The sequence below is a fragment of the Hakea prostrata genome, chromosome 7 (genome assembly GCF_041222555.1).
Source record: "Hakea prostrata isolate BN-2017 chromosome 7, UWA_Hpros_2, whole genome shotgun sequence".
NCBI lineage: Eukaryota > Viridiplantae > Streptophyta > Magnoliopsida > Proteales > Proteaceae > Hakea > Hakea prostrata.
The window spans coordinates 24809567-24950918 of record NC_142606.1 but is presented as its reverse complement, the minus strand read 5'-3'; the positions used below and the strand labels follow the sequence as shown (position 1 = coordinate 24950918).

The 141352-nt window shown below is 37.4% G+C and overlaps 13 protein-coding genes and 1 non-coding gene across 24 annotated transcripts in view; 8 read left to right on the top strand and 6 right to left on the bottom strand.

The window, feature by feature from the left end:
• The window catches only part of LOC149010765 (thiamine pyrophosphokinase 1-like), a 15136-nt gene extending 7561 nt beyond the window's left edge, over nt 1–7575 (top strand). Inside the window, exons 4-6 of the mRNA XM_089161135.1 lie at nt 3478–3573; nt 6708–6957; nt 7077–7575. Of these exons, the coding sequence (XP_089017261.1) occupies nt 3478–3573; nt 6708–6957; nt 7077–7198 (468 nt within the window). The 3' untranslated portion in view covers nt 7199–7575. The remainder of the gene's footprint in view (nt 1–3477; nt 3574–6707; nt 6958–7076) is intronic.
• Nucleotides 7576–8153: 578 nt separating this feature from the next.
• TRNAE-UUC (transfer RNA glutamic acid (anticodon UUC)) lies at nt 8154–8225 on the bottom strand. Its single transcript has one exon. It is a non-coding gene; the product is annotated as a tRNA-Glu (tRNA).
• Nucleotides 8226–10223: 1998 nt separating this feature from the next.
• Nucleotides 10224–14290, bottom strand: LOC149010763 (uncharacterized protein OsI_027940-like). The gene is made up of 6 exons (XM_089163807.1): nt 14165–14290; nt 13187–13373; nt 12716–12869; nt 12572–12621; nt 12256–12475; nt 10224–11920 (listed from the first exon to the last, which is right to left on the bottom strand). Exons 1-6 carry the CDS (start codon nt 14167–14169, stop codon nt 11832–11834), a joined length of 705 nt encoding a protein of 234 aa, XP_089019933.1. The 5' UTR covers nt 14170–14290; the 3' UTR covers nt 10224–11831.
• A 5167-nt stretch (nt 14291–19457) lies between these two features.
• On the top strand, nt 19458–28015 carry LOC149010762 (heparan-alpha-glucosaminide N-acetyltransferase-like protein (DUF1624)). 2 transcript variants are annotated; one of them, XM_089162237.1, is made up of 13 exons: nt 19458–19832; nt 20989–21126; nt 21342–21423; nt 22408–22484; nt 22578–22693; nt 22811–22928; nt 24804–24920; nt 25047–25138; nt 25520–25586; nt 25666–25747; nt 25822–25913; nt 26356–26499; nt 26899–28015. In XM_089162237.1, exons 1-13 carry the CDS (start codon nt 19692–19694, stop codon nt 27043–27045), a joined length of 1413 nt encoding a protein of 470 aa, XP_089018363.1. In that variant the 5' UTR covers nt 19458–19691; the 3' UTR covers nt 27046–28015. The 2 variants fall into 2 exon arrangements, with proteins under 2 accessions (XP_089018363.1, XP_089018364.1); XM_089162238.1 differs by lacking the exon at nt 19458–19832 and adding an exon at nt 19966–20630.
• Nucleotides 28016–38604: 10589 nt separating this feature from the next.
• On the top strand, nt 38605–57006 carry LOC149010761 (ABC transporter C family member 14-like). Of its 4 annotated transcripts, XM_089161130.1 has the most exons (14): nt 38605–38948; nt 39167–39192; nt 39305–41418; nt 48097–48417; nt 48838–48924; nt 49575–50204; nt 50357–50521; nt 51198–51492; nt 52527–52741; nt 54277–54582; nt 54825–54888; nt 54984–55223; nt 55957–56087; nt 56334–57005. In XM_089161130.1, the coding sequence occupies exons 3-13, from the start codon at nt 39334–39336 to the stop codon at nt 56055–56057; spliced, it is 4509 nt and encodes a 1502-aa protein (XP_089017256.1). In that variant the 5' UTR covers nt 38605–38948; nt 39167–39192; nt 39305–39333; the 3' UTR covers nt 56058–56087; nt 56334–57005. The 4 variants fall into 4 exon arrangements, with proteins under 4 accessions (XP_089017256.1, XP_089017258.1, XP_089017257.1 ...); XM_089161132.1 differs by lacking the exon at nt 39167–39192 and having other exon boundaries at nt 55963–56087; nt 56334–57006; XM_089161131.1 differs by lacking the exon at nt 39167–39192 and having other exon boundaries at nt 56338–57005.
• A 5029-nt stretch (nt 57007–62035) lies between these two features.
• On the top strand, nt 62036–73361 carry LOC149010760 (ubiquitin-like-specific protease ESD4). 2 transcript variants are annotated; one of them, XM_089161765.1, is made up of 9 exons: nt 62037–63227; nt 63316–63401; nt 63484–63577; nt 63738–63836; nt 64161–64253; nt 64368–64487; nt 67806–67909; nt 69222–69294; nt 71405–73361. In XM_089161765.1, the coding sequence occupies exons 1-9, from the start codon at nt 62412–62414 to the stop codon at nt 71465–71467; spliced, it is 1548 nt and encodes a 515-aa protein (XP_089017891.1). In that variant the 5' UTR covers nt 62037–62411; the 3' UTR covers nt 71468–73361. The 2 variants fall into 2 exon arrangements, with proteins under 2 accessions (XP_089017892.1, XP_089017891.1); XM_089161766.1 differs by lacking the exons at nt 69222–69294; nt 71405–73361 and having other exon boundaries at nt 62036–63227; nt 64161–64228; nt 67806–67892.
• An 8646-nt stretch (nt 73362–82007) lies between these two features.
• Nucleotides 82008–96541, bottom strand: LOC149010759 (kinesin-like protein KIN-13A). Of its 3 annotated transcripts, none has more exons than XM_089161036.1 (14): nt 96282–96541; nt 96032–96126; nt 95644–95934; nt 94919–95140; nt 90941–91126; nt 90148–90252; nt 89959–90036; nt 89622–89703; nt 89021–89183; nt 88528–88857; nt 83950–84168; nt 83234–83840; nt 83056–83121; nt 82008–82931 (listed from the first exon to the last, which is right to left on the bottom strand). In XM_089161036.1, exons 3-14 carry the CDS (start codon nt 95857–95859, stop codon nt 82746–82748), a joined length of 2460 nt encoding a protein of 819 aa, XP_089017162.1. In that variant the 5' UTR covers nt 95860–95934; nt 96032–96126; nt 96282–96541; the 3' UTR covers nt 82008–82745. The 3 variants fall into 3 exon arrangements, with proteins under 3 accessions (XP_089017162.1, XP_089017161.1, XP_089017163.1); XM_089161035.1 differs by having other exon boundaries at nt 95644–95912; XM_089161037.1 differs by lacking the exon at nt 96032–96126 and having other exon boundaries at nt 95644–95912.
• Nucleotides 96542–99017: 2476 nt separating this feature from the next.
• On the bottom strand, nt 99018–102461 carry LOC149010758 (putative E3 ubiquitin-protein ligase BAH1-like 1). Its single transcript, XM_089163275.1, is given in 7 exon segments — nt 99018–99567; nt 99666–99724; nt 99803–99940; nt 100200–100454; nt 100535–100767; nt 101988–102109; nt 102111–102461. Coding segments are annotated over 7 exon segments (963 nt in total). The 5' UTR covers nt 102161–102461; the 3' UTR covers nt 99018–99461.
• A 5529-nt stretch (nt 102462–107990) lies between these two features.
• On the top strand, nt 107991–110737 carry LOC149010757 (universal stress protein PHOS34-like). Of its 2 annotated transcripts, none has more exons than XM_089163102.1 (4): nt 107991–108355; nt 108455–108549; nt 108844–108965; nt 110396–110737. In XM_089163102.1, exons 1-4 carry the CDS (start codon nt 108172–108174, stop codon nt 110481–110483), a joined length of 489 nt encoding a protein of 162 aa, XP_089019228.1. In that variant the 5' UTR covers nt 107991–108171; the 3' UTR covers nt 110484–110737. The 2 variants fall into 2 exon arrangements, with proteins under 2 accessions (XP_089019228.1, XP_089019227.1); XM_089163101.1 differs by having other exon boundaries at nt 107993–108355; nt 108452–108549; nt 110396–110733.
• A 6845-nt stretch (nt 110738–117582) lies between these two features.
• On the top strand, nt 117583–120459 carry LOC149010756 (universal stress protein PHOS34-like). 2 transcript variants are annotated; one of them, XM_089163510.1, is made up of 4 exons: nt 117583–118034; nt 118133–118227; nt 118558–118679; nt 120064–120459. In XM_089163510.1, the coding sequence occupies exons 1-4, from the start codon at nt 117851–117853 to the stop codon at nt 120149–120151; spliced, it is 489 nt and encodes a 162-aa protein (XP_089019636.1). In that variant the 5' UTR covers nt 117583–117850; the 3' UTR covers nt 120152–120459. The 2 variants fall into 2 exon arrangements, with proteins under 2 accessions (XP_089019636.1, XP_089019635.1); XM_089163509.1 differs by having other exon boundaries at nt 117584–118034; nt 118130–118227.
• A 2073-nt stretch (nt 120460–122532) lies between these two features.
• On the top strand, nt 122533–131334 carry LOC149010754 (uncharacterized). The gene is made up of 8 exons (XM_089162478.1): nt 122533–122963; nt 123075–123169; nt 123586–123707; nt 124574–124658; nt 129847–130030; nt 130231–130325; nt 130564–130685; nt 131130–131334. Exons 1-8 carry the CDS (start codon nt 122780–122782, stop codon nt 131236–131238), a joined length of 996 nt encoding a protein of 331 aa, XP_089018604.1. The 5' UTR covers nt 122533–122779; the 3' UTR covers nt 131239–131334.
• Nucleotides 126101–128231, top strand: LOC149010755 (universal stress protein PHOS34-like). Its single transcript, XM_089160882.1, has 4 exons — nt 126101–126557; nt 126633–126727; nt 127035–127156; nt 127794–128231. The coding sequence occupies exons 1-4, from the start codon at nt 126374–126376 to the stop codon at nt 127879–127881; spliced, it is 489 nt and encodes a 162-aa protein (XP_089017008.1). The 5' UTR covers nt 126101–126373; the 3' UTR covers nt 127882–128231.
• Nucleotides 131335–132811: 1477 nt separating the features above from the next.
• LOC149010753 (translationally-controlled tumor protein homolog) lies at nt 132812–135659 on the bottom strand. Its single transcript, XM_089160881.1, has 5 exons — nt 135541–135659; nt 133717–133790; nt 133428–133556; nt 133184–133341; nt 132812–133089 (listed from the first exon to the last, which is right to left on the bottom strand). Exons 1-5 carry the CDS (start codon nt 135566–135568, stop codon nt 132972–132974), a joined length of 507 nt encoding a protein of 168 aa, XP_089017007.1. The 5' UTR covers nt 135569–135659; the 3' UTR covers nt 132812–132971.
• Nucleotides 135660–140378: 4719 nt separating this feature from the next.
• Nucleotides 140379–141352, bottom strand: part of LOC149010752 (E3 ubiquitin-protein ligase RFI2-like) — a 20164-nt gene continuing 19190 nt past the window's right edge. Inside the window, exon 6 of one of the 2 annotated variants that reach the window (XM_089160634.1) lies at nt 140379–141352. This exon is cut by the window's right edge and continues 104 nt beyond it. In XM_089160634.1, the coding sequence (XP_089016760.1) occupies nt 140919–141352 (434 nt within the window). In that variant the 3' untranslated portion in view covers nt 140379–140918. The other variant, XM_089160633.1, reaches the window with a different exon arrangement.

Sequence of the window (141352 nt, the reverse complement as noted above, 5' to 3'; positions counted from 1 at the left end):
CAAACCCATCTCAAGGATCTACCAGTATCACCCCATTTGTGCCCTGTGCCTTTGAAACCCCTTGCAGCCTAACTTATTTGTCCTAAATCTAACCACCCAATACCTTTCCTGCCCATTTCCACAACATATAACCCCATTATATCTACATATCACAAACTACCCTCCCCCCCCCCCCCCCCGTCCCCCCTTTTGTTTCTTCCTCTTTGTACATTCTTTTCTCCGCGTTTGGAGCTTTTGGTTAATGATTGTTTCATTCAATCCAACCAAAAAAAAAAAAAGGAGAGAGAGAAACTAGCTTACCCTAGCTAACCTAAAGCTGGTTCTTGCCTAGATCTTGGTTGCTGGCCCTCCTTCAATTGAGATTACATTAAGAAGGCAATGGTAGGTGGATTTACTGATTTAGCCCTCTCAACGCCTCCTTCAGCCCTAGGGTTTAGCAGTCGACAGCAAGGTTCCTTTGACCCTAGGTGTTTAGCTCTCTTCGCAAGGCCCTAGCCCTTCTATCACTCAAATTGGACAAGAGAATAACACAGTCAAAGAAAAGCTTCATTAATCAATATTTGGATCATCATTATGGGCCGAGAGCACCCAATTGCATATTTACAGAGCAAAGATTTGCTCAACAAAAAATATAAACTCCTAATTACTAGAATAGTAAATAGACTTTGATGAGGTCTTTTAGACAATGTTCTCAATAACAAAATAGAAAATTTCTACTTTTGAAAACTAAGAGAATTAGAAACTAAAATTCATTCATATGCATGAATACTAAAATAGAAACAAAGTAAATAAGATTCTCAAGCCTTCTAAAAGGTCTTCATAAGATCTGGTCCTGGGACCCGTAAGATCTCGTAGTATCATTCACACAAAGGCAAAATAAAGGCTGTGAGCCTGTAACACAGTTCACGCAGAGAGTGTTTTGGGCTCTTTTTGGCCCTTGTAGAAGACCTGCTGGGCTGATTTTACATGTCTAATTGATCCAATTGAAATTGGTTTGGTTTGGTTTTGCCTGGGTTCTACATCAAGTTTTCTTTTTTCTTCTTTTCTTTTCAGACCTTAAGTTATTAATATCTGGCCGCCTTGTTTCTCATTTTCTGATTTTGTGGCTTAATTGGAGCTAAGCTACTCACAGTCTTAGCTTTACATTATGTGACTTGTAGTGGAAAGCTTTGACGGGAGGAAGAAGATGGAAGAAATAAGGGTACAAGTGTAGGGATGAGAGTAACTTTAGTTTAAATGAATATGTTAAGGCTGATGGCATCTCCTAACAGTGTTTTTTCATTGATTGGGAACAGTTGATACTGTCTTTCCATTTTGGTGGAGGGGAGTGTAATTTATTAATTACTAAAATAGTGTATTTGGACTTTACAAGGGTATTGATGTCATTGAAAATTATGTACATTTTTTATTATGAATCTTTCATAATACGCTTGAATAGTTTACTTCATTCCATGTTAAAATTGCTTATTATTTATGTCCGTTGAGGCTTTGATCTTGGTTATAGATCTCACTCTCAAGGGCAATCTTGCCCTTGAGAAAAAGCTAGATATCGAGAGAGATTTGGTAAATTTTTCAAGACCCAACTCAAGTGAACTTGAGGGCCCATCTCGGGGGGTTTTAAGGTTTAGGTGAGGCTCAAAGTTAGTGTTTGTCCTAATTTAGGCCTTCTAAATACATTGGTGGCCTTAGATTTGTGAGAAAACAACTCTATTTATGAGTTCTAACTCGACCGTAATTTTGAAACTAAAGTGCTGCAGGAATGAACATTCAATGTTATAAAACATGAAATATAAAATTATTAGGACATATAAATGAAAAGCAATGATAAGATGCATCATATAACTTAAATTGCTTAGAATTCCATCTATATGAGTACAATACAAGTATACAACATCATGTTCTTGACTCTTAAGAATACAATAGTACAACCATCATAAGTTTATAAATCATAACTTCGTAAGTTCATAACAGAAAAGGTGAGATCAAATCAGTCAAGGCCCAGCTCCACCACCAGCTCCACTTGCACCGCGACCATATCCTGCAGGTCCTTTATCGATGGCTTTATGTCGTTCATCCAACTCATTGAGGTGGCTGATTGATCTTGTTTTCTTGATGTAGATGTGTTAAACCTTGCTTAGGAGTGTTGCAGGTGATCCGGTGAGAATCAAGCAAAAAATCCGGCCGGAATCCAACTTGGTAGGTCACGGGCTAAAACCTGGTTGGATCAACATCTCAGGTCGAACCAAGTCGAAATTTCTATTTTTGGTATCGCCAAGCTAAAAAAAAGATCTTGCGATATCTTTAACCATGGCTTTGATACATAAGGATTTGACCATATGGCTAATCAAGTGTGAACCCAAAACACCAATTTGGTTAGCCTTTTTTGCAATATGATCATTTAAATGCGTTTAGGTAGGTTGAACTAGGGTTTCTATGAAGTTCTAGGCCTTAATTTGGCCTAATGCCTCACACCCACCCTCCTACCCCCATCCTTTCCCCCAAAAAAAACACACTAAAATTTGGGCAGCAAAAATACACCACATTTTCGGTGTTTCAATCTGTCTGAAACCAAAATGAAAAAAGATTTTGAACCTTCGTAGAAAATAATGCAAAGTATGTCATTTAAGATACTCGAACCGCTGTAAAGTAGCAAAGGCACACCAGTAGAGAAAATGCATTGTCTTTTACCATGGGTACTCATATAAATGTTACACTGGTAATTTGCCATTCTTTATTGTGTATCAGTTTTGGTTAGACTACTGGACCATACAGCAAGAAATTAAAAGGTCTAAAGTGACTGAAAAGTATAAATAAAAAATGGAAAGCTTATACTCAAAAAATATAATGTATTCTTAACTATAAAGATACCCGAAATTAAGGGAGTTAGTTGTCAACATGCCTTGCCTTTAGATTTTTGATTGATTCCTGTACTCCATCTACTTTTAAAGGTTTCTAGCCATTTGTTTGTCAGTCTTCTTGGACCAGACAATTGGACAATTTGCACTAGATACAGAAGGTCAACGGTCTGTTGAGTTGTTAATAATCCTTCTGACTGGAATACTCACCTACTTTTAGACCAAGTTGTTTCAGTCATTTGGAAATCCCATGTCTCATATTTGACATACTTCAGATATTTGAATGGTTACATGTTGGCGTGGGATTTGTGTGGCCATCTTGAAGGTGTGGAGCTAAAGCTTCGGTAGTTAACTTCTGATATGTCATCGTTCGACTTTCCAGACTAGAACACTTGGTCTGGCACCATCCAGCCAAACTTCTGGCATCTTTTATTTATTTATTATTTTTTTTCTTTTTCAAATAATTGCTTCTAGCTGATGTTATTCATGGGTAGAGACTTCCTTTATTCTGTGTCAAATGTGGATGTCATGGTCACCGGTTTCATGCTATCATTGTTCATTATCTAGTCGTGGTTGACCATATTATTTGCTGCAGATATTCATGTCTCCTGATTGATTGCAGGGTACCAAGATACTTGATGAATCAGAAGATCAGGACACCACAGATCTTCACAAATGCATTTCTTTTATCCAAGGCTTCATGCCTGACCATTCCAATGTAAGTAGTCTTTAAGAAGATAATATAAAATATTGTATTAGCATCTCTGTGGATTTATACCCACTGTAGGGGAGGATACAAGGACAAAAGAGAGTTTATGTGATTCAGCTTTGGCTTGAATTTATATTCCCTTGGGGGAGATTGCTTTGGTGCTTGAAGTCCAAGGTTGTGCTGGGAATGTTATTTGAAGTCCAGCCTTAGGATCCTAGGTGTTTGAAGGGAAGGTGGTTAAGACCCTTGGTGGTTGAGTCCAAGAATTTAGTTTGTGAGAGTTCTACCTACCAACTCCATAATCACTTCATCCATTGAAACACAGCTCCATTTGTTTTTGGACTCCTTCAAATATTAAAATCAAGAACTTAGGTTTGGGTCGATTACCTATAACCTCACCAAACTTGAGGATTGTTCTCCAACATGATTGCCTATATTCCCTCCAAGTTTCAGCCCATTCTGACACTTGTAGGCCCAGTCCTCATTCTGCACTCCATATCTATATAGATTGATGCAATTGGCAAGTTTTCCAGAACAGTTTGGATTGATCTCAATTTATTTATAGAAAATATAAACCACCACATAACCTTACCTTTGAAGTTTCATAATACCAGACAATCCAAGGACATCTTTTGAGATCCCTATATCCCAGGGAAATGAACACAAGAAAGGCCTTTTTCTTGTATCTTGATTAGATCTTGGTTAACTGGACCTTATTCAATTGAGGCTACGTCATTGACATGGTTCAGGTTGACTTGTATGATAACTAGAAACAGAAGAGAACAAGTGGGGCAATTTCTTTTTCATTGGAAAAAAAGGATGCTCCAAATGCAGATGCCATAGCATCACAGTCCCAACTCCCAAGTACCAACAGAACTACTGTTGTGGCACACAAAACAAATGATTATGCTTCTTTGAAGAGATGGTCTTGGACCAAGAAGGCAACCATGGAGATGAAGAACATAATCAAGTTATATGGAAGAAGTGACATGAATACTACCTCTGCTAGAGATAGAAGAAAGGCAAGTATCAGAAACTGTATACTTCATCTCTACCAAAGCAAATAGAATAGGATGTATAAAATTTCGACATGCTGATCATATGATTAATAGTGTCAATATCAATGATCCAAGAGTGGGGGAAGGTGTGGAAGTACAGGTGTGGATTGCATTTGCTGTAGTTCCTAACTAAATAGGGGAAGATGTAGCTGTGTGACAACCATGTAGCTGTGTCATAACCTGCTGGAAGGCTGCGATGTCATCTTGAAGGATTAGTTATCCATCTATGGTCCAGAAGTAGCTCCTGTGCAATCTGTGACAGGCACAGTCATTACAGTGCGAGCGTTGGTTCCCCTGGTCTACTACAGCCTCAACAACCACAGGGTGTATGTCTAGGGGTTTGCCCAGGTTGGTCCCAGTATCACTTTGCAAACCACCACCTTTGAAATTGCCAAGTCATAATCATGAGTTCTCTCTCTCCCATTTTTGGGATGCTTTTCGGATGGTACCAGTGATGTAATCCAACTTCTGATGACTCAGTGGGGATAACCTAATGGTGTGAGCCCACTTCAAATATATGGCGATTGGAGGATCTCCATAAAGACTCGTCTGTGAGTTGGACCACTTGTTCTACCAGTTAAGGCTTCTGTTTGTCCACTAACTTCTGAAATAATGTGGAGAAATACGGGAACTGTTTGAATAGCAATCCCAGATGGGAAATACTGTCTACCAATAAAATGGAAGAAAATAAATAAATAAATAACCCCCCCCCCCCGCCCAATTGTAAACAGAAGGCTCAGAAATCAAAGAAAGAACATCACAGCCAGCTTCTAGAGAAGGAAAGGTAGATAACCTACAAGAACTTTGAAAGTACAAATTCTAGAAATAGACAACCATTCATTCCAAGCAAACCACAATCTTTTATACAACATGAGTAAGCCAATGTGATGCTAGATGGTCATCAATAAATAGAAGTAGATACAGTCGTGCAGCCTATAAAGAATCTGGTGGTACTGTAGCATTGACAGGAAAACAAGTTTATGACAGTGGATTCACCGTCTTTGCCACTGAGGTTTTGGGGTTTGAAAGAGGACCCTTGGGCGACTCCAGTGGACTCAATCCCAACTTCAATAGAAGCCGGATGGGAGAGTAAAAGAGCTCAGACTAGGGGCTTGTGGTGTCACTAGATATCCAGTTTAGTTTGGCATCCTTGCTTATCTATTGCTAGAACTCAAAAATCTCCACCTTCAAAGCTCTTGTTGAAGTATATGCTAGTCCATACTTTTTGCACGGTGTAATTTCTGGAACCCTTATCAATTCTAGGGTTTCAATTTGAGAGGCAAAAAAGGAAAAAGGAAGGGAGCTGGCCAACTCTCGAGCATGGTCTGATTCTAAGCGCATTTGCAAAATATTTTGGCAAAAATAGGAGTTAGGAAGAACAGAAATGAAAAAAGGAGAAAGGTTGCTCCTAAAATAGAGAAATTTTCACTTTAGTTTTGGTATAATCCAGAACCGCAGCAGGTGGATTCCTGCACTATTGTCCCTTCTATATTGCTACTCCACAGTTCAGTAGCACATGTAAGATCTGGTCCTGCAATCCTGCAGTACCACAATTCTCACTTAATTTTATGGTTTGTTGTTCTTCAATTTTCTCACTGGTTCTCTATTTTCACTCAGCTTTCTGGTTTGTTCTTCTTTAGTTTTCTCTCGGGTTGTTGATTTATTTTGGTCCTGCATCTTGAGTATTCTGATTGATTGGTTCTGTTGTGGAATTGCTACTACATCTTTGGTTGCTCTTTTGAACTCTACTATATCTTCTTATTCTGCTATCAGAATTTGTTCAAATTCCGCAGCTCTGTTCTACAACTATGACAGACCACTCAACACAGATTTTGAGCCAGTCTTTAAGTTTCATATTCTGGTTTCTAAAAGTCCTTGTGCTGGACTGTTGTACCCTATTCTGTGAACCTGTTCAACCCAATTTTCCATCTGGATTTTCTGATATGGTTCTTAGACTTGTTATGTTTTTGGATGAATGTTGGTTATAGACTTCATAAGCAGGTTACTTTTGGGTTTCCTCTTCCTATTCTTTTTTTTATGACTTCTTTGCTTATTTTGATTCCTTGCTGGTTATCTGCACTGCAGTTATGCATTCTTGTTACAGGAGCACTTGGTGGACGCTTTGATCATGAGATTGGAAACGTAAATGTGCTTTTTCGTTTCTCAAATGTCCGAATAGTACTGATATCTGATGATTGTCTCATCTACCTTCTCCCAAAGACTCATCGTCATGAGATTCATGTCCTGTCATCTGTTGAGGGCCCACACTGTGGGGTAATACCTATAGGGGCAGCATCAGCGAAGGCCACAACAACAGGACTCCAATGGAATCTGAGTAAGTAAATTCTGTTTGGTAATGCCGTTCCCATAACTGATTATTATGAGATGGTTCTTACCCTGAACTGGTTTTATTGGCATGGGATCTAAGTTATTGGTAAATTTTTACTATTTCAGATGACACAGAGATGAAGTTTGGTGGTTTGATAAGCACATCAAATATTGTACAGAGTGAGGATGTCACAGTGCAATCGGATTCAGATCTTCTGTGGACGATTTCCATTAAAAAGCCAATGTGAAATGCTAGGTTAACCCGGCCGTGTGCATGCCTTGATCGGGGTTTATGCCGGTTTCATCACCAATTACTCGTCAACAATTGAATTGTTATTATACATTGTTGCATTAAAAGGAAACCTAGGATCATTCTTGTTAGCTTTGTATGATTTCTGTTCCTATTTCAGATTGATTTATGGAAGTCGGCAAATAGATGTTGATCAAGAAATTAAATTTTTTTTAGTTGCATTCTATCAATATGAAATATTTCAAACATAATGAAACCATTCGAGAGATTTGAAACCCTCATTTCAGTTAATTCTGTAGAGGGTATCACTCTTTGATTTTATGTTCCTGTCTCTTGTAGAACCAGAATTCGTTCTACAAGAGATGGGATTGAAGCCACAGCCAAGCCCTTCTTCAAGGGCTCGCAAGGGCGTGGAAGTTGGGGCATGGTTCATAAAAAGTTGGGGCAGGATCTCTACAAGTGATCAGATTCTTTGAGGAGGCAGCTGAAACTTTTTTTTCTTGATTTTTTTTGAACAAAAACAACTAAAGTTAAGCATCAGTAGTGCAGTTGCATGGAATTAAGGTTACAATAATGCATAGATCTACTTAAGATAATCTCAATAATACATTTTCAAATTTTTGTGGATCCACTTAAGGCAAAGATAAAATTTTGTTAGGATGAATGTAAAATCACGAAGAAGATCACAAGTGAAATACAAAATTGCTTATGCCTACTTGAGAAATCAAGAGATTCTATTATTTCATGAGAACTTCTCTAATGTGTATAGTACAAGACATACTCAAATCCAACACTTGTGAGGTCTTAAATTCAACTCTTGAACTTGATACGAAAAACATCTCAAGAACACTAATGTAATGCACTTGTACCAAAAGGGCAACATCTTACAAAATCAAAATTATTTGGCAATATATACCTAAAATATTAAAGGTACATGTAAAATACTATAAAAATTCCATTGCCGGGAATTGAACCCGGGTCTCCTGGGTGAAAGCCAGATATCCTAACCACTGGACGACAATGGATTTATGATTAAATGGATACCAATGTTTATTCATAGTAGATTGATGCTTAAGAGAAATATAATTTCTCTTCGTAGTTTTGTATGTAAATCATATTTTCAATTTATCTGGCAATGTTTTTTGTAGTCGTATAGGTACCATTAAGACCTCCATTCTGGCTATAGGAAGAACATACTAGTCACAGTTGTCCAACCAGGTAGCATCAGATCCCTAAGATGTTTGTGAGTAGAAGTAGGAGAATGCCAAATTTCCATTGCTGTTCCTTTCTCTTGAGCAATTGGCTTCACTTTGTGAGCACATTTGACCCCTCTTGGGTATTTCTCTAAGCCTCGTAGGTCTCTGGGGGATTTTCTGTTGTTTGTGGAGAGCAAGCAACTTTCTTTAAACTAGTGGTAGTCTCTTGGAAAGATCCTGAGGCCAAATTATCTAAAACCTGAAACAAATTCAGAAACATGCACCTTTCCGATTATTTTCTCCATTGTAGAACACTGGAATTCAATGCTCTTTTAGGAGACAGATTACCAGACATATTAAGAAGAGCCTTTCACAATTGAAGGCAGCGAAACAGATCCCCTCCATGGGAGATGGGTGGACGGCCTGCCCGGACAGAGAGGATCTGGATCCTAAAGGCAGATGACTAGTGATTGCCTATGCCAACACAAAGCCACTTAATCACGTACAAAATGACTAGTGTAGGGAAAACATTAAGAGTTTGTGACCATTGCATGTAAGATTATATTGAATCCGGTTCCTCTACTTTCACCACCATTGAAACCATTGATCTGGCGGATCCATGTTATCAATGTTCAAAGGTAAATCTCCTTTTTAAAAGTATAATGAAAATTTTGTCAAGATAACAGTCTCAGGATTAAGAATCAATCGCATTTGGATGCAAATATATGCCACGCCCTTACCAAAAAAGAACATGAAATTTTCATTATTATTCATATTTTCAAATTAATAGAAATGTTCTGTACTTGGCAGCTTCTATAGATACTTGCATATATTTCGACTCATAGTGTGAGAGATAGCAATATTCTTCATGTCAACTTAGGGATTGTATGGTAATGATTCTAGGCTTCTAGCACCCTAATCTAATTTTATGCCATTTATCCAATTTGGCACAGAAGTCGCAAAATCTTGTATGGTAAACTGGTTTAAAATTAGTGTGCTAATTCAGCAAAAGTGTACTAAATCAAGTGTTTGGCATACAATTTAGAAGCTCTAAATTGGAGCTTCTTGGGAACAAAAACACTTCTAATAGAAAATGTGGGGCACAAGAGGAAAGCTGACGGTGAAATGGGATATCAATGTCATTTGCCCTTCTTATTTTGAAAAGCCTTAAAACAACATATCTGCATCTATCTCAACTGTTCTCTCAACTCCCTCTCATCTCTCTCAACTCTCTTGACTCTCTCGTCTTTGTCATCTCTCAAGCTCTAAGCGAGCGAAGATTTGCCTCTACAGCCTTCACTCTCGCCATGTCTCTACAACCGAAGCCCTCTCTTTGCAGTCGAAGCCCTCTTTGTGCGAGCAAAACCCTCTCTCTACAAGATTTTGTGTCCATTTTGCTATAGAAATGTGAAAATCTGAGCCTTACCATTTCAATACTAAGTATGTGTCCAATTTGCCCAATTCGGAACAGAAGCATAAGAAGTTCATTTTGTGCCGAATTGAGAAAATTGGCACAGAATCATTGCCATACAGCCCCTTAATCCTCATTTATCAAATTACGTCCAGCACTCGAGTTTCACACATCCAAGTAAACTTAGATGGAAAAACATCATCTTTTGTATACATGGCATTGAGTTGTTATATCTACTGTCCATAACAATGCACTTATATGCCAAACAAGAACCTGAAAACACTTAAAAATTAATAGAATATTAAAAAAATTTAATTCACAATTTAACCTTTAATCACAACCTTCTATTTGGTATACAAGTACACTGTTTCGCATAGCACAGATATATGCACATACAAAGAATGTTTTTCCGAAGTGGATTGCCTATCTGTCGTCTTTGACACTTCATGGCTTTAACTCTTATTTAATTAGTCTAGTCTTACTCTAGTTTCTAAAATTAAAAAGATTGTCTTGGACTTTAATATAGGTCCCTTTAATTTTGGGCCTAGTAATGCTTCTGCTAAGACAAGGGAGAGCGTGTCTCACTCAGATCATCCATTTGCCATTTTATAACCATTTTGTCCTTTTTTTTTCCGGTAAATACCATTCAGTCCTATTGGAACTCCTTCATTTGTGTATATCGCATCGCACACCTAGCTGTGGTGGGTGAGTCTCCCAGCGAGAATTTTTGCATCCACAAGGATTCGATACCGGAACCTTGTTTATCTGTCTTTTTTTAGTGTCAAGGAAATAGATAGACTTCTTGCCATTTTTAGAACATCAAAAACCTTCGTTCATCGATTTTCAGGACATTTTTTAATAGGAAAAAAAAATCCAAATAAAACATCTTCCCAAAAATATTTCTACTAAAGCTTAAACAAAGAGAGAGAAAAAAAAAAGAAAAGCAAACGCCTATAACTCTCTTCTATCCGTACAGCCTTTTACCAAACACCATTTCATGGTTCAAAATTAGTTTTGAGCACAAGCATTATCAAACATTTAGTCTTCAAACCATAAAGAATTACAACTTCGAACTCCAAGTTCCTTCGGATGTTTGGGGCAGGTTTTCAACTAAACCCACATATCCTCAAAAAGGATTTGTTTCCCTTCGATTTATTTTTTAAAAATCGCATAGTCTAGAGTTTCATAACTGTGTACACCTGCCCCTACCAGGAGTATTTCTTCTGTTTAAGCCTTCATCAGAAAATAAAGTATACACAACTCCTTTACTTACAGCAATGAATCTGGAATTGGAGAATAGTTATTGTGAAAATCCAGCAGGAAGAACTATTTTTCAATGTCGGTAACCGCAAATGGGTTTTCAAAGTTTCTTGTTTTGAAATTCATTGCTTCTGTTTTCCACCCCCAGCCCAAAAAAAAAACTCCCGTGGGTGAGAGGACAGGGCAGTTCTAACATTGAGCATTTCAACATTCTAGGATACCTCTTCAGGAGTGTGTTTCATCCGCTGAGTTTCCAAGTCAATCACAGGGGAGATGACTTCGAAATTGAAATGTGTGAAAACTTTTAAGGCTGCAGGGCTCAACTACAGAAAAGAACTTACATCTAAATTAATTCTAAGCCAATTGAGTGACACATGAAGATGATAGGATTGGGAATACACACCCAAGACAGCCATTTCCTGAATTATCAAATCAGAAAGTTTGGCTCAACAAAGCACAAAAATAAAGCCCTTAAAAATGTCACAACAATGGAACAAAAACTATTGGCTACCCTTGGGTCATAAACTTGTAATCCCTCAAATCCTAGTATCTTAAAATACAGAATGCAAGAAAATTGGGGAGACGGAAGAGAGGTGTTTTAGCTGCCCTAAAAAGCCAGTACCTAACACTTATCAAACTATATAGCACCCGGTGAAATTGGGCTTCAACATGATAGAAACACTCAAATATGGCTTGATCTGATACTACTGAACCAACCGGCTATCCAAATTATGCCAACGCAAGGGCTTTTACCTGCATAAACCTCATGTGCTTGGTGTTGCTTCTGTCTTCACCTCTTTGGATTCTCCTTGCTTTACCTCTTCTGCTACTCCTGGTTTTTCCACTTCTTGACCTGCAAAGAATTAAGAAGCTGAAATGAAAATATCTAACAGGATACACACCTCTGACAACCACCATAATCACTTCCAACTTCAAAAGATTTTCATGAATGTTGTGATCCTTCGTTTCACGAGTCTCGGATAGCCACATAACAAAACCCCAGCAAGCTTCAAATATGTTTAATTTGTATACCATTGGTGGATTGAAACAAATGATCAAGCCTTCCCAAATATAGTTATCATGTACAGGAACATCCACTTAATTATCCGTTTAAAACCTAATAATACAAAGTATCCAAACCATCTGAATAACATTGCGAGAATATAAGAAACTTTCGAAGTTAAGTACCTTCATCATCACTTTCATCAAAATCGTCACCCATAGCATCATCGCCCATGCCGCCCATCATGCCCTCCATGCCGCCCATGCCGCCCATCATGCCCTCCATGCCACCCATGCCGCCCATCATACCACCCATGCCACCCATGCCGCCCATCATGCCCCCCATGCCGCCCATGCCGCCCATCATGCCCCCCATGCCGCCCATTCCCTCCATATTAGCAAATTTCTATTTAATAAAAGAAAAGTCACTAATTACCACAATTAGACTAAAGTAAAGAAGGAAAAAAAGTTCAGAAAGACAACTACTCTATAATATCCATACCGAAAAGTCCATCCCTCCCATATCAAGGTCACTAGGAGCAGCAGCAGCACCTAATAAAATCAGAAAATAAAATTCAATAAATTCCAACAAAGGCACAAGTTCATGAGCATACACAACCAAAATGAAGCTTCAAGAATTACGCACCACCATCATCATCTTCATCGACCCATTTGTCCCAATCGATTTTCACATAATGTGGTGTCTTCTCAGCCCCACGCAATAGTTTATTCCACCACCCACTCTCTGCTTTCTCAATAACACAAACTATGCTCCTAGCACCAATGTTTATTTTGCTTTCCTAATACAGTAACAAAATTATGAACAACGGTAAAAGAGAATAGGAAGACAAAGTGCATAAGAAAGGCCTTGTCAATTCAAAAATTAAAAGGCTGTATCATTGCACATTCACCACTAATGGCTGCCGTCTATGAGATTCCCATCTCCATGACACTCACCGTTAGCTTACAAACCTCAAAATGAAGAATGACCTTAAGTCTTTGTAACACCTGTCCACTGGGCAGCGGGACACAAATATTGCCCATGGCTCACAAATAGAATTACCAGAAAAATAAAATAAAAAAGAGTCTACAAATGTTAGGGAATTGAGTTTCTTACCTCCACATTCACCTTGTCATGGAGATCCAACTTCAATTCAAAAAGTTTTTTGTCTGCACCAGCAGTAGCAGAGAAAGTGAAAATTCCCTCTGGTTCAAGATTGACTTTAGCATTGGTCGAATCTGCCAATAACACTGTGATATAAACCTTGTCCAGCCTCTGTGCCCACTTCAGCTCAGGATGACGACTACCAACATACAAAATGCAAAACCCTTCATTAATGAGACCAGTCGAATAACATGAGGCACAATTAAAGTCATCACAATGTAATTTGGTATTATCTAGAGATGCCACAAACAGCAAAACATACAACCCACAATGAGGTCACAATCACAATAGGGTGAGTGTGTAACACAGATTTCTCAAACACTAAAAGGGATGAGCGTTAAAGACAAAACCCTTCTATTCAACAACATTATCACCATTGTCGGCAGAGGAGAGAGTCTCCAGTCCCAACATATAATCCAGAGCAACGAAATCAAAATACATATTCAAGATCCAAAATTAGTGAACGACTACTACAAACCTAATAATTTGTTGCCTCGTGAAAACTGCAATTATAATCAATGCAATACTGTGCCTTTGAGGTACTTAAAAATGAGGCAAATCATTCCTTACAGGATTCGATAAGGACTCCCCAATCCATTCAGAGATAAATACTACTATCTTTACTCCGGTAAGCATCTTAGTATACATTCCATTTATATTTCGAACTAAACCAGAAAAACCCTAAAATCAGTATATTATTTACATATATATACACCAAACAGAGAGAGAAACACCTCCTTTCTTATACCGATGAGATTCTAACTGCAACTAATCAAACAACACCTGTGTTCTTCATGGAAACTAAATACAGACGTAATTACGATTCATAGATCGATTTAAGAAGAAAGCGTTAGAAGAATTACACAAAAAACTAAGGATTCAGTCAAGAGTAATGAGCAAAATCAAAGAATCTCAGTCTTACACTCTTACCTCATGGTGCCGCAAACCAAAACCCTAAAAATCCAAAATAAAGTTATCGACACAAACGGAGAAGGCAGAAGAGAACTGTTAAAGGTGAGAACTGTTAAGAGCACAACACACTAGGACGGCGTGTTGGTTTCATTCTTATAGGAGGTAAATATACCATTTTACCCTTGTACCCTTTTATCTTTCGAATGTCTTTTCTCTTTTTCATATTCTCTTCCGATCCGGATTCTGATTTCCTGTTCTCCTGATTGGCTCGAAGAGGCATCGAGCCTAGCATCTCCCTCCAAAATTTTAGGTTTTAATAAGGGTTTAATGCTAATCACTCCTCTTAAATTAGGGTTAGAGACAAAAGGGCAAAAATTGTCTGCCTCTATGTTGAGACGGGGACGGCCAGAATTTTTCGTGATCACATTTTTTTATGGTATTCTCGCCTTCCTCATGGTTTCTCACCTACTCCAAACATACACAATCAGGTGGGACGCTTAGCTGTAAAAGTTGATAAAATGGATCCCCTTATTGTTGGAGATAAGGTGGGAGGTGATGCATGACATACCCAAGTTGATAAGGTGAACCCCCTTATTGTATGGAGATAAAGGTGGGAGGTGATGTATATCATACCTTTAATTAGTAGGAGTGTCAACTATTCAAGTTGGGCTAGTTTCAGATTGAGCTTAACGGTTTCAGGCTGAAAAACACTTAGTCCAAACACAGTCCATTAACAAAATAACGGTTTCGAGCCGGTGCAGTTTGAGTTTGGGCTGACTAACGGTTTTGGCTAATGGTTTAGAATTGGGTTTACTAACGATTTGGGTTCGGATTTACTAGCAATATGTTTTGAGTACCTTATTGACGTGTGAAATTTATCAAGAGTATGTGAACACATATAAACATTAAGTTATCTCCAAGTCTCTTATGTTGGGTGTTCAAAACCAAAATCTTTTTTTATTATAGAACTAATATACAAAATAAAGTTGACATCTTGATGAATTTTAGTGGGTTGTCTCTGCTTATTCTCCTCCCCCTTCCTAACACTTGTAAAAATTGATCAAAATAAAGCATTAAAAAATTTTTAAATGATAATACACTTGCTAAATATTTATTAAGCTCATTTTTCAAATGGCAAAGGCTTTGACGGGCTTGTTCTTTGCATATTCCATAGCAAAACACTTAAGGAAAACCAATTGATACTTGAGGGTTTCTTGTCTTTTACTTTTAAATTTAATTTAATTTATTTATTTATAACAAATTTAACGAGCTGGTTCGGGTTCGAGCTATTTTTGGGCCAAACGGATCGGGCTAGCGACCACACACGGGCTGGTCCAACTGTTGCGGGCTGAGGTTATTCAACCCTAACACAGCCCATTAAGATTCGATTTAGGCCAATTTTAACAATTTGGGTTAGGTTTTGATACCCTTACCTTTAAGGCAAATATAACCAAACTATGTGTCATATAGATGGATTTCAACTAAATGATTTATTTAATATATCTAAGAATATAAACTATGATTGAACTACTAATCTGAAGAGTATTAGATCTATGATTGTTACATTCAATTTAAACATTTTTTGTTCACACAATTATATACGATTGTAAACAATTCCTGCCATTTAGCATAATGAAATTTAACAGGTCATAGAATACTCCCTGTAGTATATGCAATAGTCCCACCCTCTAGTATAAAGCTACCAATTTCAAAAAAGAAAAAACTTAAACTTATATATACATCTCCTTCATGTGGGATCATCTATACCTAATTTTTCTTGGATCTAAGGTTCATTTGGGCCAGTTCACACATACCTCGACTATATCCTTTGAAATTTTTTTTATTTTTTTTTAATTTTTTGGGGAACTGAGGTTCATTCGAGTCAGCTTGCACCTAGACTATATCCTACACAAAAGCATTGGTTTTTTGCCAATTGAGCCACCCCTCAAGGTTAAGGATTATCTATACTTGGATAAAAGAGGTGAGGATATAAACTTTGTTACATAAAAAAACCTTTTATGACACTATGGGTGTGGGATTCCTTTCCCCACCCTAGCTTAGAGATGAGTTACACATCCATGTATTTTTTGAGTAATATTCTTTCATGCAAGATTAAGTCTTATTGAAAAATTAAAAAAAGTTGGATTTACATGATTACATTTGTTGTTTGATAACCTTTTCTTTGAGAGATGAGTGCCTAATGAGTTATACAATACAATCAAATGAAATATTATAATCCAAGAGTTAGGATAAATTTAATAAGTATATATTTTTTTAATATCATATTATACATGGTTGAATTCTATAACTCACTCGGGGATTTATAAAAAGCTTTTGGAAGAGTGAACTTGAGTGGGCAGCAAATAGCTTCAAGGGAAGTTCATCGATTAATAAGATTTGGCAATTTTGCCTTCATTGCCTAAAATTGCCTTGTTGTGTATCAGATTTGGGCGAAGCAAAATAGCAAGGTGATGAAAGAAGGCGCAGAGACAACGGATGTGATGCTCTAGCGTGTTTGTAAAGGTTACGAGGGATCGAATGTATGGTGTGAATCTCATTACAATGGATATGACGCATAGTCGAGCCCGAGGTCCAAAATGTCGGCCAAAAATCGCGTGTTGGTGGCTAGCGACACCACTGACATGAAAACATTTTGCCAACATTTCTTTGACTATTGGTGGTGGAACCTCCGCAAAATCGTCAGAGTTACTCAAATCTTACTACTGCTTCACCTTTATTTTCTTCATCTAGAATTGAACATCTGCAACTAATCCAAACTAATATGGGAAATTTGAAGATCAAACTCTCAAATTTCATTGATATAAAGACATCCTTTCCCCTTCTAGTGAACCGATCTGATTGTAGAATTTAGGGTTTTGTTTGGATTTTGAATTATTGATTTTTGTTTAGCATTTTTTCATCGATTTTCATCGTGCTTCACTTGAAATGAGAGAGAGACCGAAGAAAAGAGTTGCAGCAGTGAGGTCTACGAGTGTCGAAGTTAGAGAAGGTGAAGGAGAAAGCTTCGAGTAGCACTTGCAGTAGAACTCATACAGCCAGCAGTGAAAGCTTTGATTTATGCTGATATTTCTCCGGTTTGGCGATTTTTCGACGATTGCAGTGAGGGCTATGAGTGTCGAAGTCGAAGAAGGTGAAGGAGAAAGCTAAGAACAACACCTACAGTAGAGCTCATCCCGCCGGCAGTGAAAACTTCAATTTTTGCTAGTATTTTTCCGGTTTGGCGGTTTTCTGGCAACTTTTGGTTATTGTCGTTTCGATGCTGGGTTTCGTGTTGCCTTTGAGCGACATGCCAATTTTTCGCTGAAATGTCGTGACATTTCGGCGACATAATATACCGTGGTCAAGCCTTCTTCCACTAGTGGAAAATCAAGATTGATTTTAAACATGTCGTGCCAAAAGCCTTCACTTGAGCGTGGAGTGAATAGGGTTTAAGTTAGATCCAACTTGCTTGTTGCGATTCGGATGATTTGTAGGGAGTATCACGACCATGTTGTGGTATGTTGCCGATCCAATGTATGAGATATGGAAAGTAATCGGAGCCATTCAATAGTATGTTTTTCACCACCATATACGCGAGTTAAACATAGTGCCGAATTTCTTAGCAGGGTCTTGTGTAGGGGTTGGGGAGATATTTTACTAGCCTGGGTAGGGGTGTCAACGGTTCAGGTTGGGCATAACGGTTTCGAGCTGAAAAACACTCAGCCCAAACACGGCCCATTAAGAAAATAACGGTTTTCCCCTTGATTCCCCAGACAGAGGGGAACCCCGGGTTCCAGTTAGAGCTGTGGTCTTGGGATTTACTAGCCATATGTTTTGAATACTTTGTTGATGTGTGAAATTTATCAAGAGCATGTGAATACATGTAAACATTAAGTTATCTCCAAGTCTCTTATGTTGGGTTTCAAGATCATGTGAACACTTATAAACATTAAGTTCTCTCCAAGTCACTTATGTTGCTTGTTCAAAACCAAAAACTTTGTTTATACAAAGAACTAAACATTATAGAACTAACATACAAAAGAAAGTTGGCATCTTAATGAATTTTAGTGGGTTATTTTTGCTTATTCTCCTCCCCCTTCCTCACACTTGTAAAAATGGATCAAAATAAAACATTAAAAGATTTTCAAATGATAATACACTTGCTAAATATTTACTAAGTCCATCTTCCAAATGGCGAAGGCTTTGACAGGCTTGTTGTTTGCATATTCCAAAACAAAACAATTAAGAAAAATAAATGGATACTTAGGGGTTTTCTTGTCTTTTACATTTAAATTTATTTTATTTTATTTATTTATAACGATTTAACAGGTTAGTTTGGGCTAGTTTCGGGTCAAACAGTTTGAGTTAGCAGGCCACACATGGGCTGGCCCGGACTAGCCCAAACTAGTGCGGGCTGCGGTTGCACAGCCCATTAAGCTTAGGTTTGGGCCGGTTCGGTCTGATTTTAAAGGTTCGGGTTAGGTTTTGACTAGACCTGTAAATGGATAGTCGAAATCCGCTTTCGAATTCACATTCGTATTCGTTTAAGGATATCCGTATCCGAAAATTTTCTTACCGGAAAATATCCGTATCCGTCTTTAAGTAATTCGGATTCGGATAATTGCTTATCGGATCGGATAATATCCGGATAAAATTTTATCTGGATAGAGTAAAGTATTTAACATTTTTTCTTTAAAAATAGATGGTAATCGGATTCAGATAGCGGTATTCGGTAATCGGAAATTAGAAATTTATAATAAAAAATGTAAAAAAGTGACAATTATCAATCAATAATCGGATATTTTATCAGATCGAATTATTATCGGATATCCGATAAAGTTTTGGATTCGGATTCGGATTCGGATGCCTTCTCTAAATTTTTTCTGGGTTCGGACTCGGATTCGGATAACGGATTTGCTAATCGGATTCGGATACTGGTCTAATCCGAGCCAAATCCGGTCCGTTTACAGGCCTAGTTTTGACACCCTTAAGCCTAGGCATATTCTAGAGTAACTCACCCAGATTGTGGGAGGAGACGAAGTATATTATATTATTCCTTATCATTATCTTTATTTTTACATAGTAGTATGGTATTCAATTATCGAATTTAAGATATTAAATCATTAGATAATTAGTATTTTTTTTAAAAAAATGAAAAAAAAATTATAATTAAATGAAAATCTAGAATTACGACTTTAGATATATTAATTATAATATTTTAACGAACAGTTGAAAATATTGTGGCAGATAAAAAATGTACCCATCATTTGATGAGTTCCTACTAACTACTATGGATGACATTTAAAAAATTATTAGAAGGGTCATTATCCAAATCACAGTGAGATATTCGTCTTCGCTAGAACATAAAATGGCAAGAATCTATGACCTCATCCGTGTTTCGTTTGAAGTTGAAGACACTCAGGACTGACATTCAAGACCAGAGTCAGTCTCTACAACACTCAGCAGCAGCCAAAGAAAATTTCCAAACAGAGTGATATACAGAGATAGAGAGATTTAGGTTATTCGTCTTTACTGCAATCGGAGTATGGCAGAGATGAGCAACGAGAATCACCAGCATCGTCTGAACGTCGCAGAGGAAACAGAAATCAAGAGTGCAGAGTCAACGCAGAAGGAGAAGACGAAACGCGTTGCTTCAGTGGACATCTTTAGAGGTCTCACCGTTGTTGTAAGTCTCCCTTTCTCTCCCAAACGTACTCTCGTCTTCTACGAATTGAACTATTTTGTCAGTGAAGCTCTGAGAACAAAAAACGCCTTCCTGAAACTGGATAGATCAACTGATCAAGAATTAGCTAATACAGTAAAACAAATAACGGAAATCAAGATGTTTCTTTAGTTGAGCTTGGATCTGGAGTTCCAGATCATGGTACAGTTACGAACTACAAAGATCCATTTGACCTTCGTGGATGTTTGGTGAGGAATGCCAATGAATCTCGCTGGTGGGGCCTGATCAATAAATAATTGAGTCCGATCCTCTGACGCCTTACACGATTTGTTTTTCATCTTTAATGGTAGATCCTTCACTGTTACGATTCCTATCTATATTTGGCCAAAAAAAAAAAAATTCCTATCTATACGAACGGGTAAGAGATCTTATAAATGGCCACAAATCCTGAGTCATCCTGACCGTTAAAAGGCCCATTCTTCCCTCTTCTTCGCCTGTTATGAATGCTCAGTCCCAGCAAATTATTTTGGGGGTGAGGGGGAAATGTGTTATGGTCCTTATGGAAGTAGTACCAGAAAAAAAAAAAAAAAGAAAAAGTATGAGCTTCTCCATGGTGCATGTGAATGGCTCAAGCCGGATAGATGTTGTCGTCGAGTTGAAGAGGATGATCTACAGACGGACACAGAAGCAAGAAGACGACGATGAAGGAGATGGAATTAGGATTCGGCATATAGTGAAGGTAGTAGTGATGTGAAGATGAAGAAGATGAGCTACAGGTGTTTGATGGTAGTTGTCCTTTAGGTATTTGAGTATTTCGACATTTTTTAGAAAATTGATCACAGGGTTTATCAAGTCATTTATCAGACCAGACATTCCGAGCAAATTCATGACTAGCTTGGGTGTAAGTCGTGCAATTTTGACTTGTGCGGGTAGCATCTCTCGATGACGATTACGAAGGGGATTGGTTTTCGTCTGTCGGATTCAAGTCAGTAGCGTTTTTTTTACTTTCTGAAACTGCCAAGTCTGAGCTTGGACTGTTTTTGACCGCCGAATGCCACCGATTGCTCTCGAGCAAGACCATGTCTTGATGTTCATTCTGGACGCAAGTCTTTTTTCTTTTTCAAATATCATCATCACAGCCTTGTAAATGTTGTTGTAGGTAATGATACTGGTTGACGATGCGGGTGGTGAATGGCCGATGATAACGCATGCGCCTTGGAATGGGTGTAACTTCGCTGATTTCGTCATGCCATTTTTCCTTTTCATTGTTGGGATGGCCATTGCCCTTGCGTTTAAGGTTTATCTCTCTCTCTCTGCTACATTCAGTTAACTACTTAACATGATTGTTTGAAGTAAAATCGGATAAGAGGCAAGCTAACAAGGAAGTATTTGACGATGAAACTTATGAAGAAAGGGCTGCTTAGATGAGCACCTTTGGTAGCTGAGTACTATGTCAAAAATAAGCGATTCCCATCACCGCAATTGATGCTATTCTTGTTTTTCCATGCATAGAGAATTCCAGGCAAAGTCACGGCAGTCAAGAAGGTTGTTATTAGGACGCTTAAACTTATCTTTTGGGGTCTCATCTTACAAGGTTGGTGTTAATGCTCCTTTTAGATTGTAAGATATTTTCATTTTCCTTTTGCAAAAATAATCTAGGGTCAAACTAAATGAGGAAGGCAATGGAATAATGCCAAAATTGTGGGTCGAATTGCCTCCCTGCTGAGTGAATGCTATCAATCTACATGCCCCCAAATTAAAAAATAACATAAAAGAAGAGAAAGTGGAAGTTAAAAAGTTGAATCTGTGTGATCGCTGCCCAGTTAAAAAAATCAATAAATAGACTACTGAACCTTATATTGTTAATAAGATGGCAATTTTGGGACATCTGTCTGTTTCTGTCATTACATAGTTACTTGTGGACAGTCACTATGCATCTTGTTGGGCATTTACATGGCTCATGGCAATGACTGGATGCTCATTTATGTAGTATTCTAGCTAATGCTATGCCATTCTGTTTTGTGAATTAACTTTTTAGTCTTCGTTGTCTGCTCTCAACTATAATACGTATAATTGTGTGAGTTTCCACTTTCCACCATACTATCCTCTTCTGTACCCTTTGCTGACACATACTTCTGGGTTATAGCGATTCTCTTCTTATAAGGAAAAACAGGGGAAAAAATTCCAGAAAATTGAAGACTTCATTAAAGAGTGGCAGAATTGTGTAGACTAAAGTCTAAACATTTAAATGCCATGTAATATTTGGGGAGATACATTCTGAAATGCACATCCAATTGGGCAGTTGAATAGAAGTTCCTGCAGATTTTTTGATCACATTACCCTTAAAATGTTGCATTGCCATATTTTATTCATGTTAAAAATTTTGGATTTCTGTGGGATTTCATCCCCTGCCTGATTCATAAGTTTTAGTAAATTTCAATAATCAATTCATAAACCTTGATGGAACCAACATATTTTCAATATTTCAGTTGAAATTTCGAATATGAGTTAATTTTGATTGCAATATCTTATGATTGTTAACTTGAAATTTCATTTAAGGGTTTCTTATGTAATGAAGGTGGATATTCACATGCTCCGGATGACCTCAGTTATGGAGTTGATATGAAAAGGATAAGGTGGTGTGGAATCCTTCAGGTGGTTGGGCAAATTTTTTTAGCCATTCTCATATAAATTGACTGCATGCATGTGGTTTTCTGAAAAATCACATTGAAAATTGATTATTTCCAGAGAATTGCTCTTGCATATTTGGTAGTCGCACTTATTGAGATAGCAACAAAGCGCTTACAAACCAAGGATCTGTCACCTGGGTGGTGCTCTTTATTCAAGCTATACCATTGGCAATGGTAACCTCTCTGAATTTGAAAGCATGTATCTTTGATGTATTTATTCAATGTTGAGCTATTTATACTGGTGAAAGCAACTTTTAAAGGTATGGATGCATCCTCATTTTCGATTTGCAGGCTGCTTGGTGGATGTGTCATTGTTGTTTATTTGGGAGTACTATATGGGATATACGTCCCAGATTGGCACTTCACTATCCATGATAGAGATAGTCCTAACTATGGGAAGGTTTTCACTGTAAGTCATTTTGCATATTATACTAAATACACATGGAGATAAGGATATATGTTGATGCATAAACCACTGGCTTAGAAGTATAGTTGTGTGTAAAGATGCTGGTTGCGAAGATATTTTATTCAAAGACCAGAAAATAAAACACACTCGAAATATGAAAATCAAGATCCCTCTAGAACTTTGATGATTGGATTATCATTTGAACTTTGCAATTTGAACTTTGAACATTTGTAGTGTTTTAGACTTGTTTTCAATTTTGAACTTTGAGCATTAATATATGAGTACATGATGTGTACAATGTATCATTTTAAGATTTCACTTCAGCATAGTCATTTTCCACTTGGGGTCCAAAGTGGAACTTACATTTACCCTTTTTTTTATTACTCTGAGGTCACCTGTGTGTTCAGACGGGCTGAAAGAGGCTGCACAGCAAGTTTCAACCCCAATTGACCCGTAATATCCCTCGAGTTGGACCTTCACTTGGGGAAATAAATTCAACCAAGTCGGCTTGATCTGACTCAGACTCTTTTTTGAGTTGGTGAGATGGGCATCGAGATCGAGATCTTGAACCATGCTAGAGAACAAAAAGCAAAGGGAAGAAGTCATAACTCATAAGTAAACCAAGATTGTCTTTCTCCAATGAAGAACAACCCCATAACACATATTGAGAGTCCCATGGTTCCCTTGAGTAGCATAAGGTGAACCAACAGCAATGTCCCTCTCTTGTATTATGTTGTCAACCCGTGGAGCAGCACTCTTTGAAAACTCAGCTTTATATCAAATTCTGTTTCACATATTTAAAAATGTTGCTTCTGCTCTACAATTCAAACTCCTTGTTTGGGAAGTGTACTATTGGAACTTGCGAGGACACTTAATCCTTCAAAATGCAGTTGCCGGAAAAAAAAAAAAAAAACACTACGTTCAATGGATACTTTTGTGTGGATTTCGTGTTATAACCAAGCCAACAACAATATATGATTTGATTCTACACAACTTAAATATCTCACATATGATAGTTGTCCTCCTTCCACCCTTTTGGAGTTGGGAGGTAGCAGTGTTCTTACAGAAGACGATTCAGATGTGTACATTTGGAGAGCTGTCAGTAAAGTTGACTTCAGAAGCACCACAAACCTGAATGGGCGTTGGCGAATCCAAAGTTATTGGAAAGCCAAGAAAAAATATAGGATTTTTTTTTCTCCTTTTTAAAATTCTGTACCTTAGCTTGAATAAGTTAATTGATAGCATGATAGTCCATTTTGTCTCTCATCTTTCTTCTCTCTCTCTTTCTTTTAGTTGCCCTAGGATTATATTCCCATGGATTAAGGCTGACTTTGGATCTTTCTAATCCCCATGATGTTGGGTCTTCATAACTAAAATGATCTCCGACTGACAGATATAACTCCAACCACAAAAAACATTATGTGCAATTCAAATTAGAGTTTCAAAAGAAACTTAGGTGAATTTCACAATTCTTATAAATAATAATTGAATCTGCAGAACCATGCAATTCTGATGATGCTGATAATATTTAGTTAATTTACCATAGAACTGAACTAATCACAAGCATTTGGTTCTCAATATCAAGTGAACCATTTCACTGGAGCATGATTGGAGTTCATTATTACTATACACCATGGATAAGTGCAATTTTTTCTGCATTATTTATAGTTCCATTTTATGGCTTTAAACTTGTTTACCAAAAAACAGGAGCATTTGGTGACTGACTCACGAGTCACCAGCTATTTCTAGATGGAACCCACAATTATCCAATGTTAGTTTGAACTCAGACATACGCTACATTTTTATTAATTCATTCATCCTCGGATTTCTCACTTTTAGGTAGATAAAATTTTCATCTTTGGAGCATTCTCTATTTAGGTAGCTTGCAATGTCAGAGGAAAATTGGATCCCCCATGTAATGCTGTTGGATATGTGGACAGAGAAGTGCTAGGAATCAATCATATGTACGGGCATCCAGCTTGGAGGAGATCTTCAGTATGTGCTTTGTTATGAAAAGTATAGTGGGAAGTTATGAAAACTAACATTGGTATTTGATATCTAAGATTTTCCAACCAATATTGATGGATTTTGTTTCTTTTTCTGTTAATGGAACTTGTGCAGGCTTGTACCGATAATTCTCCTTATGAGGGCCCTATTCGAAAAGATGCTCCATCATGGTGTTATGCGCCATTTGAACCTGAAGGAATCCTAAGGTCTGCTCTGTGCTAAACTGGAAATGTATCTCTTTGGCTCTTGTAGTTTCACCTTTAGTATGCTATTGAGCTGCTACTTAGTGCCAAAAAAACCAGAATTTCTTATCCTCCCCCACCTGGGACTTTGTGAAACCAGAACAAAATTTTTGCTAATTCTATTAATTGTTGTTATATGTGAATGCAGCAAGTGATGCGACTTTTCAACAATACAGATTTCATGAATCATAAAAAACTTACATGAGTATGCTCAAATAATGTTGATCAGAAACACCCATTGCAGAAATTTCGATATGGTCTATATTATTGCTAAACAGAAACCAATATATGAAAATATTCCAGCATTTTTTAACTGATTAAGTTTTGTTATTTGGTCACTTTCAGCTCAATCTCATCTATTCTCACAACAATCATTGGAGTGCATTTAGGACATGTGCTTGTACACTTTAAGGTCAGTTCCATTATTCAACATGATGCTATACCCAGATAAGTTTCCTGAATCTCACTTAATAGTTTGTTTGTTTATTCAGTCTCACGCAGACAGGCTGAAACACTGGGTTTCCATGGGCTTTTGTCTCCTTGTTTTAGGAATTGTTCTTCACTACACAAATGGTAAGACAGCTTTTTGTTGTGAAACAACAGGTGTTGATCTTTGTATCCACTAATGGGATTTTACTTCGTTGCAGCAATTCCATTAAACAAACAATTATACAGCTTCAGCTATGTTTGTCTGACGGGAGGTGCAGCTGCATTAGTGTTCTCTGGCTTTTATGTTCTGGTATGCTATTCATGTCATATTTTTGGTTTCATCATTAACAACAGAAATAGTATGTTGTGGAAGGCTGGCCTTTGGACAGTTCGGTTTCTGTCTCAAGAATGTTCTGTTAGCTTTTCCTATTGGTGTTTGCTTTAAACCCAGACAGCTCTGTGTGTGTGTTGGGGGGGGGGGGGGGGGCATTGTGAAGTACTTCTGTGTAAAAATTCCAAAGGAGTGCGTCTAGTGAGACAGCATAATTGTTATGATGAAAATGTTTGAAAGAGGCATAAAAGTTGTTATAGTTGTTCACATAACATTTGGACCTCCAAATGATGGGTATCTCTGTGTTTTCTGGTGCAATATATGTAGAAACAGGGTCACTATTCATCAAGCTGAAAATGTAACTCGGGACTATTCCTTGGTCAATCTTGGTCCATTCTCTAAGCTTTTTGTGTATTTCCAGGTTGATATTTGGGGCTTGCGGTATCTCTTTTTGCCACTGGAATGGATTGGCATGAATGCCATGTTTGTTTTTGTAATGGCAGCAGAAGGAATCTTTGCAGGATTCATTAATGGATGGTATTATGATGACCCACATAATACACTGGTACGTCTTTTCCTTATCTTGGATTGGGTTGAGAAAAATATGAAAAGACTCTGTAACACACGTCATTGGCATTTTTATATGCATTTGAAATTATCTATGCAAATGGAAATACAGTCATACTATTTGATCAATGAGATTAGATGTACTGAATATTGATTGAAAACCTAAAGGTGCCTTAAATGATGCTAATCAATTGGATGGCTATCATAGTTGCAGCCAATGAATTCCATTTACTTTTTTTCTTATTTCTTTTTATATACCAAATATTATATCTGGTACACAGTAAGCCCAGGTGGGACTGAGCCTGCCAGGGATTATTCCATTTACTTATTCTTCAAAGCTACTTTACTGTTGACCACTGGGTCTATATTAACTGTGAATCATCAACATAATGAACAGGTTTATTGGATTCAAAAGCACGTCTTCATTAAAGTGTGGCGCTCAAAGAGGGTGGGCATTCTCCTCTATGTCATATTTGCGGAGATTGTATTCTGGTGTATTGTTGCAGGTGTTTTGCATTGGTTGGGCATTTACTGGAAGCTTTAGCTTTGGCAAGTACTGTTCATGCTTCCGTCAATGTAATATGCAGTGTCCGGAAATGTGTACCAAAGTGACACCCTATCTTGTGCATGTGAGCTGAAACCCCTCATGTTGATCAGTGGCTCCACACATGTTTATACATGCGTGCTTGAAATTATCTGTAAAGATGAGTGTTATCTGTGGCCTTGGTAAGAGATGCTATGCGACAAAGAATTTGGGGTCAGGCTGTGTCTCTCTTCACTTTTTTAATGGTTATTATTGTTCAGTTGGACTGCAGGAATGGGAAATCCTGTGTCCAACTCTGTGTAAGTTGAGTTGTAACTGTGAATCCTTTTTATTCCCCATAATTAAATATGATTGTGTATCTGATTCTTGACAGTTTGTGAAGATAGGGCAAAGGATTCATGAATCCTTTCCACTTGCTGTAGAGACCAGTCTGGTCTCGGTTCGGTTGGGCCAGTGGTGCAGAAAGGCTGGATCAGGAACCACCTGTTAAGAAATCAGACTGGCTCAGTCTTGGGCCATAATTGGGCTTTTGTTATCAGGCTATAATTGGGCTTAATCCGGCCTAGTTGGTCTTGGGCTGCGTCGGCAGGCCATGTTTTTGGACCAAATAGAATTACTGGAAGCCCTTGGTCTTTAAGGTAACGAGCCCAAGATTCTGATTTCAGACCCATGCAAGTCAGAGGTCTAAGCCCATAAAATGATATGTTGGGTTTAACGGAAATTTATCCAATCCATTTCCTTGTAGATTTGTGACATGTGTCCCAATATTACATTTTAAAATCCATTTATAAGTTACATCAATCAACTCTTTGATATGACTTGTAAATAGATTTCAACCATTTGGTGTGTTAGGACACGTGTCACACATCTACAAGGAAATAGATGGATGGTCCATTTTCTTGTCAGAAATGGACGTGATATTGGTGGTCGGTTTAACGGATTAGGCTTCAATGGGCTACTAACACGTGGCGTCTTTGGTCAGGGCAGGTCAGATGCCCAATAGGAAATTTTATATAGTTCATTTCTTTCAAGGAAATGGACCATCTATTTTCCTATGGATGGATGACATGTGTCCTAACATCACATCAAAAGGTTGAGGTCTATTTACAAGTTACATCAAGAAATTGCGATTAAATTTATAAAAAAATTTGATGACTTATAAATAGCCCTTAATCTTTGATGTGATGTTAGGACATGTCATCCATCTACTAGAATGGATTGGATATCAATCTTGCTCAATAAACCTATGGTGAAGACCTTGCAGGCCAAGGGTGTAATTGGGCCAGGCTTAGAATCGACCCACCTCTAGATAATTTGGTAAATGTAGTCCGGCACTATGGAACTTGTTCACTATGGATTGTTTTCACCAGAAAGGTAATTAGGGTTGGAATCCTCTACTCCCACTACCCCATGCTCCCAAAATTCTCTCTCAGAGCCCACCTGAAGAAAACCACTCTAGCCACTTATGTGTTATGTCAGGTGGACTGTAAGCAGAAAATTTTAAGGGCATGGGGTTTTGGACTCTCAGGGTCAAAGCGAGTGTTTGACCTGCTTCTAACTAGATTGGCCTGAAAAGGATTGATTTCATTATGAATCGATAATTCTCAATTGAGTTCACTTAGATTTGAAATAACACCTCAAAAGTCGAAACTAGGCATGATAAATCAATCCATTTTTATTTTCACCCCTAGGGAAGTGATAGAGAAATGCCAGAAAATGAGGTTCTCCTTTTAACTCCACTCAAACACGAAATTGGATTTTCTCTGGCTCTTTCAATGAGTGTCCAATGAGGTATATGAAGCACCCATGTAGAATATTTTAATTCAATAGTTAGGGGGCTAAATTCTATGAGTATTCTTGGATTAGAATATTACACGTGACAAAATCCTATAGTTCTTTAAATGCTCATTTAAAGATTCTCTCCAAAGAAAGAAGCCAAATGCCTTTATCTCATAACAAAACGCTACGGCCTTATGTGTTGTATTATTCTCATCAACTTTTTAGTAAATAGAAAACCATTCTTTCTTTCCTATTTCTATGTCTATGCTCTCTTTGTTTCATGCCCTACTATAGTTGGTTTCTACTGGTTGGATAGGATTCCATGAAAATTATGAGAAACATAAAACAACTATGGCAGAGGGTCAATGGAATATAACACCCTAAAGGCTAGATTCTTGCAGCAAAAAAGACTTTTTGGACTTTATTTGATTAGAACACATGATTGTGCATCACAAGTTCTTTCACGTAACATCATCACAAGCTCTAACGTTGTTGCAACGTAATACTTATGTCATCCATGACCTATGTCAAGTTCTAATATTGAAACTGTCATTTAAATTCATTCATGTAAGTTTCAATTGTAATCAATAACTTAACGATAAACTAGTCTCTTCCTTTCACTACAACAACTGGAACGGGAATTTATCAGGTCCATTTCCTTGTCAGAAATAGACCTGATGTTGCGTCAGTGCATCGATTTATTTTGGCCACACAGTTGATAATGTTATCTCTTAGCTCTTACCAAATATTTTGATTCATAATAGAGGTTTAAATTTTCCTTTCTTGTGACAATAAAGGCTCATAATTTACATGGTGGGGTCATGGTTGATATATGTTGCAAAATTATAGAATTGTACAACCAAGCATTGTCAAGAGTTGAGGGACCATGATTAAAATAAAGCTAGGTTTCAACTGAAAATCCAACCTGGCATTGTCAAAAGAATTGGAACATCTGAAAAGCCAAACTAGCATTATCAAAACTAGGTTCCAACTTCCAAATGGCTAAAAGCCCATAGCCGTAAGAGTAGTTTTCACCCTTTATTATGGAACACTCGTGTTCTTTAAGTTTGACATAATGAGCTAATGACAAGTAACTTATTGGTGCTAAAAACTATGGTTATTTGAGTACCCTTAGTTTTTCATGTTATACTCAAATCTTAAGTGGGTGAAGGGATTCTTTCTTTTCCCATTTTCTTCTTATATATTACCAAAAATCATCAAACAATTGCTGAAAATCACCGGCCCCACCTTCCCCTGAGATCCAACTCGACAAAGATTCCATCTTGGAGGTCAAGACGTTCTCTACCCTCACTCATGAAGCACTCCCCAAAGCTCTAGTTCTATTGTAAAGAACTCCAAGTTGAAGTTTTTGAAGCACTTCTTTTTTAATAAATAAGAGAGAAAATATATCAGTTCATATATTTTTAAAATTTTCCTAAGAAAGAAAATTGTGTGTTTAATTGGACATGAGAAAATTGTGTGTTTAAATTGCATATGTAGTGCTTATCGTTGTTTTAAAAGTCCGGACCTGTGGATACGCCGATACGGTGCCACTAATTTTCTTTATACCGTAGCCAACAAGTACCCCGGTTCAAACCTAGATCTAGGTGAATTTTGGACAACCAGCCTGATAAGGTCCCAACAATAACTATTTTTATAGATTTTTTTCTTTTACTAAAATATCTATAAAATTTGTTAAATTCTTAAAATTCAGATGTAGCTCTCACATAAGGGTGTCAATGGTGCGATTTGGGGCGGTTTCGGGCTGAAAAACACCTAGTCCAAACACGGCCCATTAGCAAAATAACAGTTTCGCGCCGGTTTCGGTTTGGGCTCGAGCTAACTAACGGTTTATGGTGTGTAAGAAAAAGAATAAAAAGAAACAATTGAGCATCCTACAACAAAAGCGAAAATTATATGGAAAGAAAAGTTGGTATTTGTCAATTTTCATTAAAAGAAAACCTACCCATTCTATAGAAATCAAGAACCTAGATATTAAGTAGTAAAATGACTCATTTAATCTTTGAATTCATGTTTAATTTTTTTAATTGTCAATACCAACCAAGGAATGAAGTATAGTTCATTTCGTTCATTACGAAATCTTGCCAAGATTCGTTGCCTGGCTTTTCAAATTTTAAAAATCAAAATATATTTATTAAAGTTTGCGATGCGATTACCCATGTAACATAAATGTAAAATTGATAAAAATAATATAAGAAATAATTACAAAAGGTGCAAGTATCCATGTAATAAATGTAAAGTTGAAAAAGTATAAAAATAATATAAGAAATTCTTATAAAAGTACTAAACATCAATCGGTCATGTAAAAATAATAATTTAATATAAAAAAAATGTAAAAATAATAATATAATAATATTTTTTTAAACAAAAATCTGTCTTTAACTCTCTCTCTCTCCACCTTCGTCAGCCATCCCTAAATTCATGTATTTTTTTCCCAAGGGCAAGCTTTCTCTCTCTCCTTTTCTCTTTCTCTCACACGGCGACGTACAATCGTAGACCGCTAGCGGCGATAATCGGCAGAATCTCGCTCATCTCGTTTTGGAGCAACCTTTTGGTTTGCTCAATAGCGAAATCAGCAAATTTCGGCAATAGTTCCCTGATACCAACTACCTAATGGTAATATAATTATTCAAATACTATTTAATGTAAAATTACAAAATGGATTATAACGGGTTGCGGTTCGGTTTCGGGTTGGTGCGAGCTCCACAACCCTCAGCTCAATTACGACCCATTAAGGTTCGGTTTGGACCGGTTTGAACTATAACGGGCTGGTGCGGTTCCGTTTTAACGATTCGGACTATAAATTGACACCCCTACTTGCACAAATAAAATAGTCAAAATGTGAATAAATAGTCAAGATTCGATTATTATCCAACATATAAATTAGACGGAATCTGTATGAAAAAACTAATAAAATATTTTTCAAATTCAAAATGTAGCTTTCTATAAGGTTTCTAGATAATTGTGATGGTTCATTGTGGAACCAAATAAGGTTATGGTAGTGTTACCATTAGATTTTAGTCTTTCATCCCCAGTAAAGTCCTCCGTTCAAAAAATTACTCTCCCGGGCCATTTGAGGGGGGGGGGGGGGGGGAAAAAGGGGGGGGGGGGAAGAAAAAAAAAAAGAGACCCGGGGGGGAAAAAAACCCTAGTCCTCCCCAAAATCCAATAAAAACTTACGCCATGTTTGTTTGCAAAAGTGTGGTGGCAAAAATAAAAAAAAAAAATGTGGGCCAATGTGTAATGGGGTGAAGGAGAAGAAAAAGAAAGAAAAATGTGAAAAAATGTTAATTGTGGATCTCACATTTTATTTTTTCATACTTTTCCACAAAGTCATATACATTTTATGAGAGTTTTGAAAAGACTTTTGGTGGAAAAATTGAATCGCCACCAATTAAGGAAACTTGTTTCTAACTTCCCACCCCAAACAATGTACACTTTTAAGATTTAAAAGAAAAATAGTAAAAGTTTGTTTTTTTTAAAAATATTTCCACCCTTTTTCTCCCACCACACCTTTATTCCAAACAAACAAGCAACTCAGCCTTAAGTTCCTGCATGTCTAGTAGAGGAAACTTCGAGATGCCGTGAAAAAGTCATTTTTCAATGAAAAATAATTGAGTCAGAGGTGTGGCATGGGTGAGTTTAGTTTAGTTTTGGGGAGAGAGATTTCTAGCAGCGACTGTGGTAATGATAATTTTCTAGCAGACAAGTTTTAAGCTACAAGATGGGTGACTTTCACCTAAATAAATAAGTTGGATATGAGAGGATAATTTAGTTGTATTATTCTTTTATAAGTAAAATAGTTTTTTAGTTTTAAATTAATAAAAAATTAAAAAAATATAATAGGTAATTTTGTGTTTTTGTTAAAAGTGGCTGTTCAACTTCAATGTTGTGCATTTGTTGTATTGCCAAAAGGTTGAGATTTTGATCTCTACTGTTGGCAATAGGTGTTGCATCGAGATTTCGATCTCTACTATTAGCAGTAGGTGTTGCGTCGAGATTTCAATCGCAACCATTGACAGCAGATGTTGCGTATTTAATATGCGGTATCAAGTCTTGACCTAAAAGTGGACATTTAGTAATTTTTCTAACTTAAATGGGAATACAGTTTTAACCCCACTTAGTGTACTGCTAGTAAAAAACTCTACATATTATCTTGGTCAACCTTATTGTGGAGGTCAATTGTTGGAACCATTGGCCCTTATTTGCTACTTCTAATGAGATTTAAACTCTTTACCTCATAATATACAACATTGATATTTTGCCAATAACCCAACCCCTTGAGATTAGATTTTTCCCCTTACTTACTTTAATCTTTTGTGTTATTAATATTACATATTAGTCATCAAATGAATAAAACACTATTACTATTCAAAATTAATAGGGAAAACCAACAAGAGTGAGTTTACAAAACAAGATTTTGAAAATAGGACTGGCACGCGTATGTAAAAAATAAGTTTAATAAAAACACTATCATCTACCAACGGTGGATGATCCAAGTGGTAAGCAGCTTGGTCCGCTTAAGCAAGGTTCTGATACAGTTCTGATATCGAAACCTTGTGGATGCAAAAATCCCCGTTGGGAGATTCACTCACCACAGTCCGGTGTGCAACTCGGGTCAAACACCGGATTAGTCAGGGCAAAGCCTTGGAAACCGGGGTTGGCAAAAAAAAAAAAAAAACACACTGTTATCTTTCATAATTAACAGCAACAACTAACATAGGTAAGATTACTAATTAAAATTATGGAAGTAGGAAGGATACCCCCACAAATATCCAACAACCCAATTGTGGATCTATAATTAGGCAATTCTCAATGGAGGAAAATGTAATTCTCCCTTGCTTATTTGAACAACTGTAACAAAATCTCCACATTATTGCATGTGATTTCCCCCTTTAATTCAATCATTATTGTTATTTTTTAAGGAAAAGAATATTACTAAGTCATGTCGTCTCCTATTGCCTTCATAGAAAGGTAAAATTTTAGAAAAATTACATGATTAGCTACTTATAGGTTTTCTTTTATAAAAGTAATCACTTGATGTTTTAACTAATAAAATTACCGACAACTGAGTTTAGGTTTTCAAAACTAACCAAAATAGTAATTTCTCATTTATATAAATGTTTTTTTTTTACCTCTAAAACTAACCACACTAGAGGGAGAAAACACTATTTTGCTCAAAAGAAATAAGTCACTATTTTTTCATACATTTTGGACATTTTCACCCTTATGTCAGTATGGTCAATTTTAGAGGTAAAAATGACCAAAGAGACAAAAAAATTACTATTTTGTTAGTTTTGTAAACGCAAACTCAGATTTAGTTAGTGTTGTTAAGTAAAATATTGAATGACTACTTTTATAAAAGAAAACTCAAAAATAGGTAATTATGTCATTTTTCCATAAAATTTTGTGCATCTTGAGATGCATGGATCTTGATTTTTGTACATCGTATTGGAATGACTATGAATATAAAAATCAATAAGATATGGGATTGAAATCAATAAGTAACATCTAAAAGACACTCTTGGTTACCTTTTTCTCTTTACATTTTGTATGTACCATGCAATCAATATGTACTAGTATCAATAAAGTGCAAAATCGTTGCATATCGCTAGATAAGAGGTGATAGAATACGATACTTATAATCACAGGAGTTTTAGAACATCAAAGCCTGCCTTGATCTCGTACTGCCAGTGGTCAGCAAGTAAACCAGCAAAAGTCATTTATCTACTTCAGTCCTAACACTGTTCCTAGATTTAACAGATGGTTGTCAAGAATTCTTTAGATCCCATATGGGGGTAAGTATTTGTGTCTACCATTGGAATTCCAAGCCTCTAAAAAAGAGGGATTCAAAGAGATTCAAGAAAGAACAAGTAAAAGAATGCAGGGGTGGAAATCTAATCTTCTGTTTATAGCTGGTAATGAAGTGCTTTTGAAATATGTTGGACTCACATCAACAACTATGCAGCTTTTCATTTTATTCTACCTAAATCTCACCATGATAAGATAAAAAAATATGTTATAAATTTTCTATGGGGAGAGAAAGAGAATAAAAGGAGATATGTTGGGTGTCATTGGAAAAGCTCTGCTAGTCCAAAGATAGAGGAGGTTTAGGACTTAGGATCCTTACTTGTAGAATTTGGCCCTACTATGTAAACTAGCTTGGAAAGCATGGAGTAATCCTGATGCGTATTGGGTAAAATTCCTTAAACATATTCACTTTCCCAATTCAGACTTCCTAACTACCACAGCAGGCTCTAACTCTTCGTGGGCGTGGAGAATTATTCTGAAGGCAGGGAAAATCCTAAAATCTGGCTTAGTATGGGTTGTGAGGAATGGAACCTCTATTCGAGTATGGGATGATCCGTGGATTCTCTAGAATCCGGATTTCAAAATCAGAAATTGTAATAGAGATCACAGGGGAATCTCTTGGGTCTTTGATCTTATTGATGAAGAGTCTAGAGCCTGGAAGGAGGATTTGATTAAAGAGGTATTTGATCAAGTGGATGAAGGGGCAATTCTAAAGATGTGGATTAGCCTGGTTCTTAGGGAAGACAGAAGAATTTGGGGACCAACGAGAAGTGGAACTTTCTTTGTGAAATCAACATACCACCATTTACTCTGTATTAGAGAAAGGGAAAGAGAAAATTAACCATCTTCATTAGGTGGATCCAATAGGGTAAATGTTGATTTGGTGGTATGGAATAACATATGGAACTACCATTCAGCTCCAAAAATTAGAAATATGCTATGGAGGGCGTGTGCATGGGCATTACCTTCAGCAAAGGAACTATCCAAGAGGATTGTGCAAATTGACCCTAAATGTGCTAGATGCGGAGCGCTGGAATCGACCGATCACATCTTGTTGGATTGTGATTTTGCTCGAAGAGTGTTGTTTGCCTCCCCCTCTATCTTTCTCCCCTTCTGCTAACCCCACGATGTGTGTAGCGATCGGCAATTGGAAGCAGATCTTACCACCTGATAAGCTAATGTTCAAGGAATTATCGAGTGTCATCACATATGTGTGTTGGAGAATATGGATAGCCCGAAATGAGTTTATCTTCAAGGGTTTGCAATGGACCCTAGAGCAAGTAGCTGAGAAGGCGGTGATTGAGGCAAAGGAGTTCTCCAGATGCTTCGAAGGTCCTATTCGGGTTGAGGAGTTTGATCTGGTGGGAGAAATTTCTAGTTCCTTAGAGGCATTGGATTTGTCCTTTGGTGAGCTTCGTTAAGATCAATGTGGACGCAGCGCTAAATGAAGGAGGTATAGGACTAGGCATTGTATGTAGAGATTCGTTGGGCAAGCCCATTAAAGATGTTGCGATCCCCACCCATTTTGAATATGCACTAATGGGTGAGATTCTGGCGTTGAGAGAAGGAATTTTACTTGCCTTAGAGGAGGGGTTTCGTAATGCCTTGATGGAATCAGATTCAGCGGAAATGATCAAGTCTGTGACCCCAAGATGGAGCTGATTCCAGTGGACATTCAAAATTTAGTCAGGGATGTGGTGACTCTTGCTTCTCAGCTTCAAAATGTTTATTTCTTCATGTTAAAAGGAAGTATAATAGTAGCTGATTCCATTGTTGGTAAGGTTATGTTTGTAGCGTGCCAAACTCTTTGGACCATAGGATAACAAAATAATCTATATATTTTTTATGGTTTAAATGTTTTTTTTTTTTTTTTAAAATAGCTTCTTATATGAAGGGATCACTGTTTTATAAGTAAGGGTTTTATCCATATCTCAGGAAAATTTGAACTCTTAATCTCATAGACTCATACTATGAGATATACTTGTCCACTAAGCGAATCTCTTAAAGTTAAAACAGTAAATGTTTCCATATTGCTATTCTGCATTTATAAAAAGTATAAACTTACAGAGTTATACAAATTAGATCCAATTTTATCCTAATTTGAAGCTAAGATATTTCAACTTAGTATGCTCTAGGCTTGGGAAAGCCAAACTTATAGCTATAAAATTAAATCAGCTTCATAAGGATGCCGTCGGGTTGCATGCTAGAGTGTGTATCTTTTACTTGGAGGGCTTTCTCGATGAGTCATAATGAGTTATAAGATTCAGTCACTTGTAACATTTTAATTTGAAGACTGTGGTAAATCTAATAAATACCCTTAGAGTAAAATATTATACATGTTAACATCGAATAAGAGCTCAGTTGATACCAAAACCAACAACTCTAAGCAAGAGATCAAAGTTCAAATGTCCTTGGGATCAAGATCGTAACCCCTCAATCCATAATATATAACACGTGTCAAGTTAAAAAATAAAGTTAAACATGTCTAACTGAACTCGCTAAGAGATCACCAAGGCACCGTTTGTTTACTGGATCTAAAGTAGAGTGATAAAAAGTTCAAAAAAAAGCAAACTCTTCTATGAAATTCAAAAGTGTGGCTTGTTTGGTTTACCAGGGTGGGAAAATTGTTTACTTAGGTTTATGTTAATTTCACACTATCTATTTTCAAAACCCTACAAAATATGTGAAATTTTGTGAAAAAAATAGAAAACAACAAAGTAAAATCTACATTTAAAATTTTCCTACAATTTTTTTTCTCTTGTTCTCCCACTTCATTATATATGAATCATACATATTTATTTTTCTCATCACACATTTGCAAACAAACAATGCCCAAGTAAAAAATATAAAATTACATGCCTACCCTCGCATGAGAGTGAGTTGTGCTTCAGTATTGTTTACGATTGAGATCAAAATTTTAATCGAGATTTCAATCTGGACAATCCATTGAGTACAAATATATTTTTACTTTTTGTGAAATAGACGGTTGAAATTTCGATCTCGACCGTAAACTATAAGTGCGTATTAATTATGCAGCACCCAAGTCAAACGACACCATGGGAGTAGCGGTTATTGGCATGTCAACAATTAATTAATTTAGGGTATATTTGGTTACATGAGTATGAAGATTTCAAATATCTAAAGATTTTAACTCTGTGGAGTCCTAATTCTTAAAGTTTATTTACTTATTTACCAAAAAAAATCATAACATTAATTGTTTGGTTAACTGAATATGTGGAATGAAATTGAGATGTATTAAGAGTTTTTTTTTTTTTTGGGTGTCTAAGGTTCATTCGGGCCAGCTTGCGCGTATCTCAATTACATCCTCTGAGGGAACTTTGTCATCCGCACCTTTCCACTGAGAAGTATGGATCTTACCAGTTTTCACCCTACCAACCAAGCAACCCTGCATTGACATGTCTTTAAGATTATTTTATTATTATTATTATTATTATTATTTTTTGTAACAAAGGGGCTTTTTATATATAGAAAAATTAGGGTTGGGATATTATATATGCCTCCGGTAAGAATTGAACCCACAATCTCTCCATTAAGAGGTGAGTTCTCAACCACTGCACTATCCTTCCATTGGCAAAACGGAAGAAGATGGGAGGTTAGTTGTTTTTTTTTTTTTGAACAAAGGCGCTTTATATGTAGGGAAGATAAAAGAAAAAAGAAAAGAAAATTTTGATATAAAATTTATGTCTTTAGGATCTTTTTTGGGTCCTGTCAAGCCACACATTATAGGCCGTTGGATCAAAATTTAAATTTTGACCATTGAAATTTAAACATTAAAATTTAAAAGTCGAGATATAATTTTTGATTAAAATTTTAGATCTAACGCCCCAAAATTATGGTTCGGCAGTCAAAGCAGTATCGATGTCCTTATCACGAATTAAGGTCACACACTACTCACACCTGCGCCCTACTCACCTCCGGCTCCCTCAGTCTGCTGTAGTAGACAGAGTGGCGGCTGTCTTTCTTCCACGTCTCTGCACACAGCTTCCATCTTCTGTCTTTACTCCTCTCATGTCTCGTACAGATGGCAGTTACGTTCTTGGACGTTAACAAATAAATAATTCTTTCAGTGTCGGCTTTAGCATGCAATCTTTAAAACAGAGCTTAAAATTGTTCTTCAATGATTCAATCAACCAACCAAAATGTCGAAACAATTATGATTGACTGAAGAAATTTTTTGGAAAGATACAAGCATAAAAGGTGAGCATCGAAAAATTTTGTTTTACTGGTGAAGGCCATCCATTCCAAACCTCACAGACCTCCACAGGCTACAGGTAATTAATTCTTCCTATCGTTTTGTTTCTCTTCCATTCAAACTTCAACTCTGATTCGAAGTTCTCCAGTACCTCTCTTCCTTTCTTCTGCAGGTTCATTGTTAAAAGGATTTTCTTGAAAAAAATTAATTAGTTATTTTTAGATTTTCTTTTACAAAAGTAATTATTCAATTTTTTATTTAATAAAATAGTTGAAATTACTTCTCTGTTCTCTCCAGGTTTGTTTCCGAAATGCTTCACAACTGTCAGTATCTCAAATGAAATTTTTTTCTATCTATTTATTCGATTTTGCTAGCATTTTTCTAATCTATCTCTTTAATTTGAGGGTTTTTTTTTCTTTATTTCTTTGACTTCAGGTTCTGAGTGAACTTCGATCAAGGCAGACATGAAGGATGCTTCTTGGATAACTTCTCTTAGCTGTTCAAGCTCTGGTATTCAGTCCCCTGTTCAGTGGTTATTATTCATCTTCTTAACTCCATGTCCTCAACGAAATCTTGTATCCCTCGTGGATCTCCTCTTCTTGCTCATCCTCTTCGGCTTCGCTGTCTTGAAGCTCTGTTCTAGAGTTCGTTCTCGCCGAAATTCCGATGCTTCCATTGACAACGTACCTCTTCTCGAACGCAAGAGAGATCAACTCAGAACTACTGTCTGGTTTAAGCTAACACTGATTTTAACGGTGCTGTTAGCAATCACTTACACTGTGTACTGCATTTTAGTCTTTGTTGGAAACACCGAATCGTCATGGAAGACACCGGAAGCTTCTTTTCTGCTAATCCAAGCTGCAACGCTGGTGACGATTGGGGTTTTAATCGCTCACCAGACGAGGTTCCTGGCCGCTTCTCATCCAATGACGCTTCGTGTTTACTGGGTAGCAAATTTTGCCATTGTTTGCTTGTTCTCTGTTTCAGCTATCATTCGGCTGAGCTCTGGAGAGTGGAAACAAGAACCAGAATTAAGAAGGGACGATGTGTTCTTCATTGTTAATATCCCTATCTCCGCTTTTCTTCTCCTTGTCGCCATTAGAGGCTCAACAGGTATTAAGACCGCAGGAGAAACGAATTCTGAGTTAGAACAGGATAAAAAATTGGGAGAGTCTTCATTTGGCGATTCGAATGTTTGCCTCTACGCTTCAGCTTCTTTGCTGTCTAAAACGTTTTGGTTTTGGATGAATCCTCTATTGAGTAAAGGTTACAGATCTCCTCTGCAGATTGATGATGTTCCAATGCTTGCTCCACAACATAGGGCGCAGAGAATGTCAGAGATTTTCGAATCGAATTTGCCTAAACCAGAAGACCGATCTAAACACCCTGTCGGAACTGCATTGCTGCGCTGCTTCTGGCCTGACCTTCTCTTCACTGCTTTCCTGGGGATCATTCGCCTCTGTTTCATGTATATAGGTCCAACTTTGATCCAACGGTTTGTCGATTTCACTTCAGGGAAGCGAACCTCTCCTTACGAGGGATACTATCTAATAACGATTCTTCTTGTCGCAAAATTCGTCGAAGTTCTTGCCAATCACCAGCACAATTTCAACTCTCTGAGAATTGGAAATCTGCTTCGATCTTCACTGATCACTTCTCTGTACAAGAAGGGTTTGAGGCTGACTTGCTCGGCGAGACAAGAGCATGGGGTAGGACAGATCGTGAATTATATGTCCGTCGACGCACAGCAGCTTTCCGATATGATGATGCAGATTCATAGTCTATGGCTTACGCCGATTCAAGTCATCGCCGCCTTCGCCCTTCTCTTTGATTACATGGGCGTATCCGTCGTAGTAGCATTTCTAGCGCTCATTGGGGTTATGGCGTTCTGCTTGTTTGGCACCAAAAGGAACAACCGTTACCAGTTCAGTATAATGAAAAATCGTGATGCGAGGTTGAAGGCCACGAATGAAATGCTGAATTTCATGAGAGTAATCAAGTTTCAGGCTTGGGAGGAGCATTTCTTCAATAGAATTCAAGCTTTTCGTGAAGCCGAGTATGGGTGGCTGGCCAAGTTCATGTATTCCATGTATGGAAACTTTATAGTTATGTGGAGCACCCCTGTGGTGGTTGCTTCGCTCACGTTCGGGGCTGCGATTGCCTTGGGGGTTCCACTCGATGCAGGAAGGGTTTTCACTTTGACCACTTTTATCAGAATCCTTCAAGAACCGATCAGAAGTTTTCCTCAGTCTCTAATCAATTTATCGCAGGCGATGATCTCTCTTGGAAGGTTGGACTCGTATATGACGAGTAAGGAATTAGTTGACGGAGTGGCGGAAAGGGTGGTCGGAAGTTGCAGCGGCGACATCGCCGTCGAGGTAAAAGATGGGGCATTTGCTTGGCAGGACGAGGGTAACGAAGCGTTGATACGAGATTTGAACTTGGTGATGAAGAAGGGAGAGCTTGCCGCCATCGTTGGGACCGTTGGATCGGGGAAATCTTCCTTGCTTGCCGCTATTCTTGGCGAGATGCGCAAAATCTCGGGAACGGTACTTGTCTTTTCTTCTCGTTGTTTAGTTTATTATTCTTTATTTTCTGAATTTTTTTTAATAGGGATGTTCTGAGTCATTATTTTTTTTTTCATTTTGTTAAGATTTTGTGAACCATCCTCACATGTACTTAAAAGCGTGTCCGATTTGGTATGGAATCAGTATTTGGTACCGTATCAGTATAATATAGACCTCAAATTATTACCGTACCAAATTCCAAATGGTAATGTCATATGATTATTCTATTATATATATATTCGATGCAAAATGGTTCTTTTATTTGGTAAAGTATCACTTAATATGGTTTGGTTATATCATTTTGTTCACAATTACCGTACCATTTATGATATAGCTATCTCATACTGATACATACCATATTTAATTGTAGTATGGTACTGTATAAGCGACACACTATATGAATTGACACCCTTACCTACAGTTTTATAGAATCTTTTGTGTGCATTTGCATTGGACCATTCTGGATCGCTTCAGGATCCTAGAACCTAAAGTAGACTCTACAGTACCTGTTGGCTCATTATACGGTGTAGATTATTTGATATAAAAATGTGTGATTGTCTACACTCTATGCTTGTCATTGGATCTCTTTTAAAAATAAGACTGATCTATTTTTTTTTATCCTTCTCCATATTGTTATAATATGTATGATATCATTGTCTAGTGGTCCTAAGTAGTTTGGTAGCCCTTATGTCCCAGGTTCAAATCTCTGCTCATCTGTTTCTCATATTGAACAGTTGTGTGTTGTTCGGCTTAGGAATAGGGTCACTACCAGCTTCTGTGGATTATACTAAGCCTCCGGTGGGGTTACACTAACGGGAACATTGCTTGCGCGGGTAGTTCACGGGGCTTAATGCTTGCATAGGTTGAACTCAAAAGTCGGAATATTGCCTAGCTGGGGGGAGAGAGGGGCAAGGGCACCACTACTACTTCCCCTTTTTTGCGGAAAAAAAAAATCAAATATCTAGATTTTTGTTTTGGAAGAATTATCTAGACTTAAAACCATGGATATCATTTACAGAGATCTACATAACTATTGATGTGATATGTAGATTTTTTTTGTTTTTGGTACGAATTGATGTGATATGTAGATGTTTCCATTTTCCTGCGTGGACAGCCTAGGAGGAGAAAGTTCTCATGCCATACTAATGGTAGATAGATCATGATATACAATCCACATAGGCCCCACATGGTTAAGTAGTAAGGTACCCTTGCCTGTGGCATAATGGAGCTTTAGAGTGGTTGGGTTTGGATGGCTCTCATTTATTGGCTTCTCGTACTTGACACCATGTCACATATAGGCATAAAATAAAGTATGGGTGGCACCTTAGTATGGATATAATTGTGTGGCTTTGACAATTAGTCCTCCCTTTGTCTATGAAAAAGTATTACAGGAACAACTCAGTGAAGGAGGCATTAAGGAATTAGACTTCAATCTCAATAAATTGAGAAATGGCAAGAGGTGTGAATAGCACAATGGTGATAGCCTCTTATGTAGAGGCAGTAAGATTATGGAGGTTTTGGATCCAGACCTCGGTCCCTCCCCACCTCCCCCCACCCAAAAAAAATAAAGATTGGACCACCCTGTACTTGGTTTTTTTTTTTCTTTCTTATTTCTCCTTCTCCAAGCTTTTGCTGAACTTGATTTGTCTTTTTGAGCACCATATGATTTAAGGTGTAATTGTGCACAATTTAGGACCCCTAGCAGATTATGCTTGTGTGTCTCATAGTTGTTTTCGTGTGAGAATTAAATTCTAATATGATTTGGGAGAGATGAGTTTGCTTGTTCTAACTTTTGATGCTAATTGTTCTATGTTTATGGATTACTTACAGAGTTCGGAGGACCATCCGTGGCTGTTTTATTTAGTCCCCATTTTGTATCTAATATCTTGTGAACTATTTAATATCTCGTTTTCTGTTACTCCTGACCCCATTATTTGTAGGATGACGAAATTTCTGCTCTCTTGTTCCATTATGAATACTGTTGATACGGAATCCTGCTCGTCCTTCCCTGTCACGAATCCTGCTCGTCCTTCCTTGTCACGAATCCTGCTCGTCCTTCCTTGTCACGTTCATGCACAACACGAGCTTGACCTGGTGTGGTCGAGGTATGTCTCTGACGAGCAAGTCAGTACCAATGAGTATGATTTCAACTACTCAATAGAGAATTCGAGTAATTGATCACACATAATATCTCTCTCCCTTCATTATGTTTACCTGAGGTGTTTATATAGTGTAAGATAGTAGAGTTAGATTCGGAATATGACTCTAAGATGAGTTGTTCTAGGAAAGTAACTCTACGAAGAGTTCTTTACCTAACTTGTCTTTCCATCAAGTTGATAGATGATAGGAGTTTACATTTGTCAGGTTCCCTAAACATGAAGGTCGGATACTTTTGACGTTGTGGTCGGTCCTACCATGAACCGTATGGTCGAGCCATATTAAGTAACAAGCCTAGTCGGATCTTGCAATCATGAGTTTAGACCGGAATGTACAGAATGACCAATTTTATCCTTAACATAAGCCCCCCAGTCCATTGAGGTCGAGCACAGGGTGTTCGGCTCAAGGGATTATGTCATTCTTGTGCTCCAAATATTTGGTCGGTTCGACCATGCGTTTCATTAGAAAATGTAACGTCTTTATCATGAGTAGCCATTATTGACGCACGACTCTCAACACACGTTTTCCAAAATCCTCGCGGGAGTTGCCACGTGTCCCTCCTGTCGCATTGCATTTAATGGTTGCTGTGAAGCGTTTGAATTTTCATAGTGCTCAAACCATTGATCTGGTCGAACTGGTTGTGGTCGAGAAGAATCACCAACCTGGTCGAGCTCTTGAGCTTGCAGTTGAAGTTGTTTGGTTGACCCTTTATTGGCCATGCATTATGCTAATTCTTTCATAAATCCTTTAGTCTTCTTCATTGTCTCTTTGGTTATTGAATTATCAGTGATCATCCTCCTATTTGATTGAAGATTTTGCCACTTGTCATGGTTACCTGCTCGGCATATGTAGATATATGTTCGACCCCTTCCTCCGAGCATGGTAACTACGCTACTCGTGACGCATTTGCACACTATTATAAGGATCTTTGTTCGGTCATATGTTGTGCCTGTTTTTCATCCAAGCCATGCTGTTCGATAAGCGAAGTATCTGGTTGGTACTGTGTAATTCATGCATGCTGGTCGGCTTTGTGAAGAATCCGACCTTTGTCTTTGGAGTAATTTTCAGTGTTCGTTGTTTTGGAGTTCAACCGTGTTGTTTTGGCCCGACCATAACACAAGCCCCCCAGTCTCGCATGCTAGATCTTTCTTTATGTTCGGCGTGGGAGACTCAATCATACTAATTTTTTGAACTTATTTGTACTCATATGTGTTTGTCTTTTGCTTTGGATCTTTGGCCTCATTGTTCTACGGCCCTTCTTCAAGATTATGAGCGAGCGTTACTTTCTAAACATATTTGTACTCTTCCTATTCGAATGTTGTCGTACATGTTTTTCGGGCAAGTAAACATCATGGGTGATGATGAGGGCTGCTTGTGTTCTATCTTCCGAGTAAGGTTAAATTCCAGAACTACTCTTGTCTAGAGGAGTCTCTTAAGGCTTTCCTTTGTCATTCCGATCAAAGGGAGTTCAATTTGGGAATTGGCCGTGCTCGTGACTCCGAGCAAGGGGGTTCGATTTTGGAAACAACCGATGGTTATGAACTAGGGAGTTCAATTTGAGAACTGGCCGTGCTTGTGCTTCTGAGCAAAGGAGTTCAATCTTGGGAACTGCCCATGGTTATGAGCTAGAGAGTTCAATTTGGGAACTGCCCCTGGTTATGAGCCAGGGAGTTCAATTTGGGAACTGCCCATGGTTATGAGCCAGGGAGTTCAATTTGAGAACTGCCTATGGTTATGAGCCAGGGAGTTCAATTTGGGAACTGCCCCTGGTTATAAGCCAGGGAGTTCAATTTGGGAACTGACCATGGTTATGAGCCAGGGAGTTCAATTTAGGAACTGACCATGGTTATGAGCCAAGGAGTTCAATTTGGGAACTGCCGGTGGTTATGAGCCAGGGAGTTCAATTTAGGAACTGACCATGGTTATGAGCCAAGGAGTTCAATTTGGGAACTGCCCGTGGTTATGAGCCAGGGAGTTCAATTTGGGAACTGACCATGGTTATGTGCCAGGGAGTTCAATTTGGGAACTGCCCATGGTTATGAGCCAGGGAGTTCTATTTGGGAACTGGCCGTGTTCGTGCTTCCAAGCAAGGGAGTTCAATCTTGGGAACTGCCCATGGTTATGAGCAAGGGAGTTCAATTTGGGAACTGGCTGTGCTCGTGCTTCCGAGCAAGGGAGTTCAATCTTGGGAACTGCCCATGGTTATGAGCCAGGGAGTTCGATTTGGGAACTTACCCGTGCTTATTGTTCCGAGCAAGGGGAGTTCAATTTGAGTTTTCTTTTTGGAGTTTCCTCAAGACTTTTGTCAGACTTCTGGAAAAAAAAATCTGCATTTCGAATCTTTCATCTTTTTTAGCTCTTCCTTGAATTCGTCGATTTGCCTGTTGACATTCTTCGTACTTTTGGCTTGAGCTCTTTTTTCTCCTTCTTTGCGTCGACCCTTGTCTACATGATTAATGCTGCTATGTTGATCTTTTTACTCGACCCCTAAAGGAGGGTCTTTTGAAGTTCCTTCTCCGGGTGCTCGAACTTTCTCTCCCACTTTTTGTTTGCCCTTGTTCAAGTCTCCTGATGGTCGAGTATCTTGGTCGGGAATTAGTGGTTGTTCTCTTCTTGTTCCCCCTAGATTGGCTGGGCTTTCTTGATTATCTACTCCTGGGGCAATTATATGACGTATCGCTACCCTCACCAACTCGTTTAGAGATGAAATCTGCTTTTGGAGTTCGTCAATCTGACCTTCGGTCATTTTTTGTAATTCATCGATCTGATTTTTGGTAGCCAATTGGTCAGGTTGCTCTGGTTGTTTGGGGTTCTCCTCCCTTTGATCGGGATTCTCCTCCCTTTGGTCGGGACTCTCCTTCTGCTGAGGGATCTCCACAATTTATGTTTGAGGATTTTGCTTATTGACTTCATCCCCGACCTCCTTCTCGCTCACGATCTTTGATCTTGCTAGCACCATGACTTTTTGATGCGATTCCCACAAACGGTGCCAATTGTTGATACGGAATCCTACTCGTCCTTCCCTATCACGAATCCTGCTCATCCTTCCCTGTCACGAATCCTGCTCGTCCTTCCCTGTCACGTTCCTGCACAACACGAGCTCGACCTGGTGTGGTCGAGGTACGTCTCCAACGAGCAAGTCAGTACCAATGAGTATGATTTCAACTACTCAATAAAAAATTTGAGTAATTGATCACACAGAATATCTCTCTCCCTTCATTATGTTTACCTGAGGTGTTTATATAGTGTAAGATAGTAGAGTTAGATTTGGAATATGACTCTAAGATGAGTTGTTCTAGGAAAGTAACTCTACGAAGAGTTCTTTACCTAACTTGTCTTTCCATCAAGTTGATAGATGATAGGAGTTTACCTTTGTCAGGTTCCCTAAACATGAAGGTCGGATACTCTTGATGTTGTGGTCGGTCCTACCATGAACCGTATGGTCGAGCCATATTAAGTAACAAGCCTGGTCGGATCGTGCAATCATGAGTTTAGACTGGAATGTACAGAATGACCAATTTTATCCTTAACAAATACTCCTGAACTGCTGTTGTTTACCAAAATTCTTTTATTTTCGTTGCTGTATTTATTATTTGAGGTTTTGTAGGAATTATCCCTTTTCATTTAAAAAAAGAAAAAAGAAAAAAAAAAAAGCATTTGCTAGATTTTCAGATTGGACTGGTTGAGCTGGTTCATCTAATTGATGTTTAGCAGATTTCTTGGCAACTGATCAAGTTGCAGTTTGGTTGATTCTTAACATATTCCTGATTGATTTGGTTCATTCCAGTCCAGGCTGGAACCAATCTGGATACCCATCTGGATCTCAGCCTAATTGGGCCATTTGTTGGCCCTTAGTGTTGGAGCCAACCATGTTTTTCGGTTCACCCAGCTTGTAACATTTTTAATTAGATGGATGAATGGCAAAACTAGGAAGGATAAGATAACAAAGATCATATTAGAGCTGGTTCGGGAGTAGCTCTAATGAGTGATAAGCCAAGAGAAAGTCGTTTTGAGGTGGCATGACCATGTTCAATAAAGGCTTGCAAATACTTATGTATGGAGAAATGGTTTAATCTAGATTGAAGGACTTAAAAGAGCTAGGAGCAGAGTAATAAGAACTTTAAGGGAAGTGGTGAGAAAGGATATGATGGCTTAGGCGTTGTATGTAGTATGACCTCAAACAGGCTGATTGGAAGGCAACAACCCATGCAGATGAGGCTTGTTGTTGTTGTTGTATTGACCCGAAACGATTAACCTTGTCTGTTATTACTATTTTGCTCTACAATAAAGCCTGATTTGTAAATGAGTTGTGCTTCAGATACAATCACGAGTCTTAACCATGCACACCAGCCTGCAGGTCCTGTTATCTGTAGCATAAACAATGAATTTTCTCAAAATTAACCCATATTACTCAAGAACAAAGCAAAACCTGCTCCTTTTATTCTTTTGTTTTACTCGCTAATACTCCAATAATGTTCGGCTTCTGTGTCCTTGCTTCAACAGGTGAAAGTTTGTGGAACAACTGCATATGTAGCGCAGACTTCCTGGATCCAGAATGGAACCATACAAGACAATATCCTTTTTGGTTTACCAATGAACACGGTAAGATATAGGGAAACAATCAGGGTCTGTTCCTTGGAGAAAGACTTGGAATTGATGGAGTTTGGTGACCAGACTGAGATTGGAGAGCGGGGTATTAACCTCAGTGGTGGGCAGAAGCAGCGGATACAGCTTGCTAGAGCTGTTTATCAGGACTGTGATGTATATCTTCTTGATGATGTCTTCAGTGCAGTTGATGCCCAGACTGGCTCAGAAATATTCAAGGTGATTGGCATCTTTTTTACTTTTATGCGACTGCAATATTTAGTGCTATTAGTTTCCATTATTCATGCTATAACCTATGTTGGCTCTATGTTTTAGTTTGCTGCAAGTCTATGCTAATATTAATTGGTCTTTTAGTCTTATTTTTTTAACCATGGGTCAGCATTAGATTTAGTCAGCATTGTCACAGTGTTCATGTTTTTCTTTCTCAGATGATAATTCGTGAAACCATATATTTGAGTATTAAGATTGGAAGTAATAGACATCATGGTGGAGGCTCCTCTTAGACTATTTTTAGCTGAAGTTGGCTTCCAGTTTAGTATGAGTTGAGTAGCAACTGTAGTGAACCAACTGCCATATCTAGCATAGACACTGAACTCTCTCTCCCACTTCTAATTATGATCATAATGTTTAATGTTGCAGGAATGCGTTAGAGGAATCCTTAAAGATAAGTCCATTTTGCTCGTAACCCATCAAGTTGACTTCTTGCACAATGCTAATCTAATTTTGGTAAGTTTGATAGTCTTTAGTCTTTATGCTTAGTTGTTAATAGCAGTGAGATGGGTTTCCTTTTTGCTTTGCCGTGGTTTCAAAGTGCTCATTGTCTTTGAGAGAATAGGCTGATTCTTTCATCGCTATTATATAAACAAGGGGCAAAATCAAATGATTCATTTTATACAAACATTGAATGACCTCATTTGCACTTTCTATTTGACAATTCTGTTATGATTCAAGATAGACCATTGTGAATCTTTTAACTTATGCATACTGAGATTATGTGGAATAGTACTAAAGATTTTATAACTGGTGGTGATGATCTGGCAAAGCAATTATTATTGTTATCCATCCAAGAAGCTTCTTAGATGCTTTTAAGATACTGTTGGACTACCCATTGCAAGTTCCACATTTTGGTAATTCCCAGGTATCACTGAAGTTACTCTTGTGGATATGCTACCTGCTGCTGGGTGTGTTTAAATTTGTATGCTGAGGATTCTGGTCCATTTTTGAGTCCTGTATTGCCTAATTCTACAATTGTCTTTGTTAACAAAATTACCCTCCTTTCTTTGATGATCTAGTAACTATTTTTATCAAAGCTCAAAATTTCTGGGGAAATCTTTTTTCATGTTTGTATTCTGACAGCCTTATTTGTTAATAACCAGGTCATGCGAGATGGAAAAATTGTACAATCTGGAAGGTACCGTGAGATTCTGGAATCTGGTACAGATTTCAAAGCCCTTGTCTCTGCTCATGAAACATCCATGGAACTTGTAGAAATCAGTGCAAATGGGAATGCTGAAGACTTCCCACAAAATCTGAATTCTCCTCCTGATTCTCCAAACCATGGAGGACCCAATGGTGTAAATGGTTCTGTTGAGCAGCCCAAGTCTGAGAAGGAAACCTCAAAGCTCATTAAAGATGAGGAGAGAGAAACTGGCAAAGTTAGCTTGGGAGTGTACAAGCTTTATTTCACTGAGGCATTTGGGTGGTGGGGAGCTGCATCTATACTATTAATGTCTTTGGTGTGGCAGGCATCTCTAATGGCAGGAGACTATTGGCTGGCATTTGAGACCTCAGAAGATACTACAACTTCTTTCAAACCCTCTCTGTTTATTAATGTCTATGTAGTGATAGCTGCAGTTTCAGTTGTTTTGGTAGTGATCAGATCCTACCTTGTTGCATACGTGGGGCTCAAGACTGCTCAAATTTTCTTCAAGCAGATGCTGTATAGCCTCTTACATGCTCCAATGTCATTCTTTGATACTACTCCTTCGGGAAGAATTCTGAGTCGGGTGAGATTATTACTTCAATAAGGGTCCTCTTTTTTTTTTTTTTTTTTTTTTTTTTTTTTCCGCTTTTTTCAGTAACTGATCATTTATTCCATTATATGGCTGTCATTGCCATTTCAACTGACATAAATTCTTTGTTGTAACTAATTGTGCAGGCATCATCAGATCAGACCAACGTTGATCTATTTCTCCCCTTGTTTTTAAGCCTGACAATTGCCATGTACATAACAGTGTTCAGCATCATAGTTATTACATGCCAGTATGCTTGGCCAACAATATTTCTCATTATACCATTGGGTTGGTTGAATATCTGGTACAGGGTATGTACATCCTTGCCACTAGTCTTGGTTTCATATGATCTTGACCCACCAATGGCTTGTTAAAGAATGTCTGGTTACCTTAGATATACAAAGTGCATGTACCACTGGCATATTCGCTGCAGATCCATGCTAATGTGGTGTCCAGCCACTGACATGGTGAAAGATGCTTTGACTGCTGATGTGATGAAGATGCCTTCAGCATATTATATACTTTAGTTTTCAGAAAATGCATTTACCACCTACATTTTGGCACTATTCCCTATCAATTCTGCCCTATCACTAAACACATAGCACTTGCATGGGACTGTATTTTTGTCCCCAATTATTCAGGAATAACTTTGGGATATTTTATCAGTTGAGAGGTTTATACAATTTGCTTATCATGTTGCACATTTCACTCATGCATGGGATGGGGGACATATTGGATGGATCCAGGTAGACACGATCTTCCACTATGAGATGTCTACTGATTGCCCAAGCCCTTGAATGTTTGTAAATGGTAGGACGCTCAATCAGTTCAATTTTTCTATGGAAGTATGTGGGTTTTTTCCAAGAAGCATTGAATAAAGAATCAGCACTTTGGCCATCTTATAATCTACTGGATATACTATGTTGTTAATGAGTAGTATATTCAGGTTCACTTTTATTTACTCCTTAATTGTTGTTTGAAATGCAGGGTTACTTCCTTGCAACATCTCGTGAATTGACCCGCCTTGATGCAATCACTAAAGCACCTGTTATCCATCATTTCTCAGAAAGCATTGCTGGGGTTATGACCATACGGTGCTTCAGAAAGCAGGGGGAATTTATTCAGGAGAATATTGACAGGGTCAATAAAAATTTATGTATGGACTTCCACAATAGTGGATCAAATGAATGGTTGGGCTTTCGCTTAGAATTGATTGGCAGTCTCATCCTGTGCATTTCTGCGATATTTATGGTCTTTCTGCCCAGCAGTATTATCAATCCAGGTAGCTGTCCAACGTATCTTCCTCGTGCAAATTCCATGTGCAAACTATGCTTTTCTAACGGTGTTCACTTGACAGGGGTGTAAATTTTCTAGTATGTCTTTTTATCTAGTATCCTGTCTTCAGCCACTATTTATTAATCTACTGAAAAATATCTGCACAATTTCTGGTTGTGAGTAATCTGACCGTGATGAGAATTATTGTTTGCATGGAACTACAGATAGCTGTTAATGCAAACTGAATGATGAGTCAAAATGCTTATGCTACTTTATGGCTTCAGAATTTGAGTTGATTATGCATTAAGTTGATAATGTACCTAATCTTTTATCTCTGTGTGTGTGCTCCCATCTTCAACTTCATTGCCATGTTCTTCTTGGAAATTAGAAATATAATTGTGAAGTAGTAAAATAAGGTACTGAAAAGTGGATGCATTGAATATTCAGAACTGATTCGTGCTAAATAAAAAATTAAAAAAATTAAAAGAAATAATTGACCAAATATGAAATTGGCTGAGGTATAAAGAATGTCATGTGCTTAAGATTGATGGTTCGCCTTCTCTAGAGAATATTACCTAATGGCACTTGATCCCCAGCATTCGGCAGATGGGCCTATATAAAGAGTGGCTTCCCAAGTATTGTAAACCACTTGACCCATAAGTAGAATAGATGCCAGGAGGTGTACCAACTGCCCTAAAGAAGGTATTTTCTTGTGGAAGAGACAACACGGGGCTAAAAGAAGAGATTCATTTTATCCTTCCTTCACATACTTCTCATTTGAAAAAGCAAGGTGTATATGTTATACTCTCAAGAACAAGTCGTGATGGCAATTATGGAATATCGCATAATTTTTGGAGAACATCCAAAATCCAATGTGACTTAAGTTATACTAGTTTGTTTCCATGTTGATAATGTGGCGTGTACAAAAATGCTGTGTAAACTAATTTTTCTTGCAAGTATATGCAGTGCAATATTTTTGCTTGCCCTTAAATGTTAATCTTTTGTCATTTTGATACTGACCGCTTGTTGTATGTCATGTAGCTTATGTGGGGTTAACTCTTTCCTATGGTATGTCTCTCAATGGTGTTCTGTTTTATGCCATATATATGAGTTGCTTTGTGGAAAACCGAATGGTTTCTGTTGAGAGAATAAAACAATTCACAAAGATTCCATCTGAAGCGGCATGGAAAATCGAAGATTGTCTGCCTTCTCAAAACTGGCCAACCCAGGGAAATGTTGATCTCAAGGACTTGCAGGTACCTAGTTGAAAGCTCTCATGTATCTTGGAATACAAAATATATTCCATAATTTTCTCAGGCGTCAGAAACCAATTCATCCAGTTGACGCACGTACTTATTAAAGAATAATCTCCAACCATACGAAAGAGTCAGGTTTAGGTTTCATCCTAATTTAGGAATTTCTCTGGTTACTGTTATGATAATAAATTTCCTTAGATACATCAGGAGTCATCATTGGACTGTTACTATCCTTGAGGCCAGATAATTGAATTTGGCTATCCAACTCAACTCGTTAATCCTTATCTCTGATGTTTTAAGTTCTTTATCAGTACATGTCATATCTTCAGTTAATGGTATGATTCTTGTTAAACTAAAAAGTAAATGTCCACTGGCAAGATGGCTACATTTGATACTCTCATTATGTATGCAGTGCTTCATTTATTCATTTTTTTATAATTTTTTTTTTTGGTGGGAGGGAGGGTAATTTTCATTGTATTGTTGTATGTTTCATCTGTGCTTAACATTATCTTAGTTGCACCTTTAATTGAGATCACCTTCAACTCAGAGGTTGAACCAACCTTCAACTCTCTATGGGATGAGACTATCAATACATATAACTAATGATAAACCCCACCTTTAATGCATAATCAATTTAAAACAATTGTGTCTTCATACTATGCTCTACTTATTGTTCAGAATATATTTTGCTTATTGCTGTTTGTTGTGTTATATGCTTTGAAACAATATTTTCTGTGCATCCTTTCCATTTCTATTAGTTTCTTGACCATTTCCAGGTGTATCCTTAGCCAACCTTGCATCTCTCTGATACGATATGTGTCTTAGTAATCTTTGTGATACCTGATACCAATGCATAAGCCCATTCTTATCCCAACCACTTGAAGAATTGGGTACTTAAAATCATTTTTTATACTAGACTTAAATCACATGCAATTGTGTCTCTTGTTACTACTTCAGATGTACTCAGTTTTGGCTTTCCTTGTCATTGGAGCACCTTCAACTTGCATCATATCATTCCTAATTCCTGTAATTCTTTGATCCTTTTTTCCAATTGACTAACCTCCACCTTTTAGCAGTTAGTCTAGTGCATTTATTTCTAATCCCATCCTTTCTGGTCATTCCATTTATTCATTTTAACATTGTCATCTCAGTAGTCCCATAAACTTCCTAGGAGTATGGTGGACTAGGTATCTGGGTGGCATTGTTTGTTGCCCTTGTATCATATCTAGCTGTTTTGAGTTGTACCATTGTGTTCCTTATTCCAGATTCCGTGAACTGTGGATTCTATTGCTTGATGGCTAAGTTGATGCATAATGATAATTGAAAGTGAACAATAGGGAAATTAAGAACAGGAAAATGCATCTTATATGGAATCCTTCTGTCACACCCTTGCGGCACCCCAAACCCTATTTAGTGAACCCAATTTATAAAATTTGTTGTAGATACAACAGTGAACTTAAGCTGAACCTGTGCTTTTCCTTGGTGCATGTTAGATTCTCTTTGATGATAAAATTGCATGAATTCTTGATCAACAGGTTAGATATCGGCCAAACACTCCTCTGGTTCTGAAAGGTATCACTCTCAGCATCCAAGGAGGGGAGAAGATTGGTGTTGTTGGCCGAACTGGGAGTGGCAAGTCAACTCTGATCCAAGCTTTCTTTAGGTTGGTGGAGCCCTCAGGAGGAAAAATAATAATTGATGGAGTGGACATTTGCACACTTGGCCTTCATGATCTCAGATCTCGTTTTGGAATAATTCCCCAAGAACCAGTCCTTTTTGAAGGAACTGTCCGAAGCAATGTCGACCCTGTTGGACTGTATTCAGATGAAGAAATATGGAAGGTGCATTCTAATTCCTGGCTGCTAGTAAACATGATAATTGTAACTTAAGTTTGGTTCGTTCCCAACTAAAATGAACTCAAAACATGCCAAGGTAAAAGATTCAAAACTAGTTGTATCTCAACCTGTTTGCATGGTCTGTGTTAGGCAGGTAAATGTTTACATGAGTTCACAATTTTGATCTTCATCAAGGTATTTCATGTAAGATTGTGCGCTGATTGTTTGGGATTGTTAAATTTTTGCAGAGCCTTGAGCGATGCCAACTTAAGGAAGTTGTGGCCGCCAAACCTGGGAAACTTGATTCTCCAGGTCTCTCTCTCTCTCTCTCTCTCTCTCTCTGCGCTGATTGGATCATTTTATAGATTCATTGTCCTCAGTTACTTATGTTTGATAACTGTTCATAGTGGCTGATAATGGGGACAACTGGAGTGTGGGACAAAGGCAGCTTCTTTGTTTGGGCCGAGTTATACTTAAGCACAGCAGGATTTTGTTTTTGGATGAAGCAACTGCTTCTGTTGATTCACAGACTGATGCTGTTCTACAAAAGATTATCCGAGAGGATTTCTCCACCTGCACAATGATAAGCATTGCTCACAGAATACCCACGGTCATGGACTGTGATAGAGTGTTGGTTGTAGATGCTGGTATGTTATTGCACTCTGGTTTATTTTTGGACTCAAGTAGTTATTCTTTCAGCTGATTGGATTTAGGATTGGTTGGGATGCTTCCATACCTATATGATTATGTCATCCATCATATTATGGAAGAACTAGGTTCGTAAAGGCAGTTCTGCTGCCAACCCCCTTCTCCCCCAAAAAAAAAAAGTTTTCCTATATCATCCATTTCATTTGAAAATCTGGAGTTTCAGCACAGTGTTGACCTCTTTAACAGCATATAATTCTTTCTGATTTTCTAAAATGATTCTCACAAAGTTGGGATTAATGACCAAAGATATTAACTTTGATGCTATACCAGAAGCGAAGATTTTAATTTCCTTTATTGTTTACCTTAACTAGATTTTGGTTTTAGTTGTCTGTTGATTTGGTCCATGACCAGTTGGTATTCAGTTTACTTGGCATTTATATTCTCATTTTCTGTGTCTATCAGCTATGCTTAATGGCATATTAAATATGTCAAAGCACTAAGAGTGCTCTACGTTGTATATGTTTACCCTTAGAAGATGGTTTTCATAATTTATTCTTCACAATCTATGTTGATATTTTTCAAAAACTCATGAATTGATTTAATTACTATGATTGATAACTCAAATCTGCATGGCATTTTCTTGATCTTCCACTTACTGATGCTATTGTGCTGGACTACTAGTAATGCATCAACTTGGAGGTTACAAATGATATTCGTGTCTGTTTTGGGCAGGACTAGCAAAAGAGTTTGACAAGCCAGTTCGCTTGCTTGAAAGTCCGTCTCTGTTTGGGGCATTGGTTCAGGAGTATGCTAGTCGTTCTTCCTGTTTATAGATGTCGACTGCATTCAGGCGCCACAAAAAGGTAGAAGTTGTGTGCCCATCCCACTGATCTCATCAAAAAGTGATTCAAAGCAGATGTACTCAGATCAACTACCAGTAATAGGCCGCCCATATGCCGCTCCTTCCCCCGCCTTCTCTTGAGTAGCACAGAACTCACCAGAGTTTGTTTATATTGATGATACCTACTTTTGGTGCTATGGTTTTAATTTTAAACCAGAAAATCTTTTATGTTTTTGTGACCGCTCTTATGATGGATGTGTTGGAACAGGAAGGCATGGAATCTGCAGAGTGAAATATTTTTGAATGAATTACTGGAAGACATTCCAAGGACAGCTACTGTTCATGATGACTTGCATGATGAGCTGCTCACTTGCACAGAAGCGAAGGCTCTTGGCACTTGAAGCTCATTAATATCAACTGGAGTCTCAAATGCAAGATTCATATTTGCTTGTGCCAGAACTAGTAAGTTGTGCATCAGCAGTTGTATAGCATAAGTATGAGAATTCTAGTCCCTAATGACTAATGTATTTTTCTGCTAAGAAGGGTGTACCCTTGATCGGAGAGAGTAACCGTCCTTAGATCCCCATATTTTCTGTAGGAAAAGAAAAAACATCTAAGACACCCTCTTGTAATATTATTCTTGGGGGTCAAATTGAGATCCATTTGGCATTCAAATTGACCATAATTAAGTAGATTACATGGTGACATGGTGAAATGCCGAATTCTGTTCCTAAGCTCTTTACTGGTTCGATTCTTTACTAAAGGGTGAACCTGGGGCAAAAGGTTTCTATACATGCACAATTTTCACAAACAGTTTTATCTTGAACAATTTTTGTTAAGAGGCTGTTTCAACTTTCAAGCCCTTGCCTTCCATATCTATTTCAGTCTTGCAATGTGAATTTGAAGTTGCTTTGAAGTAAGTAATACATTATCTAACCAGGTTGACGAAAAATACATCGCTTCTAATATACCAAGCCCATGTGAAGTTTGGATATGAATGTATATGTATATACAAATTCGTACATAAATTTAGAAACCGAACTCAACGGAATCGGATCTGAATTTTGAAAAGTAGTGGAGTCATTTTGGGCAGGGGGAAAGTGGGGGTGGTGGCCGTTGGCATGGGAAAAGGGTATAATGGTTTCTGGCAGTGGTGCGTGGAAATTTACATTCTCACAAAATAAGAATGCAATTTCAAAACAATTAATCATAGTATGAGAATGAATGTAAAAGGGTTTTTGGTTTGAGGATCATTTAGTAAAGACTGAGGAATGAGCTTGTAGTCTCTATGTTACTACTAATTGTTTGGGTTCTTGATTTCTATAGGGTGGGTAGGTTTTCTATCACGTGGAATGACTTTTACTTTTTTAATGAAAATTAATCAATAGCAATCTTGTTTTGCATAGAATTTTGGCTTTTGTTGTAGGATGCTCAATTATTTATTTTTGTGTCTTTTTCTTGCATATTATAAGCCATTAGTCAATTTGAGACTAAATTGTTAATCTAGACTGTTAGTCACCCGAATCCAAACCGGACCAAATCGAAGCTGGGCCGAAGCTGTTATTTTGCTAACAAGCCGTATTTGTGTTAGGTGATTTTTAGTCTGAAACTGCACCGTTAACACCCCTAAATCATGAATGGTGGGAAAAATTAGATATCTTTGAGGAACTGAGTTCATTCATTACTACTTTGAACAACCTCATAAGGAGAGAGGAAAACAGAGTTAACTTCTAATGGAAGCGTTAGTCTCGCTGGTAGCCTTCAATGGCAGTAGGTAAAGTTAGTTGGTCTTCAACAGTTGAAATGTGAGCAATGTGATAGCTGACTTTAGACCAATTAGCTTGTGCAATGTGAGCTACAAAATTGTGGCTAAGTTATTGGCTCGACGGCTGAAACCTCTCCTGGACCATTTCATTTCCCCTTGTCAAGGGGCCTTTGTGGCCAATAGACAAATCACAAATAACATTTTCTTGGCTCAGGAAATCTTTCATTTTATGGGAAGAACTAGAGGGAAGGTAGGGTTTGTAGCTCTCAAGCTTGATATCTCTAAAGCTTATGATAGAGTAGAATGGAAGGTCCTCACCAAACTTTTTGAATTCCTTGGCTTTGACCAAAACTGGTGCACACTCATTGACAAGCTAATCTCATCAGCCTCCTTCTCAATCAAACACAATGGTAGCCCTTACTTCTGGTTTTTAGGATCTCGGGGCTTAAGATAGGGATGCCCTCTTAGCCCCTACCTCTTCCTCTTCATCATGGAAATCCTGTCTACTATTGAATGAATACAGATCTCTCAACTTGTTTAGAGGTATCAAAGTAGCAAGAAGAGCCCATGAAATCTCTCACCTCTTCTTCGCTGATGATACCTTTCTTTTCTGCCGAGCAGAACTGGATGATGCCTTAGCCCTAAAAGCTATTCTAGAACTCTTCTCTGACATTATGGGCCAAGAAATTAATTTTGAAAAAAGTGGGGCATTCTTTAGCGGAAATATACCCTCAAGGGATAAGGCTGCAATTCTCTCTGCACTAGGTATCAATGAAATGAAAAAAGAATCTGTTTATTTGGGTACAAAACTGATCCATGGCAGGTCTAAATTGAAGGAGCTACAGGTTGTAATCAATAAAATGAAGAAAAAAATGGCAAACTGAAAGGCTACGAACCTATCTTTTGCAGGGCGAGGAATCCTGTTGCAATCTGTTCTCCAACCACAATCAATGTACCAAATGAAATGTTTCAAATTCCCAACTGCTCTGTGCAAGAAAATTGATTCCTTATGCCAAAAATTTTGGTTAGGGAATCCAAAAAAGGAGAAACAACTGACTCTCATTTTATGGGATCGATGCTGTGAGGCGAAAGATAATGGTGGGCTGGGTTTCAAGAAAATGGAGGAAGTTAACAAAGCTCTCTTACTCAAGCAAGGATGGAGAATGCTAAAGAACCCCGACTCATTATGGGTGTGGACACTAAAGGCAAAATACTTCCCAAACACCACACTATTTGATCCAAAGGTGAAAAGAAATGGATCATGGACGTGGAATATTATCAACACTGGAGAATATGATATGGAGAAAGATAGGAAATGGGAGGAACACATTTTTTTGGTTTGATCCCTGGATAAAAAATCCGAAGATCGTACACAACTAGAATCGGATACAAGTCGATGGGAGAGAAACAATTCAATAGCTCAAGTGGTGGATTCACTCAATACGCCCAACAGGGAGTTGCCTCTTCCTCTAAACTTTCATCTTTTCCACCTCACTAACCTCAGTCTGTCAAATGAAAATGATACATGGATGTCTCTGATCTCAAGTAATGGGGATTTCTTTGTCAAAATGGCAAGAAATACCCTTACGCAATTAAGATCGACATCTCTTTCTTCTACTTACACCACTTGGTGGAGGTTCTTTTGGAAACTACCCCTACACCCCAAACTTAAGACCTTCTTTTGGCGTCTTTTAAATGCAGGATTACCAGTCAAGGCAATACTTGCACAATGGAAACCAATATTCTCAAATTGCGAATTTTGTGGAAATTGTGTGGAATCTGCATGGCATGTATTCCTTTCTTGTGAATGGACGAAAAGGATTTGGCCAGCAGGACCACTCGGATTGCGAACGGAAAGACTCACAAATTCATCGATCAGTGATCTGTGCAACTCCTTTATCGCTGACGTAGGGAGGGATAAGGCATCAAAAAGATGGATGGTGTCTATTTTTATAATTACTTGCTACTTCATATGGAAAGAACGGAATAACAAAATCTTTAATAAAGATAATCCCAACCCCATCAGAATTCTAAACAACATAGCAAGGTGGATCCAGGATTTAAACATCACAACACAAGAAAGTTTTGAAACCTCACTTCACCAAACACAAACACAGCCTTCTGAACCAAATACTTGCTTTTGTAATACTTTAACTAACTTAAATCTTTGTCCAACCTTATTGTGTGCAGGGGTATATAATGCAGAATTAGGTAGCACAGGATGGAGTATGGGAATAGTGCATGAAGGGCAGTTAAAGCTTCTACGCACAGGAGGATTAGGAAACGGAAACATCGTTCACGCACTCTTGATTGGATTAAAGAAAGGGATACATCATGCATTGCACCAGAATATTAAAATACAAGATATCTGATGCAACAACAAAGAAGTTCGTGATTTACTCATGCCAATTAATCACATCAAGTGGCCAATATCTCAAGTCCCAATTTTGCTAAACATACTAACTAACATTAAGGATGCAAACCTTAATGGTTTTTCTGACACCATACTCCACCAATGGCTTTTGTATTTGGCATTTAAGTCCTCTTTAGACTTTAGATGGTCAAACATTATAGACCCTACTACCTTATGTATTTGCTATCTTAATTAATATCAACGATGGCTGCTTTTGTGGTTGGTCTTCAACGACAAAGTTAAAATAGGCAAGATGAAGGTAACGGTGCTGTTTGAATTGAACTGGTATTGTAGGTAATATAATAATGTTTTTTTAATTATTTTATTTTTTAATTCAAGTTATATAATAATGATTAAAAACGATGATTTAGGTTTAAGCTATAATTAATTTCTGATTTAATTTAGTTTTAAAAAAAGAAAAAAGAAAAAAGAAGAAGGAGTTTTTTATATGTCACTCATTATAATGGGGGCGGAACTCTTAGTATCTCATAGTAGTAGCTTAAATTACATGGTGTTCACTTGCTAAGTTACAAGTTGCACAATATTAGAGTTTTATTCTAGATTCTATAAGGACATAACAAATGATCATATTGCACTCAATAAAGTAAAATGACATAACTATCCCAATTTAATATCTTCCCATACCCAACCCTTAGGTGGTGTCTGCGTACACCTCACTAGGAATAACCCACAATTGCTGTTGGAAACCACCCACCCCTCTTTTTGCCGGTGACCACTGCCCCTACTTTGCCCTGCCGTGATAGGTCACTATGTTTGAGTGTGTTAAAACGTTCTTTTGTTAGAGTATTTTATGTTCGGAGTTTGTTGTCGAGCTCTGGGTCTTGAGTTCAATCGTTTATCAAAGAATTGATTATAATTTTTTTTTGGGTTATGACTGATGCTCAGAATGTGGTCGTCGGCAGGGGTGCTCTAGTGATTTTGGCAAGGGGGGGGGGGGGGTATGTTGAAGCGGTGGCTGCTGACTTTTGGCAATGTGTAGGTAGAAGATGTTTTCCCTTCACCCACCTAAGGGTTGGGTATGGGAGGGCATTAAATGGGGTTAGTTATGTCATTTTACTTTGTAGAGAGCAATATACATTTGTCACGTCACTTAACAAAATCTAGGATGAAACCCTAACAGTTGGGAAGTTGTAATTTTTTTTTGAACCGAAACCGAGACATATCATACATTCCCCAGATATTGGTGATGTTTCGCAAAAAATTGCTGAATCAATTGATATATTGCCGATATCTCAATTTCTTGCAATATTTTGGCGATTTCTCACAACTTTTAGGCGATCTCTCTTGCGAATCTATAGTAGAATCTTCAAGGTTAATGGACAATCTTACTAATTCAGTCCCAATGATTCAAGTCTCAAATGACAATCTGCAAAATGTGGTTAGGGTGGAGTATTTGCATAGAATAATTTATGAAAATAATTCAAATTAAAAAGACATTTTGTAGCAAAATCTTCAAATCAATGGGCAATCTTATAATTATATCCCAGTGACTTAGGCCTCAAAAGGCAACGTGCCAAATGTGGTTAGGAAAGAGTATTTGCATGAAAGAATTTATGGAAACAATCTAAATAACGAATCGATTTTATAGTGGAATCTTCAAGGTCAACGAACAATCTTTCCAATGATTTATGTCTCAGAACATAACGTACTAAGAATTTATCACATTTAAGAAGTCCCAATGTGTTTATTGGAATAATTAGGTTAGATTTCAAATATAAGCTCAAAATAACATAAAATACCCAAAATAGGGGGTTGAAATCTGGCCGAAACTGGCCTAAATGTCGTCCAAATTCGCACCTTGTTCAGAACTCAACCGAATTGGATCTGAATTTCGGAAAGCAGTTGGATCCAAATTGAACCGGAACCCAGTAGGTGACGACAATTACGAAACGCAGTCTTTCGGCCATCGGTGACGCGGGAACGCATAGCTGGGTGTTTCCCTGTGAATTTCTCAGGTTCTGTTCTGCCCTAAATGGCAAACTCGAGTTAAGGAATTGCAACCATCTTTTTGCCATCTTTATTGCTGAAATCTCACCGATAAGTCCTATTTGAGGATTTCGTCGCTGGTTACGTTTGGTTGACTGGTAATTCGTAGATGGGCTCGTGTTACAGTCCTGTTAGTGTAGCTGCTAGAGCTTCGAGCATCCATGGCTGCCCTAACTATCAATCGTGATCTTGGTGATCTTTGCTTCAGCTTGAGTAATGCTTACTTGAATAACTACAAGAATTCTGAATTTCGACCTGACCTTCATCCCTCGAAGAAACCCACAATTTCGTCTATGCATACCAGTGCAGACCGGAAGGTAAGTTCGAATTCAGCCTCTATCATCTGTCGGTACCCTAAGGAGTTTAAACCTTTCACTAGAGAAGTTCATGGTCCTTGTCGGAAAGTCAGGTTTTGTCGCCCAGCCAATGTGATCAACGAATTCCTGCCTAATCGAGTCAGCAATAATCAAGAGGCGATCGGTAAGATGGGGAATTGCATAGCTTTCCTATACGATGGAACAAGATCAGACGCTTCACGGCACTCGAAACGGGACAAGATACCAGTAATTGATGTGGATGCGGAGTGCTCTAAGAATGTAATTTCTAATGGCTCCAGCATACAAGAAATTGAAGCATTGGATGATGGGCGAGAAGCCTGCTCTGTGGTTTCGGACTGGCGTTCGAATGACTGCAATGCTGATGTTCTTCCGGTGGGATCCAATGTAAATTTTCCGACTTATGATCGAGAACATGGCGAGCAGCTGTCTTCTTCCACGGTGTCTGAGTTGACTGAGGTGCATGAGGTGGAGAAGATGATGGCGTCTTTGTCTGTCAGTCCTGATCTTGGCATGCCTCCTCACAAAAGATTGCACGACGCTGCGCGGAGACGGGATCCCATATTGCGCGAGTTGGATTTTCATATCAAGCATCAAGAGAGAAAGCGATTACAACAGAGTCAAGAAAAGAAACCGGCGGAGGTAAAATATCTTTGCATCATCTATCCTTGTAAGTTTCACCTTTCTTCATTTTTCTTGTTTCCCATACCATTTCTTACTTTTATTCCAGAGAATACGATTACCGGTAGAACCTTTTGTTCCTCTGACGCACGAGGAAGAGGTTGAAGTCTCTCGTGCTTTATCGGATTCTAATAGGTAAAACAAAGTGCCAATTGCCGTATATTTCATCCCATTTGATGGCCGAAGATGTTTATGCATTTGATCTTCCACTGCACAGGTGGAAGGTCTTGGTTGCTCATGCAAATTCTAATATCGAAATTACAGTAGAAATCTTGCGGTGCCTGAATCCGGGTGCTTGGCTGAATGACGAGGTGGTTTTCTTGTTTTATGTATTCAGTCTTACAGACTTTTGTATGTTCGACCATGCAGATGTGCAGTTGAGTTTAGTATATATCAAATAAGCACAAATATGAGATGCTAACAAATTCCAACATTATTTTTTTGCTCTGCATGTAATTGATTCTTTGATAGGTCATAAACGTCTACCTTGAACTATTGAAAGAGAGGGAACTAAGAGAACCGACGAAATTTTTAAAGTGCCATTTTTTCAACACTTTCTTCTATAAGAAGGTTGGTTAACTGCTTTTGTTATCTACTTCACTGCTACAGATATATGTTTTAGTTGTTGGCTTTAATGTTTTCTCGGCACTTGTTAATGCTCCATACCATTGTTCTGTTGATCAATTTGCATTTCTTTGAATGTCACAGGCTTACTTAATGGTTATTCTTTGTTCATATAATGATCAGATGAATGTACTTATTCAAAACTTAATCCAAAGGCTAACCTATTTACTGTGCACTTCAGATGCTCTACCTTCCCCCCCCCCTCCTCGATTACCATTAATATAATTAGTGTCATTAATATTTATTATTTTCATTTGTTCTATTTCCTAGTTGATATGTGGGAAAGATGGTTATGACTTCAAAGCTGTGAGAAGATGGACTAACATGAGGAAGATAGGGTACGGCCTTGTTGAATGTGACAAAGTAAAGCTATTCTCCTTTTAAGCATCTATCTTTCTCTCTTTGATGGACAACTGTTCAACTCGTTAATATGGATAGGTGCTTATATTTATGTTTTTATCGCCAAAATTCTTGCAGATATTTGTTCCTATCCACAAAGACATACACTGGTGCTTGGCTGTTATCAATAAGAAGGATGAAAAATTTCAGTATCTTGATTCTCTGAAAGGCAGGGATTTCCATGTGCTAAAAGTACTGGTATGTTTGGTGTTTATAATTTATTAAAGCATATATTTTATATGTCATGCAGAAGAGGTTCAGTTAAAAACCACTCTGCTTGAGTAGGATCATTAATAGTTGCTGCAGGTCATCAATAATAGAATCAAATCAGAATTGAAGGCAAAATACCAAAAATGGAAAGTACCATATACTAAGTAATCTGGCTGCAGAAGCTTGATTTAAACTTTGATCAATTGTTGTAGGGGTTGGGTAGGTCTTTTTGCTTCAAATTTCAGCCTGTTGTGATGGTTGATTGTTGAGATATAAATGGAGTCAAAACGAGAAGGTTTGGGAAGATCTCTCAAACCTGTGGGTGTTACAACCTTAAACTAGGGATTTGTGAGTTTCCTTGCCAGAATCAGCCCTTCAAAACTCAAAACAAATTCTGATCAGTGGTTGCTTAATTATGATCTTCAGTACTCACGGCAGAAAGACTGAATCATGGGAACTGCAGAAGTCTTTAATTGATGGGTTACAGCTTTATAGCCTTCGGAACTAACTGAGCATGGCTTCTGGTCTTCTGTTTGAGTTCTTATTGAATTTTTGAAGACTCAAACTGTAGTTTCAATGGGGTTGGTTAAGCAGGGAAAATATAAGAGAATTAGAGAAAATAGAAGAAGAAAAGGGTAGGGGGATGATCTATCTCAGTGCTGGGTCTCTCACCTGCAGCTGTCTCAGGTCTCAGCTGTTGAACATATTTACATAAACAATGGGTGCACGGCCTGCAAATCTGATTTCTCTTAAAGTCTAATCGTTCCATTGCCATGAAAGAACCTTTTTGTAGCTTGGCCAAAGCTTTCAAAATTAGAAACTACTTTTTAAGGAATGGATCTCAACTCATACATAGGAACTAAAATAAAAAATATTTCTGTTACCAAAATAAATAGAAAATATTTAAATTAGGAACCAACCTGGACTAGAAACTCTGCTTTGTAAATCTGCCAACAGTGCAAATCCGAAGCAACAAGAATTAGAAACTAATAATTATGAAAATTATAAAACTCTGTTTGGTATAAGTTTAAGTTTATGTTTATTTGACATAAACATAAATAGATGTGTTTGGTATGATTTATGACCCTTATTTCTCATTAAAATAAATCGATATAAGCATGAATTCATAAATAGCTCAAGGGTTGTTTATGATTTATCACTATAAACTGTTAGTTTTTGTTTATGCCGGTACCATTAATGAACATGTGCAGATTGCTTCTTTTGTAGGGGTAAAATGGTAAAATTAACAAAAATTGGGGAAAATTTTCATTTCTCTCTTTCTCTCTCCAAGCTCCACCTTGTTCCCATCTTCTCTTTTATCATATTTTAGGGGTTTCAAAACTATTCTGTACCCATATAATTGAACCAAAGCAACCAAAACTGAATTGAACCAATCAGAATGGGGGGTGAAACATCTAAACCAAACCAACATGAACTTATTGGACCATGTTTGGATATAGACTTTGTAAACCAAAACAAAACAGGACAGGAACAAAGCTTTGAATGCTGAAAAGAACTCTAAAATATCGACTAAATTTCTAAACCAATATAATCCAGAAAGAAACTTAAAATTTGAAATTCACTGAAAATACACTTTTTTATCATGCTTCTAAATTTATTTACTAGGTAATCCGAAACCAACTCAAAACCATATGGATAACACATAATATTATCCATCCAACTATACTAAACTGATTTTTAATTATATAATATACAATATATATTATGTCTAGTAGTAACAAAATGGTTATTGTTTATAATCCACAGCCTATTATCATAATTGACTATTCATAAATAGGTCATACACTTATGCGAAAGAGAATGTACGGCTGCAAAGTTACTAAACTGCCGTCAAACTTTGCATGTAGATCCCATCAAAATCTTCTAGGAATATTTGCACCAAGGTGTAATAGGTTGTCACCTTCTGCAGGCGACATCCCACTGTTTGGACTTCTACATGGACACCCTTGGACATCAGGCTTAATATGGACAGAAGTTCAATGGGAAACCTTTGGCTGTTTGATAGTGATGGGGGTAGAATAGAGACACTAACAATGATTCATGTTAGTGTTTGAGGCGCTTTTAGGTATGCACAATGCAATTAGGGTGAAATTTTTTTTCATTGGTGAGGGCCCTGCAGTGATCTATGCTAGTTATTGGATGAATGTGGTTGGTCTCATTACATGAATAGGACTATGGTGCCACTAAAAAGAGTGAATTCAGTGCCGGAGGTTTCCACACAAGCAGAGTCCTACCACGCAGGGGGGGGGGACTGAGAGGCTGTTTCGATGCCTTGACCTCAGATTATGATGCCATTGAAAATGGCAAACTTGGTGTTTCCCAAGCAGAGCCCCTGGGGGGCAATTTTACTATGACGCCATTGTCTGTTAAATTGTTACTTTTCATGGAGTGGAAGTCTACATTCATCCAGTGGCTGTGTGCACTCTTTTTCCAAAAGTGGCTTTTTGAGGAAATCCATGTACGAGGAAGTTGCATTAGATAGGCCGTTGATCTATTTGGTGGAGGTCTAATTGATGAGTCTACGCTGGTTTTTCATTGTTTGGTAGTTTTAGTACCATGTTCAATGAGTATATTGCGTGAGTTTGGGATTCAACTTGGTTGCTCTCCGCCATGTTGAATGAGCCTTGCTTTGTACCTTCATTCTTCTCCATTTTCATGGTTCTTCCATTGCTTACAAGGAGTAGAGTCTTATTAATGATCCTTATATGTACAAGATAGATTCATTTTACAGATTCATGTTTGTACACCTTTTGCCAAGCAACCAAGTAATATCTACTGGCTTCATCCCTATATCCCTCTAGGCTCCATCTAGTTGGAGGAGGGAATGGAAGAATGGGAAATGGAGTTAAACCAAAACAAAAGGGGTTGCTTCTTATAATCGTTTCCAATAATAATTCTCTAAGTAAGCTCAGCCTCTTTGCTAGTGGCATTCCACTGTTGAGTCAAGACTGCATTGATGGGGTCATGAGTTTCACTGATTTTGAAAGAATAGAAGTTAGTTCATTATGATACCCTTGTCTGGAGTGTCACTGTGGCACATCTGACAAAACCCCAATGTATCTGGAAGAGAAATAGAATGAGGAAGGGATTAAGTCTACAGCAAGCCTAAGAAAATTGTATATTGGGTTCTCAGAAAATAATCAGTTATGACTATTCCGGGCAACTACATTTCAGTATCTTGAGTATCGCTACATTTGGAATTTGTAGTTAATAAGTTTTTGCTATGCTTGTCTTTTAATTGCATTGCATGCTAAAATCTGTATCTTTATATTTATTGTATGCTAGGCAAGATACTTTGTCGATGAAGTGAAGGACAAGAGTGGAAAGGACATTGACATAAGCTCTTGGAAGCATGAATGTGTTGATAGCCTTGCTGAACAGCAGAATGGGTAAGTATTCCTCCTTCAGATAAATGGATGCTGTTTATGTTCTGGAGATAAGTTTTGATTGGTCACTCTTAAGTAATCTTGTGAGGAATATGAAGAATTGATTCTGTGGAAGGAGGAAATTTATAGGCTCGCAGTTCTCTTACTTCTCTTATGCTTATCAGTATTCTAGAAGAGACAGATTATTCTTGTAAAGAAAGTTGCAGATTGCTATCTGCTTAGCTTCAGCTCTCATAGTTTGATTAGAAAAGGAGTTCGGGGAACTTTTCAGAGCGGATTTTAGAGAATATTCTAAATGGAAATAGATTCAGAATTCAGGTATTTACGCACAAGGTATAGCCCAGAAGGGGCAAGAAGAAAGTAGAAATTGCATGGGATGCACAATTCTTTTACAAAAAGAATGACAAATCATAACTACATTTCATGCCTTCATGGAACTTTGACTCCTACTAGTAGAGGTGTGTAAAAGGAAATGTTTATTTTTGGCTTCTCAAGAATGCAGCTGTCTCTGATTTTTCTTTGGGCCTTAACATTTTTTAACAGGACCATCTCCTTAAGTATATCTCCATGTATACATTATCTTACTTGATGCTTTTTCTTGAAATTGCTACAGCCAGGACTTGCATATCTAATGACTTTGTCCTGCGTCCTGTACATGTATAATGTGTCTCATTTGTAGTTCCTTCTGTGCCTTACGTGACTTTGCTAGCTTGTTTTTTACATCATTGACATCGACACTTAGTACTCCACATACCTAAACTTAGAGCTCGACAAACATCTACACTTAGTGCTCCACCAATGTCCGGCACTTGCGTAATGTGTGTCTCATTTGTAATTTCCTTCTGTGCCTTCTGTGAATTTTCTACCTTGGTTGTTGCATCCATAGGTGACTGTTTGAATTATTGTGTTAAGAATAGGATCCCCTGGATTGATGAAAAGGGACTAAGTTGTCACCTTTGTGGTCTGAGAAATGGCCCTATTTTACTTGATCAGTGACCTGACAACAGGTCCCAACTAGCAAACAGTATCAGCTCTGAGGAAGCCTCAAGAAGAGGAACTGAAAGTGTTGCCCCCAAATACAGTACAGTTTACATTCTTGTGTTGTTGTTCTATTCAAATGAACATAAAGGTGACGTAGAGACATTTTAGGATTGGCATCACAGTGTACGTTGAAACTTAACTGTGAACTGACTTGTTTTGGGACGAAGGTTGGAAAAATCATTGTTATTGAGCTGCTACTTCAGTTTTTATGTTCTCTCTATTGAGTGTATTTCTATCTATTGCCATGATATCAGAATTTTCTTCTCCTTAACAGGTCAGATTGTGGCATGTTCATGCTCAAATATGTAGACTTCTATAGTAGAGGTCTGAACCTCTGTTTCAGTCAGGTAATTTGCTTTTTATTCCTTATTGTGCAAATGGTTTCCATAGAAAGTATTTTGTAAGTATTCATATCAATATTCTCTTGCATGATATCTAGACTCTTTTTCAAACTGCTTGTTGACACTTCCATAAACCAGTTGGAAGCATACATAGGCGTGCTGTAGGAGTTACAATTGGTCTATCAGCTTTGCTGCTCAAGGCAGCTCAGAAATGAACTTCATGTTGTTAAGAGGCATTCTCCAATCTAACCTGTAATTTTAAAGCACATTGCTATGTTCTCATTAGTGATACCATCTATATTGCACCTAGAGAATGGACCTACATTCTCACATATATGGTAAAAAATTCGAGGGAAACTCAAGTTTCGACCGGGTGAAAATGGGAAACTTAGGTAGAAACTTGGAAAATTTCGAGGAAACCGATGACTTTTCCGTACAAGTTTTGACAGGTTTTAGAGAGTATTTTGGAGTGGGATTCTGTATTTAAGCTAATTAGAGTATAAAGCACACATTGGTTATATTTTGCTAAAAAAATCAATGTAGATATGTCATTCAATGTACATAACATCAATGTAGAGTTGTCCAAAAAGTATATTATAAACTTAACTACTTAAGCACATAACATTCAATATATAATTTCTAACTTCAAAATAGTTGACAATAAAAGAAAAATACAACTTAGTGCTAAGAGGAGTGCCAAAGTGGATTCATCCTGTGAGCTGAGTAGTACTATGCCTGTAACATCCTCTCATCCAATCAACAAAAATAGATATTCCATGACATTTTATGCCTATGGTTGTCAAGGTAATTGACAACTGTAACTTTATGAGTCTAGTCATCAACATGCTTAAGATAACCAGCCTGAGGGAATACGCACTTTGGATAGGGAAGTCTTGATGGAGGGGGTATTTGGGAAAATATGAAATAAACAAAAAAATTGAAAATTTGGTAAAGCTACAAAATTTACAGGAAATAGTCTCAAGTTTCCAAGAAATTTCCCAAGTTTCCCACGAAATTTGGGAATTTTTTCCTCATGAACCAGCTGGTCCAACTGGGTTGAACCAAGTTTCGACAGGTTTTGAGGTTTAGACAAGTTTTGACGAAATTTCTACAGTTTCGATCGAAATTGAGGACTTTTTTTCGGTCTTCATGAGTTTCGTTTCGCATTTGAAATTTCGAGAAATTTCGCACATTTCAACTGAATTTTGTACCATGCTCACATATATCCATGCATGATTATATAGGTTGTTTGCTTCAATTCTCACGGTTCACTAGGTTTAAAAGGTTTATGAATGTAAGTGAGCACTTGCAATTGCATACTTGGGTGGTCATATTTCTTTCAGTCATTTTCTACATTAGATTTGTGGAACAGGTTGTTTGCCGTTAGAATTGTGTATCACACACCATGACACTATGTACCCATGAATGAGATCTCTCAGACAGAAAGCTTTATTAACGATATTAATATTCCTGTGAACATACCTTGTGTATAGTGCTAAACTGGGCAGTACAAGAAGAGCTAGCGTTCAAGTAATGAGATTCTTTTTGGCCCTGCTTTTGGTCTGGAATATCTCCCAGATCAGGCCCACAGATTTCAAGAGATCAGTTATGGGCAACAGTATGAACTTTTTGTCATGCAGAAGGGAATTAAAGTTTAGGGGCCAAACCATCAGTCCATTTAATTTTCTTTTGGGCCCCGTGAAACTTGAGTTACTGGCTGAAGGAGTCTAGAAGGTTTTGAGGTTCCACTTTTTGGATGTTTTTGTTAATTAGTGATGCTATCTTGTTTGATCAATACAACTGCCACCCATAAAGGATGCAGTTGTTCCCAGTCATGGTTAATTATTCTATACTGTGCCAGTTATGCTTCCTTGTAAAGTGTGGACTAAAAATGACAGAATACAAATACAAAAGAATTCCATATTTACAAATTGGTTTTCCAGGCAATAGGTTTCCACTGAACGAATGGTTTGTGATGTTCTTTTTAGTCTTTTGATAGTCCAAAAGATGGCTTCAAAATAGCTCTAGAACAGTGAGGATGCACTCTCTGGTGATCAAACATGAATACCATCATCCATATGTTAAGTTGAATGTATATGTGCCTTTCAATTTGTAGGAACACATGCGTTATTTCCGGCTGAGGACTGCAAAAGAAATTTTGAAGTTGAAAGCTGAGTGAACTGCGAAGGTCTAATCCGTTGATGTGGCTTCAGGCAAATTTGCAATTAATAGAGTATAGATCGGTGGGAAACATATGAAACCAGTGTTGGAGGGTTGAGTAGGGGCATCCAGCAAACCTGGAGGAGCTAAAGTACTTGTGCAGCTCAAGCATTTTCACTCTTCTGCATGGAAAAGCTGCCTGACACTGACGAAGCTTTAATTTTCTTGTATGGAAGAAAATGTAATTGCTACTTGTATATAACATAAATATCTTAAGTTTTAGTGGGGTTTTCCCCCCTCCTCAGGCATGGGTTATTATTTGTTTTCTGCTCTCTTTCCTCATCGTTGTAACCTTTACTTTATTTCCTCAGGCACCCTTTCCCCATTCTCTCCCCATGGCCATTTCCTTCTTCCCAAGGATAGGAGTTTTCTGGTTCAGGAGGGTTGGTTTTTGTCCCCCTTTTTTTCGTGGGGAGGGGTGTTTTGTGAGACCTACAAAAAGTCACAACCTTACAAATTGTCACTTTTGTTTCAAGATGATTTCATTTTGTATTTTCTACAGGCAAGCAGAGAGACATGTTATTCACTTATTCTACAAATGGTGACACTGTGACAGTTCTGATAAGGCTTCTGTTTGTAGAATTAAGTTCAACTGAAGGTGCGAGAATAATGCTAGGAGAGTATTACAAAGCTCAGGCAATCAGGTAGTGGAAAGCTAGTCAGCCCTTCCAGCTAAGTTGACCATTGTCTGGGCCAGGAGGATTTGACTCGATTTCAGTCAATGTTAGAGGAAAGAGGACAAAAGGCAATATAAGTGTCAATGGGGATCATTTAGTTTTTGGTACCAGATACAAGGGGAAAGTACACGGTGAAGGCTTGAAAGGACTTTCTAGGCTGCACAAGTGGGAGCCTGGGAGGGTGTCTCAGACTTCTGTTCGAAATGTGGCTAGCATCTTCAAATAAGCCTACCCAGATTACCAGGTACAGAATTTCTGTTTGCATTGACCTTTTCAATTCTTACCTCTAGCTGTTACATTAGCTAGACCACCCATTCCAGCTTTGAATAAACAAATGAAGCTCTGGATTAGAGAGAGTGGGAGTTAATACAAGAACTAAACCTAATCGCTCCATCGACCTCACGACTCAATGATATGATCCACAGTTCCTTCAGGTGATCTGCAATGAGAACACTTAAGGATCCGTAGTGATTTGAACTTTCTTAGGTTCTACTCCCAGAGCATAGACCCTTCGTTATTTGTACAGGTGAAAGTGGGATCTGCTTTGTTCTATTTTGTTTGGTCTTGGTGCATCTCCAAAAGGGGATCACTTTCTGTACCAACATTCAGTCATATGTGCACTGTGATTGTGGCTTTTTTTGCTCGTTTCCTCCTTCATGATGAACTTTGCCTAGTAAGGTAATACGTTAACTCTTTACTTCATTTTTATCTTTTTCTTTAGCTATTATTTTTGTTTAGATTTTCATTTTATTGGATGTAGTTAGTAGTAGTTGTGACTCAATAATCTTACTACTTATTTTTCTTTTTCAGTATGAGGGGCCTTTTATATGTTGGAGGAGGCGATATTATATATACCATTGGGGAGAGTTGAACTCATGACTTTTTCATTAAGAAGGGTTGATCATTTCCAACCCAGCAACCTTGTTATCAATCCTACTAGTTGCTTTGTACACTTTAGCTTGATTGGTGTGCTTGCTGTTGTGGCTGGCTTGTATGTTGTCCGCTGGGTAAGGTAAAAAAATCTGGCAAACACAGAAAGATGGAAAGCTGATAAATGAATCATCAGAGAGTTATAAAAACATTTTTTTTTGGAATCTCTTCTACCTAGGAATGAGAATCCTCACGGATTGGCTACCTCTATTGGACTCCATTCCCTAACCCTATGGTCATCCACATATTGTTGGGGCAGATGTTCTCATATCCCCTCATGACATCCCAGTCCCTGCCCCCTGCAACCCCTATGACATGCATGACAATATTGATCGTCTCCCCGGCCGCTATTGTGGGTGGCGCTGTCTCCGGGTCCGGCCTCTCCTTATCGAGGGTATGCATCTATGGGCACCTAGCCAGCAATCTAGCTTCATGGTATGCCTGCTCCATGTGTTTGGGGGCATGTAGCCCCGTACCACCCCCCGATACCGTTGGATACTAGGATCCCTCACGGTTAGTATCCCCGATACCTCGATACTAGGATACATACCATATTGACCCGATATGATACATCTCGTTGTCTCTTAAAATTACTTGACCGATACGATACTCGCTACGGATACTTTAAACCTTGCCCTCAACTATTGTTACATCACTTAACAACCACTATCATATACTTAAGTATTCATCATCACATAGTAATTGAAGCATATCCAATCATCATTCACAATACATATCTAACCATAATTCATATGATCTTATTGTTACTACAAGTTACAAGAATACAATTGCATTCGAAATTACAATAATTCATCCTAGATCATGTCAATACATATATGCGAGAATGTATCCGTACCTGTAAAAGTGTAAAAGTGTAAAAGATTACTAAAGTGCAGTTAGACCTCACCCACAACAATTCTAGAGAGTTTCAAAAATCACCTAACATAGGGTTAAAAAGTCATATTAAGAGTAGAAGTCAAATAGAGCAACAACCAACCTGATTGGGCTATTGTGACCTAGCTAGTTGCTTATGGCGGTCGGTTGGGCCAATCAACCGCCCCGACGATCGCCCCTAATATAGATAGTAACTCCAATCCAAAATTCTGACTTTTGATCTCCCAATTTTAATCCAATTTGGGGATGATCTAAATCCAAATTTCGTCTATAAAGCGCCTAACACACATGCCCAAACCAAAACCCTAAAAATTTAATGATTTTATAACCACATCATATCCTTCAATCAAATCAATCCTTTATTCGGATGCAAGGATCCGTTTTTGGATATGATCTAATCAAAATCATTGATGGAAATACCATAACCATCATAATTAACCACCCACAAAATTATGGAGAAAGGATTCACACAATTCAAAGGGAAGAAATAGGTAGAGAGAGTGTGAGATCATCTTACATTTGATTGACTTGCTAAAAGGATCACGAAACACTCGTTATTCACCTTCCAACACATGCTCTCTGACTCCTAACTGTCCATAGTAGTTTCCACAAATATAATATTAAGTAAATAAGACGTGGTTGGCTATTTATAGAGGTCGAGAGCAAAATAGGGTTAGATTCCCATAAGCAAACCTGGCCGGTCCCTTGGGGTGGTTGGTTGATTAATCAATTGCCTTAAGCAACCGCCCCCTAATACTTTTCCATACTTGGGTGTTTTGTTCAACCGGTTGATCCCCAACACAAACCTAACCCTAACCAACATGTGGGCGTGTTCTTACTTTGATTCTGGACATCTTCAATCTCAACTTGACTCCGACTGGTGATCCACTTTTCCTAGTCCATCAGGGTTCCTATAGGTTCTTCATATTCCCAGTAAGGTAGGCTCTTCATCGGTGGAATCAAGATCCATGGGCTCAATAAGGATCCTAGGCTTCAAGTTGGATACTCCACAGTTTATTCCGATTGGATGTTTGGGTACTCGGATCTGCAATACAAATCCGGGGTTAGAAATATGAGGGTTGTTACATGAAAAATTCAAGAAGTCTGACTTCACCCATACTCTGTGGCATAGTTCATTAGACTTAGTGTATGTTTAAGTCTAGAAGACACGTCCAACAACGTGTTCTACTAAGTCTAAATTTACTCACGAACTCAATGTTTTTGTTTTGTTAATATTTGGAATCTGTGGGGGATTATTGAAATTTTAAAATGATTTTACATTGTGAGATTCAAATATCTTAATATTTTATTTGTTTTAGAGCAAATTGCATTGGCACCTCAAAATGGAGGCCTTAAAGCACTGGCCCCTCACTTTATGTTTAAAAAGCATGGAGACCCCAAAATTGGATTTTCATTAGATATATCAGTCCAATTTGTCACTAAAAACCTTTTAGACATTGTTTATTATAGGGGATTTTTTTTAAAAAAAAATAAACAGTGATTTAACTGTTTTCAGTGATAAATTTGACAAATATATCCAATGGAAATCCAATTTTGGGGTCTCTGTGCTTTTTAAACATAAAGTAGGGTGTCAATGCTTTAAGGCCTCCATTTTGGGCTGCCAATGCAACTTGCACTTTGTTTTATTATGAAAGGTTATAGATGATGTTATTCCTTATTAGATGCTTAAATAGCCAATGGGTACTCGATGGAAAGCCTTGTTTGAATGGCTAACAAACAAGACTTGAGGGAAAAGACAAGGGTCTGAGAAGTACCTTATGGAGATATCCCTTTGTAGATGGCTCTTCCTCTTCTATATAATGAGAGGAGTTTCCCTAATGACTCTAACAATTTTAAAAATCGATTTAGACTCTTGGTTTTTTGTCAAAGTGTGTGTGTTTATTGATGAGTTTATGAGTACTACCTTCAAACGTTCTTTGCAAGTAGATTCCTTCCTTTGAAGTGCATGTCATTGGGACTAAGGAGTTGTTGTGTCTTTGATGTGAGGATGCCAATGTCAAACCCAACATGCACTATAAGGGGAGTTCAAATACCTTAAGGAAAAGTATTATTTTGTACCCTCAACTCAACCTATTTGAATTATTGTTATTGTTGTTGTGTGTGTGTGTGTGTGTGTTTTTTTTTATTTTTTTAAAGAAAAGAAACTGAAACTTCATTTAGGTAAAGGTTTTGAGTTACATCCATCATGAACCATAATCTCTACATAGGATAGTCCTATGTGATGATTTGTTAAACTAAGCACCCATACTTTTGCCAATTTTTTGCTTAGATTACAAACCTTAAGTTTGGTAGTTATAGGTAGAATTTTTGCCAAAATAGGAAATAGAGAGGGGGATGGATTTTGACCCAGTTTCCCCTGGATCAGATATTTCGTCATGTGTTTGTCACACCAAATTTGTTGGAGTTGTATTTGCTTCAGCCGTGTTGACTGTATTGCTATCCAAATAGCTTGTAGTTGGTTTTCCAAGAGCTGTCCTTTGAGAGCTATTCCATTGTAAAGTTCTTGAATCTTTTCTTCCCATGGCCATCCCACACTTCATTTGTCTCCTTCTATTTCATCAGATAAGCTTGCACACATAAGGATTGGTAAGAGCCCAAAATTATTTGATGTGTTCAAGCATTTAAAGGGTGGTGATGGTTGTGTTTCTTCTCCATTATTGGTCCTATTTTGAGGGTGAAATTGTAATTCTCCAATCCACATAATGATACTAGCAAGTACCTTTAGTGGGTTTGGATTTTTGTTATTATGTACCTTAGAGTTTCTTTCTATCCAAATGTAATAGCATGTCATACTAATAAAAAATGAAAAGAAAAAAAAAAAAAAAAACCATTTTTTAGTCTCTTTGTCAAGGTCATGATGGGCCAGAAAGAAATTGCACAAGTTAATGAGAGAATTATTGTTTATGAATTCCGTTTGTAGTTCTAATGGTCTCATGTTGCCCAAATTCTCTTCATCCAACTCACGATAAAAAATGTGCCATAGAGATTCCTCATTGTTATTGCACGAATAAAAAAGTTGAATCTTCTCCTGACCATTTAGAGACTATGGCTTTTGTCGGCAATCCTACATTCACAAGGTGCCAGAAAAAATTTTTTAAAACTTTGGGTGAATTGGTAATTTCCAAAAGAATTTTCACCATCTTGAGTGAGGTGTTGGTGATTCATGGTTATATAATTTTGACAATGCTTTCCTGGCTAACTTAGTGGTAAAATTCATCTATTGTCAATAAAAGAGAAAACCATGAATTCGATGCTTGTGATAGATGGAGTGATTGGATTGAATGAGATAAAGATGTTGGAATAAAAATAGCAAGATTCGGATTTTGTGACTCCCTAATTCTCTGTTGATGAGAATTATATACATCCTACACAATGGATTGCCTTTTCCATAGATCAAAGTTTTGATCAACTATCATATGATCCGTTGATGTTTGATTCCATGGATCAAGCTAAAAGTAGGTATTCCTTCCATCTCCAATTTTTCTCAAAACCATAGTTTGTAGCTGGGGTAGAATAGTGGTTATACTCTACCAAATCCATGATCCTCTTTCTTTTTATTAATTATTATTTATTTTTTAACCTTTGGATCAAAGAGTGAAGAGTTTGCATAGTACTTGGCCTTGAGAATTTGTCCCCATAAGGAGTTCTAGTTAATGAGAAGTAGCCAGCCTTGTTTAAGAAGTAGAGCACAATTAATTTGTTCCATTTTCTTGAAGCCTAGTCCTCGTTGTTGTTTAGGTTTGCAATATTTATCCCATGAGATAAGTGTTAATTGTTTTTTATGGTTTGGCTTCCAAAGCCAAAATATTGGGCAGACAACATCCAAATTCCTACATACATTTTTCGGAAAGAGAAAACATTGCATTAGATATATGGATTGAGATTGAATGATAGATTTCATCAGGACTTCTCGTCCTGCATGTGATAAGGAAGATGTTGTCCATGTTGCCATTTTGTTTCCCATTCTTGTTAGAAGAGAATCAAAATGTTTTGATTTGTTTCTCCCATGTAAAAGTTGAGTTCCAAAGTAGACAACATTTTTCATCACTTCCTTGATCCCTAAAATCTCGAGGACTGCTTATTTCTTTGTAGGATCCACATTTTTTGAGAAGAATGCGGCACTTTTCTCAAAGTTAATAGTTTGTCCTGTGATGTTAGAGAAAAGATCAATTGCAACTTTTAAAGCCATCCAATCTTCCTTTTCTACTCTACAAAAGAGAAATGTGTCATCTGCGAAGAAAATGTGTGGAATTTCCGGTGCCGTCGAGGCAATTTTGATACATTGAAAAAGATTGAGGTCCCTATATTCTATCAGGAGTCTGGAAAAAATCTCCATAATAATTAGGAAAAGATAAGAGTTGAGGGGGCAACCTTGTCTAAGGCGTCTAGTCCTTGAGAACCAAAGATATGGGCTTCCATTTAATTTGATTGAGAAAGAGGTTGATGATATGAGAGTTTTGACAAGGGCACAATAGTGGTTGTCAAAGCCCCACAATTGGAACAGTTTGGTGATTATACCCCATTCCACTCTATCATAAGCTTTGGACATATCCAACTTTAAAGCCACAAACCCAGTTTTTTACCTAGTTTTGCCCATAAAATGAAAAATTCCGTGGGCAATGATGATATTGTCATTGATTTGTCTATGTGAGACAAAGGCTCCTTGATAAGGTGAAATAAGGTTTTGGAGGCAGGGTTTGAGTCTTTTAGCCATTATTTTTGCAAGAATCTTATAATTTACATTAAAAAGGCTAATGGGTCTGAAGTCCAAAACCTCCTAATGGTTGTCCCTTTTTGGAATAAAACATAGGAGAGTGTGATTTGTTCCAAATGGAAGGGTGAGATGGGTAAAGAAATTATTGATGAAGGATTGAAGCTCATTGGAGAGTAAGTCCCAATTTTTTGATAAAAATAAGCATTGAATCCATCAAACCTTTGTGCTTTGTGGGACCCATAGAGAACAGGGTATCTTTAATTTCCTCATAAGATGGGGGTTAGGGCGGGATAGATATGTTGTGTGGGATCAAATTAGGATCAAGAGGAGGGAAAAGACCTTCCACAAAATCAAGGTCAAGAGGATTTGAGGTAGTGACGAGGTTTTTCATGAAATTAGCAAAGGCAATTGCAATATCCACAGTATTTCTTAGGATTTGTCCCTCATGTTTGAAGGTCAAGATTCTCCTCTAATGGCAGTGAATTTAGAAGCCATGTGATAGTACCTGGAATTTTTGTCCCCATCTAAAACGTATTTCTCTTTGGATTTTCGAAATCATAACTATTCCTTAGCCCTCAAGGCCCATTGGATTTTGTGGATTTTTTCCAAAATTAGATCCAAATTTGGGTGGTTGGTAACTTGTAAGGTGTCAATTTCACAAGAGATTTGGTGAAATAAATTGTCAATGTTCTTGAAGATGGACCTGTTTCAATTTTGAAGAAATCTGGAGAGATTTGCCAATTAATGTGTAGGTCATATTCATCATCCCTAATCCAGGCCTGTTTTAGGGAATCAGAGAAATCAAGATGTTGATACCATGCATTTTGGAGATGGAATAATTTTTTAGCAGGCAAGGGGGATCCTTTCGGGTGAAAGAGTAATGGATTGTGATATGATCCAAGCATTGGTAGGATTTTCAGTGTTGCCATAGAGTAGAAGGAAATCCAAGTTGGGCATGCAAACACATGGTCTAACTTTTCTTTGACTAGGTGGGGTGGGTGTTGCATGTTTGACCTTGTAAATGGGTTTTCTGAACCTGAAAGTGGTTGAAGAGAGTATCCTGAAATGATTTTGGATAGTAGGGGGAGGGATGGGGTTGGTTTAAAGGCGCTCCCCAATTTGTCTCGGGTTTCAAGACTTCATTGAAGTCTCCTACTATGATAAAGGGGGTGTTGGAGAGTCTCAATGAAGGTGAGTAAGTAGTCCCAGAACACTTTCCTTTCAGCATAGGTAGGGGGTGTATAAATGAAGATTATTACCCATTGAATATTTCTGACAGAGATTAGAACAACAATAAAGGACTTGTGGATGTGAAGGGGTGAAGTTGGTAAATCAAGGTTTTTCAGTAAACACAGTCCCCCCTTAAGTCCTTTATTCTCATAGCTATTGGAGGATGCTATTGGGACAAAGTGTCAAGAAGATTTTTTTAATTTTTAAGAGAAAAGATTCATGGTTTTGACATTTTGTTTCACAAAAGAAGAGCAAATCCAGATTTTTTTTTTTTTTTTAATAATCTTGGATAGACATTGTGTGGTGAACTTTCCGTTGATTCCTCGAACATTCCAAGCAAGAAAACTCATGTTGAGGGTAGGCTCGAATTCCAACAAAATGAACCAATGAAAATATATGCTTAATGCAAAAAACAGAAATGGATCTTCTTTAGGAAACAATAGAGAATACAAAATATCTCACAAGAGGAAAAAATCCAGTAGCCACAATATATAATACACATAAGAGAAATGCAAAAAACAATAGGTATCATACTAGATTAAATTAGAAGGTAAATGTGTAAGGAGAACAAGAAAGTAACACAATCACAAGTAAATTAACATAAGCATTGTTTAAACACATCAAACATGATATTGGTTCCAGTGAATAAATTGAATATTGTTGAACCAACAAAAGAGAATGCTAAACACACAAATAAATTGAACGATACAATTGTCAAAGAAATCACTGTATAGATGATAAGGAAAGAACTTGGGGGCTTCAATCTCTTGTTTTTGGTCTTCATTATGAGGCTGAGGTGCATGTACAGGTGCAGGGATAGGCTGATAGGCATTCATCATTGATTGCATCACATTGTTTTGCAAAAGGCCAAACCTGTAACGCTGGAAAGTTTCCCAAGGTTGGGGGCAAGAAGCAAAGACATAATTCAAGGTGAGATTTAGGGTTTCAACCGGATTAGAAATATCATCCAATTTGCTTGGAATGGTAGATGTCAATGTTGACTTCCATTATAGTAAGAGCAGATGAAGAATACAGATGTCAACTTTTATTTAAACTCCAACATGTAGGAAAAAGGAGGAATTTATATCATTTCGAATGAGCAATTTTGCCAAGGTCTTTCAAATTATTATTTCCTTAAAAGAAACAGTAAAATAAGTAACATGAGATCTGATGGGCCCAAAAATCGTTCAACCTTTACATTCCTGCAAAATCAAGTTAGACGTGGCCCGACCGCACAATCAAGTGGTCCCCTCCGAGATCATGATCCTTCTTTCATAACCGTTCGATCCTAAGGTTTTTACCCTTCTTTTGGAGTTAGTGGTAGTTACCTTATGTGGCCAGATCGTGTATCCCGAATTCCATTGGATCATGTCTCATGTAACCATTAAAGTTCCTTTGCTCTTATGTTACTCATTGGTTCAAATTCTAGACCGGTCCCGACTGGGTTTCTTGACCCGACCATGATTGAACCCGCTGCCAACCAGAGTCAATTACCCGACCGTGGTTGAACCTGGCTTGGTGTTATTTTATTCTCATCAAGGCCTAAAATTTAAGCACCACTGGCCACACTAAAAAAAGGCAAACTTCACTTGTATCTCTATATTCTTTTTATTTATTTTTTAATCTTTTTTGGTTTTGTTTTGTTTTTTCTTTAAACAAGGAATTCCTTTGGAATTGATGAAGAATAGCCAAGGTGGTTCTCACAGTACTACTGTCTTAAAAATGTGCCTCCTAATTAGGCTCAGTAGTTCACCATCGTATGATTCGTATCTTATAGAGTTATAGTCTTCGAGTTCAATCTCTACAACTTGGCCAATGGGTTTTTCAGGAAGAGTATGGGCCTCTCATGGCTATGTTGATTTCGGAGTTCACCTTATGCTTGTGCTGTTTTGTCAACAAAAGCTGCTCTTAATCATGGAATGAGTAGCAAGGCATCTAACGCAAACACTTAGGAACGCTTTTTCAAACCTTTCTATGACTCTCGCAAAAGATTATGGAGTAACTTCACAGCAAAATATTCCTGTCATGAATAAAATCTCATATTAAAAGGTGTCCGTCCTGTTTTCTTGATGGTGACGAAGGTACACAAGTTTAAGTGATAGGTGCATGATAAAATGATGCACCAAACATTTTCAACTAGAATCCAATTGTGAAGCATGCTAGAAATCTCTAATTAATGCTAACGACCTCTAATTCCATGAATTAACCATAATTCAAGAAACAGTACAACGATCAAAATGGTTTTTCCTCATAATAAATAAAATACAAAATTTTCCTGAGTTGAAGACCCTAGCGCCCTTACGTAGAGAAGAAACTTTCCCTAATTTCCCACAACACCAACTTGCAGAAATCTGCTTGCTGCACCAGACGCTGTCCTGGAATCCTAGGAAGTATTTCCTTTCATGGATAGTTAAATTTCCTATATAGTATCTCCAGTCATGTGATTCTTTAAAAATTCAATATAAAAGAAATAAGTATGGCAAACTACATCTGAAAAGCCAGATTTGATTATACAATATAGGAAATTTAACTATAATTTTCCAGCCAAAGCTACCCGTTGGCTTTTTTCCAGTCACCAAATTCTCCTAATTCTCCTATCAGGATTGTGCCTTGCTAGAAAAAGTGGGGCAAGGGAACAGAAACATTAACAAGGCAACAAGATGCATGAAGAGACAAGGGGTGAAAAGCACAGACAGGTGACAGCATTGACAAATAGAAACTGAAGGCAGTTTGAAGTAGCTGAGCAACTGGAGAAGCCACTAGTAAACAACTTAACGCGGCGGGACCTTCTTCCTACTAAGTATCTCCTGTTCTTTTAGACGATGTTGAAATCTTGCAAGGCGGGCTTGAAGGCTAACCAATCCTGCTGCCTTCCGGGATAACACAAAGCTCAACTGGGTAACATAATTGTCTATCAGGCTACCTGGTTGCTCCACTTCTGCCAATAGTTTCATCTCCTGATATGCAGCAAAACTGGACATGTTAAAATATGCCAAAACAGTCGAGAATAACGACTCTGGGAATTTGGAATTTTCCAGGTCCATGATAAATAGTACATTTTAGATAGAATTCTGGACTTACTTCACGGACAATCTCCATGGTGTCTTCGATTTCTTTTCTATGAGCATTAATTAGAGCCTCTTCTTCCTGTATAAGTGAAAACAACAAAGTTTCAAAATGACCAGCTTCTGATGCTAGATTTGAAACAATGAGAAAAACGAAAGAACAGACTTGGAGACTACAAGACATCAGTACCTACCTCAAGTATTGCATTGATGTCTCCATCTTGGCGAGGTGGTTCTGGTTCGTACTGTTTTGAACCAGTATTGCTTGTATTAGAATCATCATATTTATTTTGTGATTTGTAACTTGTGGTCAAGTCCACCCCGCCGCTATCCTTTTTAATCCAATTTCCCTGTTTCTCTGATTTCTCTTCCTTAAGGCCTTTCCTACGAGGTGGAGATACCTTTTGCACTTTCTCCTCCACCATATCATCAGAGTTTTGGGCGGAAGGATACGATTTCTGGCTACTAGAACCACTAAAAGCAGATTTGAAGTTGGTCCTCTCCCTTTCTGAGGTGCCTGATACCACCCTAGATTCCTCCCTTCCATTGGAGAAATAATTTAATGGCAAACTAGATGATTGTCTCTCAGAATCAGCACCAGAATTGTAGGAGTAGTTCTCTTTCTCTGGAATCCTCTTACCCATATCCAGCACTTTCAGTTCTTGCATCTGGCTATAAACATCCTCAGGCTCAACAGCAACAGCCAAAGATGATGCTGATGAAGATTCCTTACTTGTTGGAAGTAATGAACCTGCACCCTGATCTTTCTTTCCATTCCCACTCTTAGAAAGACTTTTAACCCTGTTTCCACAATGATTACCATCAACCAAATAATAATAATAATAATAATAAATAATGATACTTCACTTGTACATGGAATTTTATCAGTTTGACCTTCAACATACGATACCTGTCTGCATATCGCAACGTATTGAGAGTATGCTCACAGGATCCTGCATTAGGAGAAATGCAGGAGATCATAACAGTCCTAGAATTTCCAACAAAGGAATCTCGAAGAACCTCAGTCAGTTTACTCCCACGAAATGGGATGTGAATCTGATCGTTGTCAAGAGCACGGATGCACTCCTTGAGGGCTAAAAGACTTTTGTTAATTTCTGCTCCCTCAATCCTGCAAAAGGCAAAACAAACAGGTGAAATTGAAATCACCAACCAAGAATGAACAATACGTTGACACAACATTCTATCAGTGCTTAATGCAGGTAGGATCCACTTCATGAACACCACAAGGATACCACATACAACAGGAAACTGACGACCGAATACCCATTTACAGCATTTTCAATATTTTTGCAAGAGCATCCAATTGTGCAACAGTGTAACCTTATCGTGACTAAATGGGATTAGCTACATGGATCCTTGCCATCCAGTGAGCTCTATTTGCAGTGACACAACATACAAGGACGAAACTATGCATGTTTCTTCACCACTATTATGGCTAGTTTAGTTCTGCCCCTACCTCTTTCAGATCATACACTCTGAATCAGATTACTCCATTCGTAGCATAGCACTGTTGGCCATTCCAGAGAACCACGCACCTTTTCTAGTAGAGCTACTAGCCACTGCCCTCCGACCCCCAACTGCTTCTAACAATGAACTACCAAAGAAGCTCCTGAATCAGCAGATGGACAAATCTGCTATTGCTGATTAGAATCTTTGGAACAACAAACATGGGTGGGAAAGATATGCATGAAAAATGAACTTCCAAGTCCCAAGGCCTCCGTTGCATATGGCCATGCCACCTTCAATGACTTTGTTGTAGCTTAAAATGCAAGTTGCTCCTAAATGCACTCTAATATGGTATCCCTTATGCAATCCCCCCTAGTTTTTCACATACCCATCTCAACAATTTCATCCCCCCCTTAATCTATGTATTTGACTCTTAACTGCCCAAAATTTTACACCATTTATCTGTTATAGTTTGTTCATGAAATAGGGCCACATTAGTCACTGGTTTGCATTTATCTCACCCAAAGTTGATTTCTGTTTCTTACCTTAATGACCTCCCTAGGTAGGTGCTTGCAATTTACAGAATATTGCAGTTAATGAAAAATAGGCTAGAGTGGGCCACACCAGCCCATGGTTTTCACTCTTCCAACATTTCTCTCTGCTCATCTCCTTCACCTTCTCAGCATATTTTCCTTCAAGCTTCAAAAAGATGTATACCAATCACTGATGCACAACACTCTTCTCCTTCGTCCTCATCTCTTACTGATGTCCTCCATAACGCCAGTTGTGCAAGTCCCATAAAATTTTCCTTCAATTTTTGAAGATTATGTTGATCACGCAAGACTATGGATGCACCTTTCCGCTTCATCCTCTCTTATTTATTTCTTTGAGAAACAAAATCCCCCAGCCACCATCATTTTATTCATGCTGGAGCCTGAATACCTAAAATAATCATGCTATGGAATCTCTCATTCAATGCCTCTTTAACTGTCCTACTCCCACATATACTCTTACTTCTATTATTAAAATCTTTAGATTCTAAAATGATCTCTAGAACTCCGACTTGACATTAATCCTGTCTAACATAATAAAATCAGCTCCAAAATACCTCATCTTGAATGTTTCTAGTCAATCATCCACAATAAGTGTAACCAAACAAGGGCTTAATAATGACCCTATATATATGATGTAACCAGGCCTAGCCCCCCTCCCCAAGAACCACCCAAAGAAGGCCCATGGAAGCCCACAAATTGAACCCAAATAGCCCCCATCGTGCATGTGGCGGCAAGGGCTGGCCCAATGCCCCTAGGGGTATTTTAATCACTTTCCACGCCCCTCCTGTGGTGTCCCTGTTCTAATTAGATTCTGTCTTTCGAGTATTCTAAATCTATGTTCTTTTCTTTGATTAGTTGAGTAAAAGTCTCGTTATTTGAGAGTCCTAGTTTTGTGGGAGTCCTAGTTGGAATCTAATTCCAAGATTCCTTCTAGATCATGTTTATTCTATTTTGTTAATTTTTTTTTATCCTAGTTAGTTGGCATGTAATTAGAGCTCTACTAGCAATCTGAATATTACTTTTTGTGGCTGTCTTATTAGGTTGTTAAGTCCTAGTCCAAGTCCAATTTTCTCTTATGTAAAGATATATATATATATATATACACACACAACAACAACAACAACAATAAGCCTTGTCCCAACTAAATGGGGTCGGCTACATCGATTCTTGCCCTCCAATCAGTTCTGTTCGAGGCCATGCAGATCCAAGGCCTAAGCTATACATATCCTTTCTCACCACTTCTCCTAAGGTTATCTTAGGTCTACCCCTAGCTCTTCTAGTTCCTTCAATATGGATTATATCACTACAATATATATATATATATATATATCCACCACACTTCATTGTAAAATCAGTTGAAGACTAATGAATGAAGCTTGGAGTTGTGGGAGTTAACCACACGGACTGGGCTGAGTGTTCTTTGGGTTTCCAGCATTGTTCCTCCTTCAACTCAAGTACAGCAGCAGCCTCACATCCCCCCAAGTAAGTATGGCCCCTTCCTCACCCCTTTGTTACCTTCAGCAGACCTAGGATTCCCCTTCCCTCCACTCGCAAGTCTTCTCCATCCCCTCCATTACCATTGCAGCCTTCCCCCAGCCCCCCCATTGCCAACGCAGCCCTCCCCCTCCTCCTACACCCTACGGCAGCACCCCCTTCCTCCTCTTTCTTGCCGCAGACCCTCCCCTCCCCTTTTCTTTATTTTATTTTGCTTTTTCTCTTCCCTGAAACCTTGCAGCAGATCTGAAACAGAATCTAAAGAAATAAAAATAAAAATAAAAAAGAAAAGAAAAGAAGAAAGAATCAAGGATCTTGAAGAATTCCAAGATCCAATCAAGAATCCCTTCTTTTTGCCGCAAGATTCCCCTACCCCCTTCCCTCCCAACCTCAAGTCTCAACCTCCCACCCTTTACCGCAGACTCCCTTTCCCTCCCTCCCTTATCCAAGAAACTACCCATTCCTTCCCCTAACTACATACCAAATATCCCAGCCATTCCATCCCATCCTAGGCTACCCTTGAGTACCCCAAAACCTTATTTGGTTCCAAATCCATTCCCAACTGTATTTGTTAAAACCCTAACCTTCCCCAATCCCACTCCCCATTGGGTATCTTTTGGGTAGAAAATAATTTTTCCAATCCTATTTATTTTGCTAAGATGCTAAACTTCCCCATCTGGTCATCCCTCCCATAGCCAATTTTTCTCAATAATAAATTTTCCAATCCTATTTATTTCGCTAAGATGCTAAACTTCCCCGTCCCTCCCGTAACCAATTTTTTTCTCAGTTATCTTTCCCCATGGATTACCAAAATTGAGATAAAACCTCCCAAGGATTATTTGATTTATGAGGGTCCTGGAAGGTTAACCCAGATCCTCGGCTCTTCTCCTTCCTACATCTCTTACTGATGTCCTCCATGGTACCAGTTGCGTAATAGTCTTATAAATTTTCCTTCAAGCTTTAAAAGAATATGTTGATCAAACAAGAATATGGATGCACCTTTACAGTTTACTGTCTCTAATTTATTTCTTTGAGAAACATCGTCCCCCGCCACCATTTTTTGTTCATGATGGAACCTGAATACCTAAAATAATCATGTTATGGAATCTCTCATACACCACCTGTTTAACCATCCTAGTCCCATTAAAGTTATACAATGTACACTCTATCTTAGTTCTATTCTTAAAATCTTTAAATTCCAAAATTGATCTCTAGAACTCCAACTTGACATTAATCATGACTAAAATAATAAAATCAGCTATAATATATGCCAAGAGACCTCATCTTGAATCTTTCTAGTCAAATCATCCATGATAAGTGTAAACAAATAAGGGCTTAAGAATGACCCTTGATGTAGGCTTATCGAAATTAGGTAAGTTATTACCTTAGCCCCCCCCCCCCCCCCCCAAAAAAAAAAAAAAAAGAACAAGAGAAAGAAAGAAAGGGAAAAAGAAAAAAAACGCCCACCCTCTTTTCAAAAGGAAAATACAAAAACATCTTTACACTAGACAGCACACCATCATACATACATTAACTATGTGGGACCTCTCTCTTCTCTAATATATTCCAAATTAACTCTGTAGTAACTTTGTCATATGCTTATTCTAGGCCAATGGAAGCCATACGGATATCCTTCTTGCCCTCTCAAAATCTTTCCATTTGCAACTTGAACAAGCAGGTGAACCATTTGTGCCAGCCTGTAGCTGATGGACAGTCCTAGCAATCTGTGTAACAGCTATCCCAAATGTGCAGTACTAGCAGCATAAAGATAAATGAGTTTTAGTTAAAGACAGTTTCTCAAACAGCTTATTGAGGAAAAGATACGACTACTTATGCAGGAATGATCTGAAAACTAGTGACTTGATAAAAATGGAGGTAAAGCATCTCAACATGTTATAATCTTTGATGCAAGAAACTATAAGGAAAAATCCAGCTATTTGTAATGGACAATGGTTTTAACAGAGAGAGAAAACCTTGTTTGTCTGTCATTGTCAGTAGTGTCAGCGCCTCGTTCACTACCAGCAAGATCAATAAAAGATATCTTCCCAATAACCTTCCCACCCTTCGAGTCATCAGCATCATTCAGCTTTTTGGATCCATTTACCTCACGGTGCTTCTTGATGGCAAGTTGTAAAATAGCATGAGATCTTGAAGACTCCTCATTTGCACCAGTAGATCCTGTACTTCTTGCTGCATTTCCTCTCTCAATGTATTCCTTAACAATTTGAACATCTGAGACCTCAAACTCCTGCAGTCCAACAATGCAAACTTGTTGCCGGCCATCTTCTCTCATACAAAGTTTCCTGTTTTTAACACAACTTGATGTTAGATCCACTTCTTGGGAAAGAGGCAACTTGATTTATGCTTTCCTTAGTTACCCAATGAACAGAGGGCTTTAATCAGATATGAGCACTCCAAGTACATGGCATAGAAGGAATCAAACAAGCAACAGCAAAGAAATCTGACCTTCTATCACTGAGCAAGTCAAAGAGTTTTCCTCCGTAGATCTCAAAAAAGCTGAGCCACAATTTATATCTTTGATTATAGTATGTTGGTTGACGCAACAATCTAACAATGTCCTCTACTGCTCTCAAAGGCAAAGGTTGCATGGTGAATGTCTTGCCACTACCTAGAAAATAAGCAAAGGTACTTCAATTAGTGTTAAAAGAATCCAAAACTCAGCAGCTTCCAGAAAAAAATTGTATCTGAGTTCAATAACTAACAGGAGGAAGTTTAATTGGACATTTGTAAGTTGTAAATAAGAGAACTAACAATGATAACAATGTAACTGTTTCGTAACATGATTATGGGACTTTATAACTGAGAAGAATGATAAATCTTTCTACGATAAGATTGTTAACCTGGGAAGAAAGCCAAAAAAGAAGTTCGCATAGAATAAGATCTAACAATCTTTTTTCCTTCAACCGACTAATAATGGCTGAAAACAACATTTTATATGTTTAATGACTTTCAACTATTGCTTTTTCCAATAATAATCTAACCCCTTACATATGAAGGAAAGAATTCAGGGTGCAATGCTGAGAAGAATGCCTCAATCTCTACAGACCTGTTTGCCCGTATGCAAAGCAAGTAGCTTTCACTCTTTGGAATATGGTAGGAATGATTGGCTCTACAGTTGCACGATACACCTGTCCATAAAGCATGACGGTTGGTGATCAATTTTTTTTTTGTTCTTAAAAAAAAAAAGTAACATCAATGGTTATAGTTTCTCTATGTGGAAGTGACTGGTTTAAGAATAACTACGATAGAGAAAAAAACCCTGCAATATAAGTTTTAACATTGACCAAATCAAAGAGGACAAAGTGAAAAACTAAACAAAATGGCCGGTTTTCCTAAACATTAGATCAAATTCTAGACTCAGACTCTAGTAAGATGATTGTTACCTCATCATTGGTAACTTTTTCATCTAGAACAGCATCAAAACAAAATTCATGCTTCTCCATATATGCAGTCAAGTCCACCTTCCATCAGAGGACAAAAATTAGTTTCCTCTACATCAAGAGCAAGAAGAAGCCCCAGTTCCCATCAAGCATAACATAATGGATGTAATAGTAACAGATCAATGCCCCAACCTTTAGCTTTGTCTCATGAACGGTTAAGTATGCACCATCATTTACTGTTACAATATCGTCCTCCTTCCTTGAAAGCTCCTTCTTGTTTAAAGGTCTTTTCCTCACCTGAGACAAAATCTAAAAGTTAGCAGAGGGAAAGAAAAGCTCTCTTGCATGTCTTTGAATCAAGTTGCAATTGCAAGGAAGGAACAATGGCAAAAGAAAACTTAAGCCACCAATAGCTGACCATGATATGAGAAAAAAATTCCTCCCTCCTTTCATTGGGTGAAAAAAAATACTTTACATTAGCACAAGGTTTGCTTGGTGTATTAGTACCAAGATCTGGAATACTTAAGATACATAACTTGGACATGTGGCAAGTTCCGACTATGTGGCGTTCTTCCCATATTATGAGGAGAAAAGGTCATTTAGTCAAAAAAAAAAAAAAAACACACAAAAACCCAGTACAGTATCAAGGTCCATCATCAGAAAGACAGACAGACAGACAGAACATGGTTATATTGAAATTTAAGATACCTAACATCTCATAAAGATTTTAATTATTGGATATCAAACAAAGTAGACAGTAACGTTACTTAATATAGTGAAGTATAAGCCAAAACACAAACAAAAAGGAGTCTAGCATAATAGAACTATCACCCCGTTAAGTTTATGCATCTAATCATGGGAAAGCAGGCTATACATAAGCCCCAGTTCTGAATTGAGTTAGAAAAATGAAAAAAAGAACTACATAACTAAGCTAAGAATGATAAAGTTATCAGACAATTAACAAATACCAAAAAAACTGACATACCACAACTTTAATCTTGGCCACGTTGCTCTCCTTCGTGCTAGCCTCTTTTTCTTTTGTTGGTAGTTTTGTTGAGGCATCTGATTGCACTATCTGCTGCCTACTGGTAACTGCATCAAAGTCATCACCAAACCCTTTTTCGACAGCAGGCATAAAAGTCGAAGGCTCAAAGGAATCAGACATTACATGCTGCCAACAGGATAGCCGCAAAATTAAATGGTGAATGGCAGAACATGAAATACAACCAATAAAATGGTAGGAGAAACAAAGCACACACCATAACTTATATCCACCCAAATTCTAGTTTCTGCCAACCAGGCCACAAAATGGATATTCTTTCAAATACATTCAATTATTACAAGTCACCATACCATTTTCTGCTGCACAGTTGTCATGGCGTAAGGGGTAAACAGTGAGCCTACAGAAAATAAATAAAAATATACATGAAAATAGATTGAAAATTGTTGCATGTGGAGGGTCTGATCATCAAGTTTTGAGTCTTCTGACAATGAGGGCGTCAGAAAATAAGGTGATTTGTTGCCTTACAGATAAGGGGCACCTTGTGGTAAGACAACACCTTGATGGCTTAGGTCGAAAACTAATCATTCTATTCAATACATGTGCAACAGCAGTAATGTGAACAACAAGAGGGACCCCAGCAAAAGCCGCAAGAGGACCTAGCACTGCTAGGCCCATGCACACCCCCAGGGGTACTTTTGTCTCTTTAGGTCTTCTTTCTTTAATTTGGCCGAGTGTTTTAGTTGCATTTCTAATCTATTACAGAATCCCAATTAGCTTCTTATTCAGTTAAAGTTGGCCTGTTTCTTAAGAGTCCAAGATTAGGTGAGTTAGGTCTCTTGGGTGTTGGTATTATTTTGGAGTCTAAAGGTATAAATTCTTATGCCTACCGCAGTAGCAATAAGTTTTTAGATGAATAAAATTATTGACAGTATTGCAGCCAAGAAGGTATTGGCAGGGTTCCTATGAGGGGGACCCACGGTTGTTCAAGTTCTTCTTTCTTCAAGCTTTTAACTTCTGCCCTGCAATTTCCAGCAAGCTTCCACAACCTGCAGCCATCAACATCTTCCCCCTTTTCCCTTCTTGCGCAAACCACAAAACCCACCCCCTGCAACCACAGACCCCACCATTCCCTTCCCCTACCCTGCGCAGGCCTATAGAACCCTTTCCCACCCTCCTACGACCCTCCTATGCCTTCCCTATAACCTCCCAACCCCTGGGATACCCCTTTAACCCTCCCTCTACCTCTCGGCCTCTTCTATTTCTTGCGGCAATCAGAAGAAGAAGAAATGAAAAGAGAGAGAGAGAGAGAGAGAGAGAGAGAGAGAGAGGGGGGGGAAAGAGAGAAAGAAAGAAAGAATTGAGAAAGATCAGAAGGTTGCCCAAGAATTCCAAACCCCTACCAATTTGAACCAACCCTACAACTATTTCCTTCTCAACCCATTAGGTTGTGTTTGTTTGCAAAGGTGGGGTGGGAAAAAAAATACATATGGGCCCCTTGTGTAATGGGGAGAGGGAGAAGGAAATGAAAGGAAGGGATTTTGAGAAAAAGTGTTAAACGTGGGTCCCACTTTTTATTTTTCACATTTTTCCACAAAATTTCACATATTTTGTGGGGAGTTTTGAAAAGGCATGGGGTGAGAAAGTTAGCATGCCACCTCACCAGACAAGCTTCCTTAAATTAAGGAAGCTTGTCTCCAACTTTCCTACCCCCATCAACCAAACAAACCACACTTTTGGGATTTAATGAAAAAGTTTGCTTTTTCAAATTTTTTCCCACTCCACCTTTATTCCAACAAACAAACACAGCCTTAGGGTTTCCCCTGATCCCTTAAATCATCAAATTCAGCCTATTTGAGATTCCCATGGCCTACCAAAACCACCCAACCCAGCGCCAAAACCCTAAAAGTGTCCAAGATTGGGAAGATCTGATTCCCCACACATCCCATCCTCCTTGGTTTACATCAAGAAGGCTATTATATATCATGAGCATTAGATTAGAGATAAAGTAACTGAAAATAAGAACAGAGAAAAACTCTAAGAACAATAAGCTCAATTAAGCGCATTGTCTCACTCATGGGGGTTAGCAACAGGGATTCTATTTGGCCATTCCAACTCCAAGACTTTTTGCCTCGATAAAAGGTTATTGAAACCATATAATAACGTAGCTAAAATAAATAAAAGCTATCAAATGGACATTTTTTCCAACAACATACAAAATCCTTACAAAGCTGGTTAACAAAATATCTTTACATGTGATGCAAAAAAAAACATGAGCATACTGTTGTAGCCTTCTAAACATTATAGAGGTCAGTCCTTTAATCAACAATCCTTTAACTAAGGCAGTTCAATCATTATCTGTAACTTCAAAGAAGCACAAGCCTGGTCCCAAAGATTAAGAATAAATTCACATATTAGAGGAACATAGCTAGTTAAATCCTCAAACATTGATTACATTTTCTTTTTCTTTCCATTGGCCATTGATATATAACAAGAAGCAAGGTAGTTAAATCCTCAAACACTAATTAGATTTTTTTTGTTTCCATTTCCTAATGATACATAAAATAAGCATAGCAATCTAACCAATTTATTTGGGATTGCCCCTAACCTCACAATTGCCTGTATAATTCTCAATGTTGTAGCTACTACTGGATCAAGCATTCTAGCGGACAAAATATCCATTTCCTCCTCCAATGTTATTTTAACTACAAAGGAATTCCCACTGCCCTTTCATTCCTGACCTTGTGGAAACTATTCATAAAAAATGCTACAAAATAAGTGCCATCACCTCAACTAGATCCTTCTCATCATATGACTTACCAACCTGACAAATACCCAAGAAACATACCTCAAGGCTTAAAAGATCTCAACGACCCAGAAACATTACACTCAGATCATCTTTATCCATGTGAGCTGGTATCCTGATATCTTCTGTATTAAAACCATTTCTCAATTTCTCCCCTTGCTGGCTCCCAAACATCAAAATACACCAGCCAAACATAAGTTCAGTAGTAGGACCCTATAACATTTGCAGCTACTGTCCAGATACATTACTAAGGATACTAAATTATTTTTTGAGGGATCTTAATGCACTAAAACATTGTTTCACAAAATTGTAATTGAGGGTTCTTCTTTCTTTTCCAGTTCTCCAGTACCACAGTTTCAGCCATCCAAATGAACCATTGGCAGAAGAATGATGTAACATGACCAACAGAAAGAGAAACTTCACCTACACCCTGGTTGTCAAGGCATCAAACACCTACGCATCCAGGTGCTCCTTGCTGGATAACTGCCTAATACACCTAGTGATCACGTATGCCCTGGTGGTCAAGGAATCAAAAACCTAGGCATCCAGGTGCTCCTTGATGGATAACTGCCTCACACACCTAGTGAACAAGTCACCTTGATTTGCCCCCTTCCAGTGCCTTGGGTCAAGAGATGCAGTGCCAGCAATGACCTGCAGATTCTACACTCATTTGTTCTAATTGAGATCATACTCAGGGAGTGCAAGTAACTGAAATCTATTTAGAGGAATAGACGCAAGTCACGCAACTGCCTGCATTCCCATTTATTCAAAATCTCTCGGAGAATTTTTATGCTGACTAACATTTGTAATCAAAAAGAGTAATCATATAGAGAAGAAACCCCAGGTAAATATTTCTAAACTTCACCATGAGTTCATGCATGCAACCCATAACTAGGGTCTTGAGACAGCCAAGAATAACTGCAAGTTGCTAGATTTACTTTTGGCAATTGGTTAGTTGGCTTAAGTTTAAAACCATAGTTGTCAAGGATCTAGGCAACAGAGGGACACTCACTGATAAAGGCAATTGGATGCCATGGTGAAGCCTTGACAATTATGCTTAAGATAATTTATCGAAGAATCTATAGCAATTAATTTGCCATGCACTTATACAATTCTTATATCATCAAGTTCAGTAGCAGTGGAAGTGAAGCCTGTACCTCAGAAAGAAGTTCTGTATCATCCATGGCATGAAGATCCAAAAGGCCAGCTCCAAATTCACCTCTAAGTTCAGGGGAGTAGAAACCATCCAAGGCAGCAGCCCCTCCAGAGCTTTGAGCAGTTGGGCTGTATTGTTCAGAACCATAATCCCCATTCAAGTTGAGGTTACGGAATAATTTAAAAAGCTTCTGCTTTTCTTCAGCGGATTGTGCTCCATAACCCTACAATGATATCAATGTTTGGTCATTTACTATATGATTACACAAATACAGGATATGCAGATTTCTTACATTGTATACCAAAAACAGCATAAACCATGAAAACCAGGTATTTAGATGACAACAACAACAACAATAAAAGAGGATGAGGTAAAAAAATTAACCACACTGTATTCTTTTCCAACTCCCCACAGTTGGAAATTTATGGACAACCTCGTGGTCACAGGTTCAGACAAACAAAAAAAATAAAAAATAAAAAAGGAAGAGCAAATTATTAGTACAAAGTAAGCATGTCTAAAGGCAAATAAAATAGCATTCTAATGAAAAAAGCAAATTATTTTTCTTTTACCAACAGCACATATTGAGAGAGAGAGAGAGGGGGGGGGGGGCAACCCCTGCTCCAAACAATTAGTAATGCTTATTCAGATTTATGATTGGTTCGAAGAAAAATAGATGTTCCATTTCTTTCCAAAAAAAAACAAGGAATTGGAACACCATTGTCATACCTGCATGAGGAGGTTTGGAAGAAGACGATGGTCAATACCAGTCGATGCCAATGGAGAGGCCAGATGCTGCAATCCTGCGGACTGGAGCCATCGCGCCATGACAGCATCACCGGCATCGCTTGTTGGCCCTGCATTATGAAGAGACGTCCCACCAGGATGATCATACAGAGCAGCCGCCGCAGCTGCGGCATTGCTCTGTTGCATCTGGCCACCCATGTGGCGCTGCGAGCGGCGTTGCGGCGCCAATTTTCACACTTTATAGACAACCTCTGCGAGGAAGATAATCCAACACTTCACATCCCAGAGGCAAAACAGAGGGAGGCAATAGATGTAATAAGTAGCAACAAAAAAAACCCTAAATCAACTGATCTCAACGAATTATACTAACCAGGAGGGGAGAATTGGAAGATCAAGAAAAACATTAACGTGGTTCCTCGCCAAAGATTCTAGCCCCGCTTATATGCAATCGAAGAGAATCCAAATCTAAGCAACCGAAAAGCAAACCATTCCGATTAAACAAACAAAAAAAAATCCAACTCTAGAGAACATGGTAACTAAATATACTACTCGTTGACCCTATTTAAACCATACAAATCGAAAAACAAGCGGAAATGAAACAACAAACGACGAAACCTCACCAGATTATATCCGAAACAAAATGTTCATTCTTAGACGATCCGCTGTGACGGTTCGTTCAATCAAATGCTTAATTAACAGATCCACAAGAGATCCTACTAGCGAACCAAGCAAAATCGCAATAAGCGAGGGTTTCAAGCCTCCACCCTCTCCTCTCTCTCTGTCTCGCCTTCTCTCTTTCTCTTTCTGTACCCGTCTGCAATTCGTTGCGATAATGGAAAAGCCTGAAGAAACCCAGCACGCGGGAGTACGCTTTCATATAATATTTTATTTTTATGAAGGTAGAACGTAGGAAGATATCTTTTATAAATAAATGAATATAATAAATGTGAATTAAAACGGCTATATTTACAGTAGATTGACCATCGTATCCCTCCTCCTACTTTTCTGAATTTGCAGACACCTAACCGTTTTTTGACATCCCACCAAAGAAACTCTTGGTAATAAATCAATTTTTTTAGGGGTTAGGGGTAAAATAGTCTTACCATCTTTAAGTTAGTGATTTTTCTGGTCAATTAATAAATTATAATTTTTTTTGGATAAAGTATTTTAGCATTGGGAACGCGAGCAAGGTAGTTTTTAAAATAATGTAAAATGTCATCGCCGTATACGATAATAATACCAAATTACCCTTTGCTACGTCAGGCATTTACGTGCGAATCTGCCCATCCTGTCGTTCCTGATCTGTATGCATGACGAGGGTATTCTGTGTAATTACAGTTTTACAAGTACCGAGACCATCTCGTAAATCAGCATCGTTTTCAACACCCTTTGTAATGAAATTATTTTTTGGTAAAACCCTCTTTAGTGAGGACTTTCCTTTAATGGTTAAGACGGTTAAGCAAAATATTTCGGAACCGTTAGATCTAAATTTCGGTCAAAATTTCAATCTTGATCATTCAAATTCAACAGTCGAAATTTAATTTCAACCGAAATTTTAGATTTGACTATCCAAAATCTCGACTTAACGGTCATGCGTATTTAACGTGCATGACCCAATCAAAATTACTTTAGTGACTCAAAACAACAGTGATAGGCTTTGGATCGGATATGCTTTGTATTTGTTTTTTACTCTTTCATTACATATTTAAAAGATACGTCATCTTTGATTCATGTTGTCAATACTCATAAATGGATCTCGGATCTCTCTTCTTAAATGTGTAATGGAAATTTGTGAAATGAATAATGGTTGAGGTACAAACGCGAAGTGATATACATATAAATGCATTTTACATGTTAGAAGCATCTCCGAATCTCTTTATCTTTGAGTAGGTAGTATGGGGTTTTTCATTTGTTGCCAAATGTATATTTCTTTCATGGTTCTTAGAAGCTGACATGTAGCATTTTTGAATCCAACGGTTATGATCTTGTGCACATATTAATCATAATCACTGGGTCTTAAAAATGTCACATATCACCTTTAAAGAACACCAAAACAAGACTAGAGACACATGATCACAATTTCATGTAGACCCAAGGATATGGCTTAAATGATCTAAAATTAGGGTTGCCATGAAACATATGCATACTTTCATAGATTAAAAAAAAAATCATATTATATCATCATTATAAAAACATCTCCGTATTTCTTAAATTTATTATGTAGGAGAAGGTTTTATCCCTTTCTTATCTTATACTTAGTCTTTTTATTTATTCTTACTTTTCTCTTAAGAGCTTCATTTTTTATTTCCCTAAAAAGGTAAATTAGGGCATACACACGATATGAATACCTAATAAACTTGGAAAAAATTTTTGGAACTTGAAGCCTAGAAACAATTCTAAACTCTCTAGACCATTTATTTGAAAGGGAAGAAAGAAAGAAAAAAATTCATTAAAGCTTAAAACTTGAATTTGAGGTTTTCATATTGGGTGTGTGGTTATGGTCATAGTGGGGCCAACATTTGGAGGGTTCTCATATGAGCCCACCAAACATATTTAAATTAAGATTCTCATGATACCTTGTACTACACTTCTTTTTAATAAGGTATTGCTTTAATCAAAAGCATTAAGTTCACACCCAACAAATCTCAATGTTAATTAGAATACTAGATCACTACTACCACTGTAAAGTTCTAGCTGAGGGTTTCATCATTATATTTACACCCTTGCAACAAATTCCAAATTGTCTATGAAGACTCTTCAATGTCTAGGTGAAGGCTTTTGGTGGGTGAAAGCGGAGGTGGATAACCCAACTTCGTCAATGGTATGGGGGCCTATATCCATTCACAATGTGGTTAAGGACATCAATTTCTGGCCTCTTCTTGGGTTGTTTTCCCGGGACCGTCGACTCCCGGCTGGATTTAGGGGTTCATTCAAATCTGGTTATCCAGCTTGTAACGGTGGGGGGGTTGGTTGGTTGGGTGAAAAAAAAAAAAAAAAAAAAAAAAAAAAAAACCCCCCCCCCCGTCGGCGGGGGGGTTCTTCTTTTTTCCCCCCCCCCCACCAAACCCAAAAAAGGCCGGCGGGGGGCAAGGGAGCCGAACCCCCCCCACCGCGCCCCCCCCCTTTTGGGGGTCCAACCCAATTATTAATAGGATGCGGATATAATATACCCCTTTCTTACCGATTATTATCCGTCCGATAAAATTATCCAATTAAGTTACTTATTTAGATTTATTATTCTTATTTTTATAAATTTTACCTATGATATGTGACTATTTTTCTAGATTTTCTACTAAAATTACTACTAAAGTTGTTAAATTCTTAAATTTCAAACCTAGCCCTCACAAATAAAAAGGTAAAGATGTAAACAGGTAGTCGAAAACTTGTATTCAATCTACATTCATGCCCATTTAGAAGAATCTACTTAAGAAAATAACAATCCGATTATCATTTGTATCCGACAGAATCCGTCCGAAAACCGATAAAATATTATCCGAATCCGTCCGAATATAAGAGGATGCGGATAGGGATATACCACTATCCAATCCGAATCCGGTCCCTTACACCCCTAATGACAGCTTTTGTTCTATTGTAAACATATGACCAAACAAAAGGTATAGAAGGAAAACCACCTAAATCTTCCAAATTTCCTATTTCTTCATCAAAATGCTCAAAACATGAATAGTATACAAGATAAAAATCACACAAAGACATGAATCAACCAGAGTTGCTGATGACAAAAGTTGCAGAAGATGATTGGGATTTGAAACTGAGACCACATTCGAAATCTCGAATTTCAATCAAACTCCCATGAAGGCCCGACATTGGGATTCCCAGTGCTGCTTTGCCTGCTTAATCCGCTCTCTTCTTTCTGTCTGAAGTCTTTCTTCCCAATATTCATGGCAGCTGTAGAAAGAAACAAAGAAAAAAAAATTAACTACAGAAACATTTTGAGATAACACATGCTTAGTAACCATGCTGCAGTGTTTAACAAAAAATTATACCTTCGACTTAATAAAATTGTAAGCTCCTCCATAGACACAGCACCTTCAAAGACTCTTGTCTGAAACCCATTCAAAAATTACTTAACATGAACATCATATGAAATTGCATCACAGGGATAAGGAAAATAGATACTAACATCTCGACAAAGAGGGCATTTTGCTTTGGAATCTGATGCCTTCAGTCCATCCACAATGGTAACTGATGCTGCAGAGCATGCACACATGTAGCAGAAGATATGGCCACATGTGAGAGCCACTGGATCGAACACTGTGTCCTACAGAAGATTCAGGAAATTTTAAAAAAGAAAGAAAATTTAGGAAGTATCATATATATAACAGCACCAGTCATCCTCACAGAAGAATTGCTGTGATCATACTTCAGAATTTCATTAGGCCAGTTTTACTAATGAATGTTTCTGATTATATTGTTTCAACTGAAGTTTGGGTGGTATTGTTCAAACATCCCCTCTATGTCTCTCTTTGTATAAATGTAAGTTTGTTGGTCTCTTGATTAACAAAACTAGATAAACTTACCAGGCATATGGAACAAGTGAGATCAATATCTAGCTTCACTGAATCGAAGATGGCACAAGAGAGTGATGGCTTGCCATCACTAAACACGAGTGAGCAGCTTTCAAAAAGTCCTGTAACTGCCTTTGCTTCAGCCTTAGTTTCTCTTAAGTTGATGTGAAAGGCCATCAGTTCACACAGCCAAGGAGATTGTAGTATCTCAATATGCATACTTTGAGCTTGTGATTTAAAAGCCTGACCTTGTTTACAGTAATGGATCTGTGCAATGAATAAAAAACTACCAAATATAAAATTGATATTTTATCAAATCCACACTGAAAAAATAGAAGACTCATTACCTTGTCATACTTCTTAAGAATTTTTCTGATAGCAATGGCATTAATCATTGCATATGTAACTAGGTCCTTGCCTTCTTGAATTAAAGAAACATGATTCCTTCCTCTCCATAAGAAATACTTTCGAAAGCCTGATGCCAAGTGTAGCTCAAGCAGTTTCTGTGCATGATGGTTGAAGCATCCCACAACTGTGGACATCTCTTTGAGGAGAAAGGGGAAAAAGGTTCCATCACAAACTACACAACAATAAAGTCGGGAAGATCACAATTTGAAATAAATGGTAATGGAAATTAACAATGAGCCCACAACAGTAAACAATGTAGAAGATTAATGAGAACATAATAGCTTCAAGAATAAATCAACAGAAACGTAACTATGGAATGCCTGAAACAAATGAGTCTACACAGGAGGAGTAAAGCTATCACTCCACTAATTCAGCTTTGACCCAGAAGGGTTTTCTTCCTCATTTAATTTACATTTAATTTACATAATTTAAGAAGTGACCCAGGGTTAATAAACACCAGAATTGGTGGCTGCTGATTCTGATTCAAACCAGTATGAATTGGGTTTTATTGGCCAAAAAATCCCAGGAATAAGCAAAATGGGCCTAAAAATTCCTCACAGATCAGTGGTCGGTCCCATCTCAATACCTAGAAACCTGATTGACCATGACATTCATGAATGCCTGGTATTGTGAAGTTCTCTCACACTTGATGAAAACCTTCAAACAAACTGAATGAAATAAGCCCTTTTGCCAAAAACAAAAGAGTTAGTTATGTGAATCCTGCTTCACTATTCAGTGTTTAAAACCATCTTTGTTGTTAACCTGAAACATACATATTTTTTTGTCACTGCTTATTCCAAATAATTTCTGGTCCCCCCACCCCCCCCCAAAAAAAAAAAACTCTCCAATATTCTTAGCTACTCTAGTCTGCAAGTCATTGCCTCTTGTCAGAAGAGAGAAACCAAAAGAAAGAAAATACATAAGGTGGGATCAGAGAGATGAAAGTATAGACTGACATTCTTCACCAACAATCATCATCATCATCTGCTTGTTTTTCAGAAAATTCATAAAGGAGTGAAGGGAACACACACAGAGACATTCACATGCTTTTCTTTGTGAGCATGTGCAAGGCTGGAAGCAAAGCTGAAAATGGACATTCAGAAAAATTTCTGGGTTTTCTTTAATCCTAACGAGTTAAACAAATGTAAAAGAAAAGGATCAAACCAAACCCTTTTTTTTTTTTTCAATTTCTAAGGAGTTAAACAAATACTGCAACCTCCCTTGTTCAAGAAGCACCAAGTACAATCAAGTTCTGTTTTCCAGTATCTGCTAATTTAATCAGAAAAAATGGGAAGGAAATAAAAAGACCAAATGGAAAGGAAACACAGGAATTTGAGCATATTTCTATTAGCTATTTACCTTCACTTGTATAAAATCATTTCTTCTTATTACCTGAGCAATGGCGGGGGCATGTGGAGGCGTTAAGCAACCCATTGATGTCACCCTGCAATTGAACCTCTCTTCTACACTTCCTGAGGATTTTTTTGAGCTTCTTCAATCCAACCCCTGGTAATGGCTTCTTTCTGTCCTTCTATATACTCCTGGTATGTTTTGCAGAACTTCATCTCTGCTCCAGCCAATCAAAATAGGAATAAACAGAGTTTCTGGCAAATGGGTTTTCAACTATGATGATCCAACGATGAAGTTTTATAGCTCTGTTTTCCGAATCGGTACCCCCAATGTACTCAGGTTGAGAACACAAAGAAAGTGTTTATTACGTCTTTGACTGATGAAATGCATTGAATGCAAAGGTGTGCTACAGATAAGTTCGCAACCTCCATGACCTTTTTTGTGGTAATTTCTCGTGATGATCACGATTCACGCACTGAGGAGAATTTCCGGAAGATCAAATAACCTAATTTTAAGTTCATGAATCATGGAAATTGGATGCTGCTTTCTAGTTTCGGCTAAATTTAAAGCTGTAAAATTTGGAGAAAGAGACAAAAGGGAAAATGTAATCTATTTGCTAGGTGTTCCTCATTCACTGTTTTGGTTCATGCATGGATTTCTAGATTAGAAATTAATTCCATCTTCTATTGGTAAATATTGGATTTATTGCTGGGTAGAAGGTATATTTATTGATAAACAGAGCTGATACAAAATCATCTACATTATATAATTGCAGAAGCCGATTGAGAGTTTAGAACCAATTTAGATGTAGAACGAAGAATTCAGCTGCAAAGAGAAAGCAAAGGTTTCAAATTGGAATGTTAGATATGATGGCATTATTGATGAAGATGTATTTATTATTATTTATTTGATTTAATTTTTCTTAATTAATTAAATGAGATTTTTTTGGGTAAAATTAAAGGAGAATTAATTGAACTTATTTTTGTGTTTTTTTAGAAATAAGGTGATTTTATTTATTATTAATAATATAGAGTAAAATTGACAAATATTAGATATTGGTGGATTTTAATCATAGAGATTTAATCTTGCTATCTAATAACTCATGAATGCTAAGATATAACTTAATTAATTCAAATGGAATACAAATCTTAGCCAATTTGGAAACAGTTGGAGATTCAATGAACAAAATTTGAACAAAATTTGTAACAAGATTTGAAAATTGTGCAAATAGATTCATCTTGAGTATTTTGGGCATATTTCTCTCATTTAAACTCGGATTGAGGTGATTCAAGATACTATAAAAAGACAACAAAAATATACAACTTTCTAGTTTTGAGTTTTCCCATAATCCGAACGAATAAATGATGAATTAATGGGTTAAGAAGACTAATTCATTATGTGCGAGATATATAAAAAGGAGAAGTCAACCACGGATAGAAAAGAAGACGGAGAACACAGATCTCGACTTTCATCTCTCTCTCTCTCATTGCACAAGAAGAAGACCACAACCCTCTCTCAAAATTTCATAATTATTTATTTTATGAGCTTTGTTAATATGAATAGTTAGTTCATTTTTTCTTTGAGGATGTAGATGAACCATTGCATATTTTATTAATTTGATAGTTTTATGCTTTATAGTTGATGCTTTTAATTGTGTCTAAATTTGGCCAAAGATGCTCTATAGCTAAGCAAACTAAGCATGTCAAGCTTCGACGAAGGACAATACTCTTGCAAAGATAGGGCATATCTAGGAAATACCATATTTTGTTTTGAAACATAGAGTTATATCGATTAACGAAAAGCATTGAGGATTTGAAATCGCAACGATCCTCATTTATTCATTGCTAAAGTTTTTGCATTAATTAATTTTTAGTTTCTTTGTGTTTTCTTTAGTAGAATAGAACAATTCAGATATACTTTAAATTAGGTTTTGTTGAATTCAATCATAGTAACTTACCATTTTAGTTCCCCGTAGTTTGACCTCATATTTTCTGCTAATTAGATTAGTATAAGATTTTATTTTTGATTGGTTAACGACATGATCAATTATCAAAATATATAGATATACTTAACAAAATAAAGAAATAAATAATCATAAATAACAAAAAATGTATAAAGTTTAAACACCATTGATATTCTATGCTAATCAACAATTGAGAGGAGTAAATTTTTATTGCTAGAGAGAAGTAAGCAAAGCTTATAATTAAAGATGTTTATCTATCAATTTTTGGCAAATTTCTTGACAAGATTGAACCTTCTGGTTAAGTCTTCAATGAATCTTCATTTAAAAAAAATTAATAAAATTTAGCCCAATAAACTTGAGATGGATTTACTTGGATCTTTTTGAATCCAATGGAGAGGCATGTTAGCACACTAATCATGGATAGCTCTAATCATTCAATATGCACCAGATGTATTGACATCCTAGTGAGGATTTTTTTATGATTTTTTATCAGAAGATCGTCTATGATGTGTGAATCAAATACTCATTTGTTTAGTTGATTCAATAGTTTCCTTGTAAGAAAAAGGGAAAAAAGGGTAGAGTATGTGCATTTGGCCTAGACCTTCCCACATTGCATAAGGTATAGCCTTCTTTATTGGAGTCAATGTGTAAGTGATAATTGCTTGCCATTAAAAAAAAAAAAGTGTAAGTGATAGTCACCTCCCTTGCGCAGTTGCACTGCTCCCCACCTCTCCCTTTTTATTTTTTTTCTTTATTATTTTTTAAAAAGAGCAAATTGCACTGACACCTAAAATGGAAACTTTAAAGCACTGACACTCCACTTTATATTTAAAAACTACAAAGACCCAAAATTGGATTTTCATTGGATATATCTGTCCAATTTATCATTAAAAACAATCCAGATATGGTTTATTATAGGGATATTTTTTTTTTAATTGAAACATAATAAACACTGATTTAACTGTTTTCAGTGATAAAATTGAAAAAAATATATCCAATAAAAATTCAATTTTAGGTATTTGTGTTTTTTAAACATAAAATGGGGTATCAGTGCTTTAAAGCTTCTATTTTTGGGTGCCAGTTCAATTTGCTCTTATAAAAATGACTATACATCAAGGAAAAAAAAAAGAGCCCTAACCCACCCAATGCCCAAACAAGACATAGATTGGGTTTTCCAAATCAAATTGGATTGCAAAGTCCAGCCTAGGTTAGGGTTGGAACCTCAGCCCAAACCAACCCAAATTCTAGTACTAATCGTGTTTTAAGTTTTGAATTAATAAAAAATTTACATTTGAGTCACTAACTCTTGGAAATCATCAATTCCCAAAATTATTGGATTTTTGTTGGCGCTTGTGCGGATATCCATCCGCGCAGGCTTTAAACTGTGACACCTGTTTTGTAGAAAACGGATGGCTGAGATTTATTAATCATTTAACAAGTTTTAAATATTACAATCATATGTCCTTGAGATTTTCTAAATTTACAAAGTTAATTCACATTCCTTCCACAAACAATGGCCGTATGGGTTAGAAAATCTAACGTCTGAACGCTAGGAATCGATGCCGAGTTCACCACTGAGAAATCGCTGAAATCTCGCCACCACAGTCTTCACCTACCTCTCTGTCACTGCACTCCTCCACCTCAAATCAACGCCAGTTGTCATCTCTAGCTCAAGTCGCTGAAATCTCTGCTGTGAGAATAAGAACTTTCTTTTGTTAACAAGGGAACAACAAAAAATAGTCCATGCTTTTGAGAAGCCAAAGCAGTCCCAAGGACCAGAGCCAGCAATCGTCTCACCTCACTCGATGTTTTTCGTGGTCTTTCCGTCTGTGTGAGTCAAATCTTCCTTCATTTTCCTAATCGCTCTTTCTCCCCTGCTTACACGAAGCAACTAATTGGCATACACTCCCTGTCAACGCTGAATGCAAAACAACCCAGAGTGAGCGATAATATTCAACATCATCAACAAGTGTCACTCCCACTTCAATTTCAATCTGCAGGAAACAACCCACAGTCACCTCAGCCATTCTTAAATAAATTTGTACGACGCAACTCATGCTTCCCCCCACCTTCAAGAGTATTGCGAGACTCCGGATTGTTGTCTTCCTCAGTGCGAGTTCTGTATATTGTAAGTGGAAGGGTTCGGAATGATGGACTTTGAGTGATTCTCAAGGTGGCAACCTATTTTGTTGGTTTGTTCAGAAAATATGATTGGCAACTATATGGGTGTTCGCCACGTAGCGAATGAACCGGCGATTTCTCCACAAAAATTCCATTCAATTCCGGTAGCAACAACCTTGCCTCAATATTCAGCCATCATGTCGTTGCTGTTCTTTTTGGTTTTCCATGAGATGAACTAAACCATCGGATCTATATTGATTTTGCCCCAAATTTGTTTCTAACATGAAAACCGTGGTGTCAAACCTAATATCAACGATGAAGCAGTCCGGCGAGTGGCGATAGATGTAACATGATGATTTTTATAAATTTAGAAAATCTCAAGGACGTGTGATTGTAATATTTAAAACTTGTTAAATGATAAATGAATCTCAGCCATCCATTTTCTGCAAAACACGTGGCACAGTTTAAAGCCTGCGTGGATGGATATTTGCGCAAGCGCCAACAAAATCCAAAATTACTTGGGTCACAAGTGAAACTAACACTAATGCAGGTTTGGTAGAGTGGTAAGATCCATACTTCTCAGTGGAAAGGTCATGGGTTCGACCCTTGTGAATGATAAAGTTCCCCTTGAGAATGTAATCGAGGTGCACGTAAGCTGACTCAAATGAACATCATATACCTAATAAAATCACTACTACCATTTCAACTGCCATCACTTTCGTCATCGGTGACCAACGCCTCCGTTCAAGGCGCTGTTGCAAGAAATCAATAAGGAGAATTGCAAATTTGACACCTTTGCTCAGAGCTTTCCTTCTTAGGAAGGTTGTGACTTGTGAGTGGAGATTACATGTATGGATCGGCTGGGTTTGGGTCGTTGGATTTGGATAAAAAGAGCGGTGAGAGACAAAAGCCGTGCTTTCCCCTTACTTCTGAATCTCAGTCTAGATGATGAGCACCAAACCACCATGCTTGCTACTTGTTGTAACAGTCTTCTTCAAATGTTGTTCTTGAAATAAACAAGAATTATTAGTGAAGATGACAAGAAAATTAGATAAATATGTGAATTTTCCAATAAAAAGTAAATTAAAATTAAATGATGGGACAAACAAAACATGATCAAGGGCAAACCCTAGCAACAAAGTGATGGATTCAAAATGGATGACAGAAGCAAAAGAACCATAAGATAAAGCAATGGACAAGGAAGAAGGGCATGGGGTAAAGGCTTGTAAATAAAGATGTGTCCAAAGCAATATGTTCTATTGCACCTAAGTCAAGGATTCAAGGAGAAACAAAAGAAGAAGGTGAAGATACAGGAATGGTCAAAGCAATAATCGCCATTAATGCAGAAGATGTAGCAATGGCTGAAGAAGAAAAAGCAGCGCATGACTGCTAAAAAGATGATCGTCTAAGATGATACCATGTTAATGAAGATTGAATCACATATCTGTATTATTTCTTCCACAAACGTAAGAGATATTTACACGTAAAGAAAATGACTTTCTTAATTCTAGATATTGTCTTTCCTACTATTCCAGTCAATTTATGATTACAACAAAAATAAAAAAAAATACAAAATATACAATAAATAATAAAAGAGATATATAAAAAAAACATATGTGGAAAGATATGAAAAGATAGATCATAAAGATATGATAAAATACCCAAATTACACATTTCTCTTTTAAATATTTGATGATTAATGATATGACTTGTGCTAAATGATCGAGCAGCTTCTGGGCTTTTGCTTCTTGCTTTAGAACATCCCCCAGTAAGTTGATATAAAAGCATCGATTAAAAAGAAAAAGGGATTCCCCCCATCCCGCAACAAGAAAGAAAAATAGAACACTACTACACTTGTTCAGTTTCGATTTCCTTTACACTTTATTCGATTCGTTTTTTTTTTTATTGATTTTTACACACTTTTTTCGCTCCATTTTAATGCTTTAATAAGATATTAGATTTCCACAATAGAAGAGCCACGACATTCGATTCAAATAATTCATTAATCTTCTATTTGCTTCTACGTTGTTCGTTCAGTTTCACTTTTAGGAACTCAGGAGACTCAAAACTCTATAAACTTCTGGAGGGTGAGTTCAGAAAGTTGAGAGCAGAGAGATAATAAGAAAAGGGTTCAATTAATCAATGGAGTCGACGACAGAGAAACCACTGATGGTGTTGGGTATTGACGAGAGCGAGATCAGCTTCCACGCTCTCAACTGGGTTCTTGATCACTTCTTTGTCCCCTTCTCTTCTAACCCTCCTTTTAAGCTCCTGGTCGTTCACGCGAAGCCTTTGCCTTATACGGTTGTCGGAATCCCTGGACCTGGTAAGCTTCTAGTCTCACTTCGTCTTCTCTCTCGACCTGGATTCTTCAAGTTCCCCAGATTAGTGAGATTCCTTCTAATTTTAATTCGATTTTCAGCAGGAATTGCCGAAGTTTTTCCTCTTGTAGAAACAGATATCAACGCGAAAACAGCTGGAGTTATAGAGAAGGTCAAGGAAACCTGCCACAATAAATCTGTAAGATCAGTCCTACCCAATACCCATCAAGGAAAATAAATGGAATTGTAAGAAAATTAAATTTCATATGAAAACTCTTCTCGATAACCAGACTATATTTCTCTGTCCTAGCCAACAATTTTGTTGTTTTCAACTGAAATCTGCAATTGTCAATTCAGTTGGGTTATCATCTCTGCAGAATTTGGCTGTTCATTGGAAAAAATTTTAATTGAAAATGTTGATACTTAAAAGTGTTTTGATCTGGTTACTTTACCACTATAGGAAGCTTTGCTGAGCATTTTGATCAATGTGCAGGTGGATGATGTAATTGTTGAAGTGATGGAAGGAGATGCTAGGAATGTTCTCTGTGAGACTGTAGAAAAACACCATGCGTCCATGTTGGTGGTGGGTAGTCATGGTTATGGAGCTATAAAAAGGTGAGCTTATGATCCTCATACCATTGATTGATAAATGGCAGGGTAAAGAAGCAAGTTTAAGAAAAAGGTTATTCATTCATTGTCTATGATTGTTTATTTTAAGTATCTTTTTCATTTCCTTCTTATTTTGTCTTCTATTTTATATCTAGAACTGCATTTCCAATATTTTAAAGTGTGCTACTATATTGATTTTAATGGCCACTTTTAAGACCCTGAAGTTGAGAATGTAGGAATAGGGGAATTGTATGGTATCAAAATGACCATGTAGGAGGGACAAGGACAAGTGGCAGGGTTCTATTGGGAGCAGCCACTCTCATGTTGGCTTATGTGGTAAGTAGTTAGGATAGGTGGGGCTATATTACTGGGGGGGGGGGGAGGAATTGATTAGTGTTCTGTTTGGGGCAAGCTTGCTTGCGTAGAAGGGAAGACCCTTGGTTGGGGCATCTTGAAGGGTGTATTCAGGTTTTGGGGGAGATCCTTGTAATGGGTCTTGCTTGATCAACTACAATGGTTGAGTTACAATGCATTAGTCCTCTACATTTCATCTTCAAATCCTGTTTTACGCAATTCGAATGCTGTGTGTTTGTGTAAATTGGAGTGCTGGAAAGAACTGATATGCAGGTGAATCAACCACAGGAGAGGGTCTCATTTTGCAGGGGAACCTACTGAGTGATTCTAGGGGCAATTGAGAGTCTTATCAACTACTATTGGACCATTAAAATCATGTTAGTTGAAACTGAACTAGTATTGCTCTGCATATATACTCTCCCAGTACATGAAGCATAAGGGCCAAATTTTCTTCATTTGCATACTTAGGCCTTGTATCTAGTGTTGTCTCAGATAGAACTGATTGGAAGGCAAGGATCCATGTAACCAACCCCATTTAGTTAAGAAAAAGCTTCTTCTTCTTGTTGATACTATAAACTTTACAAATGTTACTTATGCAATAGGAAATTCAGTTAACAAATTGTTTGTGCTAATAAGCCTGATAGAAAAACCTCAGAACAGCAAAAAATCATGTTCAGGTCATAAACAACTAGGAATTTCTACGGTTAAAGAGAGCTAGGGATACACATCCAGGGCAGGAAGTTGCTCGGCAGATATGAAGCCATTAGGGCAGTAGAATTTGCAAATTAATGTCAGCATTTCTCTGGGAAGGGAGGAAGATGCAGCAAGCATGAGAGAAAATGGTGCTATTAGATATATGTATTCATTGATGTCTAACCAACATATTCTTCATCTTTTTTCTGTTTTCTGGATTTATTGGAAACACCCTCTCCCCCTCTCCCCCCCCCCCCCCCCCCCCCCCCCAAAAAAAAAAAAAAAAAAAAAAAAAAGAATTAGTGATCTTGGAGTTTCCTAGTTGAATGTTTGATGCTTTAGTTTATATTATTCCATGATTAATTGAGATTTTGGTTTATAATTTTCAGGGCTGTTTTGGGCAGTGTAAGTGACTACTGTGCTCACCATGCTCACTGTACTGTGATGATTGTGAGGAAGCCCAAACCCAAGCACTGAGCTCTCCAGCTAATGCATTTGTGATGAATGTCCATTCCATTCAAGATAGCATTCACCAAATATCATTGGCAATGTCTATTTTTGTGCAAGTTCAGTGACCATGTTGTGTGTAAGTTAATAACTCTAAAAGAGATTGAGACTTCATAATACTTGTAAGAACTGTTTGTATGAATAAAAATAAACAAATCCTGTGTGTGCTTATTAACTTGGTGCAAGTGTCACCCTTCTTCCATGGTTTTTGTGTGTCTGAGGTGTGGGGGAGAGAGAATAAAAGAAAAGCTCATTTGAATGGTCTGTTCTGGCGTTGATAAGGTGAACCAAGTGGGTCATCCTTATGCCATATGGAATGCTGATCAGAATGGAGTAACCAGCTTACTATTGCATTGAGCCCTAAATTATAAATCACATTTAAAATGGGATAGCATAACTGTTCCATGCACAAGGCCAGTGAGACAAAGAGAATAGGTGGGGTTTTACTATGCTGACTTGTGTAATTTCATGTCTTACAGAGTTACAGTAGGGGTACTAGGGAAAACATGAAAATAAGAAGGGAGAGATTTGACATTTTAGACATGGGTTGTTAAGAAAAATGAATGACACAAATAAACAACTGAAGTTGATGACCCCAGTGAGATTTGCCATGACAATCTGAAATGGTCTTGACGGTGAAGATCTCGATGATTATCCCGCTCACACTCCCGAACTTTCCATTCTTGTTTGTAAAACCCCTCTACCTTGCTCTCCCGACCCACTCCGTTGTTTGAGAATAGGATTGTTTTCATAGTGTAGGAGTCAGTAGGACAACTAGAACTAAGAAATATTTCTTGAACGAGTTAATTAGACGCCTGTTTACAAGCATAGAATGTTCTCCTAGTAAGAAACATGGGAAAACGATTTCATATAGAGATCTGGTCTCTTTGAATGAATGTATTACCAAACACATGAAATTTCCACCAACAGTAATTGATAGTTGGTAGGAGAATGAAAAGGCTATCACACTTCACCCAGTCGGATCCGGTCATAACCGAATACCCATGAGGGTGGTACACTGCAAGACCTAAGTTCAGTGACAAATCCATACACCATAGGATGTAGCATAATTAAAAGGACATGAATAAATCAAATTCAAGTATAAAATTATCAAATCTGAAATAATGATTACAATTGTCCAAAACTTCAAATCAAAAGTTAAAACATTAGAGCTCCAAGAAAGAAAAAATGCATGCAGTGGAAATATTCAAGAGTCTTTGTAAAAGATATCATCGCCCCTCCTAAAAGAAATCAATGTGTAAATATAGAATAGTGACATGAAAGATACTAAAGATTTCCTAAGGATGGCAATGTCTCTATCTCTAAAAGCCGGCTTCGTAGGAGTAGTCGAGGCATGAACACGAGGCATGAGCATGAAGCTTCGTGCACTTTCACCTCTTCCTCAATTGTACCTTCCGAAAAACTTCCTAGCGACGAATCCTCCACTTGAAAGGGGGCTTCATAATCTATAGAGAGATCTAAAAAAAAAACACAAATAAAGTAATGAGTTCCACATACTCAGTGAAGTTAACTAACATTCATGTCATGCATTCATCCAAATTTCCACATCATATTCATAAGATAACCACGTAATTAATAATATAAATAAGGGATAATTACTATTGTCCCCCTGGACTTTGATTTTATCACTACCGTATCCCCTGTACTTTTCAATATCACTAATCCAACCTTCAACTTTGTCTACAATTACTATTGTCCCCTTACCGTTAAGTTCCGTTAGTTTACTGATGATGTGGGATCTTTATATTTTCTCAAAAACTCCAAAATACCCTTATACTTATTTCTTTACTTATTTACCCTTTTGTCAAGTTACAATAATGCCATTAATTAACTATGGAGAAAAAAGTAACTATAATTCGTTTTGTTCTAAAAAAAATAATAAAAAAACCACAAAAAGGAAAGAATGATTGATTAAAATTCAAATAAAAACCGAAGAGGAAGGAAAATTGAATTCAACTCAAATTGGAAATTGAATATCACCTAAAAATATTTTCAAAATAAATGAAGTTTAGTGAAGGTGGAAACTAAATCGGATTTGGATTTTGCTCATTTCTTTAATTCAAAATAAATGAAGTTTAGCGAATGCGGGAAACTAAATTGGATTTGGATTTTGCCCATTTCTTTAATTCAAAATAAATGGAGCTTAGTGAAGGCAGTAAACCAAATTGGATTTGGATTTTGCCCATTTCTTTAATTCAAAACAAATGAAGTTTAGGTGGGAAACCAAATCGGATTTGGATTTTGCCCATTTCATTAATTCAAAATAAATGAAGTTTAGGGTAAAATTGACATTTAATCTGGTTTTTATAAATGGGGTAGCATCGTCTTTTGATTTCTTAATTTTAATGAAGGGCAAATTAGACATTATATATTCAAACTTAACGGCTACTTAACACCGTTATAAGGAAGGGGGGCAACAGTAATTTCGTAAAGAACAGGGTTTTATTAGTAATAAAATCAAACTACAGGGGGGCAACAGTAATTATCCCTATAAATAAACTAATGCATGATTATGATATAATATTCCTAACTTTATCATGTAGTCTCTAAGGTAGACATGCATTAAGTTTAAACACCAATTTCCTTTGGAAGGTCTCAATCACTCTCCCTCAACAAGATACGTTTATTGGGTTCTCCGTGGTTGGTAGGTAAAGTCCTGTCAAGCCATGGTTGGTATATAGGTCACCGCTCTATCACATCAACGTTTGGTATGAGATTTGGCGTGTGTCAAGGATAATCCTAAGCCCTACGTAAAGTCATACGGTCTTGTACTACATATGGTTCAGATTCCTCCCCTATGGCACCAATCAACTCGGTTCAGTATCATTTTTCACCTAGAAATGTTATCCTCAACGGGAGCCATCTATTGGACCCCATTCCTTAACCTAGTGGTCACCCACATTTAATGGACATAATGCTTTCCATGTCCTCTCACGAGTTGGTTACCAGTCTTAAGTGCCCAGGAGCCCTTATCTATTATATGCAACCCGACCGCTCTATGATAATAGTGGGTCTGCTTGACTCTCAGGACTCAACCACTAACATCACGAGTTAACCGGCTTTAATACCCCTACTGGAAAGGTTGTAGTACTCATAGGGATTCCTAGCCCAACACTGCTAGACACCTATCATTCATGTAGTTTGGTCTAGATGCAATCACATAAGGTCACTAGGGTAATGGGCGAACCCACAACCCTAGTTAGTAAAATAAGATGAGAGAAGCAATCTCATTCAACATCATTCATCTCATACATTCCCATATACTTTTCATATCAATAATATAAGATTCAAAATAAAAGTAAAAACCAATCATTCCAACCTTACCTTTCGTTCGCACAAAGTCACATACAAGCATATCATAATAGATATCAATTTAAAGCAATTTATATCACTAATAGAATTTAAAATAATTATACTTAAAAATACAAAACATGGTTAGTTATTCATCATCTTTCAATTCGATTCTGTTCTCCAAAGTCCCAAATTTCACTCTCACAACTCGGTGATTATAATCAAAATAAACCTAATCATGTAAGTAGGGGGTGTAAGTTTGGCCCTGGCGGCCCTGACCCGCCCTAAGCCTGCCCTAAGCCCGAATAGGCTTGGGCAAAAGATTTTGGCCCTAATACCGGATAGTTTTACCGGATAGGGGTAAACATCTAAAAATAGATGATAATCGGATTCGGATACCCCGAACTAGGGAACCATAAAAAAAATGTAAAACGCAATTATCAATCAATAATCGGATATTTATCGGATCGGATTATATCGGAATCCGATAAAGTTTCGGATTCCGATGTGCTCTAAATTTTATCGGATCGGATTCGGATTCCCTACGATTTTGGCCCTGATCTTAACCCTGATTTTGGCACTGATTTTGACCCTGATCTTGGCCCTAATATTGGCCCTAATCTTGGCCTTGATCTAGGCCCATGATTTTGGCCCTAATTTTGGCCGGATCCTGACCCTAATTTTGGCTCTACTCTTAACGTTAATTTGACCTTTATCATGTACTAGATTTTTACCCTAATCTTCATATTAACATTGATATAAGTCTCGACTTTGACCTTCAGTCATTTTGATATTAGACTATGAGTTCATTTTTTATATTATTTTTCAGATAATTTTTATTTTTCAAACTAAGTCATTTTTAGTTCTCAAGAGTCATTGATTTTTTTTTTTTTTTTTGACCAAGGCGAGATAATATATTATAAATAACAAAAACTAGTATATAGATAATTAATATCTAACAAATCTACACCCCAACTTCTCATCATGAATATTAACATCTTTCTTTTGCCTCCAATGTGATATTTCAGGGGAAAAGAAAAGAAAAAACTTATTAAGGATAGATAATTATGTTTATAACTAAAATATCATTTTCTTTAACTACAAAAAAAATATCAATACTAAATTATGGTTGATTTATTTTTAACAAAGTTTTGAATATGGATTTTTTTGTTGAATAAGGATATCAATGGGAGAAGTTTTCAATTTCCATAACCAAAGTAATGGGAGAGGTTTTAATTTCCATCACCAAAGCAATGGGAGACTATCAGAGCTCAATATAGAATTATGGAGTATGAATTTATTTATGTTTAAAGCAACACTATCAATTTATTGACTATTTTTATCATTTTGTAGGAGCTTAAATCATCTTATATTTCTATGAATTTTATTTTTAATTTACTTGTGATACTTGTATGTTTTTTTTTTTCAATTTACATTTGATATTTTAGGTCCAAGGATATGACCAATTAAGGCTAGGACCAAGATAAGGTCAATTAGGGCTAGAGACAAAGCTAATCAGGGTCCAGGCCAGGGACAAGGCCAATCAAGGTCAGGGCCAATCAGGTGCAGGGCCAATCAGGGTTAGGGCCAATGAGGGCCAACCCGACCCAATTAGGGTCAATGAGGGCCGGAATGGGCTTGGCTTGGCTCTGTAAGGCTTAGGACTAGGGACAATAATCATTGGCCCTGAACTAGGGTTATGGCAAGAATGAGCTCAGATTAAAACATCTAGGGCTGGGATTGTGATGGCAAAAGCCTAGCCCAGTCCAGTTGCAGCCTTATTTGATGTAAGAGAATTAACAAATATAAATTAGAAATCAATTGGGTTTCAAAAGGTATCCCAAAATCATTTTACAAAAACCAAATCTGACAATTAGGTTCAAACCCACCGTTCCCAACCTAGTTCGGTGAAAACTCATTATTTCGCCACCGTTTCGAAGTCGAATAGAAACGAAACTTTAGGAAAGTCTAATTGGCAGCAATAGGGTCCTAAGGGTACCTTCAATTTGACATAATTCGTTTTATATAAACAAATAAATAAAACCCCCAAATTGGACTCTCTAAATCGCTCACGGGCATCTCAGAGAGTCAAAACGCGAAACCTTTTGCAACTATTCGCACAAACAACTCACATACTAAAAGGAACCATTAATACAACTATTTAAGAGCATTCAATATACCTAACATGCTTCAACTACCAAAATCCTACGTTCAAAGTGAAGACAACCCCACAAAATTATGTTTAAAGAAGACGATTTAAGGATTTCACATTTTTCAATGTTCTCGTGACGATCCTAGTCACAAAGCACTTTTGGTTGGATGGAATCTACTATTTTCCTTGGTTTCTCTTCTTCCCCAAGCCTTAGCCCCACTCTAGCATTAGAAAATGCATTTAGAGGTGAGTTTAAACAAAAGAAGAAGGTGAAGATACAGAAATAGTCGAGACAACAGTCCCCATTAATGCAGAAGACGTAGCAGTGGTTGAAAAAGATAAAAACAACTATGACTACCGAAAAGAGGATCGTTTAGGATGATACCATGTTAATGAAGATTGAATCACATCTCTATATTATTCCTTCCACAAACGTGAGATATATTTACATGTAAAGAAAATTGCTTTCTTAATTTTAGATATTGTCTTTCTTACTACTCCTATCAATTTGTGATTACGACAAAAATTAAAAAATATATAATATACAATAAATAAGAAAAAAATATATACAAAAAACATATGTGGAAATATATGAAAAGATAAATCATAAAGATATAAAAAAGACTCAAATGACACATTTCTCTTTTGATATTTAATGATTAATTATATGTGTTGTGGATATGTAACCCGAGAACCCCCTTGGGAGGAAACACACCCACAGGAGAAGTTCAAGTACCCCCTTGGGAGGAAACACTCACCCACTCGGGTAGGTGAATATCACCCACACGGGAAGAGTTGAAGAACCCCCTAGGGAAGAAACACACACCCACTCGGGTAGGTGAATATCATCCCCATGGGAAGAGTTGAAAAAGCCCCCTCGGGAGAAAAGACACTCCCACTCGTGTAAGTGTGTATCACCCCTTTGAGAGGACTTGAAGAGCCCTTTGGGAGGAAACACTCACTCACTCGGATAGTTGGATAAAACCTTCCCTAAGGGATCTATCCATACTTGAGATAGACTCGTGAAATGAGAAGACGTTCAATGCTAAGTCCAATGTAACGTCAGTTAGATATAACTACCTATCATATCTATTTCGAAACTTGAGGAAGCGGACAATGGGATAACGACTATATTAAGGAGTGAAACGTGCTCCTTAAAGTAACTCGCCCAACTAAATAAGAGAAATTCAAGGAGACGCCGCCTCCAGGTAACTTCTATATAACCTCCATCCTAAGATGAGAAAGGTGTTGCCTAGACTAATTTGGGCGTCGGAGGCGGTTCCCCAACCAACACTAGGTCAGCCCACTCTTATTTCCTTTTTAAGTGCAAGAATGTTAGCTCTTATTTCCTTTGTGAGTGCAGGAATTTTAGCTACTTGCATTCACCTAGAAAAGTCTTCAAGAGTTCATCTAATTATCCGACTCTCGAAAAAGGTCTAGACGCAACAATATGATTTAAGCTACGAAATGGAGCAGCTTCAGGGCTTTTGATTCTTGCTTTTGAACATCCCCCATAAGTTGATATAAAAGGGATTCCCCACCCGCAATCCCCAACAAGTAAGAAAGATAGAACACAGATAAGGTCCTACTACACGTGTTCAGTTTCGATTTCCATTACACTTTATTCGATTCGCTTTTTTATTGATTTTTACACACATTTCTTGCTTCATTTTAATGCTTTGAAAAGATATTGGATTTCCACAATATATAGAAGAGCCACGACATGCAATTCAAAGAATTCATTAATCTTCTATTTGCTTCACTTTCAGTTTCACTTTTAGGAACACAGAAGACTCAAAACTCAATAAACTTCTGGAGGGTGAATTCAGAAAGTTGAGAGAAGAGAGATAATTAATAAGAAAAGGATTCAAAAATGGGTTCGACGACAGAGAAACCACTGATGGTGTTGGGTATCGACCAGAGCGAGATCAGCTTCAACGCTCTCAACTGGGTTCTTGATCACTTCTTTGTCCCCTTCTCTTCTAACCCTCCTTTTAAGCTCTTGGTCGTTCACGCGAAGCCTTTACCTTATACGATTGTCGGAATCCCTGGACCTGGTAAGCTCCTAGCCTCACTTCGTCTTCTCTCTCGACCTGGATTCTTCAAGTTCCCCAGATTAGTGAGATTCCTTCTAATTTAATTCGATTATCAGCAGGAGTTGCCGAAGTTTTTCCTCTTGTGGAAACAGATATCAACGCGAAAGCAGCTAGAGTTATAGAGAAGGCCAAGGAAACCTGCCACAATAAATCTGTAAGATCAGTCTCATATACTTAAGTGAATCCTACCCAAATACCCATCAAGGAAAATAATGGATTTGTAAGAAAATTAAATTTGATATGAAAACTCTTCTCCATAACCAGACTATATTTCTCTGTCCTAGCCAACAACTTTGTTGTTTTCAACTGAAATCTGCAATTGTCAATTCAGTTGGGTTATCATCTCTCAGAATTTGGCTGTTCATTGGAAAAAAATTTTTAATTGAAAATGTTGATACTTTTAAGTGTTTTGATCTGGTTACTTTTAACCCTAACAGCTTTACCACTATAGGAAGCTTTGCTGAGCATTTTGATCAATGTCCAGGTGGATGATGTAGTTGTAGAAGTGATGGAAGGAGATCCTAGGAATGTTCTCTGTGAGACTGTAGAAAAACACCATGCGTCCATGCTGGTGGCGGGTAGTCATGGTTATGGAGCTATAAAAAGGTGAGCTAATGATTCTTATACCATTGATTGATAAATGGTAGGGTAAAGAAGCAAATTTAAGAAAAAGGTTATTCATTCATTGTCTGTGATTGTTTATTTTAAGTATCTTTTTCATTTCCTGCTTATTTTGTCTTCTATTTTATATCTAGAACTGCATTTCCAATATTTTAAAGTGTGCTACTATATTGATTTTAATGGCTACTTTTAAGACCCTGAAGTTGAGAATGTAGAAATAGGGGAATTGTATGGTATCAAAATGACAATGTAGGAGGGACAAGGACAAGTGGCAGGGTTCTATTGGGAGCAGCCACTCTCATGTTGTCTTATGTGGTAAGTAGTTAGGATAGGCGGGGCTATATTAGTGGGGAGGGGGGGAGGAATTGATTAGTGTTCTGTTTGGGGCAAGCTTGCTTGCGTAGAAGGGAAGACCCTTGGTTGGGGCATCTTGAAGGGTGTATTCAGGTTTTGGGGGAGATCCTTGTAATGGTTCTTGCTTGATCAACTACAATGGTTGAGTTACAATGCATTAGTCCTCTACGTTTCATCTTCAAATCCTGTTTACGCAATTCGAATGCTGTGTGTGTGTGTGTAAATTGGAGTGCTGGAAAAAACTGATATGCAGGTGAATCGACCACAGGTGAGGGTCTCATTTTGCAGGGGAACCTACTGAGTGATTCTAGGGCCAATTGAGAGTCTTATCAGCTGCTATAGAACCATTAAAATCATGTTAGTTGAAACTGAACTTGTATTGCTCTGCATATATACTCTCCCAGTACATGAAGCATAAGGGCCAAATTTTCTTCATATGCATACTTAGGCCTTGTATCTAGTGTTGTCTCAAATAGAACTGACTAGAAGGCAAGGATCCATGTAACCAACCCCATTTAGTTAAGAAAAAGCTTCTTCTTCTTGTTGATACTATAAACTTTACAAATGTTACTTATGCAATAGGAAATTCAGTTAACAAATTGTTTGTGCGAATAAGCCTGATAGAAAAACCTCAGAACAGCAAAAAATCATGTTCAGGTCATAAACAACTAGGAGTTTCTACGGTTAAAGAGAACTAGGGATACACATCCAGGGCAGGAAGTTGCTCGGCAGATATGAAGCCATTAGCGGCAGTATAATTTGCAAACTAATGGCAGCATTTCTTTGGGAAGGGAGGAAGATGCAGCAAGCATGAGAGAAAATGGTGCTATTAGATATATGTATTCATTGATGTCTAAGCAACATATTCTTCATCTTTTTTTCTGTTTTCTGGATTAATTGGAAACACAAAAAAAAAAAAAAAGAATAAGTGATCTTGGAGTTTCCTAGTTGCATGTTTGATGCTTTAGTTTATATTATTCCATCATTAATTGAGATTTTGGTTTATGTTTTTCAGGGCTGTTTTGGGCAGTGTAAGTGACTACTGTGCTCACCATGCTCACTGTACTGTGATGATTGTGAGGAAGCCCAAACCCAAGCACTGAGCTCTCCAGCTAATGCATTTGTGATGAATGTCCATTCCATTCAAGATAGCATTCACCAAATATCATTGGCAATGTCTATTTTTGTGCAAGTTCAGTGACCATGTTGTGTGTAAGTTAATAAGTCTAAAAGAGTTGAGAATTTATAATACTTGGAAGAACTGTTTGTATGATAAAAATAAACAAATCCTGTGTGTACTTATTAACTTGGTGGAAGTGTCACTCTTCTTCCATGGTTTTTATGTGTGTGAGGTGTGGAGGAGAGAGAATAAAAGAAAAGCTCCTTTGAATGGTCTGCTCTGGCGTTGATAAGGTGAACCAAGTGGGTCATCCTTATGCCATATGGAATGCTGATCAGAATGGAGTAACCAGCTTTTTTTCCCCTTTTTTTTTTGGGTTTTTTTCCCCCCTTTTTTTTTTTTTTTTTTTTTTTCCCCCCCCCCTCTTTTGGTTCTTCCCCCCTCCTCTAAGGGTCTATTGGCTATTGCCGAGCCCTAAATTTTAAATAACATTTAAAATTGTTTGGATTGCCCTCTGTGACTCCTCTCTTAACTGTTCCATGCACAAGGCCAGTGAGACTAATAAGAGAATAGGTGCTGTTTTACTACGCTGACCTGTGTAATTTCATGTCTTACAGAAGGGGTACTAGGGAAAACATGAAAATAAGAATGAGTTAATTAAACGCCCGTTTACAAGCATAGAATGTTCTCCTAGTAAAGAAACATGTGAAAATGATTTCATACAGACAACTGGTCTCTCTGAATGAATGTATTATAAAACACATGAAATTTCCATCGATAGTAATTGATGGTTGGTAGGAGAATGAAAAGGCTGTCACATCTCATCCGGCTATATTCGATCATACCCGAATACCCATGGGTGATACACCGCAAGACCTAGGTTAAGTGACAAATCAATACAACATATGATGTAGTATAACTAGAAGGACAAGAATAAATCAAGTTCAAGTATAAAGTTATCAAATCTGAAATAATGATTACAATTATTCAAAACTTCAAATCAAAAGTTAAAACTTCAAAGTTCCAAGAAAGAAAGAATGCCTACAATGGAAATATTTAAGAGTCTTGGTAAAAGATACCCCCGCGCCTCCTAAAAGAAATCAACGTGTAAATATAGAAAAGTGATATGAAAGATACTAGAAATTTCCTAAGGATGGGAAGGTCTCTATCTCTAAAAGTCGGCTCCGTAGGAGCAGTCGAAGGCACGAGCACAAAGCTTCGTGCCCTTCCACTTCTTCCTCAATTGTACCTTCCAAAAAGCTTCATTGCCACAAATCCTCCACTTGAAAGGGAGCCTCATAATCTGTAAAAAATATAAAGAAACATACACAAATAAAGTAATGAGTTCATAGAACTTAGTCAAGTTAACTAACATCCATGTAATGCATTCATCCAAATTTCCACATCATATTCATAAGATAATCATATAATTAATAATATAAATAAATTAATGCATGATTATGATATGATTCTTAACTCTATCATGTACTCTATAAGGTAGACACGCATTAAGTTTAAACATCAATCTCCTTTGGGCGGTTTCAATCACTCTCCCTCAAACAAGAGACATCTATTGAATTTTCTGTAGTTGGTGGGTAAAGTCCTGATTGATTTTTATCTAGAGCACTATCAGTATTGTATGAGATGTGATCAATATGTAAATTTGTCGGGGGATTGGAGACAACATAGTCAAAAGGAGTTCGGTCCACCTATGCACAATACTTGGAATTGAGAGTTGGAGATTTGAGATGATTGAATGATTATGTGTATTTGTATAATGAATCGTAGACTTTAAATGATTTGATTTATATGAGTTTTTAGAACAACGGTGGTTCGCGTATTCTATTTTATTTTATAGCTTTTATAGCTGCTCGCACAATCATTTGTCTCCTTTTACTAAGGCTTTCTTTCCCTATTTTGAATGACGTTTTAGGTCAAAATAACACTTTCAATGTGTTTATTGATTTTAAATTAGGCTCAACGTTAAATTTCAGACCAAAATGACCCAAAATGCCCCTTGAGACGTGATAGTCTTCAAACTCCTTCCAAAAGTTGCCAGCTATTAACCCGACGACACCGACCGAAATTTCGAACTTTGAATGGATCGGGGAGATTATCGTAATTTAATTTTTAGGATTCACATCCTCTTTAGCATTGATTTCGGCGGCCGTCCAACGGCACTCAACATGAATGCCACGTGTACTTTTCTGTTTTGAAAAAAACCTATGGATGGAGAGATTGGTAGATCTAAGTAGAGTAATTCCTAGCTGGTGCCACGTTGGATTCCGGATCAAACAAAGCATCGGTCTCTTTCTCTAGCCGTCTTCTCCAAGTGGCAGACTTATCTGTTTCTTTCTTCTGCTTTATTTATCTTGTTTCTTTCTTTCTGAAGCCGCCCACAGTAGTAGAAGCCTAGAAGGTAGACATTTGAACTGTTCTAGAAAAATTGAGCAAAATTGCGTGATCATAAGAATTTCTTCTTCTGCTAGCTTCTACATAGTTCCTGCATTTTCAGTTTCAGCACGTCAGAGGACTAAAGAACTCGTTAACTTCCAAAGGGGTGAATTCAGAAACAAGTGGAGAGAGAATTCGAAAAGAGTTCAATCAATCAATGGAGACGACATCAGAGAAACAACTGATGGTGGTGGGAATCGACGAGAGCGAGAACAGTTTCTACGCTCTCAAGTGGGTTCTCGATCGCTTCTTTGTGCCCTACCCTACCAATCCCCCTTTTAAGCTTCTGGTTCTTCACGCCAAGCCTTTGCCTACTTCGGTTGTCAGAATCTCCGGACCTGGTAAGCCTCCGCCCTTCTTACCTGCATTTTTCAACTTCTCTCGGTTAAATTCTACTTGTCTGCGTTTCCTGGATAACTGAGGTTCCCTTCTGATCTTACTTCGATTTGCAGGACTTGCCGAAGTGTTGCCTATTGTCCAATCAGATCTCAAGAGGAAAGCTGCTAAAATTGTAGCGAAGGCCAAGGAGCTCTGCCAGAGGAAATCTGTAAGAATCACCCTAATAATGATTATACTCATGAATTCTACCCAATACCCACCAAGAAAGTCAGGGGAAATTTTAACCGGCGATTCAAATACTCTCTCTATAAATTTTTGGATTTCTGAAAAAGGTTAGATTCATATCAGTTGTGATAAAATTCTTATGGCCGTTTTTGTTCCCTGTAGAAGATCTTAAGTGGTAAAACACCTTCTCAATAACCAGACTATCTTTCTGTGCCCTAGCGAAAAATTTGTTGTTCTAAACTGAATCTTGGAATTGTAGAGTCATTGGGAATATCTTCTCTGCAGATTTTAACTTTACAGTAGAGAAAATTTTGATTAAAGTTGTTGATAATTAAGTGTTTTAACCTGTTTATTTTACCATCATACGAAGCTCTGCTGAGCAATTTGATAAATATGCAGGTGGATGATGTAATTGTAGAGGTGGTGGAGGGAGATGCTAGGAATGTTCTCTGTGAGACTGTAGAAAAACGCCATGCATCCATGTTGGTGGTAGGCAGTCATGGTTATGGAGCTTTGAAAAGGTGAGCTTATGATCCTCGAGTATCATTAATTGATAAATGGTAGGAGCAAAGAAACAAATTTAGGGGAATTACTTTGAATATCATTTTCTTTTTCATTATCTTGTCTTCATTTTGGATTTCTAACATTTTGAATAGTGCTACTGAATTGATTTCATGGCTACTGCAGAACCATCATTAAAACCCTGATATTTAAAGTTAAAATATTAGTGTTCTGTATATAAATACTTCTAGAACATGTGAGCGGTGCCAAATTTTCTTCTTATGCTATAAACTGTGGCCAAATGATACTGTATTGAATAAGGAATTTGGGTAACGAATTGTCTGGGCTGAAATTTCATCATTATACTATAGACTTTGGACAAATGATATGTATTGAATAGGGAATTCGGTTAATGAATTGTCTGTGTTAATAGGACTGATGAAAACTCTCAGAGCAGAAAAAAATCATGTTAAAGTTGAAGGATGAGTTAACAATAAGAATTACTAGGTGTTTCCATCCCTAGAAAGACTTAGGAATATACATCCAGGGCAGGGGAAATGTGTGGCAGACATATGAAGCCGCTAGGATTTTGCAACTTAATGACAACATTTCTTATCAAAGGGAGGAAGAATGTAGCAAACATGACAGAGTAAGTCATCAATGTCTAAGCATTTGGTTTTTCATCTTTTCCAGTTTGCCGGATCAAATTGAAACCAGGCCCCCTTTCTCCCCAAAAAGGACTTGAAGTTCATGCTGACTCTAAGAACTTGCCCACTGGTTAATGTCTTCTGTTGAGAAAAAAATTGAAAAAATGATCCTGGAGTTGTTTGATGCTTTGGTTTCATGTTATTACAGCATTAACTGATAATTGGTTGATGCCTTGCAGGGCTGTTTTGGGCAGTGTAAGTGACTACTGTACTCACCATGCTCACTGTACTGTGATGATTGTGAAGAACACCAAAGCCAAGAAGTAAGCTCTCCAGCTAAATGCAGTGGTGATGAATACCCATTCTATTCATGAAAGCATTCACCAAACATCATAGACACTGTGTCTCTATGTGCAAGTTCAGTGATCATGTTGTATTGTTGTATTAGATCATTAATTGTAAACAGTTTGCAACTTTTCATTACATATAGGAACTATGTGGATGAAATATATGTATATTAAATCGTCCAGCTATATATTCTGAAAGAATATTAGGTTGTCTATAAGGTCTTGCAATTCTAATGATAGAAATGTTGAGTTTTCGATTTACAAGAATAAACTCTTTATGCGCACTGATTTGTAATTCTTTGATTCTTGCTGTCTTATCTTCTATTTACAACTTTGTGTAGGTGAGGTGTGGGAGTGACAAAATAAAGAAAAAGCACATTTGGTTTTTGGTTTTTTTTTTTTTTTTTGGAAAAAATATTTCAGAAACTTCCTGATAATTGACAAAACGCATAGATATCCCAAAATCATATGATTAGAATAGTTGGTTAAAGGAAATGATGAATATACTCTTGGATGTATTATATACTATTTTATACAACATAAAATGACAACTCAAAGAAAGAAGAATGAATTTATGGAGGAAGAAAGACAAAGAAATTTAAGATTCTACCTTTAAGGGTGATAACATTTTAAGTCATAAGTGACTAAAGATTAGCTTAGGAATTATGAAATTGTCCAATCATGATCAACAAAATGGAGTGTATTGTACAAATTTTGAAGACATTTTGGAAGGTCATTACTAATTTAGGAAAGGTTGGATCTATGTGTTTTCACTTATTATCTTGGAGTGTCAACAAAAGTTTTTTTTTCTTTCAGATATTAGTTTGGGCTCAATTTGATTTCTTTATAAACTCTCTAAATTTGCAAATTATTTGTTATAAGGAATATTGATTATGATGTTCATAACTCTTAAATAACATGACTTCTAACATGCAATTTTGACGATCCATATTTCCATTCTTATGCGCCTTCTATCATGGGCAAATATCTATCTTTTCATCCCAAAGACATCTGATTATGTGGAAAAATTAATTTAAATATCGTACATTACAGTTTCTTTTCTTGTAAACTCTTATATTTTTACCTTAGAGATATCTTTATATATATATATATATATATATATATATTCGGTGAAGTGAGAGATTCATCTTATAATAATTTCTTCTTTGTCTTTAATATTTCTCTCCTATTTACATTAAGTTTTATAATAATATTATATTTATATACTTTAAAATTTATTCAATTATATTTTAGCATCTATATTTAATATTTCAAATTATACATAGTTGTCCCTTCTTAGGTTTGGTAACAGTCCTATTCTCCAAAACTTTATTCGATTTTAGTACAAGCTACCTGCTCTCTGGGGAAAAAAGAAAAAGGAAATCAAAAAAATTCGATAATATTATTTGATTCCATTATAATGCTTCTAACTAGACACGCAACTTCCATGGTGGAGCTGTGTTTGGAGTTCCGTTTCAAACAGTCTAGAAAGTAGAAAATTAGTCTACGGAATCCAGTTGGGTCATAGCAATTCGTCATCGATTCGCTTCTTTAATTCGCTTCTACATCGTTCTCGCACTCTGATAAAGTCATAACTAGTGTGTGAGTCCTTAAAGCTTCCGAAGAGTGATTACAGAACGCAGAGAACAGAGAGACAGAAGAAGAAGAAGAAGAAGAGATTTCAATTAATCCATGGAGGCAACAACAGAGAAACCAATAATGGTGGTGGGTATTGATGAGAGCGAGATTAGCTTCTACGCTCTCAACTGGGCTCTCGATCATTTCTTTGTCCCTTACTCTTCCAATCCTCCTTTTAAGCTCGTTATCCTTCACGCTAAGCCTTTACCTTCTTCGATCATTGGAATTGCTGGACCTGGTAAGCCTCTGTTCAACTCTAGGTGTTTCTCAGCTATCACAGGTTCACTTTTAATTTCACTGTGAATTTTTGCAGGAATTAACGAAGTCTTGCCTGCTGTGGAGGCGGATATCAAGAGGGTAGCAGCTAGAGTTACAGAGAAAGCCAAGGAGATCTGCCACCAAAAATCTGTAACAATCAGTCTAGCATTAATATTCTCATAATGATTAAAAATACTCTCTCTCTCTCAAGTTTTTGGGTTTCTAAACTTATGTTGCTTTCTCTAGAAAATTTCTACTGGCTCACCTTCTCCATAACCAACTTTCTATGCCCTACCACAACTTTCTTGAAGTGTCAATTTTGTTGGGTTATCTTCTCTGCAGAATTTGACTTTACAGTAGAGAAAACATAAATAAAAAAATATTGATTGTTAGGTGCTTTGATGTGTCTGCTTACCTTACAGGAAGCTTTGGTAAACACTTTGGTCAATATATGCAGGTAGATGATGTGTTGGTGGAGGTGGTGCCAGGAGATGCTAGAAATGTTCTTTGTGAGACTGTAGAGAAACACCATGCATCCATGTTGGTGGTGGGCAGCCATGGTTATGGAGCCATTAAAAGGTAATCTTATGATCCACATACCATTTCCTGACAAGAAAAAATCAAATTTATTTTAATTATATGTATTATGATAATTTTCTTCCAGATTCTATTTGTATAAAAGCCTTTGGCACCAGGTTTGCTCTATATTTCCAACATTCTAATAGGTGATACAAAGCTGATTTTAAAGGCTACTGCAGAACCATCATTAAAACCAGATTGTTTGAAACTGAACTACTATTGTTTTTGACCCAAACAAAAAAACTACTATTGTTCTGTATATATATACTCCCTTGAACATTATGGACCCAAGCATGCAACAGGATTGAATGAAAAACTCAGAGGAGCAATTAGATGAGTAGATTTTGCAACTCAGTAACAGCATTTTTTTAGTTAAAGGTGGACAGACTGTAGCAAACATGAGAGAAAATGCTTCTGTTTAGATATATGTATTTCATCATTCTCATTTTCCTGGATTTGAACCCCCAGCCATCCCAAAATGAGAGTTCATGGTCACTCTGAGAAATTGCTCATTGATTAATGCTTTCTGTTGACATTAATTAACAATTTGGTCCTGAACTTTGCTAGTTGGGTCTTTAATGTTATAGTCAATATTATTATGGATTAATTGAAAGATTGCTTGATTCCTACCTTGCAGGGCTGTTTTGGGAAGTGTAAGTGACTACTGTGCTCATCACGCTCACTGTACTGTGATGATTGTGAAGATGCCCAAGCAGAAACACTGAAATCTCCAGCCAAATGCATGGATTGATGTATTTATGTTTTCTTCATTGAAGTATTGATCGTGTTTGTTTGTGTGCAAGTACAGTGACGATCAATTTGTATTACAAGAATAAATGATTTATGTGTTGGTGCTAGTGTCACCCCCTTCTTCCCCTGTTTTTGTGTTTATTTGGGACAATGATTACCATTAACATTGCACTGAACCTATCTGCGTTCCTTTTCCATTTATTTTAAACCCGAAAATTACAAATTTAATTAATTAAACTTCGACTGGTGGCTCAATCGGTAAAAAACTAAGATCTTTTATGTAAAAAATTAGAGTTTGAATCCATCCAAGCCAGTAACAAAATTCAATTTTAAAAAAAAAAAACACAATAAGAGATGTACCAAAATAATGCAGGCTTAAACTCTGGCACACTACGGCCCAATATATTTGGGATTGGCTGTTCATTTTCAATATCAAATTTAATTTTTGACCACATTATTTGTTTCGGTCATAATGCTTTAATTGGATATGCAATTTCTATGGTGGAAGAGACACTGCCACCATTGGATACATGTCACGTGGATTCTATTCAATTTTATCTGCTAAAAACATGGTTTTGTCATTTTAATGAAAAATCACTTTTGTTTAAGTTAAGTTGGTTAGGGCCTATTTGGTTACATAAGTCTAGAATCTAGTGGAAGTTGGAAAATCTCACACCTCACTTCCGACATCCGTAGGCTGGCAGCGTACTTTATTGAATGTTCCTGTCAATTCTATAACTGATGAACTTGTTAAATCCACGGCCTGCACACATGATTGGTTTCTGTACCGTTTCTCCCCACCCACTCACGAATTCGGATCTTCTCCCCGTCGGGGAGCACAGACCATGGCTTCCTGACTACATATATCAGTGGGGCCCACTGGTGTTGAAAAAGTTTTTTTTTTATTTTTTTCCAAAAAGTGTTTTACTCCCCACTCACCACTCACCCCTTTTTAACTTGGGTTTTATTCTTTGACTCTTTAATGTGTAAGATCTCCAGGGGATTTCAGTTAAATAAATAAAGCTTTAATTTTCCCACAAAAAAAAAGAAAAGAAAAGTTGCATAAGTCTACAAATTTCAAATCTATGAAATCATAATTTATAAAATAACTGTTTGGTTAACTTGAATTTGTGAAATTTTCATTATGAAAAACTGTTTGATTGACGTGATTTTTATGAACGCTCAAATGTTTAGTATTTTTATAGTGAGGGTAAAATCTCTAGATTTCACTCCATACCCATAAATTTACATATTCACGTTTTTAGTGTAAAAGATGAATTTCTGGATTTCATGAATTTAAGAATCTTCACAACCAAACGGGTATAAATGTCGCATTTATAAATCCAAAAATTTGAAATCTCTGGATTCGTATAATCAAACAGGCCTAAATGTGCGAGTGGTGTTTTGAGCGATTGAAGTTTAATGAAATTCACATGGCGTGCATCCAGGCGAACACCATGAGCACCACCACGTCAAATGCACCATCAAAGCATGATTTGTTTTAAGCAGCCTAGTAAGTTATTTTCCAAAAAAAAATAAACGGCCTAAAAAGTCATGCAAGCTCGCATGTGTCAATCATTGCCTTATTGATAGAACCTCCTCATCGATTTTCTTCATTTATTTGCTTTTATGCCTTCCGGTAGAGTCGGTCACGCCCTGACGAAGAGCACAATGTGCTTCCTTCACACTTTTGACCATATCAATAGGAGTGAACTCACTAGGTAAATATTAAAAATAAAAACCCGACTGATAAAAATTAATTAAAAAAAAAAAAAAAAAATCCAGTGAGATCCATTTCCTATTTATGTGTCTCAAAAATTGTTAGGAAGGCACATTGTGTTCCTCATTTGCACACTCTCAGAAACTCATTAACTGTTAGTGTCGTTAAAGCTTCAGAAGAGCGAGTACAGAAGATAGACAAAACACAAGATTTCAATTAATCCATGGGAACGACAGAGAAACCAATAATGGTGGTGGGTGTGGATGAAAGCGATTATAGCTTATACGCTCTCAAATGGGCTCTCGATCATTTCTTTGTTCCTCTCTCTGCCAATGCTCCTTTTAAGCTCCTTCTCGTTAACGCTAAGCTTTTGCCTCCTCCGGCTATGGGAATTTCTGCAGCTGGTAATCCTCTGCTCAACTCTAGATGTTTCTGTTCACCTATGCTCTTCATCTCTCTCGACCTAGATTCTTCAACTTCTCTCCATTCAATTTGATTAGTTATGATTGTCGGAGAAATTTTGATCTACTGACATTGTTCTAATCTCAAGTTGTATTTTCGAGATATGAAAGTTTACTTTTGATTTCTCTACGAATCTTTGCAGGAGTCAACGAAATTGCACCTATGCTGGAGGCAGATTTCAAGAAGGTAGCAGCTAAAATTATAGAGAAAGCCAAGGAGATCTGCCACCAAAAATCTGTAAAAGTCATCTTCTCTCAAGTTCTTGGATTTCTGAAAATAATTATATTTCTTGCAGAAAATAACCGAACTTTCTGTGATCTAGCCACAAATGTCTCAACTGAAATCTACAATTGTCAATTCTCCTGGATTATCTTCTCTGCAAAATTTGATTGAAGTACAAATGTTGGTGGCTAGATGTTTTGATTGTTACTTACCATTATAGGAAGCTTTGCTAAGCATTTGTCTCAATGTGTAGGTAGATGATGTGTTAGCAGAGGTGGTGTCAGGAGATGCTAGGAATGTTCTCTGTGAGAGTGTAGAAAAACACCATGCATCCATGTTGGTTGTGGGTACTCATGGTTATGGAGCTATAAAAAGGTAACCTTATGATCTTCATACACCAGATTCACCCTTTCATATTTCCAATATTCAGATAGGTGATATTAGGTTGATTTTCAAGTCTACTGCAGAACCATCATTAATATCAGATTGCTTGAAACTGAACTACTCCTAGAACATTATGGGCCAAATTGTCTTCATTATAACATAAACTTTGGACAACTCAGTGTATGCAACAGGACTGGATGGAAAATCTCAGAGGAGTAAAAGTTTTGTTCACATTCAAGGGCAGATATGAAGCCATTAAGGCAGTAGATTTTGCAACTCAGTAACAGCATTTCTTAGTTAAGGTGGAAGAATGTTGCAAACATAAGAGAAAATTCTTCTGTTTAGATATATGTGGTGCTGAACTTGCTAGTTGCTCTTTGGTGTTATAGTTAATATTATTATGGACTAATTATAAGATTGCTTGATACCTTGCAGGGCTGTTTTGGGCAGTGTAAGCGACTACTGTGCTCACCATGCTCACTGTACTGTGATGATTGTGAAGATGCCCAAGCCGACGCACTCAACTCTCCAGTCAAATGCATGAGTGATGGATGTCTGTTTTCTTCATTGAAGTAATCCTTTTTTTAGGTCACAAACTGCAACATTCATTGAAGTATCCACCAAATAGGATTGATAATGTTTTTTTTCCTGCAATTTCAGTGACGATGTGTTGACTAGCTAATGCTAATAAAATCAATGTGCATTACAAGAACAAATAATTTCCCTGTTGCTGCAAATGTCACTCCCTTCTTCCCTTGTTTTTGTGTGTGAGGTACAGTAGAGGTAGAGTAACAGAAACGTTCATCAGAAGGGTCTGCCCCTTAAAAAGGTTAATGAGGGGCTTCAGTCACCGATGGAACAGTGATCACCATTACCATTGCACTGAACCCATCTGCTTCCAAATATGACACAGGTCTAAATTCAGGCAACTACTGCCCAAAATGTTGGGATATTGACATTTCATCTTCAATCAATATCTAACATAAGCTGGGCAACTCTCAGAACAACCAGAGGCATAGTAAAAATATTTAAGTTAAGACATTCACATTTTCAGATGAACTCAAGTGCATAGAACCCTAATCCGATTGATGATCCAATCCAATAGAGTAAATTAGAGGCTTAGAGCAACTGAAATAATTCGTAGACAACGCAAGAAGTAATGATCCACCAGCTAGGGTTGCAGCAACAGCCCAGCAGGAAATCCTTGGTATGAGAAGTGAGAACCCATCAACTCAAAATCCGAGGGAAAGAGAAAATATTCAACTTTGAAGGTGGGTTCATTTCATTTCACGACATGTCAACATGTTTGAAGAATAGCCTATTTTGAAACAAATTCAAATATCCCCCAGCACATGAAACATCATAACCTCCCAGTTTCAAGGTTCTAACATCATAAAATTTCATCTTCAATCACTATCTAACATAAGCTGGGCAACGCTACCCAATGCCACCGCCAATGAACACTAAATCAATGGTTGAATTGATGACATTCATGAGCTTTTGATGGAATTTTGCAGTGACCACCATAGCTGTTTCTAGGCAGGGGGATTCAAACAACAGAGAGTAAGCATTTCGAGAAGTAGGATTCTTTCATCTTCTGTGGGTTGCATGCATCAGATTTAGCATGTTTAAATCCAGAGTAGAAACCTACCCAACTTGAACACTGACCATTAATCATCATATGTGAATCATAATCTTAAGGAATAGACCGGGAAGAACCATAATTCTCCATTCTTCCCATCAGGTCATGAAAGAATCACATAATCAAGGTGGGATTATGATTCCAATTCAGCTGAAATTCCCGCCAGGATTGGAGATCAGTTCTAACCAATCCAACTCAGACGGGATCACAAGCAATTAATTGAAGTTCATACACAGCACTTTTCATGAGCAAAAAGAAACTCTTTAACACATAAGGTTCCAATAATCTCAGAAGCAGAAGCTTCCACCACAACAAATAGCGGATGTAACAAAATGGTTTTCTGGCGCTACCATCATCAATATTAGAATTAAAAAAGCTGCAACTAAATAACAAAAGCCCAAGGAAATATGTTTACACAACAGGTAATATTGAAAATGGTACTATAAAAACAGTGACAATGTAACTAACAAGAAAATAACTTTTAAATCCAAACTAATAAAAATAAGTGACCCACAATTGATGGATCCGGAGAGTTATAAAACAACAGCCTTAATGGTAAGATTGTTCTGAATCCAAACTAATACGACATAAAAATAAAGAAAACTTCAAGCAAAACATTTTCTGTCTCCTCTTGCTTAACACTTAACCTCCTTCAACCCATGAGCAAAGTACAAAAACGTTGGATCAGTTGCCCCTTCCTTGTAGTAGGCAAAGACCATAGTGCCATCGTCATGCATACTCTCTCCTACAAAACTGGAAACAAATAATGGTATCAGAAAAACGTAAATACCATGACACATGAGGAAAAATAATAGAATTTGATAGTACGAAAAAATGGAGAGCATACAATTGGAGATCCTTCAGCTTCGAAAGCAAGAACTTAGCTGCACCCTCAATGTTCTTCTTAAACTCGTCTTGCTTCTCCCCTTCTAGCTTTGGTGTTAGCAACTTGATGTACTTCTTTACATAAGCAAGAAATTGCTTCTTTTCAAAAGCAGGTTGCTCCTGTAATAAAAAATTGTCTCATATAATCACGCTAATGAAAAGAGAGAAATAAAGGTAGACACTTGAGGAAAGAGGTGATAATGAACCTGGAGACGGAATGTGTCAACGATATCAACAACCTTGGCAGCCTGATCATCCACACCCTCATCCTCATCGCCACCTTCTGCTGAAGGGTTGGCACCAATGTTAACGTCTACGGACCCTTGAACCACCCACTAAAAAATACACACACAAAAAAGATTAATTTTTCTCTCCATTATAGCATCATTACATTACACTAACAACTTCAAAATTTACTACGTCTGATATCAGCCACAACATGATAAGATGATTAAATAGATACATCCAAAATGAACTTAACAAAACAATAATCACCTTTCCTTCCACCTCCCACAAGATGCCATTCTCTATCTCCTTGTATGGAAATGAATCCGAAAGTAATTCGTCACCTGTGGTTCATGGATTCACACTTTTAGTATAAACTGATAATTGATATCTCAAAAACATTTAAAACAATAAAAATAGAAGTTACATTGAAAATGCGAAAGCTAAGAGAAAGAGACATATCACATACATGGTGATATCTCAAAAGCTAAAACAGATCATAAACATGCAGAAATTGATTAATACAGACCCACTCAAATTGCTACTTGGCATCCCATAAATTTACAACATAAATTCTTCCACATAATGGGGGAATTCAAACATACATTCAAGAACATTTAACAAACATTTTTCATTCAAAGAATGGAGATGAAAGCCCTACCACTCTAGCTATTTTAACACATGGATGAAGCTAACTGAATCTAGAAATAGGTATCTAGAAATCCAGATCATCTAGTATACTATCTTCCGTACACATATATACTGAAAATCCTAAGAATATAAGCCCACAATTTCATAACACTTTAGCATATACACCAATATTTAATGTTAACTCAAGCAAGTATATGATAAGGGAGCAAGTGTATCTCTCCCTTACAAACAATTTCTCCACTTTTGAATTGATGAGACATTTTTTACATGGAATTGAAAACTCCAATCAGCACATAAAAGTTCCCTATATCAGGTGATTCAGTTGCTTCTTTGGGAGGATTTGGCCTCCAAATAGGCCCTCCATCATAAAGACCTTAATATAACAGAAGTGAAAAGAATTATTAGCAAGAGCCTGATGGCATCTAACTGTCCCGTCTTAGCAAAAAACAGAAATAATGGAGATATTATTATGATAACAAAAACCTGTTGATATTGTTCATTCAGACAACAATGAGCCCTTAAAAATCAAGGAACATTCAAAAAGATAATTGAATTTATCCCAGTTATAATCACGAACATGAAGCTCAGAATAGCAGATAAAAAGTTCCTAACAGATTAGTCGCCACTTGATATACATAACCAAACAACAACTACGAACTGAATATGGTTTTCAAAAGCTAGAATAAGAAACCAATTTAGCAAAAATCTACTGTGAGCACCCTGAATTTTGAAAGATTACAGAAAACAAAATCTGAACACCATACACTATATCTTCCATAATTATCAACTCTTAACATTACTATGATTTTATCAATGTCCCACAATCACTTAGAAACGGAGATAATGTGGATAGATGACACATGAGTATAGAACCAATACAGCCAGCCTTTCGGCAAATATAAAAGGCAAAGGGATAGGGATACAGCGCCAAGATAAAGTGTTTATTTAAATTCACTGCTTGAGAAGGAGAATAGCGAAGGTGTAGAGCTGCAGTAAGAGGGAATTCTGCCTCATCGTAGAAGAGCATACGAATATACAGCACAGGCGAAGAATCTAACGACAACTAAAAAAGACAATAAATTGAAAGTAGAAACAACCTAATGAAAACAAAAGCTAATTCTTTCTAACGAAGATTTATCAGACATTACAGGACATTATATCTTATAAAGTAAAGCCCTAGAAAAGGATCTCAAGCCTGGCAGATCTGATTGACGAATAAGTCAATATCAGATCTACTGAATCAAGCTACAAAGCATCGAAAAGAGTAAACAGTAATGAACTTTAGGCATCAACCAACAACGATTTTACTTTTCTGACGAGAAGAAAACTGATATCTTTACCGCTTCCGCCTAAAACCCTAGAAACAGATACATGCTAAACGGCATAAAAAAAGAAAGCACAACTAATGTATTTCATAGAGAACAGAACAAAACAACGAATTACCTGAGATGAGATCCTGATACACGATCATTGTTGTAGAATTGGTGGTTCTGGATCCCCTTATTAGAAAGATAAAAACAAAAACTTTGCGTTTCAGAGCAAGGGATGAAGAGGGTTTAGAAAGACGGAGAGACAAGTATTTATAGGCAAGAGGCAACGGGTTTTGTAAAAGAGAGTCCACAATTAGCTATAACTCTTAATTTGCAATTACCCCCAACGGGGACTCTTTATTTCTCCCCGGGAGTCCCCGAGTATCGATAGAATTTTAATCAAACCCGGAAAGAATATGCTTATAGATCTACTTCAGACGGAGTTTGGGTATACCGCTAGCTTACTATTATTGTCATAAAAAAGTCTCCTAGAGATTTCCTTTTTTGCAACAAAAGGTCTCTAAAAGATAAGGGAGAGAGAAACAATCTGAATCTCAACCTTTTTCTAATTTAGAAAACTTTCTATTTTCTCCGGTGTATTTATTTATTTAAAGACTTTTTATTTATTGTTACAACTTACAATCCTCTTCAAATTTCACCTCCAATTCCTTAGAAAGTGAAGAATCAGATTTATTGATCTCCCTCTTTGTACGAATTCCTATCTAGATATACATTTTAATTTTTTTTTATATATTTTTTCCTCTTTTATAAAAATTATTTATTTTTATAAGAATTCATTAAAATGTGATAGATGTATTCTTTTTTTCTTCCCTCATTTTTTTATCAAAATTTACCAAACATGATTAGATTTTTTTTTTTTTATTTCTCCATCTTTTACTTTAATGAATCCATAAAAAAATCTAGAAAATAGGGGAAAGGAAAATAGAAAAATAAAACATTTTGAATCACAAATAATCGATTTTAAAAAATAATAATAATAATAATAATAATAAAATTGATAAGAAATTAGTTTTTTTTACTAAAAGGAGAAAAATAGAGGGTAATTTTGAAAAGAAAGGAGTAGCATTAAATAGAGAATAAGTGTCTGTTTGGTGTCAATTTGCAACCCGAACCGCTCAAATCGAACCACACCGGCCTTTATAGCCTGAACTGAACCTTAATGGGCTTGTGTTTGGACTAAGGGTGGCAAAGCCTGCACTAGCCCTAGCCTAAACTGCAACCCGTTTTATAGTTTTACATTAAATATTGTCTGAATCATCATATTACCACTAAGTACATACTATAGACTATCAAAAAAATTTAACATGAATTCAAAGATCAAATAGTCATTCTACTATTTAAAGGGACAATTAGAAGAATTAAGTATGAATGCCCAATTGAATGTATTTAGTTGTTTAAATTAAGTAAATATTTATTCAATTCAAAGGTATTTCTTTTGCATATCAAATTAAATACCAACCCAAAAAAATAGACAAATTTCATAAAGAAGGGAAAAATTCAATATTTTCACAAAACATGAACCCAATTTCAAGACAATCAATCATAGGTCATAACACAAGTTTGGAATTTAACAGGGTTTTAGGTTTGACGATTTGTTTCAGGAGGATTATCATATTTTTTTTGGGGTAAGAAGAGAAACACTTCATTCATAAATTTAAAAAAAGTACAGACATAGACACATACAGAAAAGAAAATACAACAGATGCATGATAACACAAGGTTCAGACCGAACTAAGGAGCGGAAATTGACTAAACTATCGTACATGCAATAGACAGGGTCATCCAGGGTAAGGGATGGATCAAGTCCAATAAACCCTTAGAACGAAAGTTGCACCAAAGACAACAACAGTTAATCCCAGGATATACGCCACAAAGGCGGAGACCTACACGCCACAAGGGTGGAGACAAAACACGCCGCGAGGGCGGACTTTCGGTTGTTGCGTTGGTAGCATCAATGTTGTGGGGAAGGCTCTGACCAGCCATCCGTCTTGGCCGTAGAAACGTACCGGTAAAGCTCACCACATAAAGAACTACTGCGATATGCACCAAAAGTGCGCTACAACCAGAAATTTCTTATTTTTTATTTTTGAACCGAAAAAAGAAAAAATAAAAAAATAAAAAAAGAAAACAATAGATCGAAGAACAACAGATCGAAATGGGAGAGAGATGGGATGAGGCGATGAGAGAGATCGAAGGAAAAAACAGCAGATCGAAGCCAAAAGCTCCAGATCTGGTTTTGCAAGCAGAGGAGGAGAGAAAAGAAGAGAAGTGAGTAGATGAGGTGAGCAGAAGAAAGGAGAAAAGGAGAGAGGTGAGCAGAAGAGGGGAAGGTCGAAGTGCAGGAAGGGAGAGGGAAGCGGGGAGAAAAGGCGGGAGCAGGAAGAGTGAAGCAGGCGTGAAGCAAGAAGCAGGAAGGGAGATGGAAGCAGGGAGAGAGAGAAGGCGAGAGCAGGGAGAGGGAAGCAAGCGTGAGGCGGAAGGCAAGAAGGGAGAGGGTAGCAGGCGGGAGATGGAATCAGGGAGAGAAGGCAGGAGCAGGGAGAGGGAAGCGGGCGTGAGGTGAAAACAGGCTGGGAGAGGAGAGCAGGGATAGAAGCCTGGAGAGGAGACAAGGAGGAGAGAGGAGCAGGGGAGGCGGAGAGATGCAGAGGCAAATCTCTCCGCCTCAAACGGCGGACGACTTGGCTGCGTTCAGCGGGAGAAAGAAAAAAGGAGAGAGGCTTTCAGCCCATGGATGGAAAACTTGAAGAAAACAACTTTTAGGAGGATTATCCAGTTCAGCCTAAGGAATGAGCTTGCAGTTTCTATGTTTTTATTTACTATTTAGGCTCTTGATTTCTTTAAGATGAGTGGGATTTCTACAACATGGAGTGACTTTTTTTTTTTAATGAAAATTGACCAATAGCAATTTTGCGTTCCATAGAATTTTGGCTATTGTTGCAAGATGCTCAACTATTTCTTTTTGTTCTTTTTCTTGCATACCATAAATTGTTAGCCCAAACCGTCAACCAACCCGAGTGTAGACCGTTAACCCAAACCATTAATTAACTCGAATCCAAACCGAAACTGGTCCAAAACCATTATTTTGCTTACGGCGTGTGTTTGGGCTGGGTTTTTTTTTAGCCCAAAACCGTTCCAAACCATTAGTTAACTCGAATCCAACCGTGCCCAAACCATTATTTTGCTTACGGCGTGTGTTTGGGCTGGGTTTTTTTTTAGCCCAAAACTGTTAAGTCCAGCCCCCAAACCATTAGTCAACTCGAATCCAAACCGAAACTGGCCCAAAACCATTATTTTGCTTACGGCGTGTGTTTGGGCTGGGTTTTTTTTAGCCCAAAACCGTTAAGTCCAGCCCCCAAACCACCTCAAACCACATCATTAACATCCCTAAGTATTTGAAAGAGATTCGACAAAAGAAAAAAAATATAGGGAAGAGATGGAAATTTTTCGTTCCGATTTTTAAGAGAAAAGTACATAAGTTTTGAGAAAATTTTAGGGTGACTCCAAATAATTGGTGAAAAGCGTAAACACCTCAAAACTATGCCAAATTGATAGTCATCTCTTTTCCCATTAAAATCTTTAATTACTTATATATAATGACGAATATACACTTAGTTGTATTTTTCTATATCTTAAAATATAAAATAACGAATGAAAGAAGAAGGAACTCATGGAGGAAGAAAGAAGATCAGTTTTAGGATCCTATTTTACTAGGGGCAACATTGTAAAGTCACAAGAGATTAAGAGCAATATACGAATTATGAAATCTAACTATGACAAAGAAATTTACTAATGGCGATTATGGCGTGTACTATTGTGTAAATTTAAGAGAGATTTTGGCGTGTCTCTATAATTTGATATATTTTTGGGGTGTTTGTGCCTTTTGCAAATTATCTTGAGGTGTCTCTAAAATTTTCTCTATAGTTTTTAATTCCTAGATTTACAAACTACTACATTTAAACTTCATGGATCACCCAAAAAAAAAAAAAAACATTTCATGGAATTTATTCTATTACAATCAGCCCATATACCTAAAACATTATTTTTCTTTATCATAAAAGGAAAAATATATATTAATTGTTAGTCATACATAATTCATCAATTTGCTTGGAAAGCTCAGTATCTTTTCTGTTAGTAGAGGTGTTAGTACTAATAGTATTACTTGCCATATGGTGAAAAACTCCAGAAATGTTAATTACAAAACGAGACATTAAAAAAAATGTAGACTTAATGTCAACAAAAAAATGTATATGCTTGCAAAAGTGTGGAAACATGGGGAGCTTCAGTTGGCACTCGAGTAAGGGGTACAGACAGGAAGAACTTGCAAGTTGTTCATGTACTAAACAAGGGCGATTATGGAGGAAGCAAGTTTTGCTTAGGACTTGGTGACTGGCATGGATCTCTCAGAGCCAACTACGTCAATGTGAGAGGTGAAGCCATGTCACGTCGTATGGCCGTGATGAGCTGTACAGGTCACCCCTAGTGTGTGGTGTGTCATGCTAAATTAGGCATTGGCGGTCAGGAATTGCATCCCTAAGGGAGATGTGGGCTACAAAGACAGGTGATTGTAGAGAGACATCAGCAACATATTTTCTTCAATGTGGTTTGCAAAATTCAAACGACGGTAGAAATCATTGGATTTGAGTGTCTTGTATTCTGTAGTCCATATAATTATAAATATATTATATTTATTGTATCCTGTAGTCCATATAATTATAAATATATTATATTTATATGAATCAGGATTTCAGAACAATTACTTGTACGATGTTAAAATTGGAATTATATAGGAATTAGAGTTTTAAATTTTCCAATATGTGAGATAACTTAAACGTATTAATTCCAATAGGGAATTGGGTAACCCATCCCACTAATAAGAATTAGGAGCAAGCAAAGGATAACACACACTTAATAATATGTAAAAATTGTCAGCGATTTTTTGAAATAGTATAAAAAAAATTTCTCAGCAGATATAGTAAAAGTTTTATCAAATCCGTTAAATTCCTCTTATATTTTGCTTATGTTTATTCTTTGTTCGTGTTTGTGCATCCATATCCCCAATAGCTATCACCAGATCTAATAGACTTGCAATGACAACCTTAAGAGATCCCAAGGGTACAACAGTAGCACCGGATCTACTAGCATATGATCTCCTATACAGGGTGGTCTGCTGGGGCTATAATGACTCTGGGTCTCAAAAGAAGATGAATATATGATACAAGAGCTACAACAAGAACAATTCCTCATTTACTGCCGTTCCACATAAGTTAATTGTGTTCCTAGGAGGCCGAGAGATAAATGAGGAAGACAAGGTCACCACACAGCTGCGTGACCACCAAACGATAGTTTTCAGTTTCCAGTTTCCAGTTTTCAGTTTTCAGTTTTCAGGGTCAAGCAGCAAAGATAACGTCGCCGGAATGTACAAATTTGCAGTATTTATATCGTTTTTCACATATAATTTGATTTAGTCGGTCTGGTGTTGGCATGCTTTCATAGAAAAGGAAGCATTCTACCAGAAGGATGAACGGGCTGATAAGAACTCTCCGGCCGACTTTGTGATGATGTCCTCTCCGATACATGTCTCTGCCAAAACCCATTAGGCCGGATGCCGGGATCCGAACCACCAGCAGCCTGATGGAATGGCCCCCACCAACTTGATTCTCTGTCAACTGGGATCAACGGGAACGGAGCAAAGCGATCCCTTTCCCATGCATAGAAACGGCCTCTTAATGGATTCTCGGCATCCTGGAGGCTCCGACCAGATGAACCTGAAGATGGAAAGACATAGAAGGCCCCAGCATGATCAGATGATGAGGCCACAGGTCCTACTGGAGCCAAACCTCTAGGACCACTGGTTCTCCTCATAGCTGAAAAGATGGGAGGTAGTCGCACGCCCACTGAGTTGTTAGGCTGCGGCTGTTGAT

Excerpts from the sequence above, each read along its gene's own strand:
- LOC149010756 (XM_089163509.1), top strand. The coding sequence starts at position 117,851 with ATGGGTTCGACGACAGAGAAACCACTGATGGTGTTGGGTATCGACCAG. Across the intron at positions 118,035-118,129 it reads TGTCGGAATCCCTGGACCTG|CAGGAGTTGCCGAAGTTTTT; the intron begins GTAAGCTCCTAG and ends TTCGATTATCAG. Across the intron at positions 118,680-120,063 it reads GGTTATGGAGCTATAAAAAG|GGCTGTTTTGGGCAGTGTAA; the intron begins GTGAGCTAATGA and ends TATGTTTTTCAG.
- LOC149010757 (XM_089163101.1), top strand. The coding sequence starts at position 108,172 with ATGGAGTCGACGACAGAGAAACCACTGATGGTGTTGGGTATTGACGAG. Across the intron at positions 108,550-108,843 it reads AAACCTGCCACAATAAATCT|GTGGATGATGTAATTGTTGA; the intron begins GTAAGATCAGTC and ends ATCAATGTGCAG. Across the intron at positions 108,966-110,395 it reads GGTTATGGAGCTATAAAAAG|GGCTGTTTTGGGCAGTGTAA; the intron begins GTGAGCTTATGA and ends TATAATTTTCAG.
- LOC149010762 (XM_089162237.1), top strand. The coding sequence starts at position 19,692 with ATGGCAGAGATGAGCAACGAGAATCACCAGCATCGTCTGAACGTCGCA. Across the intron at positions 21,127-21,341 it reads CCATTGCCCTTGCGTTTAAG|AGAATTCCAGGCAAAGTCAC; the intron begins GTTTATCTCTCT and ends TTCCATGCATAG. Across the intron at positions 22,694-22,810 it reads AAGCTATACCATTGGCAATG|GCTGCTTGGTGGATGTGTCA; the intron begins GTAACCTCTCTG and ends TTCGATTTGCAG.
- LOC149010755 (XM_089160882.1), top strand. The coding sequence starts at position 126,374 with ATGGAGGCAACAACAGAGAAACCAATAATGGTGGTGGGTATTGATGAG. Across the intron at positions 126,558-126,632 it reads CATTGGAATTGCTGGACCTG|GAATTAACGAAGTCTTGCCT; the intron begins GTAAGCCTCTGT and ends GAATTTTTGCAG. Across the intron at positions 127,157-127,793 it reads GGTTATGGAGCCATTAAAAG|GGCTGTTTTGGGAAGTGTAA; the intron begins GTAATCTTATGA and ends CCTACCTTGCAG.
- LOC149010761 (XM_089161131.1), top strand. The coding sequence starts at position 39,334 with ATGAAGGATGCTTCTTGGATAACTTCTCTTAGCTGTTCAAGCTCTGGT. Across the intron at positions 52,742-54,276 it reads TTGATCTCAAGGACTTGCAG|GTTAGATATCGGCCAAACAC; the intron begins GTACCTAGTTGA and ends CTTGATCAACAG. Across the intron at positions 55,224-55,956 it reads AGTGTTGGTTGTAGATGCTG|GACTAGCAAAAGAGTTTGAC; the intron begins GTATGTTATTGC and ends TGTTTTGGGCAG.
- LOC149010759 (XM_089161036.1), bottom strand. The coding sequence starts at position 95,859 with ATGGGTGGCCAGATGCAACAGAGCAATGCCGCAGCTGCGGCGGCTGCT. Across the intron at positions 90,253-90,940 it reads TGGCCAAGATTAAAGTTGTG|GTGAGGAAAAGACCTTTAAA; the intron begins GTATGTCAGTTT and ends ATTTTGTCTCAG. Across the intron at positions 82,932-83,055 it reads CCATGGAGATTGTCCGTGAA|GAGATGAAACTATTGGCAGA; the intron begins GTAAGTCCAGAA and ends GCTGCATATCAG.
- LOC149010760 (XM_089161765.1), top strand. The coding sequence starts at position 62,412 with ATGGCTGCCCTAACTATCAATCGTGATCTTGGTGATCTTTGCTTCAGC. Across the intron at positions 63,837-64,160 it reads ACACTTTCTTCTATAAGAAG|TTGATATGTGGGAAAGATGG; the intron begins GTTGGTTAACTG and ends TCTATTTCCTAG. Across the intron at positions 64,254-64,367 it reads GCCTTGTTGAATGTGACAAA|ATATTTGTTCCTATCCACAA; the intron begins GTAAAGCTATTC and ends AAATTCTTGCAG.
- LOC149010753 (XM_089160881.1), bottom strand. The coding sequence starts at position 135,568 with ATGATCGTGTATCAGGATCTCATCTCAG. Across the intron at positions 133,557-133,716 it reads TGTGGGAGGTGGAAGGAAAG|TGGGTGGTTCAAGGGTCCGT; the intron begins GTGATTATTGTT and ends TGTATTTTTTAG. Across the intron at positions 133,342-133,427 it reads TTGACACATTCCGTCTCCAG|GAGCAACCTGCTTTTGAAAA; the intron begins GTTCATTATCAC and ends TTTTTATTACAG.
- LOC149010763 (XM_089163807.1), bottom strand. Across the intron at positions 12,870-13,186 it reads ATGACAAGGTGAATGTGGAG|GAAAGCAAAATAAACATTGG; the intron begins GTAAGAAACTCA and ends TTACTGTATTAG. Across the intron at positions 12,476-12,571 it reads TGGGAGGGATGGACTTTTCG|AAATTTGCTAATATGGAGGG; the intron begins GTATGGATATTA and ends TTTATTAAATAG.
- LOC149010754 (XM_089162478.1), top strand. The coding sequence starts at position 122,780 with ATGGAGACGACATCAGAGAAACAACTGATGGTGGTGGGAATCGACGAG. Across the intron at positions 122,964-123,074 it reads TGTCAGAATCTCCGGACCTG|GACTTGCCGAAGTGTTGCCT; the intron begins GTAAGCCTCCGC and ends TTCGATTTGCAG. Across the intron at positions 123,170-123,585 it reads AGCTCTGCCAGAGGAAATCT|GTGGATGATGTAATTGTAGA; the intron begins GTAAGAATCACC and ends ATAAATATGCAG.